At 42.4% G+C, this 116,649-nt stretch overlaps 5 protein-coding genes across 40 annotated transcripts; 2 read left to right on the forward strand and 3 right to left on the reverse strand.

Moving 5' to 3' along the window:
- The first annotated feature begins 16,593 nt into the window (after window positions 1–16,593).
- Window positions 16,594–65,818, forward strand: nlgn2b (neuroligin 2b). Of its 2 annotated transcripts, XM_040179585.2 has the most exons (9): window positions 16,594–16,906; window positions 35,787–36,527; window positions 42,255–42,308; window positions 46,568–46,717; window positions 55,732–55,917; window positions 59,582–59,847; window positions 60,128–60,281; window positions 60,506–60,872; window positions 61,149–65,818. In XM_040179585.2, exons 2-9 carry the CDS (start codon window positions 36,011–36,013, stop codon window positions 62,086–62,088), a joined length of 2,634 nt encoding a protein of 877 aa, XP_040035519.1. In that variant the 5' UTR covers window positions 16,594–16,906; window positions 35,787–36,010; the 3' UTR covers window positions 62,089–65,818.
- A 1,937-nt stretch (window positions 65,819–67,755) lies between these two features.
- On the reverse strand, window positions 67,756–69,018 carry LOC120821600 (endonuclease domain-containing 1 protein). The gene is made up of 2 exons (XM_040180362.2): window positions 68,653–69,018; window positions 67,756–68,505 (listed from the first exon to the last, which is right to left on the reverse strand). Exons 1-2 carry the CDS (start codon window positions 68,953–68,955, stop codon window positions 67,897–67,899), a joined length of 912 nt encoding a protein of 303 aa, XP_040036296.2. The 5' UTR covers window positions 68,956–69,018; the 3' UTR covers window positions 67,756–67,896.
- Window positions 69,019–72,330: 3,312 nt separating this feature from the next.
- On the forward strand, window positions 72,331–91,787 carry kdm6bb (lysine (K)-specific demethylase 6B, b). 3 transcript variants are annotated; one of them, XM_040180359.2, is made up of 22 exons: window positions 72,412–72,598; window positions 74,817–74,952; window positions 77,173–77,203; window positions 77,742–77,850; window positions 78,721–78,777; window positions 78,935–79,121; window positions 79,225–79,470; window positions 79,608–79,763; window positions 79,851–80,132; window positions 80,463–83,008; window positions 83,146–83,272; window positions 84,389–84,494; window positions 85,109–85,314; window positions 86,110–86,267; window positions 86,361–86,429; window positions 86,496–86,644; window positions 86,821–86,935; window positions 87,366–87,553; window positions 87,703–87,844; window positions 87,919–88,045; window positions 88,153–88,323; window positions 89,180–91,787. In XM_040180359.2, exons 4-22 carry the CDS (start codon window positions 77,747–77,749, stop codon window positions 89,201–89,203), a joined length of 5,160 nt encoding a protein of 1,719 aa, XP_040036293.2. In that variant the 5' UTR covers window positions 72,412–72,598; window positions 74,817–74,952; window positions 77,173–77,203; window positions 77,742–77,746; the 3' UTR covers window positions 89,204–91,787. The 3 variants fall into 3 exon arrangements, with proteins under 3 accessions (XP_040036294.2, XP_040036293.2, XP_040036295.2); XM_040180360.2 differs by lacking the exon at window positions 77,173–77,203 and having other exon boundaries at window positions 72,331–72,598; XM_040180361.2 differs by lacking the exons at window positions 74,817–74,952; window positions 77,173–77,203 and having other exon boundaries at window positions 72,419–72,598.
- Window positions 91,788–93,158: 1,371 nt separating this feature from the next.
- LOC120822055 (glycine receptor subunit alpha-4) lies at window positions 93,159–102,368 on the reverse strand. 2 transcript variants are annotated; one of them, XM_078105095.1, is made up of 10 exons: window positions 102,121–102,368; window positions 101,370–101,497; window positions 100,563–100,630; window positions 99,215–99,438; window positions 96,956–97,038; window positions 96,726–96,863; window positions 96,412–96,626; window positions 95,403–95,561; window positions 94,866–94,958; window positions 93,159–94,774 (listed from the first exon to the last, which is right to left on the reverse strand). In XM_078105095.1, the coding sequence occupies exons 1-10, from the start codon at window positions 102,177–102,179 to the stop codon at window positions 94,502–94,504; spliced, it is 1,440 nt and encodes a 479-aa protein (XP_077961221.1). In that variant the 5' UTR covers window positions 102,180–102,368; the 3' UTR covers window positions 93,159–94,501. The 2 variants fall into 2 exon arrangements, with proteins under 2 accessions (XP_077961221.1, XP_040037300.1); XM_040181366.2 differs by having other exon boundaries at window positions 94,866–94,961.
- Window positions 102,369–103,630: 1,262 nt separating this feature from the next.
- aifm1 (apoptosis inducing factor mitochondrion associated 1) lies at window positions 103,631–116,394 on the reverse strand. Of its 32 annotated transcripts, none has more exons than XM_078105083.1 (22): window positions 116,107–116,394; window positions 114,054–114,184; window positions 113,837–113,957; window positions 112,920–112,982; window positions 111,550–111,618; window positions 111,198–111,248; window positions 110,387–110,446; window positions 110,234–110,293; window positions 110,073–110,141; window positions 109,593–109,711; window positions 109,368–109,498; window positions 108,352–108,442; window positions 108,129–108,213; window positions 107,974–108,050; window positions 107,452–107,560; window positions 107,268–107,375; window positions 106,892–106,980; window positions 106,671–106,811; window positions 106,084–106,226; window positions 104,446–104,570; window positions 104,143–104,333; window positions 103,631–104,062 (listed from the first exon to the last, which is right to left on the reverse strand). In XM_078105083.1, the coding sequence occupies exons 1-22, from the start codon at window positions 116,192–116,194 to the stop codon at window positions 103,991–103,993; spliced, it is 2,193 nt and encodes a 730-aa protein (XP_077961209.1). In that variant the 5' UTR covers window positions 116,195–116,394; the 3' UTR covers window positions 103,631–103,990. The 32 variants fall into 32 exon arrangements, with proteins under 32 accessions (XP_077961209.1, XP_077961207.1, XP_077961206.1 ...); XM_078105081.1 differs by having other exon boundaries at window positions 110,387–110,449; XM_078105080.1 differs by having other exon boundaries at window positions 111,550–111,621.
- Between the last annotated feature and the right edge of the window lie 255 nt (window positions 116,395–116,649).

Raw genomic sequence — 116,649 nt, forward strand, 5'->3', positions numbered from 1 at the left:
CACCGCTGGCTGCTAAACGCCATGACGACTGGTGGAGCTGCTGCTATGGGGGACGCATTTGTTTTATTTGACCTCACAAGCATCGCGAAAACTGTTTTTTTACCTTTGAGTACAAAAGTTATTATTACATGTACATATAGATGCTATTGTATGAATATGTGTCTCAAAATATCGTTTATTCAGCTCCTCTCTATCGCCCGCTAGTGGCTGGCCGTTAGTTTAGGAGGCGCATCTCTTTTTGTGTGGGGCGTTTACTCGTCAAAACTTTGCTGATGATCATTTATACGTAGTATAAGCAATTAATATAAATGTGCAGGCTTATCTCTGTCATAATCTGTAGAAACACAATATATACATATATCATTGTTATGTTCATACATCAGGATAAGCGGATTGATGGATGTTCATACATACTCTGGTTAAAAAACATTTGATTACATTTGAATTGAATAAAAATATTTGATAATATATTTCCTATTGAAGACTGAAAGTCAAAGTATGGACGGAGTAAATGAATGCATTCTCTATCCTCTTAAATGATTGTTTGTCACTCAGCATTACGCGTTGCTTAATTCAGTCTAATGATATAAGCACTTAACTGTTTGACGTGAATAACTGCTCTCTAACTTCAAAATGCTTCATCTGGGTTTTTTCACTGAACGCATCTAGAAGACGTGTTACAGAGTTGAATGCAATAGTGATGTTGAGTGTGATTAATCCAATCCATGCAGGGACGATGTCTGCTATTCTATCATCAATCCCTTTCTTCCTGCTCCGCAAACTTCATTCCTCATGTCTATGGTACGACTGATATTATGAAAGCATGTCAGATTACGATGAACTTTCATTTCCCGGATTAGGAGCGGGATTGAACTATTTGGGTTTAAATGTTGACTCCTGATTTTGGAAGTAATCTTGCTGCAACCGAATCTCATCATTCCACCGAAATTGTGATCAGCTTATCTGCTTTCAGTTTGCACTCGTATGTCCAAATACTGCATTTTTTTATTGTACTGTATTCATGAATACATGAAGAGGTTTCACAAAGAAACACAGCTAAACAGCCATGCAGAAATAACAGCATTTAGTGCCAGCAAAACGAGGTCACCTAAGTGGGTTTTGAGATTGGCAGTGTATTCAATATAAATATTGATTTTATGTTGCTGGAGGTCTCGCTGGTGTTCCATCAGTCTTTTCGGCATTTTACTGCTCCATGTGTCAGGGTTGGTGGAAGGCAGGACTCAAACGCAGACGTCAAAAGCAAAAGGACTTTAATAGTCATAAACTCAAACACAAAATGGCCAAGGGGCAAAAACGCATACAGGTACCGGGGAAAAAAGGCTGGCAGGAACTAGAGACATCCAGGACGATAGACAATGACGCGACAAGTGACACAAGAGACACACGGCTTAAATACACTAGGGAGGTGCAGGTGATTGGACACAGGTGGAAATGATCAGACAATCACAGGGGATGACAGGACAAGGCAGGAAGTGAAGTTACCCAGGGAGACAAGAAGCAGAAACTACAAAATAAGACAGGAAATAAAACCACACCGTGACACCATGTGTACTGCAGATCATAAGAATAACTACTTCGGGATTCAGTACACATGACTGCATGACATCTTGACTGTTTGAGGAATGGAATTTTTCTCAATTTGGCGATTTGGCTAACCGTAAAAAAATCTCTGAAAATATGGCATCTGCATGTGCGTGCTTATGGAACTTCCTTATACAAAGGCTGATATAACATTACTTCAATTTGTTGTTGAGTAACTGATGTAGAAGTGCAGCTTGGATGGTGGAGGAGAGAAGTGGTATGTAAAAGCTGGCATGTCTTTGGGGTGATCCAGTGGGCACCTCCCATCACAGATGTTCTGCTGAATTAGGATCATAACACCACTATATGGCACCAAACCAACTTCTCTCTGCACTGAGCACTTACTGCTCATCTTTACAGTTATTTTACACATTTCTCTAACAATCTAGACCACGTTGCGTCGGAAGGTAAGAGTAGCTCAGCTTAGTTTTTCTCAAAATGGTGGTTATAAGCACATAACAAATCCATGATTCAGTGGCTTATTAAATCAATTAAACAGCATATTCCCATCGGCGTCTTAAACACATGATGATGTTTTTTTCATGGCTGCATTCCAAATGACGTACTTTTTACTTTTTCAGTACACACTGCGGCCGCCCTGACAAAGTATGCATGCAGTACGCACACATTTGGACACACGACTTCCCATCAAATTTGCATCATTTGTCAACTGTCATATGGCACTGCGGTCCGTGCTGCATCTGTGGCTCAGTGAATCGGACGTTTTGTCTTTGATGCAAAGGATTGTAGGTCAGAATAGCTACATAAGCATGCTGGCTTGCATACTGCAAAATGACATCTTGGTACTTTGGCATACTGCATTTGCCTAACTGTATTGAGACTTATTAAATCTTTTATACTTATTGATATGGAGTATAGGTATGTTGGCCTGTTGATGTCCATGTTGACCTCACTGCTGTTCAGCATCAGATGCCATGCATGGCTGCAGACTGTTGAGTCTTATATGTGCTTTGCTGCTTACTATACTTAAATTCATCATACCTTTCTGTTTGTCCTTATCTGGTTTCCGCTTTGCCACTGTTCCAGAAACATTTATCCAAAATGATTGATGGGTTATGGAAGGCTGTGCCATTTGCTTAGTAGTTCAGACAAAATGATGCCTGGAGAATAGATGCAATGCTAGAAAGGTGTGCATGCTCTGCAAGCTGCACCTCTTGAAAAAAAGTGATTTTTGCAGATGAAGCCTCTTTGAGTGATTTCCCTTTCAAGATTTACTTCAGTTTATCTTGTAATGACTTAGATTAGTTTAACATATTTATATTCTATATTCTGTGCAGTGCATTTTATTTTTTTTGCTCTTGATCTCTGTGCAAGGCGCACAGCTTATCTGTGACATAATACTGCTGGCATGTGCCTCAGTTTGTGGTCACTATAGTCTATTTCCAGCTGTTTTTCTCATCTGTCCCACATATCAGGTCGTCAAGCCCCCATTGAACAAATCCACTTAAAGCCTTCAATACTTGTGTAATTATTTCTAGTGCTACTTTTGATGTCCCCACGGGTGAGTCAGTCAGACGAAGGATGAAAAAATGGAATTATTCAGTTTTGAACTTGCATTTGCCTGTGGTAGTTTCACTCTTTTACAGGATCACTTATAAAGACAGTTAAATATATATACACACCTGGAGACTGTCCAGTGTAACCTGTCTGATCATCACCTGATCGAGCATCACCCATTTGGGTTCAGAAGCGAGCAGAACCAACTTCAAACAGGAATCCCGCATACTCATCACAAGCCAATATATGTATATATATATGTATATATATATATATATATATATATATATATATATATATATATATATGAATACTTCATACCATTCAAAACATTAGAGTCTTGGGTACAATATAAAATACTCCAAACACAACTCAAATAAGTTAAGAAGTGAATGAAGATGCTGCTAAGTATAATTTGTCTCAGACAAACCACAAAACCACAGTAAGATAATCATAATTCCCCCTGACCTTTGACGTTTTGAACAAAATGATTAAATTAATCTGTAGGTTTTTAGCAAGAGACGTCCAGCCACCGTTGCGCACCATGAGCAATTCCAGCATTTTCCGCGCAGGTTTTAGGTTTTTATTTATTTTTTGTTGTCACCCTTCTTAACTTTTAACTTTCGAGACTAATTTTACAATCTACCCATTTTCGTTTCGAGTGGCTAGGATCAGACAAGACAAAATAACTGCTGAAAGAGGAAAATCGGCCTACCAGAGCCTGACAAAAATCAAACATTTTGACTGCTCCCTTCACAAAAGCCTGTTCTAGACTAGCAATCCTATATCAACATGAAACTTTCCATGTTTTAGCCTGGTAGCAGTTAGGGATTTTATTTCAGGCAATACACAAAAGATTTCTTTTGTGTGTTATATTGATTTATTTCTTCACCAGTAACATGTAAACTGGTATTACACATCAGAAAACTCACAGAGGTCCCCCTTTATCCTGACAAAAAATTGTAGTAGTTAGTGAGTTGTTACTATCATGGTCCATTTTCAGAAGAGAGGCCAAACAACAGCCTCCGAGTGGGACAGTGCTGTATACAAGGGAACATCAGTTGTTGTAATCCTTTACGAGCAAGAAATGTTCTCTAATTTTTGCCAAACCGGGGTCAGTCATGATCATTAATCTCCTCTATTGGACAACATTTTTTTAATTATTTGTTTAAAAGCAGCATCGGCCAGTTTTTTCTCCTGTATTTCCGGAACACGGAATCTGCTTTAAGGGTTTTCTTTTAATCAAATATATGTTTAGAGCTTGATATAAAAGCATTGGTTTGGAGGCTTAGCGCAATGGCCATTTTTAGTCGGATTACAGTTGGAGACAGTGAGACAGCACATGCTGCATTTTAGAACTGCAGAGAGCTGTTGGTGTTGATGAGCACCAAGGTTGAGGAAATTAAATGAAGAGATAAAACAAAAGAAAATGGGTGTGGTTTACTCTTTAAAGTACGAGATTATCATCTGGAGAACAGATGGCAACAGTTTAAAGAAGGTTAAAAGAGCCGTAGTTCTAAATTGAGTGTCTAAACTGACATATGTACTGCGTTATTTTTGTTGCAGTGTTTTATGTGGATTAATAATTGTTGGTAATAACAGTGGGGGGGGGGGGTGTCCAGGGACATGTTTATTATTAGGTGTCCAAGCATTAGATCAAGACGGCACATGCTCCAAATTATATATTTTAAGGTATCTAAAATCCACATTGACGTGCAAATAAATTGCAGTTGAAAAACAACTGCATGCCAATGTCTTTGCTAGTTGCAAAACCAACCGTAAACAGAAGTGGTTTCTCTTCGGGTAAACACTGTTAGCTCTGCCTGCATATTTGTTTTAGTGTCGCCCCGTTGAGAACCACTGAGAGGCATCTAAACTCTACAAATCTCGAATCTTGCACCATCAAGTTACAGAATAAACTAAGTTCCCTTGGCAAACCCTGTCTTTTATTACTAGATTTAAAACTATTGACTATAAATTCAAATTCTAATATTTCACACTTTAAAGCCGTGCAAGGTTTACTTCAAGTGAAGTGAAAGGGAGGCACAACTTACTTCCTTGCTGCTTTTAATCACATGTCTCTTCAGGAAGTCAAATGGGAAAACACTTTTCCAATTGTATTTGTTTTTGAATATGGAAATGTACATATAGTTTTAGCATACCATGTAAAATATAATTGCATATATTGAACAGACATTTCGGGGTTTCCTCTTTTGTCTTTGTTTGCAAACATAGAGGACTTAGCTGCAAACTATCTGTCACATAGAAGGCTAGCAATAGCCAGAAGCAGCCAAGTATCAGTTTCTCTTGACCTCCAGCCGGTCATCAATGCAGAGGTCATTCTAATCAAACCAGTGTTAATTGCATCTCTTGGTGAATCCCAAAGACTCCTCTGCAGCGCGGTAGATAGCTGAGCTGAGAGTTCCACATTTCCCTGCTCCTCTTCTTGCGAGAGTACTCTTTGATGTTGTTGAGCTCCGCTGCAAGACAGCCTTTGAACCAGTGGGAAACTGCAGTGGATTAATGGCTATTGCAGTCAAGTCTCTTGCTGGGAGCTTGCTTGTGCTATTATGAGCAGATCTTTGTTATTAACAATTTCACTATCATCACGCCATTGCCCTGCATACGGCCCAGTGAGAGGCAAAGCCATGAGCTCTTCTGTTGTAAACAAAGGGTTGTTATGACGAGAATGTGCTCGCCGCAACTGTCCTGAGGAAGACATTGTTTTCCATGTTTTAGACTCTAGGACATTGTGTATCGCCAGTGTCCATGTTGCCACACGACGTCCTTTGCGTTGCAGGATCAGATCGTAGCCATTAGAGATGCCATCTGTCTTTACTGTCTCCAGGTTGAGTCCATTGATTTTGCGATTCTGTTTTGTTAAAATCCTAAATGCATGTTGCATGAAAACCACACACACAAAAGAATGCATGGATGATCAAAAACAAGTTGGCTGGCTGATGATAATTTGCTACCTGCTGTGATATGAAGACATGCTGACACGCACTGTCACACAAGCCCACATCGGGTCGAGATAGCGGTGAAAACAATTTGCCTGTTTGCTACGTCGGATCCACTGAACAAGCACCGTCCCACCTGTGAAGACCAATTAGATGACATGCACGATGAAACCTAATAATTGCCTCTACAGATCTGGAAAATAAATTCCCCAAGAAAACATTAACTGGCAAACTACTTAAAAAATTGACTTTTTCTTGTATGCAGAGTCTTAAGCCGGCATGGTTGGAGATATATTTCAGACAGATTTCAATCGCTTGTGCTTTCCGAAAACGAGACTGTCTCTGCTAGAACAAGACCATGACACGCTCTACCTCAAGAGCGTGTTTCCGGTATGCATCGGGCAGCACGGGAGTCCATCACAAGGCTTACACAGATTAACACCGTCAAAGTCAAATTGTCACCTCGGATGGAACAGCACCTTCATGCAGTGAAGCCTCCGCGTAGGTCACTGACACACTGCAGGCCAAATGGTTTGATACGCAACCTAATTATCACCTGTGCTGTGTATCCTGCTGAAAAGTGTCCTTCTGTAGCTACAACCGTACGCTTCACAAGGCTTTTTTCATCCAATCATCACGATCCACTAGCGCATTATGCACATATTTGTCTGGCGTAAATGGGAGATCATGCGGTGAACCAGCGGCCGGTGGCTCCCACTTATATCCCCGGTAATCAGCGATTGGATTTGCATCCCCGCCGCCACATGCTAGGTGCCTTTTCCGCCAAAACGGCAGTTTAATCCACCGTCTCTGTCCTCTCAATTCCCGTGGAGGACAGCCAAAGCCTTGTTTACCCTGAACCCTCATCTGTCATCATATATTAAGCCCGTCTCCCAACAGAAGCCCAGACACCGCCAGCAATTAAAATAATAATGTGATACCTTTCACCCTCCCCATTGGACGCACAGAAACATCCCCACAGATGCTCACCGCTTACACGGGTACAAGTGGATGTGTGTGTGTGGAGAGGGCACACAGAGTGCAGATGTGCTCTTGTGCAAACATAAAGTCACACACACGTACACGCATGCAGACCAACAGAATTGTTTGGCTGTCAGCTTATCGGATCACACGTTTAAAAGGAATTTGTTTTTGTGATTGGTGCGCTATAATGAACACACTGCAATAGTAAAATAGATCTTTAAGAATAGAATATATGAAAATGTACACTTAAATATGACAGCAAATCTTTAAGGGTACATTTAAAGAAGTACTGTATTAAAGAGTCAAGTGGTGAATTGTCTAAAAGTTATTATCCTGGGTGGTTAAAATGACTGCTTAACTAATGGTTTCTATTGGAATATTTAGAGCATAAATCAGGCAGCAAATAACTGTTTCTGGAAATGGGCTGTGCCCCCCTCCCCACCATCCCCTCTAATCTTACTCTTAAATGACATAATAACGTTTAACGTAAACATGCGTGACTTTAAGTCACTGGTTTAAACAACTGACTTTTTTCTTTGTTTGTAAGTGCTATTTGTATTTATTGGAGGAAAAGCATATAATGTGGCTCATGATTTAAACCGGAACACTAAACATTAGCATCCTGGTAAGATGGCGTTTAATAGTCCACTGAATCTGCCTCTAAAGTAGAACCCTTAAGCTTTTTGAGATAAGCAGTACAAATTGAGATGAATCTCAAGTCACAAATTGCTGGAAGGACGAGCCATAAAATGCATTACGCTCTAGACTGTGCAGTAGACATTATGGACCTTACAACAAGAGTGGAAAGTTCAGGCTCCATTTAAATTGACAGTGAATCAAAACCTGAACCTTGTTTGCGTATTAGAAATGAGTAAAAAAAACAAAAAAACGTACCATTAGTTGCTCTCAAGTATGGCTTCAGATTTATTACTACAATGCTTTTATTGGATCGTTTGGGAACTTTCTAATGAGAGACGGTTTCCTGGTCTAATTATTGCCCTTGTTTGTGTAGTGCAGCTCATCTAGTACGTAATGGCTCAACAAATCATTTGAAATTAATTATTATAATGTGTTTCTTCTCCCTTAAGCTCTGTGTCTTTTTCTTTTTCTCTCAGCTTGCGTCATCCGTTGTTACTGTGTGTTCTCTTCCCTCCCAGTGTTGACATTGAAGTAAAAGTTTATCTTTATTTCATTCCAAACAGTTAAAAAGTTTTTTGAACAGGTTTGTGTGATCAGAAGTTGCAACACTTTCCCCCATAGGGGGATCTGAAAAGGGTCTTTTTCTGGTTGTACCCTTTATTTAACAATGCAGGTGGGAGATAACGTTGCATCGTAGACGTGGTCTCCTGCTGGACCTGATCAAATGGGAATACTGCAGATATGGGAGCAGAAGTTGGTGACGGAGCAGAGGGAGAGTGGAGGTCTGAGAAGAGCAAGAGAGTGGAAGTTGTTAGAGAAGAAAGAAATGACTTGTTTAGCACCAGCAACCAAACATGTCATTGCACACACCAATACAAAGAACAATGATGATTCATTCATCGACTGCTCACTGTCCACTCTAATCGGCCTCTGAAACCCGAGCTGCTGCCTCTTTCCATCTTTCTCCCCGGGAACTATAAATACTCGCACTGTGTTAATTGAGATTAATGGCTTCGGGCAACAAACAGACGTGTTAGAGCAAAAGAAATTCCATCGTGACTGATGGCGGAGCGCTGCGTAGTAACAAGGAGGAAGTGAAAGATGGATAGATTTCATTAGTTGAGGAAGAGGAACCACTAAGTTCCATGTTATAAGAACACCCTCCTCCCTGGGAGCCGGATGTTCTCCAAATAATGACTGTTTATTGTTCCGAGGAGGAGTGTAGCGGAAGAAGATGACAGAAACAACTCCTCGGCACCACAAACCAGCAGTACTTGATGTTGTAACTCCTCCTATAACATTTGTTTTGGCCACTGATAGGCTTGTAAAGGAAAGACAGAAAAAACAAAACATATTTACCTTTTTGCTCGATCCAGTCTGTTTGTCATTCAGTGTCTTTAGCTCGAAATCTCGGATCGCGATTGTAGAAATCGTTAATATGAAGACATGAAGAAAGTCTAGTTCATATTCCACTGAACTAGACTTTCTGCAGTCCAACGCATCAAACCTTTGAAAACCCACATGTCCCGTCTCACTCAACACAACAACAAACACAAAGCACAATGTAATCTCTCTCTTCAGGGTCCTTTCCATAATGTAGCCAGACACTTCTAATCATGTCAGCAAAAGAAGATCTTTTATTGGATGTAAATCGGAGGTGAGGAGTTGCCTGTAGTTTACCTGTTTAGTCATCCGCTTCCTTTTCCTTCAATCTAGAACTCAAAAATAGTTCTCCTCATCAGTCACTTGGATACAAACCATATGAAAACAAAGGATTGTCACAAACAAACAAACAAAGGCTGGTTGTTGAAGCACTTAAGACGGTGTCAAATGACTAAAGTGAATAGATTACTTAAGAAAGCTTTATTAATCCCCAGAAGGGAAACTAGTTCGCCTCCAAAAACCGGTCACACGTACAATAGACATTATATATAAAAACATAAAAAGAAACGTACTTAAATGAATGAGCGAGGATGCTCGCTGATAGCAGGCCCAGGACGGTGTGTTCAGTGGGCGTCTTTGGGGTCACGCTGTGTTTATAGAACCTGAGCTTTGGAATATCGGGGCATCCACAGCGCCGCCTGGAGAGGAGAGACACAGTGTGTCGTGAGAGTGGGGGATGGGTGGTGGTGGTGGTGGTGGTTGGGGGGGTACAGCGGAAAAACATTCCAGGAAACTCAGAGGCATAATCTTCTTATCCGTGGCAGATTGGTTCAATGAGCGATGTGCAGCGTGTGTGTGTGTGTGTGTGTGTGTGTGTGTGTGTGTGTGTGTGTGTGTGTGTGTGCATCCGTGGTGGTGAGATGTCCGTGCATGAGAGGTTTGCCTGTCCTCCCTGCACATCACCTCCTCCTCTCCGTCCTTCACTCTCTTTCTTGTCTTCCGTGAGACTCCCGCCTCCTCCTCCTCCTCCACCCTTCCCCACACACTCGCTCCGTTTTACGCACACACACACACACACACACACTGGATCGAGATCCGCTCATCTGCTTTCCGTCCTCATTAGTGCCCCCTTTCCTCTGCGTCGGGTTTGTTCTTTCCCACAATCAGAAGATGAAAGTGACCCAATGTGGAAGGCAGAACAAAGGGGGGCGGAGGAGCGGCGGGGGGGCTTCTCTCTGGGACTGTTCCTCTGTGCCCCCTGGCCAAGGTGGGGATTTGTGTGAGAAGCAGAGGGGAAGGGTGGGGGTGCTGAGGACCAGATTCTGCTGATTGTAGGAAACGATATCCTCTAATTTCACCTGCGACTCTTTGAGACAAAGGCCTCAAGGAGAGAATGAGGATAAGGGGGTATTTCACAGTTATAAAAAGGAGACAGAGAGAGCCGGCAGGTGTGTGTGTGTGGGGGGGGGGAGGGGGTGGACGAAGGCCATGGGGGAGGATGTAACTCTAGACAATGGCTTGGTCCAAAGCCAGTCAGGGAAGACCGAGAAAGAGGGTGGAGGTAAGAGGGGCAGCCAAACTGAGAAGAAAAAGTAGTTCTGCTAAACCAAACAGCGTCCTCAAGGATCACCCATCCCGGTTTAGCCAACGCGCACACTCGCGCACGCCACACTTTTACCCACTCACACTCATCTTAACACCGTACTAAAGCACCGTTTGCCGTGCCGGTCCCTTAGAATCCTCCCATCTTCCTTTTAGATCCTTGGTCCTCTCCTCCCCCGATAGTCTTACCCGCGGACCGTGACTATCGCCCACTGACAGAGGTGCTGCTGCGGGATTAGAGGAAGAGGAAGATGGCGGAGCGCAGGCAGCCAGCACCTCCTGCTGCACACGACACGCAACTGACCCGCAACTGTCTGCCGCGTCCTTGAAACGCACTGCAAGGGCATTTCTCGATTTTAGGGATTTTCTTTCATCTCCCCCAAAAATAATTCAGCACTCGGACAAAATTATTACAATATTGGAAGATAAGAAAATGATTCACCATGAATAACAAAGTGTATTCCTCTGTATTGTGATAAACGTGGCAATGTTACTCTGCTTGGATGTGATTGGTGAGTTGCACGCTGAAAGTATCTGATGACGTATGAGATTGTTTTTGGTAAATTCACTTTTTGAATGCAGGGGAGAATGTAACATCTCAAAGCTGTTGAGCAGAGTGAGTAGTGAGAAGTAGAAAAGAAACATTTAATCTATTACACAATTAGTTGATTGACTGAACATGAATTGGTAATTATGTCTGTTAACGGTGACCAGCTCCTTACATCTGCGGATTTGATTATTTTCTCTATTCCACAGTATTGGTAACTAAACGTTTCTTTAAGCCCTGTAGACTGGACTTTTTATAAAACAGTTTTCTGCCATTTAGTTGACAAAAACAATACTTATCGAGAATTAAAATAATCATCCCTGGCCTTTTCCTTTTGTTCTAAATTAGAAATGGGGACCGTAGCGAAACATCAGATATTAACTTCAATGTAGAAATACAGAGTCAACTGAGGAGAGGAAAGAAAAATATTAGGCTAAATTAAAATGTGGTCATCTACTTTATTAAATCAATGGATGACCCACATGCCCCATCCCATCGTGTCCCATCTGTGTTGTACTAATGAAGCTATTAAATAAAACACTCCACTCCTCACAGATCATCATATTGTAACGTAATTTCAGTGTGCCTGTTTAATCCAGTCAGAATGGATTAAGACTGATTTAGAAGGTCTTTGGCACATTTGGATACAATGAAGAAACTGGGACACACCAGTACATCCAGTTCCCTCTCAGCACTCTGATTGAAACGGCAGCTTCAAGTTGAGCTCCTCAAAACCGAACAGTCACAGGGTTTCTTTCCATCCCAAGATTAAGACTTCTCTTAATCTTCTCTCCGATATTTAATGCTCTGTGAGATCCCATAAACGATCCAGCCACCACGGCTCTCGTGGCTATTGAACTTTCCATGCACCTTGCTGTACATCAAGCCACCGGAAATGCACTGACACAGATGGGCAAACATGTATTTGGGGCCCTGTCATTAGTCTATGTTCTGTGAGAGTGAACAGTGATTCGGCGCGAGGAGAGAGAAGACCGAGAACGTGAAACTGAACGGCACAGAGTGAGCTTGGCAAAGCGACAGCATTTTACTGCAGAGGTTTTAAATCCTTTAACGTGATTTCCCTCATCCTATTAAAGGCATAGCTATGGAAAGGGAGACTGTAAAGTGTTCCGAAGGAGGGGGGAGGCTGAGTGAGAAAGAGAGAAAGAGAAGGTGAGGAGGGAGAGAGATTAAATGGGTGTTAAATATACGGAAGAGTCCAACTTTTTATCTGCAATCGTGCTTCTAAATGTTCTCTCCATCATCTCTTGTGGATTGCACTGCCTTATTACACTCCTTATTTCTCACAGACACTCGGACACTCCTTATTTCTCACAGGGACATTTTCATTTTGTTACCAGTAGTGGATTTCTTCACTGAATAAAAATTACTGGTTTAAGAAAACTGGTTGAAAAGACCCCCTTGTCTCTTAATTAGCTTGTATGAGAACATGACAGGACAACATATTGGTGTATTGTATTGCTTTGGATGAGAGTCCAAAGTTAAGATTCATCATAAAAATTGTTTAAAACATCTCACAGTTTTAGCGCATGTTCTCCAGGAGTCTGAAGTAAGTAAGTTCCTTAAAAAACATTCGCAATCGCTGAAGGGGGCCGACGACTCTGGTTGACAAATCAAGCCTGATGTATTACTAATCCGATTCTATGAAAAAAAAATGAATATACAGTTGATGTATTACCTCAGTAAAAATGTGGTCGCTAATTTTAATTCTTCTTCAAAACAACACAATATTCGTTTAGTAAATTAGCTTCCCATTCAGCGTAAAGTAGACAATAGACATGCAATAACACAATAAAGCGTCAATAATCGCTTATTTGACTTAACATTGGACTATAATAAAAACTGAATATCCTGAATCCTCAATACGGTGGGTCGCTGCGAATCAAAGTTCTCCAATCTCCTGCCACACCACATAAAATGACATGCACATTGGTGTCCAATTGCAGATAACCAATGTACACAACCTTGACCTTTTTCGTCTCTGCCAGTCGTGTGGTTTGCAAGTTTTTTTAGATGTATGTTTTTTAGATATGACATAACCGTTAGAGTTCATACAGACCACTTTAGTTTTAGCTTCTTTGAATCATGGCGGCTGTGGATGAGAGACTGCAGACAGAGCGGGTTGAAATATTGAGTTTGCATCTCTAATTTATTTACTTTACCTGGCTCTCTATTTAAATCAACAATGTCAGACAGCATAAGTGCCGCTTTAAGTGCCCACAGATGCAATAGTAGCTTGAATCCAGCAGAGTGAGCTATTCTCCAACAACTGAAGAGGGGAAACACATAGATCCTGAGGTTGAGCTCACCGCTTCACGGTTCTTCATTCATTTAAACTCTTTTTAGATTATTTTTCAATTCAAGTTCAAATGAACTGGCAATTGTTATTGGATGGTACCATTTTACTACATTATACCTTCTACTCTGTTATATTCTCCTGACAGTTCCCTTTTGGTAACACTAGAAATGTAGAAAGATTATCGGGCTTGTAAATGTCGTCTCCTGTAGATTGGACTGGATGAACTTCCTCGCTTATCGTTTGTATGGAACCTCCCTTGGCTTAAGGTTCGGTCAAATTGTGTCGTTATTCTTGATATTGGCTTTTCCGGACAACGTTGAGCACTAAGTGTAAACTTTAGCGCATCAGAATCCATACGTCAAAGGCGTTCTCCTCGTTCATTCTACCAATTGAATCACTTGCCCGGGCCTCTTCTTACAACCCTAAAGCATCAGGAGCATCACTCATATCATTGCTTTACACAATAGTGAGCTTATATCCCCCCAGCTGAATGCAAAGTTTTCCTATTCTCCCATCTGAGTCTGGGGATGAGGAAAAGCTTGATGCTGTGATGCAATCCAGAGGAGACAATCACTCCAAACAGACAAAAATCCAGTTCTTACTTCATAATAAGGATTTTTGGTTTATATTCTTTGTCTTCTACATTTATGTTGTGCTCTTTATCTTCTAACAAAAAATGTAGAGCTTCAGAGTCATAATTCATGTTACCAAATCAGAGAGAAGACATGTTTGCCTTTTAACTCGTCTTCTGGATATAAAGAAAATTCCCTCTACGCAATTAGAGATCTTTGTTTTGTTGTGGATTTCATCCCAAATAATTATACATATTAAAAAAGGCAAATCAAATGTCTGTCAAGCAAAAGCAGATAAGTGTATTGCCTATTTTATATTAAAAGATGAATTGGTGCATAATAAAGTTTTTAACAAAGAAACAATGTTGTGCTCTTGACATTATAATAATTCAGTTTAATACGTTGTCCTGGTTCATTTCACGACACAGTATTTTGGCACACTCAATTACACTTAGTATCACTGTACATATAAGGATAGCGTTTATGTAATACACTTTGATTGACATTCATTTTGTAAGATTTTGAATAAAAATTGCATTCATTACATCAACGCTAAATGATTTGTTGCATTTTATAGTTTAGACTGTATGAGAAGCAAACTAAGTAAGATATCTTCCTCCATCCCTGTAGTTTGCTCAACGTCCTCCCCAGATCAGCTCCCTGTTGGACATGTGGGTGGACGTCCAGTCAAGTGTCCCACAGGCAACCTCATCAAATGGCTAAACCGCCTCCACTGGCTGTGTTCAGCACACAGTCACATTGGCTCTAAGTTCTTTCCTTTGTCCCTTTCGACTCAGTCCCTCTGCCTGCGACTGACTGGTTTCATCCTCTCACTGGTGACGACCATGGATGAGAGTTGCAGTGTCTCAGCATGGATTGATGACGGGTAAATTGAGAGTGTCACCTTCAAACCCAGCTTCCTCCTGACCCTCGATCACTGCGGACGTCACACCGATCCGCCGGTGGATCTCGTGCTACGTCTTATTTCCGTCCACGGTACTTGAACTCTCAATCCAAAGAGGTCAATCCACCTGCTAAAGGCCATAGTCACAGTGCAACGACGCAAGCTGAAATGCAGCGTGAACGATTGGTTTTAGGTTGGGTTTCACTTTCCGGTGTGAATCACTAATGTTCACTCATTTTGGGGAGAGTGAAGTCTGGTAACTGGTCAGTTGTTGGGATAAACAGTGTGGTTCCATTGCCTGCAACTCTACGGTTGACTCTCCCTGCTCAAACGATACAAGCAGGCAGACTTCGTCTCTGGCTGGTGAATTTAGGTGTATTTAGCTGCGAGAGAGCCATATAGTTACCCAATAAGTTGGTACATTGAAGAATAGCTAGAAAAATTCGAGTTGTGTTTGCAGCTTTCTTTGACGTCAGACGGAAGCTGCCTCCATACAGTCACATGCTTTCCAGATCAGCCCATAGCAATATTCAATTGCAGTGTTTTTCAACCAGCAGTCTATGTGTGTCAATCTTTACATATTATTAAATATGAACAAAATACAAGACACGATAAGGAACTACTTTCAATCAAATATAAGTTATGCATTTTTAGTTAAAAAACGTTGATATGAGCAGGTGGTTACTCTGTTAAAATTGTCATGTGAAGGAAAAACAAACCCTCTCAACCAATCGCACATGTTAACGGCGTGAAACGCACAGATGTCTGGCGTTAAAATGAAAAAGACGTGACGTCAGCCGAGTGCAGCTCCTCAATCCAAAAGCAATCAAAGCGAACCCCCCGAGCAAAGGCCGATTTATTTCTGATTCCTTTCACACGTCGCTCTCAGCGGCGCGAGCGGCCGCTCACTGAATTATGCGTCGCACCTCCTCGTCATGACAACTGAACTATCTGTCCTATGAGCGAGAGAGGCGATGAAACCGCACTGAGAGAGAGAGAGAGAGAGAGAGAGAGAGAAAGGGAGAGGGAGGGAGAGAAAGTCGTGGGATCCTTTTCATTGCAGCCATCGGGCTTCAAAATAATATCACCGCATCCAAATAGTTGAAGATCACCGCGCGCCGTTTTCTCCGCCTGAGCCTCTTTCTTTTCGGAGCATCAGACGCGTCAAGTGAAACCAAGACAGCGCGGAGAGACGCGATCGGACACCCGCCTTTCCCCGGGGTGTCTCACGGGGCTATTTCACATCTTTTCTTTTTTGGAAGACCCTCGTTGTGCCGTGTCGGAGAAGGGGGGGGGGGGGGGCGTGGAGGGGGTCGGTGCAGGGGGGCAAACCGTGGATTATTATCAGCATGGAAAAACGTGGACAAGAGGACAGATGACTGCGTTGACTTTTGTTGAGGCATCGCGCAGAGTCTTGGCGCTATAGCGTTACGCATTTTATTTTACTGTGAGCCCCCCCCCCCCCCCCCTCCCCTCTCGCCCCCCATCCCCCCCATGTTTGAATCATACTCGCTGCTGCATCTCCCAACATTATAAAAGTCAAACATCTGTGGATAATTAGCATAGCAGGGGTGTTGTCGGAGAGGGATGAGAGGAGGAGGAGGAGGAGGAGGAGGCGGAGGGGGGGCAGTATGAGGTGTGTTTTTGGGGGGAAAAGCCGGAGAAAGACGGACACCACCGAGGAGGTGCGCTGATGTGCGGAAGCCTGCGACGCGTTACCCTCCTGAGAAATAACTGCGATCGGGGGAAGAAATGGCCTAGTTAAACCCACCACCAACACGCCGGCTGAGGTTCGGAGGCGAGACTCGTGTTTGGATGGACGGGCCGTCGTCATCGGCATCATCACAGTTCCAGTGCCTGCATCGCGTCTTCTAGGTAAGCCGTGTGTCCAAACCACTAACCCTCCTAAACGTGACTGGAGATTTTTTTTTTTTTGTCCATCGTGGGTTTTACGTGTACGCAATCTGCACGCTTTGGTGACTTTGCACATTGCGCACGTTATCCAGTTATCCATCTTGACGCACTGTCACACTCGGGGAAGGAGAGTCCGGCGTTAATCGTTGTGCCACTTTGTTGCTATCGTCGTGTTCTTGAATACACACGAGACGCGAGGAGGAACCGCACATATTTTCTTCCCCCTTTTTTCCCCTCAGCGGGAGCCTTGCATTGGCCTTGCCTGTTTGTAAGCTGTCACATCTCAGCATGATCGGTCAGCACGACTTTGCGCCTTCAAAAATTGGTATTCTGACGTTTTAACCAAGCTGCTAACAAGATGATATCCGTGTGATTTAATTGGAATCAGCACATCATGTAGGCTGTCAGTCAGCCCGGTGCTGCTCCTCTCCATTGGGCTCCAGCGGTGTCCTGTTTCCCAGGGCGAGGATTGTTTTCCAAATGCTTTTTATTACATCTATTGACTGCTGTATTACAGCTTAATTTGTGCTGCAACACAACTAATGTCAACCGGAGTGTGTGACAGGCCTTGAACTCGGGAGATGTCCTCTCGTATGACACACACACACACACACACACACACACACACACACACACATATACAAAGTGTGCACAAAAAGACACGCACAGCCTGTGTCCTAGAAGATGCAGATCGGATTGTGAATTAAATGCACACACGCCGATGATCCAGGGACAGGCTCCATTAATATTCAGTGGTGGTTGGGCAGTGCTCAGTTAATGGCAGACAACAGGACCTCTGTTCTGACAGGTTGTGGATGAGAAATGGTATATTTTCAGTTTTGGGGGAAATGAATGTGTTTCTCCCACCTATTTTGAGCATCTAGCAATGAATGAGTGACATTTAAAATCCATTAGAAAACCAATAAAGTGATTTTGTGGACTTTTGCAGAATTTGGCATTACTCGTGTTCGCGTACTGTTGGAATAGCTGTGATTGCTTTCTTAAGCCGGCGTCAGGTCAACTTGGTAAATGGCAATTGGACACTTACTCGTATAGAAAAGAACATGGCTGAATATTTCTGAGAAGCGCATGGGCCAAATCCTAATGTTGTCAATGAAAATAGAGCAATGATTTGGCAGAGATGTACTCATAACCCCCAAATTGAAAGTCTTTTGGGAACATTGAAGACTTCCATTCCTCCCAAGATAATAAATTGATGAACTATTTCTGAAATGGATCCATTTCGTATCTTACTCACCAGCAACATGGTCTGTAAGATATATGTTAACATAATATTGACGGGTGATCCTTTGCTATGGAAGTATGTAGTGCAGTGACATCACACGTCCTGTAATCAAATGCTTCAACCATTAAAACTGCCACCATTGTTTTTATCACTTTGAAAGATACTATGACTTAAAACGTCACCATAGCACAGTATCCATTAAATCACAGCAAATATATTATATTGTGGTGAGCACGATGTTGCCTGGTATCCACAAGACAAGATAAATGGAATCCCAGTCGCAAAAGAGCCTCACTAAAAGGGGGCGGGGCTAACCCAGAACAATGGAACGGTAACCTTTTGCTGTATTTTTACTGTATTCAATATTGTATGAAAACGCATAAGTTTTAGTTTGAAAGGTATCGACTCTACTGACCAAATTTGAAATAATTCAGGTTAAATCTGTTGGACAAGTTAGAGGAAGTATGGTAAGGGCCAAGAAGGACTGAGCACATTATATGTCCTGTCGGGTTTACGGTATACCGTGCGGTGTGTGTGCAGATTATCAATATGTTTCGAGTAAGTCGAGCCCCTCAAAAAGGTGATTACTTTGCATAAATAATAATTCCTTGCATGTTAATATGGTGTTTGGTTAGTGCTTGGGCCCTAATGAAAATAGAAAGAACGGCAGCTTAATGGATTGGATGGCAACATGAACCCGACTGGAAATCCAGAATAAAATGTTGTTGTTGATGTTTAATAAAATACATTTAGGTGACCAGGGTGAAGTTTCGAAAGGTGTTCAGTGAGATATTCAAGCATAAAGATATTCTTACATAAATATGATAAACATCGGAGCCCTCTTGAAGGAGGACAGGGTTTATGCCAAGCTTTTTGTAGTTTATCTGCTCTAGCTATACATAGCGTTTTTTGGCTGCCTTGTGAAATGCCAGTGCTCAAAGGACCAGCATTTTATAGGAACTGTCAAATTACTTTATCTTGATATTTCACTATTCCAGCTTTGGGAGTTCTTGTAATTGTGATTAATTACATTGGTTCATGGTTGTGGATGAAAGTGCACACAGTATTCTTGATATATACATGTATAGTAATTTGGTAGTTGATGAAATAGCCCTGTCTAGTCCGTGTTTCTCTCTTTTATGAACACAATTTGCTTTTCCACCGAATCAACAAGACGGATAAAGTACATATGAAGACCTACTGTATGATTTCAGACTGCTGGGGTTCTGCATAGGTCACAGGCAGCTTGCACTCACCCACCAAGCTACTGGGTCTGTACCTTATATGATTGGGGTGCATATTGGTGATAGCTTTACAATGGGCATTTTAAATGCTTAAATGACTTCTAGAGCTTTTAGAGTCCTTGGAAATTCTGCTGCTACCAGATAATCTTCTCTTCTTCTGTAAAAAAAGAAAATCATAACTCAAAAAGCATTAATAGGTGTACAGTATTATGATTACATGAAAAGAGTTTGCACTGAAAAATATGCTAATAAAAAGTATTACATATTCTCATGTAATTAAATATTCTCTTATAATACAGATGCAATAAAAGTGCCTTTGCCATATAATTTTAATGTAAGAACAGCATGTGACTCACGTGTGAGGCATGTGAGGCAGGGGATATTTTCTGTTCTCGACCCACCATCATTTTTGCAGGTACAACTGGTAAAGTCAAGTCAAGTATTATTAACTAGCAAATAAATTGGTGTAATAGTGATCCAAACACATTGTACACTCTATAGCCGCAACGTTAAAATGGAATTTAAGTGATAAAGTACGGGTATCACATAAAGCAACGGTCAGCTGTGTGATTAGCCATTTAAGTTAGGACACATAAGTAAATGAATACTTAAAAATGATTGTACTTTTCCAATCATAACACTGATGTAGGAAATTGGTTCCCCTGTTGTTCCTGTGTTTCACGTAACTACTCTATAAACTGTGGCACAGTCCCTTAAGGAGGGACTGCAGGGTTTGGCACTTACAAAAAGTGTTTCAAGTGCTCTAAAAGACCCCAGGACAGCCCTCCTCTCTAATGTTTTTAGTGTAGGACTACCCCGAGCCCTCAGATATGTATCAGGAACATTCCTCAAAATCTGTCTTTTGGACTGAGTTCTCTCATATTGGGATTGGACAAAACTGCTTCATGGGCAACAACCATTGACTTGCCGTCCAGAAAGCTGAGCGCTTATTGCACTAAAACAAACGCATATGACTTCTTAAATTCTGGAACATTGCCATGTTTTTTTGTGTTTGAGTCACAGTTATCTTGCCATGACCCAAACAGCACTACAATCCAGCCCATATTGCCTAGTGACCAGCTTGGTTATTGCCCATACAGTACATGATACAATAAGCTACAGCATCTTTACACACAACATTTACTGTGTCCTGGCTTAATGCTGTAGCTGCTTTGATGAGCTTGGAGATTTTAATTATGTGTGAAGATGTCAAGTCAGAGAAGCAGAAGGTTAAAATGACCCTGCTCTCAGTCACGTCACGACCAAGTGGGAGAAAAGCAGGAGAATAGCTTGACCTGACCTATCCTCCGTAAGCAAAGTAAACCTGGGAAATACCATGGTAACCATCTTCTTAGAACAACCTAACATAGCACCCATCAATGAGATACCCCAGCGTGAGAGCTGCAAAGTGTGCAAAGAATATCCCACCAAACGCCATTAAAATGTCAGCTAAATTTAATGTATTTTATTAGCAGCAGAGAAGCAAGCCAATTAAAACGAGACAAGCGACCTTTCCTGAATTGCAAAGTTCCACCCTTCGATTCATCAGACATGATCCATTAAGCAGCTGTAACACTTAGTTCCCCGATATGTTGTGGGCAGCGTTACACAAGCCCGAGCTGGCATTCAAATATGCCATTGCATGTCCTCTTTAAGAAATTGAAAGCGGTTATTTCCAAGCAGCGGTAGTTTGTTATTGAACTGCCGGATCGTAAATCACAATACTCATGACACAGCACACGCATTAAGCAGCTGTTGCTCTTTAGAAAGATGTGGGCAGTGTTGTCATGAAATGGACAGGTATGCAGTTTGAGGTGTGGCCTCGGTGACACATCGGGGAGGTAGCCCATTTATTATTAATTAAATGTCATGGTTTCTACATTTGCAGATGGGAGCATAATGGCCAGTTAATCTTGCAGTATGAAGAAATAGTGAGAAACTCTAATGCCTAATGAGATGCGCAACAGGAAATGTTAATCACCGTGCCCCCACCTACTCTTTAGCTCTCGAGCAGAAATTAAGTGTAGCCCAGTGAAAAAATAAAATACACAGAGCATGTCCTTCCTGTCTTGTGAATGGTAACGCACCATTGTGGCCAATGCGCTATAAAGCTAGAGACGTAATAGGTCCAATATATGAGTAAAGATTAACATACATCAACTGGAAATTAAAAATTAAAGAAAGTATCTATTGTAGTCAATGACAGTTAATCCTAGTATCTCATACCCTAAAGTCAAAAGTTGAGGGGATTCCAGATCACTGCAGAAGTCATCTTTGTGCGATCTCATTGCGGGCCCTCGGGTATGTTCTCTTCAAATGAACCAGCAAATACCAGGGTTGCTTTCTAATTCTCAAAAGGCCAAGACCTCTAGTTTGATGGTAGTAAACATTAATACTCATCAGCAGTGCAAAAGGTTGACCTGCAGGTTAGCCAGGCTAAAGCAGAATCAGCAGGCTGGTGCAAGTGGAAGAAGAAAGGGGGGCTGGATAAAAGCCTGGCCCGGCAGCAATGCAGATGGAAACAGATGCCCGGATATATATGTGTGTGTATATATATATATATATATATATATATATATATATATATTGTAATTAAGCATGCAATGTGTTACAAACTATTATATTAGGAAAGAATGGAAAAAATGGAAGAATGAATCAAATCCCAAATTAAAATTCATTCTAGTCATTTCCTTTTTTCAATGCAATTCTTTTTTCAATTTAAAAAAATGTCAGGCTTTATTATGAAAAAGTCATTTGTTTTATTTTTTTTGTATCTGGCTGTTTTCCCATGAATAATAGCTGTTGGTTGTGTAGGCTTGTTTCAATACAGTATTAAACATTTATCGTAGCGTACTTTCAATTATCCAACACCCCATCCGACCAGTTGAACTTGATGAATACGAAGATCAGTTTTAGTGAGGTCTGCAGGCTGTAGCAGGTTGTGGAGTGCTAAAACCGGTGCTTTGTTCAGCGCTCCTGCAAAAAGTCAGGCAGTTCAGTCAGACACTTACGTACATCAAAGGATTCAGTGCGATTTGTTGCAAATAGATGATATGCAGATAAAATGCACTGCATTTCAAGGTGCTTAACAGATGACCAAGCAGCATCGGAGCGTACGTGCAGGCTACGACCCTGTACCGGAAGAAGTGACATGAATAATCACGGGGGCGAGAGTGCTTGTCGGATTATCGGGACCACCTAATTGCCTTGTTTTCCTCTAAAAGGTGATTGTAGGAGTCAGTTGATACTGATCAGCCGATGGCATGCATGTGCCCTACCTTAAACAACTCAATGCTCCATTCCTCTAAAAAAAGAAGAGTCCATGTTTAAAAAGCGCTGACCTCTGAGGACTAGCAAGTAGCATTCTGTCAATTAATTGGCACTCCTTCATTTGACGTTTTATATTTGGCTGTCAGGCTAAATGAGGCATGATGTCTAATTTTACGTTGGGGTTTTGTTATCAGCTTATTAAAACAAATTATTATAATAATATGTTGTTATCTACTTATTGTTGAAATATTTGACCAAGCACATTGTATGTTCCCTGTCAAATACAAACATTTATGGATTATTCCGTTAATGAACAGAATTCAAAAGATCAATTATTATGCAAAGACTATGGGAGAAATCTCACGTTGTCAGAATTTAGCGAGCTATAAAGTCTCACTATCTTTGGAATGCAGGAAACCTTTTGACTCTTTTGGGCTTAATAATTATTTCAGCAGAAAGCATCTTGCATACGGCGAGTCTCGGCGCCTTAATCCAACGCATCATCAACGCAGCTAGCCCAACAGTAGAGGCACACTGAACGTGACAGTCCTCACAAGGCAACATTTACATTTAGCCAGCATTGTTGGCAGCTTGAATAGCATGCCAAAGTAAACTGTATGTATTTACTCAAAGGAATGATGATCCTGAGTCAACATTCTCCCAGTCTGAGACGATGAAGCAGGCTTATGTTCCACCAACGTTTTCTTTAGGCTTCCAATTTGTGATTGATCCTCTGTTTCAAAATTTGCAATGTTTCCCCTATGCCGTGCATCTAGAATCCTTATGCCACCTGTACGATGCCCCCACATACATGATGTTAGAGCAGCCTGTATTATCTCTGTAGATAAACTATGAAATTATAATTGATTGGCCCTCTGTATTTATTAATTTGCGTAATAACACATGATCATGTTGCATCTACAATAGTACTGTAAATCCTCTTGCCTTAAATTTAGCAAACATCTTGCATATTTTCAGACATTGTCAGGAATGTCTATGAAGTACCTTCTGGGAGTGTTTTGTTGGCAACCTGCTGGTTGAGCCTGGTTAATGACAGAAAAATATAATAATACTAATCAAGACTTTGATTGAAGCAACTATGGTTAAGATATGGTCATGAACCAACAACACTTCAATTTGCCATCGTTAAGATTATAGATTCAATTGATCTGTCAATGCCTGCAGTTACCACAGTAACAGTGAGTGCAGTTTAACGCTACATTGAATGGCTATTGCAGAGAAACTCCACACATGAACACTTTAAAAATGGGCTTTATCTGTCTTGCCAAAGAGGAGAAACGATGCACGTTGTCCCATCGTTTCTGAAATATATATATTTTTCCGATATTCAGAAAACATCTGTACTACAGTGTATAACTATAGCACTTAGGTACAAATCTACAAAGTGTCCAAAATATATGTGATTATGTGAATCGGCTATTCCTATTTTATTCATCATTGTTCAAAGTTTCTTCTTATAATGACATCATATTTGAACAAAGGCATATATCAGCAAGGCTCTTTCAATATTCTACATTATTCAATATAAAATATGCGGCCTCCCTGAAGTTGTTCATCTGTATATCTGTTCAACACATAATGAGTTGCATCTCCGATGTTAAAGAGTCATCATATACAATGTAGTCTGATATGGAGGGCTCTATGGTACGAACTTACTGTTTATTATGAAAAGCTTTGTTGATAATGGTTTGAATAGCATAATGATCATAGTAGCCAAACGATTGTTATTCATTTTATTTAATTATAAATTGAGTGAAAATGTTGTTAAACAACATTTTATTGAAATTATTATTTTAATCAAAATGAAATGCATTTGAAATATACAGCTGTATGTGTAACAATGCTAGGACTGTGTGTAATAGTGGGGATCCATCTCATATTTGTTGTCATGGTCGGAAAAGTTCAAAGGCCTAAATATAGCAAATAATTCTGTGTAAATTTTCGTTTTTAATTAAATTGAATATGTTTGGTATCTTTGCCACTTCAAACAAAGTCAAACTCATGTTCTTGTGTCAAGGAAAGGAGGCTGTAGCTTTGAATAGCTATTACCAGGTAAACCGAGTAGGTTAAAAAAATCTCTCCATAATAAACTTCAATCGTTCTGATTCATAAAGACTGTATATTCAGACGTTTGCTCAACCTCACATATTTCTCACCTCAAATGATAAATGCCTTAGTTTCACTTGTCCAGGTATCTCCCCTTCATTCCCACCTGCCATTGTCCATGAACCTTAACAGATAACGTTACATCTGTAGGTGCACTGCAGAATCTTTGTCTCATCCCATCTACATATCACTTTTTGTCACTAATATAAGTCAATGTTCCCACCTTTCTGTGGCAACTCGTGCTACTTCATCTTAAATCTCACACCACTTCTCCAGCACAGTCCTTATGTATCTGCCCACACGGTTACGGAGACTGTAACTGCCCGCACCTGCCTCCACCACCCTCCAGCCTTGACTGTATAATACATATTATTGTGTAAATGTCTTGTGTGTAGTATTTAACTGTCAGCCTGTGACTTTGATTTGATCCCATTCCTGCACATTTGATTTGAAACAAAACAATGTCTGTCAGTGTTGATTTTCAGCTTCAGGAACAGATCTGGTTGCAACCCGATTTTGTACATAACATCCCAACTGTAGAACAAAGCAGCCGAGCGTTGATCTTAACCCCGACATGACAAGCAAAAACTTTTTGGGGCCCCGAAAAAGGCTAGATGTCAAGATTGCTGTGAATGCTTCATTTTATAATTTAATATTCTTGCATTATGTCATTTTAGGAATGAGGTAACTGATGGAAACATCGTAAAATACTCTGTTTAAAGTCCTCTGCATATGCTGTAAGTCTTTATCATCTTCACAAACTATCAGTGTGGTGCAGCTTTAAGAAAGGGGATTACAGGATGATGAGCTTTAACTTGACATTCCCCAAACCACTTTACCACGCATGTCACCCTTGCTGCCTGCACCTGCCTCTGTTACCACCTCTGTTACCTTTGCCTCTTACCACTTCTGATACCGGTGCCTCTGTTACCAGCTCTGTTACCTCTGCCTCTGTTACCACCTCTGTTACCTGTGCCTCTGTTACCTCTGCCTCTGATACCGGTGCCTCTGTTACCAGCTCTGTTACCTCTGCCTCTGTTACCACCTATGTTACCTGTGCCTCTGTTACCACCTCTGATACCTGTGCCTCTGTTACCAGCTCTGTTACCTCTGCCTCTGTTACCAGCTCTGTTACCTGTGCCTATTACCACCTCTGATACCTGTGGCTCTGTTACCTCTGCCTCTGATACCTGTGCCTCTGTTACCAGCTCTGTTACCTCTGCCTCTGTTACCACCTCTGTTACCTGTGCCTCTGTTACCACCTCTGTTACCTGTGCCTCTGTTACCACCTCTGTTACCTGTGCCTCTGTTACCACCTCTGTTACCCGTGCCTCTGTTACCACCTCTGTTACCCGTGCCTCTGTTACCACCTCTGTTACCACCTCTGTTACCTGTGCCTCTGTTACCACCTCTGTTACCTGTGCCTCTGTTACCACCTCTGTTACCCGTGCCTCTGTTACCACCTCTGTTACCACCTCTGTTACCTGTGCCTCTGTTACCACCTCTGTTACCTGTGCCTCTGTTACCACCTCTGATACCTGTGCTTCTGTTACCACGTCTGTTACCTGTGCCTCTGTTACCACCCGAGCGCCTCCCTCTATCTCTTCTAGCATTGGTCTTGTGAGATGCATGCAGTGGTAAAAACATTCTCGGGGGGATCAGAGATCCTGACAGTCTCCAGTCTCTACTCCCCCTCGCTTCCTTTATGACAGGCTCTTCTCCTTTCTCCTTTTGACCTCTCACTCGTTTCACTTGCCGTGTGGGTATAACATGGAGTTGCATGAGAACTGTCTTTTGGCAACTGGTAAAAGTCATTGAATGAACCGTAACAGTGAAAAAAAAGCAGATGTTTGATTTGTTGCTATTAATCCAGAGGAAAATAAGTACATACACGATATGTTGATGTAAAGTTGATGATGCTGAAATAAAGCCACGATTTTACAGAATACTTTCAGTTAAAATGCATTTGGCAAAATCCTGGATTTGTTCTATGAGGTTGGTTAGGTTGGTGCAAGTCTGATCTGATCTGATTCTTACAGTCTACACACACATAGTAGCATATGTGCATTTACAGTGTAGGCCTTTTCTGCACAGTGAGTGTGGAATATTTCTCCCAAGGCATTATGTTATTATAATAATAGTATTGATTTGCAAAGTAGCCTATCTCAAATGCTTTTGTGCCGTTCTATTTCACTAACTCACCACGAGCCTTATGAAGACGTTCTCCACATAAAGGGAGAATAATTTGCTTGTCAGTTGGATGTGTCTGTCACAGCCGGTAATGAATTAGTCAGACTCACGCATTGCCAGCCAAATGTTCATGACACATCCCCATCAAGAACACAGACACACATTGACAGTCTATTACTTGGGAGCCATCAGACAAATGTGATACCTTTTTGAAAAGTATCGTCAATCGATGCACCGGTGCATCTGCGAGCTGGCGGCTAAAGCGTGACGTAAACTTGTGCGATGTTGTTGAGCGCTGGCTCGCAGTCATCTCTTCTCGATGATCATTTAAAGTAGGCTAAAGCGACGTCTGGCCTCTGGCCACATTCAGACTTTTGGAGTCTGGATCCTCGGGCTCTGTTCACTCCTTCTCACTCAGTCAAGAATAAAGCGGATTGCCGTTTTGCTAGGGGGGGTTAGCATTGAACGTGCCCGCCTGAGGAACGTGAGCTAGTTATTTCAATGTTATCCAGTAAATCTCCTTTTAAATTACGCCCCTCTAGATATGCTTTTATGTATTATTTTTTCATCGCCTTTTCGGTTTCCTTCATTTAATTCATCCTAGATATAAAAAAAAAAGAGTATCATGAGCATTATTATTCACATTTTTGGGTGTCATTGAGAACGGGTCATCAAGTCAACACGGCAAAGCTGCCCTCCCTATTTTAACTAGTGAGCCATTCTTTTCTTAAATTAGCTTAAAGCTCGAGGCAAAGCAGCTGCCAGACTGCTCCCTCAAACTGTGCATCGCCCACAGACACCTATACGTACGCTAACGCAGCTAGCATTTCACCTCCATCATCGCTAATTAGTGTGTCACCAGACTGCACACTATTCGGCCTGAGTATGACACATGCTCCCTCTCACTACTACCAAAAACACTTATATAAATAAAAATCAACAGAGGCAGACCTGCTCATCTATACCGATTTTAAGTGTCTGGCCAGTCGCCGTCAAGACACCTCATTCTGTTTGTGTGCCGGTGAGGAGAATTGTAAGATAATGGGGTTTCCATGTGATCTACAGGCGCTAAACAGAGAGAACAGTGGTGACTAACAGCAACATATTGATTTTCTGGTGCAGCAGTGACTGAGAGCCTTTGTCTAATGTCTTCTATCTGCTCAGACCGCCTGCTGCTTTATGATCCCTGCTGCTGCTTTGATAACCTACATTGATGCTTCACTAAGGCTGCTTTATTGGCTTCTACTTGTTAATTTGAGCAATACCGTTTTTTTAACCCGACTCGTGTTTTCATGTTGTTAACTATTGGGGGCGAATCCATGCAGGAGTGTAGTGAAGCAACATAACAAAAGTTGATTTGTTTTAAGTCGTGCTTCTCGAGGCCTCTGCTGCTCAGTCTGGAGGCCTTAATCCCTTTTAAACGAAATGTTTGCAGTCGTGTCTTTAGTTAATTGGAGTTATAATAATGTGATATTTCCTTTTGGATATTCCCAGATATATCAGGCTTGAGTGTGATGAGGATGGGAAAGCAATGGCAGATGGAGCATCCATGGTATCTGATTCATCTGCTCTTTGCGTCCGGAGGGATTGTAGAAGTAGAAAAATTGTGCAACAAAACTCGTGGCCCCCTAGAGCACAAATACAAGTGGTTCTTCACAGTTATGGGGTCTCCTTGAATCTAGAACCGCAAATGCTGATTTTCCTCAGTAATGGTAAGCCTTATTAGTGGTATACAACTATTAAATAACTTGTTTATAACACGGCATGATAACAACATAATTGAGTAGTAAGCAGATATAGTTTGTTAATGTATTTATCAAAAACTATAATTCCTATTGTTGACTCTCATAATTAAAGGCTGCTGTATAAGCAGATAATACATTAGAATTAGACTCTCAATACTTATCAATAATAAACTCATGAACAAATCCAAATATCATCTAAATCGTTGATGATGCTTTAGTCCTGATCAAATGGAAATGTTGGCCTTAGGGACATGATGATTAGAAATGATTCTCTCGTGATAATCAATATCTATTTCAAATTGGATGGCAGTCTGGCAAGTTCTCCTGGAAAGATCTTGCTTACTAATATATAAATAAGTAATATATTGAATTAACTTTCTGTTCATGTGGTGAAAACAGAGGTATTACGGCATTCACGTAAAGGTTATTTTCAGTTAACAAAATGCTGGCTAACAGTAGCTCACTTTAGTCTCGATAATCCTGCAAACTGACATGAAACAAACAGTTTCAGTGCACTGACTCTAATTGGTTAGCTCGCTTTTTCAGCCTCTTCTAACCCGGAGGCCGGCTAACATTAGCTCGCCAGCTGTCTAAATTAGCCGGCCTACAAACAGCAGGATCAGATGAGTCAGTGTGCACACATTTTTACTTACTGGCGCTGAAACTGACTGATTGTCAAACTAGATGTTGGTGCTCTGTTAAGTTGAAGCATCTGGCACTGACAGGTCTAAAGCTTTATTAAATAAATGTTGCATATACATTACCATGACAGGCTTGCAGATGGTGTAGGTACCATTCTTGCTCAACTACACATTGAGCCATAAAAATGCATATACATTTTGAAAAATGTAAAAAAAATGTAAAATGCAAACAGAAATTGACCTGCCTTTATTATATGTTACAGATATTCTCATTAGCTACATGGTGATGCAGCTTTAATGACGCTGTTCAAGTAAGCTGTGATTATTTTTTCTCATCTGCACAATTTGAACAGAATACACTGCAAAAATGAATTTGTTTCTTCCCAGAAGGTTCAACAGTGATCCTATTACAATAATCCTAATATGGAATAAAGCTCGATTGACACAAAGTCTGTCAAATCTCTGCCTATTACCCTCTGCAGCCCTGCCCTTGTCTTTAGAGGCTTTCGTCTTCATTGGTGAGGCATATGGTTTAAAAAGATTTCAGGGGCTTGTCTCTTTAATTAAAAGACATTTTTGAATTCGGTTGGGCAGTTAGTAACAATACTTGAGTTTGATTTCAGCCGGGATTCCAAGCAAATGCATCACACATGATAGAAATGAACACGAATAGGCAGAAACCTTCTCGTTTGTGAATATTAAAATGAATTGATTTAGCCGATGCCGTGGGGCTTTCAACTCTTTTACGTCCACCCTGTCGCCTGAGCGTCATTGGTGCTTCATATACCTTTTCTGATTAAAGAGAAGAGGAAGTGTGAGAGGACTAAGAATAGGACTCGAGCGCACGACTCGCGAAACGCATGTCAAAGATTTTATTCTTAGACGGAAGTCAAGGACAGGCAGGCTTCGGTACACATAAATGGGGGAAGGATCACGCTGAGATGATATCCAGAAACGTAACAAATCAAGAAATGTAAAAGACGAGGGTAAGACAACGCAAGACACAGAGCACACAGCTTAAGGGTGAGTCAACGAGACGCAGGTGGACACAATCGGAAAGGGCATGCGGGCAGGTAAGTCAGGACGCCTGAAACAAGAGGGAGACATGGTGATTGTCAAAATAAGACAGGAATCACCACGGAAACCATGAGTTAAATAATAAAAATACTTAATAACTGACAGACGACGCCCTTTGGCTGAGCGTACGTAAGCAGGTCTAATCTTGGCTTTAGTTATCATCAAATCTAGGTGATCTGATTAGGTTTTACTTTGGTTTCTGCTATAAGAACGCCCAATGCAATGTTGCATCTTCTTTAAAAGAGAAGAAAATGTATTTTCTCCTGAATAGCAGCCACTGTAGCCACTAGTGATATTTGTAAATGCTAAAACATCAGTACGGAGATAGAGAACAATCGTGTTCATGTCAGCAGCGCGGCAAAATGTTTTTTCAAGCTGTCCATCACTAGCCAGCATTAATCATATTACGCTGCAGGTCATAGGTCGAGTAGCAAAACATCCTGTTTTAATAAAATCTGCCTACTCTTTGTTTCAAATTACCAATAAGCCTCTGTGTCTTTCCAATCGCTTAGAAAGAAAGTAAGTAGCTAAATATGACACTGGAATTATTAGATTATTCCGTCTACGATGTGACAGGCTGTCTTCCCACAGAATCACTAAGAGAAGGGACGGCAGAAACAATCAGAAGTGCCCATTGTACACAAAGGGCATCATGGGCTTTGGAGTAATGTGCGTCATAGCGTATCGGCTCTAAGTGACACTATTAATGTCTCCGGCAAAAGTTATTGTTCCGATTAGGTGTCATACAGACGATGGATGACTGTTTCTAGTTGGTTGCAGGAGAACACAACAAACAACCATCAGAACTTTGTTTGTTTTTTAGATTAAAGGGTCACTTTTTCAGTCACAGATAGCAACTTTAGTCAAAAACTCCCTGTTTCTGGCTTGCTTAGCTGCCTGCCGACCACAGATGTTGACTGGCAGAGGAGAGCAGCCTGACAGCCAAACTGTCGTTTTAACAGTCTAAGTGGAAACAAAGCAATAACAAATCCCCTTGGCACATTTTCTGCAAAAGTTTTCTCTAACCACTCTGTGACCGTTCCATTTTTAGCATATACCCATAAAAGTATCCCACTGGCAGAAAAATAACCTTCTCAAACAGCTTCGTTTTACAGAGCTACTTGTTATATAACACCAGCTTAAAACAGCCCGGTGATTTGTGTGGCAATTTATCCCCTTTTATGTTTGTAGATTCTTGCTCCATGCCATTTCAGCTCACGGATGGTTGACACGAACAGATGTTAGGGATGTTTGGGTACTACCATTTGCAAGTCACATGTGAGCGGTTGAGAACAGACCAATTTGTGCTCACCGCGAGTCTCACATGCGACATCTGCTGCCTCGTCTGATTTATAGCATTTGTGTGCGTACGTCAGACAAGCCAGGGAGGCAAGCATTCGTCTGTCCTACCTCAGTCAGTAACGGCATACTTCTGTGTGCAGCCCTGGGACTGTGCATATTCAAGGTGTTCTGACCTTGGGCTCGTGCTTCGTGTTCATTCATATTCACCCAACAGAATTAGGAGAACAGAAAGTATTTAAATTGTGATCAGTAAGCAATAAAGTTGGATCAGTGTCATTTAATGACATTTAATTTAAAACCACTGGATATATAGAGCATTATTTGTGGTGTTTATTTTGCGGGTATTGATATCCAGCCTATGTCTGCCTTATTTCTAGTAATCCCCTGAATGTAGAAACATCCCATATATATATTAGGGGTGGGAATCTCTTGGCACCTCACGATTCGATTCGATTCAGAGGTCAACGATTCGATTCTAAACGGATTATCGATTCTAAACTGATAAAACGATTGTTGATCTCGATTTTCTAAATTTTCTCAAATCTGAGTTTGCTACTCAGAGGTTGCTAATCACTTCCTACTTTATTTGATAATTAAAGAAAATCAACAGATTTACCTTCTCTAATTTTTTATAAGAGAAAAAAAAATCCAATGCAGCTTGCATTTTAACACAATATGGAAGTAGCCTATGTAAAAAAATATTAATATAAATATATAATAAATATTATAAAAATATTAAACAGATTCATTTTTCTTTTAAATGAAGAAAAAGCTGCTCTTAGTCTCAAACCGGTCCGTATTTGTAAAATACCGGAAAAAAGTCCAATTCTGTGAATATCTTGCCAACTTCAATACGGATTGACTTTTTGGAAAGATATGCGCAGGCTCCTCCGTAGTTCGGTAAAGTTATTAGATATTCACAGATTCAGACTGACGGACCGGTCTGAGAGCTGGACGCATTGCTCTTAATGTGCAGGTAATGATGGTAAATGATGGTTGTAGCTGGTTGTCATCTACGGTCCACTACGATTACCAAAGGGGGGCGTTTGTGTTTTGACAATGTTTTATCTCATAATTTCGACTTTTTATCCCCTTTCATTAGTGCGAAAATGGGCTTCTATAGTTGTGTGAATGCATCACTCCAGCCAATCCAAAGACGGGGTTTGTAACCAATCAGGTGTAGAGACCATGGTGACTGGCTCCGCCCCCTTACTGTCAAAAAGAAAAACAGCGAGCGCGTAGAAAACACCTTCGAGCGCGAGCAGAGACTAACCTCGCGAGCGAGGAAATTCACGCTCCGCGAGCGAGCAAATATCTCGCGTGAGACAGACTTTTTTTTAAATTCAGATTATTAACTTTTCTGAAGCCACAGCCAAAAGCCCATCTAATCATAAAGACTCTAAATAGGGAATAACTAGAGAAAACTGGCTTGTCTTTTTTGTTTATTCACCCAAAAAAAGAACTTGTTGGCTTTATTTTAAAAAATCATGGAAATGATTTCCACAATATTGAATTGGTTTCTCTCTATGCAAAGCAATTACGTTACTCTAACACTATGTTATTGGGTTGGGTTAATATAGTTTTGTAGAGTTGAATCGATATGAATGATTTAATCAGTTTCAACTAGATTTAGTTGGGTTAGTTGAACTTTAATTGAGTTCAAATTAAACACACATTTAACCTATTAATTCGCATTACCTTAACTCAATACAATTAAGTTGGCCGAACATAACTTCTGAGTGCTAAAAGAAAGCCTTTCCGTGGGAATCCTTTCCATGCTTTTATTAAGTTAAGTCAAAGAATAAATAATAAGTGCACAAAATTGTAGTTGAGAAGTTAATTTACATTACATGTCATTCAAGCTGACTCATTTGCATTGCATCACATTTTTAACCCATGGTTTACAATTTGTAACCCGTCCCACACAGTGGGAGCAGTGTGGGTGTCTTGCTCAAGGACACTTCGACATGGGTCATGGGGAGCAGCCAGGGTTCGAAGCGCCAACCCTGCGGTTATCAGTGCGCCCTCTCTCCATGCGCCACGTAAACAATGTACAGGGTACGAGACATTACAATGTCTCAAACACTTCAATACAATACAATACAACACTTCAGGGGTTAAAACATGAAAGGACTAACAGCTGATCATAGCATTGAACAATATTTTATTTGCATAAGAGGATGGATGCAAATGTTTCGCTCACCTTTCGGGGCGCGTGTTCTCTCGATGATTACCGGGATCTTGTGCAGAAATGCAAATCTATCACTTAATATTGACGTGAATGAATCTTTTCAAAGTGAAGTTGTTGAATATTTTTGTAAAACGAACGCAATGTGGTCACGTTCATCTTGCAAACGTAAAGAAATAACATAGATATAACATTTTGCAATCACGTAAATTGGACAGCCAGCCCATATCATCTTTCTCAGAGTAAAAACTACAATTTAGTATTTTATGTTTTTGTAGTTAGCAGTTAGCGTTCCTGTGGACAGGCGCAGTGCCTTGCCTCGCCTGGTTACCTGGCAACCCCATGGCACTTTTTCCCATTATTCACCTGGAAGTCTATTTTTTTTTTCCCGCCACACTTTCTTAATGAACTCAAAATATTTGTATTCAGCCCGGTGGGGTTGATGGCTGTGTCCCATTTCTTTGACAGAGCCCCCTGTTAGCTGACAAAGCTGTTAACCAGGGCAGACTGTCCTCAGTTTGCAGTCTGTGGCAATGTTCACAATGACACAACTAACATTAAATGTACTCTGTTGGGTAAATAAGGTAAGGCTGAAATGAATACATTTCCCTTTAAATCTTTGCCTCTTATTATAAATAATTATAAATTCTGTAACTCACTCAGTCTTACCCTCTCAGAATGGATCCTTTACAATGTGGAGAGTCACGCACTGTGTATAATTCACATTAATGTTTTTCTAAGTTGGATTTTCAGCTTGTTTGCACACTAACCTCTTTGATGAAAATGCGGGGTGTCCTTACACAACTTAGTCCTGGCTCAGGGTGTACTGTAGCGTTGGCATAACTTGAAGTCACTTAGAAGGCTTTAATGAACTGAATATTTCTTCCACTCAACCTGTTCTTGTTTTGTCCTTATGAAGCAGAGCACCACTCCCACGTCACTAACATTGAACGTTGCACGCCGTCTTTTAGCTGTCGTACCTTGAACCTACTGTCTGGCAGCACAGTGTGGATGCTGCGGGGTTGAGGGGGGGGGGCGAGGTGCCATTCAACCAACAGTTAGCGCCACATAAAGCCTTTATCACACCTAAACGGCTCCGTCTCCCAGAGTGAGATAAGCACTGCCCATTCATCTGTAATGATGTGGCAGCAAGAACCAACTGAACTGAGCAGAGAGGGAAAGGCTAACTCTGACACAGTGGGGGACGGCTGAAAAGGGTGCAAGTGCAATAAGGTTTGCCTCGTTCCCTCCTCAAAATCATGTTTATGAGTGTGGTTTTTATACTTCAAAGTGCTGTAATTATCTGTAATATGAAATGTGAAGCACGAAAAAAGTGGAAATGGAATATAAAGCTTCTTTAGCTTCTGCAATGTGACTTATTTCCCAGCGAAACAAAAGTTGAATGTGAGAAGCATTTATCTTTTTAACCATTTTCATGCTTTATAATGCAGTCAGATGGCATCATAGATGCAGGAAATAAAATGAATGTAAATAAAATAAACCTCATGTTGCTATCTTATAATCAATTCAATTGTCCTCTGCACCCCTGCAAATGGCAGATGACAGGTATACAACCATTGGTGTTTGTTATGGTAGATTGAATAGCACACTTTTTGCTTGGGATAAGATAAATGTACTAAATCTGTAGTCAAGGGACATTATTTCTCCTTTTAATCTAGGAGACAATTCAGCCTAGGTAGAATCTGCTTACCCATATTGTCCTCTTGTGCTTTTTAAAACAACACTGAGGGTTTAAAAAGCACATTTATTCACACCCTGACTCAAACCTGAAACCCGTTTGTGTCTTCCAGGTGTAATCTGCTTCTTGCCTGCAGCCCTGGATCCATCAGGAGTTCCAAAGAGGAAGACGCACGAGACCACAGAGTCTACCTGAGAATGCCAGTTGTCCCTGCGGCTCACCATGAAACACGTTGAGCTGTCCCCTTCCACAGATCCTCTGTTTCCCTTCCCTGTTATTTACAATTACCCACCAAGTCTGTGACCCCTCTCTGCACACGGCTGAAGTCCCAGTGATATGACTAAAAGAGCCTTTATTTTGGACATGTTGTTTTTTCCTCTCAATGCTGCCAGCCACCACGGCTATGGTGGGAAGCGCCATTATAATTCTCAGCAGATTGCCAATCACTGTCTGCTGTGGCTCCTGGGACTGGTGCTACACCTCACCCTCTCCTCGTGTCAACGGGTTGACCTGAAACACCCCATAGTGTCCACTGGCTATGGAAAGATACGTGGTATCAAGAAGGACCTCAACAATGAGATCTTGGGCCCCGTGGAGCAGTACCTAGGCGTGCCGTATGCCACGGCACCCGTCGGCGAGCGCCGCTTCCAGCCCCCCGAAGCTCCGGGTTCCTGGCAGGAAATTCGCAACGCCACGCAGTTTGCGCCAGTGTGTCCCCAGAACGTCCACGGGGTTTTACCGGAGATCATGCTCCCAGTGTGGTTCACGGACAACCTGGACGCTGCAGCGACCTATGTTCAGAACCAGAGTGAGGACTGCCTCTACCTCAACATCTACGTTCCAACTGAAGATGGTGAGTGAGACCAAACCCTCATACAGGAAGTAGTAAGGGATTAAATTGGTTTTGGCCATTTCAAATGGTTCAAAGCTAGTGAAATTCTGAAAAGATTAGCTTGTGTCCCAACTGTTTCAGTGCAGCTAGTGCTTTTCGAATCATTTAGAAATGTCAGATATCTGATCACTTATCCAGGATTATAGAGCTCTAAGGGTGAGCTAAAAGACACCCAGGAGATTACCAAATATATTCCCTGATAATCTCATGTTTTGTTTTATCAATGTCATGAATCACTATTACTATTTGTCTAAATGTTTTGTAGATGCACATATACTGCAACATCATCACATATGCATTTCTTGTGCTAACACGCTGTTTAAAAATTAGATAACACTTTACTGTTATTTGTCACGTTTCATTTATTCAAACATTTTATCAGATGTTCAAAATACCTTCAACATGCTCCACTAACTAGCTTTTTCTTATCCATATTGTAACATACTGTGTTTAAGGTTGACTAACAATGACTTATTTGCTTAAAAAGAGTATGAACATTATATCGTCACATTATTAAATGTGTAAACTTGCTAACATTAACCTTTTTTTTTTTGCCTCGGAAAACCTTGTCAGTGTTGCTGGGTTAAGAGAAAATATAGCAAATTCGGGACATTTGGACAACCTTTTTTCTCATATTCTGTAAAGAAAAGAAATGTTCTAAAATATTTCCCATTAAGTATTTTTGCATTTTCTCTAAATCTCTTAGTTCATAAATAGGTCATAACTGTGACCCTGTCATCCTGGCAGTTGTAGGAGGCCATTCGATCAGGGTTTTTTTAAATATCAAAACATCACAACCCAACACACTGGACCTTAACAGTGAATCAGCAGAAGATCATCAATCCATGACCGATTTTAGAACCTTTTTTCATCATGTTATACTATGAAAGAATGTTTCATTGGATTGTAATTTCATTTAAGTTACAAGAGATATATATATATTTTGTTAATCAAAGCTTTATTTTGTGCATTACAGAAAACATATATCCATGTTAAATCTTTTACTTGGTTTCCATTCCTTTTCATAAGTAAAACAAACAGAATGTAGCCTTTCTTAATAGATTTAATGTTATAAATTGTCTAAAATTGACAGAGCATTACAAACTTTCAGGCTTCCTCGTGTGACTCAAATGTGTGTTGCAGGTTTTGATGCTGAATAAAAGACCAGGGATAATCTTCTCCCCAGTGGTTGTTTGACAGGGACCGCATTACAGAGCGGATAAGGCATAGTTTATTATTAACATAGTTTATTACTAACTGTGAACATGGATGCTGAAATAACCTCCACATTTTTATTTTTACAATTTTTTGTACATGCAAGCTTCATTGATTAATGGAATTAGGCTTTCTTTACAAACTATTCAAGTGTACATTGGATTTAGTACTGTTGTAGCAGCTGGTTTAGAGGAAAAAAATCATTCGATGTATTGCCGAAGATAATACCGTCTAGGCCTCCTGGGGTAAAATTAGCCGGAAACCGAAAACCACTATAATGCAAAACATCGACCTTTGCATGGGCTATCTGGATGCACTCCTTGCATTCATGATCCTGTGGAGAGTGTTTGAGAAGATGGGCAGGTAAAAGAACACAGGATCAAAGTGTAACGTTGGAGGCAAAGCATATGCTACTTATGATAGTAAGCAAGGCTAATGATGAAATATTAAAAAGTCTGTGATTAATGGGCTCACCTGAGAGTTACGTGAGAGTATGCAAGAAAATATTTACGCAGTCCTGCTTTTAAACTCTTCAAAAACAAACTCCAGGATTAGTCTAAAGTGGTGCACATCTTTGTTGTAGTTTACCACTAAAGCTGAATCTATAACCTACTTAGCCAGATCGAGTCAATGTTGCAGATTATTCCTTTTTTTTGTTAATTGCGAGTGGAAAATAAGAAATATCACTGCAGTATTAACTGAGATCCGAGCGGCAAAGGTGCTGTGAAGAAGAAATTACTGAAAGGGTTTGGAAAAAGAAGCAACCTCGGACCAATATACCTACTCCTAAGTCCTGCGGTTCTGCGTGTGTATGCTGCTACGCGCTACTTACGTCACACACTCTCCGAGAGGCTGATGTTCTGTGCTATTCCCAAGGGACGAGGTGTGCAAATGAGTGAGTCTGATTTAACATGCAGCCCTGTCTGCTTGTCACAATCTGTCACTTATTGTCAGGGGTCACTTCCTCCACAAGGCTGATGCTGTCCCCAAGGACACATGTTTGGCCCTGCGTGTGAGAGAGAAATATAGGCCGAAGGAGACTAAAATACCCCTCAAATCGAACCCACCGCCATTTTACACGTAACTAGTCAGAATCTCGCAGATGGTTTGCGTGGCGTTAGTTAGGTTTGTTTCGTGTTAACCAACATTAGTGTTCACCCGGTGTTTAGCGTTTACTAAGTCTGGTGAACACTGTGACCATTATGCTTTCTAAACATCCGCATTATAGTTCAAAGCCCTACTATGCTCGAGTACTGCCTAACAGAGCTGCTAGTGTGGATGCAGAGCCTTCAGTTTCAGCTACACTAAGCGAATCTGGCTTGAAGGGTTAGCCTGCTAACTTGGTCGTGGTGATGGTCTAGGCTGATCATGGCTGTGCTGTGTTTGGCACTGAGCATTGCCTCAGAAGGCGGATGTAGGTGGGCCAAGATGAATTGGCAGCACAGAATCATACTGCCTGGATCAAAATGTATTTGTGCCAAATCTGGACATCTTAACTCAATTTTGACACATCTTGTATCTCCATTGGACAACATTATGTATTATCTTAACATTCTCGCAAAGACTTATAGACGAGACAAAATGCACCGCTCCCTTGTCTTTCTGCATCTGACTCATCTCACCCCTCCTGCTCTCTCCTCCCTTAAATCCTCCCTGCTTCTTTTCTGTTTTCTCCCCTCTCCTCCATCTTTATGCAGATGGCGGTAGAAGGGGTCACTGTTCTGAATGCAAATGAGCTTTGTGCCCTTCCCAAACAGGCCACCATGTAGCCTTCTTCAATTCGAATGAAGTCCAAATAACGCCTTAGAATAATGTATATAACACAAAAGTTCATATGGACTGAATAGTGAGTTTCTCTCTCCCTTTTATTTCCCTAACTGTCCTGTGTGGTGAGGCTGCAGAGCAAGAGAACTGGCTCACTGCTATTCCTGTTTCCTATAAGACCCTCTTTCACTATGGGACTAAGATTCTTCATTCTTTATTGCCGCTAGAGCGGCCATTTACTGTGCTCTTTATTAAAAGCCATATTTCAGGAGGGAGGAGAGCGGAGGCAGGGATGGAGGCGGATGCTGGGGGCACAGTGGTAGAGATAGAGAGCAGAAGGACAGGACTGCATGTGCTGCGAGCTGCTGCCTTGGATGCAGTGGGGGTTTGGGGGGGGGTTGAACCAAAGCTGTGTCTGACACCTTGTCAAGCAGACAGGCCACCATAGACATGACATACTGCAGCTTCATCCCGTTTACCGCACTGAGGAAATAGAGAGGGACGGGCGGCAGCTTGCGCTCTGGCCACTGGCTTACTGAACCGAAACAGAAACGCCGTTGACTGGGAGATGGAGCTGCATTAGGTCAAACAGTACTGGGACAAACCAAAGCCAAATGCTCCCGCGTGAGCCAATGCATTTCTGTGACCAGTGGCCCATTACATTATGAGACAGTCAACCTACCGGCAGCCCCTCTACCGAGGCAGAAGGGAAAGATGTTTTCTCCTAAAGTGTGTCTGTTTCCCTTTGGCTACAACCTACTTTTTGTCTTGTCTAATCCATTCTGGTAATCTCTCAAAAGTCAGAAGTTTGTTGTCAGCCGTGAGCCTCTCTTTCAAAACAAATCACCCTCTTAGTAATGCAATCTGTTTGTGTGGAGGAACGACAGCAGTAGAAATATACTGTCAATCAGCACTGAAATGATTAATGCAGCAGTTTGACTTTTTAGTCACGCTAGAAGCAGCTCTTGGGATGCCAATGTCCTTGTATTAGTCTACAACTTTGGTCCGAATCAGCTATTGGACAAACTGCCGTGGCATTTGGTGGTGAGCATACCTGCAAAACCAACGGGATTCTCATCAACCTAAACTTCTGTTTGGTGAAAAGAGGAGGTACCTCTGTTTGATGAACCATCTGGATGGTGCACACAATTCTCCTCTTTTTGTCACTTTGGTTTTGAGCATAAGTTAAGGCATTGTGCTCTGGTGCAGTGTTGGGATTAAGTTGGATGGTCCGTTACAAAGTGTCGCGGATAGGTTAGCTCTTTATTAGGCATTAGAGAACAAATAAATTCAGAAAAGTCTCCATTAAGCGGTGAGGTGTGGTTTCAGAGTGCTGCTAAGTGCTGACAAGACTGAGGATTTCTGCGCCTCACAACCCATTACCGGTCTGCCGACCCGTCTGCTCCGCATCCGAGGACCTACTGTACCATCTCCCTTCGTGGCAGGAAGTGCTCTCTGGATCAGGCGCCTGTATGCCAGTACTCAGCAAATCTATTCAGTATAGATCCTTTTCCATTTGGACGGAAGATAAACATTTTATCTCAGGAAACCGTATCCATACAGAGGGATGGGTGGAAATGCGCGAATGTAGTGCGCAAAGAGTGTAATGCTCTTTGTCAACTAAAGCTAAAGCACCGTGAGGCTTTAGCAAAATGGCAGAAATAGACATGTCAGCAGAGCTCCGGCGGAGTGATAAACACCTTGGCAAACAGACGTAGATGTTCTTTAATGTGAGAGAAGGCAACGCCTCCCCGCCGGAGAGCGGGGCATGTGATACGGGGAGGACAGCAACAGATGACGAGGACACTGTTAGCATGCAAGTGTGGACCTTTGCGTGTGCGTGTGCGGATGCGTGTTGATTTTAATTGCTTTCTGGAGGACGTGCTTGTGCAGACAGCGACCGAGAATGACACAAAACGCATCAGTAATTGTCGGCTGAAGAACAAACAAACTAACAGGTCCTATCAGTTAAGACTTACAGAGGTTGACGTGTCTGGGCGTCGGTTGGTCACTGTGATGAATGCTCGCTGCTGGCCGTGCCCCGTGGTGCATTTAACTGGCGTTAGCATTCAAGCGGCTCAACGCGGGACTTGTCTCTGACTCTGGTCGGGAGAATTCTGTCACTGGTCTTGGCAGGCGGTGTAAATATAAAAAAAAAACGGTTCCCTCTTTGCTAATTTGGAACGAAGGCTCACATTGCAGGCTAAATGCCAGAAGATTTCTGTGCACTACGAGCATCCGTAGTCACGTGAGCTCAGGATCTGTGCCTGGCCCTTGTGTAAGTGTCTCTTCCGTGTTGCATTTTGACATTCAAGTCTTTCAAGTTCATGCAGCTTTTTGCTTCGGGACTGCAACACTGAATCCTCACATTCCGTTGCCTGGTCTGACTGAAAAGAGTGATGGCTTGATTCTGCTCATTGATTTTTCTCTACAGAGAAGTGGTGTGTCAGGATTGATAGGGGGAAGGGTTCAGGAGAAGTCGTCTCTAGGGTCATTTCAAGGCAGTGCGTGACTAGATCCCGAGCAGTTAAAATAAATGCGTTGGGGGCTTCTTTTGAGGGAACGGCGTGTACTCCTTCTAAGCATTTGTCTCGAGCTGTACACAGCCACTGAAACACAACAAAGCATCTCATCTTCTGTTTTGTTTTCCTGCAAATGTAATCCTAATTTTTCCTTTTGTCCCTCCCCTTCCCCTTTTCCAAACCTCAGGTCCGCTAACAAAAAAACAAGATGAGTCTACAATGAACAGACCAAGAGATGAAGGTATTTTAATTGCATGGTTTTTTTTTCTTCCTTGTGCCCCATTTTTCAAGCTCTGTTGGGAATTCTGTGTTTGTATCTGCATTAATAATCACGTGGATTCATCAGTGTATGTGCACATTTCATTACCCATTGTTAAGCGCTTTTATCATTACACAAATCTGCTATTCTCGCGATACAAACGTTGATCTAAAATACAAGAAAGACCTACACAGTTTTTCTTTCATTCCCTACAAATTCTACCTTTTGGATACCTGCACAGGGAGTCAATTTACTTTCCTTTCTCTGGTGCATTGTGGTTGATCAACCACACACTGATGCTCTGACTCTCCTGTGTGATGCATCACTGAAAACACCGTCCTTTTTTACCAGCACTTTCATTTTCGTACTATTTTCCTTATGAAATGGTTTACTGATTTACTGTGCTTCATGATGGTATTGGGCGTTCTCCAGTTCTCAATTGTCAAAAGAAAAAAGAAGTGTTCTGCATATTTCTGCTATTGGTGTACATTTTTAAGTTCACTGCAGTTAAATGGAGATGCTCTCACTGCTCTTTACTGATGCAGCCAAAATCTATGCGAACAGCGTGTGCATCAGTTTCTGTACAAGTGGCCAGACATACTGTATATTGCATAGCATTATGCATACATAGAGTGCATTGCATTTTCATTTGTGCACCGTTTGTCTACTCAAGCGCAGTAAATGTGCAAATATACGCCTGAGTGCATGTGCTCAAATTTGATCCAATGTGTGTGGTTTTCCTTCTCTTTTTGTATTTTGAGCTCTGTGCTATTTGGGTATTGAATTCTCTCTCTCTCTCTCTCTCTCTCTCTCTCTCTCTCTCTCTCTCTCTCTCTCTCTCTCTCTCTCTCTCTCTTGCATCTCTAATTGCAATGGTTTAAAAAAAGACAGATGTAGCTAATCCAATTGTGTGGTTTCTTAACGATGAAAACAGAAGGAAGGATTCATGCAGGATTGCCAAGGAGAGGAGCAGAATGATGGAACAGAGATGGAAAAGGAAAAGGAAAAGCTGAGCACCGCGAGAGCACAGTGGAAGGCAAAGAGGGATATAGAAAGGAAAGAATAGTCATAATGAAGACAAGTGCATGATGAAATGACATTTACAGAGCTTTGAAAGTGAGAGATGTAGAGAAACAGAGATTGAGAGGGTGGATGAGTAGGAGACCGGTTGAGCTTGACATTTATGCCAACAACTGATGGGTCCTGACAGGATCAGGACGGCTGGATTCCTCACTGATAATTGCTCAGGTATGGATTTGACACAAGTTCCCAAGCATTGTGGGAAAATACTATTATTAGCGTCTTGTTTTTGAAAGTTTATTTTTAAGAGACTGCATAGCTTGGGCGTGGATTTGGATACAAAAATGATTGCTGAGTCAGACTCAAACTTTTATGCCCAAATCAATTGAGATTTCCATCAGAGAATGAATGAGAGAGCCTCAGAATATAGAAAAGCAGAAAACAGGCAATTTCTTTGAGAGGTAAAAAATAACATTGAAAAAAAAAAGTGAGATGGGGAATATTGAGAGGAAAGTATGAAGTTACGTAGAAGAGTGAATTATTTGCCAGTGTTTTGGAGGCAGGCAGAAAGGACAGGCAGCTCCTTGTTGGCCTTGGATTTGGGTTGAGTGAAACACATCACCCTGCGTCCCTGAAACCCTAATCACCCCTCTTTGTGCTGAGCCCCCTCCCATCATTGAACACATTCAACTCTGTTTCCATTTTGTATTTCTTTGTTTGTTGCAAAAAAAAATCTCAAATACATGGTGTCATGTTTTTATGTTTTTTTGTTAACGGCAGAATTTGGCCATTCGGCCAATACCATGTGTCCTGTTTTAGTAAATCATAAACATTAAAATGATCTGATAAAAGCCCAACCCGCTCAAAATATTGTGAGAATAGAATGCGTACAGGTGATAAGATCGAAGAAGACAGAAGTTTTTTTCTTTTGCGCAATCGGACCTTTTCATATTCACCTTTCATTAAGGTATGATCGATATGCAGCTGAGCAAATAAAGATTTTTTTTATTTTTTTTATTTCTCCTAGCCTCTATTGGGCTTGGCAAATATTTCAGTTGTAACCTTTCTAAAACCTTTTCACTCTTTTTCATCATAGTACAGTTAGGAATCAGAATATATAATTTCAATCAATTATAAATTATAAAGGAGAGAAATATTTCATGGTAAATTCAAACAGACTTAAATGGTTTAACTACTTATTTTGCTCAAACATGTCAGCTCTAAATTCGGCATTCAGCAAGGATGCAACGACCAGTTATCTTGTGCTGTGCAATGCTAAATCCATGCAGAATACTTGAAAATGTTTTTTGATGTTTGACAAGTGTGTGTGTGTGTGTGTGTGTGTGTGTGTGTGTTTGTGTTTGTGTTTGTGTGTGCGTGTGTGTGTGTGTGTGCATCAAATAATATGTTAATCAATAAGTTAAATTGTTACAGAAATGTATTTTCTTTCATCCTCCCACAAATTGTTGAATAGCAACAAGTAGGATTATACTATATCATTGTACTGGGGAATATATTGTGATATATATTATTCTCTGTGTTGATCATATCTGGTTGTATTATTTTAATATTATTAACTATTGTACACATGTGTATTTAAGCATGGGTGATTGTGTGATCTACGCTCTATGCACCAGCTTTGAGCCCAAGACAAATATCTCCCTTTGGTACAATAAAGTATACCTTATGTTATCTTTTCTTAAATGTGTTTACATCAGTGATCTGTGTTAACGCAGCAGTGAAATTGTATTTTAATAGTTCAATAAAATACTGATTGGGCCTTTAAAATGGCTGCCATGTCATAGCCTAAGTTTGTTTTCTCTCTGGATTTAATCTATGGTGTGAGTGTTACTGCTGTTATATCACTCCTCTATACAGCCCTAGTAATGCTGGGATAATTGAACTTGTTTACATATCCTCTGGGAAATCAGCCCGAGCTACAGAATACACCAGAGGAGAGCAGAAAAAGAGCAGCGCGTCAGAGTGTATGACTGAAAATCTTTATTTTTAGCCAGTTCGGTAGTGTCATAGGTTTGATCCATAAAAGATCTTGTGTTAGCGTGTGTGGAGCCATATGTTCCATTTTTTCATGTCTCGTGTGTGTGCATGCGCGGGTGTGCATGTGCGCGCGCCAGAGACTGTGAGTGACGCACCCAAGTGCATGTGCAACCTGAGATTCAGGTGGTGATGCAGGCGGTGTGAAAATACGTGAGTAGAATTTGTTACCACGGCAACAGGCATTCAGTGAGTCGGTGCAATGGAATGGCTGGTGCAGTTCTATTAGTGAGAAGCAGTTTCCATAGCGACTCAACATCGCAGCTGCCTATGTAAGAGTGTGTGTGTGTGTGTGTGTGTATGAATCCTGCGTGAATTTCAGTGTTAATTATCGTACCTCACTACATTTGACTTACTTTATGATATTTCAGAATTTTTTATCCTTGCCGTTATGTTTTTTTTTGGTCTGAACCTCCCATCCATTTCTCTACACTGCCCTATTTTCATCGCTCTCCTCTCGCCGTCTTACTCCCCTCTATCTCTCTCTCTCTCTCGCTCTCCACCGTCTTTGAGTACCGAAGCTCATCAGGGGTAAACAGATGCTGTGGCTGTTATTTATGTTTCCACTTGGTCTGGCTTTCATACAAATTATCCACAGGCCTTGCACAGTGCAGACGCTCAGCCTAACTGGGCTGCACTAGCAACTCGCAGCCTTATCCACACTCAAACACTCAGACTGTACCACGGATGCTGCAAAGTGTGGGGGGGGGGGTTAAGGAGATGTGGGGGGGGCGGATGGAGGAGATTGGCATACAGAATGAACCATAGCAACACACTGATGGGCACAAAGACACCAATAACAGAGACGGCATCAGAACTGGCGGCACCATTTGCTTCACACACAGAGGGGTATAAGGGTCCTTGGAATGTACCATTAAAACACAGGACTGAGGAAACAGACATCAGAGGATGGAGTGTAAAGGATAAGCTCCATTGGGCTGGCATGAAATACTTTTTGCCAACTTAAAAGCAGTACATTGAAAATGTTTCCATCTTCTTATCTGTTTTGTTCAAGTGAATCACCGTAGCAGGTTAGCAAAAGCTGCATATGAATTGAATGTGTAGAAACTGTAGGAAGTGAGTTGACGCCCTGTTGCCTGTAGAAAATTTGTGTTTTTTTGAATTAATGAAAATAATGAACACCATTGTTTGTATGTATTGTGCAGATATTCGGGATCGTCGTAAGAAGCCGGTGATGCTGTTCATCCACGGAGGCTCCTACATGGAGGGCTCAGGGAACTTGTTTGATGGCAGCGTCCTTGCTGCCTATGGAAATGTCATTGTGGTCACCATGAACTATCGGCTCGGCGTGCTCGGTAAGTCAAATTTCAGGCCTTCTTGGGGTTAGCTTCTGATGCAAATGTTTACAGACTGTTTGCCACGTGTCATCTCACCCTGTGTCCAACAGTTGACGGCCACACAAAATATGTATTTGAGAATCACAAACACATCTCTTGTAGTCCAAATACTATTATCTTTTTTGACATAGATGTTTTAGTTTTGTGCGCAGGCAAATATTTATTTCTAAAACATTTACGCCCCCTTTCAAATCTGAATGATAAATGATATGTTCTTTCTTGCCTGTGAGAAATTATATATCAATAACTATAAAACTAAGCGGGGATACAAGAATGTCTACAATTACTCTACTGTACTTTATAAATGGGTTGTAGTGTAGATGTTGGTGCTTTACTCTTGAAATTGTTCAGCATGAAAGGCTCTGTGTGTATGTGACAGTGTTTAGCTGGTAGGTTGCTGCACTCGACGTGGTCGAAGTAAGTTCTAGAAAGTACACTGCGATAGATTTACCTGATTCTGGATGCATATGTTAGTCTTGATCACAAATTGAGGGTAAAATCAAGTGGTGATGTTTCCTATTAGTTTCATGAATATTCACGTCATCTACTGTATAGCATTATTTTGCCATCATCGCCAAAATGAATTAATATATTCTGCACAGAGGGGAAGAGGAGAAGGAGGATGTCAACAAAAAATTACCAGATCAATTGCAAAAATCAAATGTTTCATGCTCCATGTGTGTGATAGTTCAACTAAAAATGTAATTTGCTTACTTACTGTATTTTTTTTGTGACATGACGCACTGGCATCTTCAACATTTGACCAGGCTGAACCCAACTGCAACCTCTAAATTAGGTGCTGAACCAGGCGCAAAGTATTTTATTTAATCCATGGTTTCATGTGAATTATCCTGACAAGGGTTCTGGTGAAGTATAGCTGAAGTTGATTGTTACAGACTACATGCACGCTGGGAGTTGGAAACCTCTTTATGGACAAAAACAGTTTGTGTCTGCAGCCCCATGGTCTATTCACAATGGGCTATTTCCGTGCAACAGGGAATTCCAAAAAAAGCCCAAACAAGTGTGTTTTCTTTTTTCACCTACCATGTTTGTTTTTTTTAACCAATAAATGAATTGTTTTAGTGTGCAACGGCTGGAAAACCTGCCATGTTCAGACTCACAATACAGCCTACTTCAGAGACAACACCACCCACTTAATGCCTTTGGTGTCACTAAAAACAGAAATAAATGCGTGTTTGTTGCTCTCAGTGTATTCTTGGATTAAGGGGTGTTCTTTTTGTCCATTCTGTTGGAGCTTTGCACGGCTTTCATGGCCTGTGACTGTGGCCTGAGCTCTGTGTGTGTGTGTGTGTGTGTGTGTGTGTGTGTGTGTGTGTGTGTGTGTGTGTGTGTGTGTGTGTGTGTGTGTGTGTGTGTGTGTGTGTGTGTGTGTGTGTGCACCGAGCCCTTGTGGTGCACGATATCAGTGGAGTCAAGTATTTACCGTCAACTTGTGGAGGTGTTTGCACACAGACGATCTGACGCTGGCATTTCGATTGCCAGGTTGGGTAATCAGATATTGTTTATTGCATCACGCCTGTTTCAACATACAAGAATAATGATAAACAGAGAAATGGGAGTAGTTCAGGATGCCGTCCAAGAGCAGCAGAGAGATTTAACAGAGGGTAACATGATCGTGAGCGTTATTGAGAGGGGACGAGGACAAACTGGGAGTTAGTGGCAAGACGACCTGGGCCCACAGTGTTATCAAGCTCAATTTCAGCTTGTTTTGAGGGGTTTTAAACAAATCCTTACTGCTAACAAATTGGGCATGAGATTTATTTTTACATTTTCAAAGCAGGTTTGGCGAATATTGTATTTAAATGACAGTCTGAATGAAAGTCTTTTCTGGTGTAGCGTTGTGTACTTCCTTGGCAAATAACACGACTCGTTGTTTTAGTGATTCATGTTAGAGATGTTTGAAGTTCATGCTCATGCATTGAACACTGTGTCTATTGTGCTGAGCTTCAACACACGATCATTAAAATGCAAACAAATCACATACATGTGAATGTGCAGAGCGCTCCTGCTGAATGATAATGACGGAGGACGCAGCGTCCTTGATTCCTTACCATTGTTTATCACTTTGGAATGTGGGAGAATGTGTGCTCTTCCCATCTTACTTTCAGAAATGCTTTAGATGGGGTACTGCACTAAGGCGATTATCATAGCGTGTGTGTTTGTATGTTTGTGTCGCATAAACACGCGTGTTTGCCCATGTGCACGCACATATCTTCTTGTACATGTAACTGTGTGTAAGTGTGTGTCTGCACGTGTGTGTGTGCGCGTGTGCTACTTGGTTGCGTGCCGTGCGTAAGATATATGTATGAATAATGCACCGTGCCTCTACATTTTTAATAGCCCTCCTCTCTGAAGGAGACACTGAGTTTGAGTCAAAGTGAGAAACACAAGCATGCTGTATTTTAATAGTTTTATGTCCTAATCTTTGGTATTATCCTGTACTTACACACACAGGAGCTTACATATGCCAACCTCATTTCATGCAATGCCTACGCCTTTAAGGGAGTGATGGGGAGTCAGGAATAAGGGAAGAAGTGAGAGCAGGGAATAAAGACAGATGAGCGAGAGAGAATCATTGAGAGACAGTGGGGGAAAAGGAAACAGAAGGGGGAGATGGGAGCAGTCTAAAAATAAACCGTCAGAAATGCTTTTTTAAATCTGCAGTGATGCAAAGTATTCATTGAAATAAACGCTCTTGCAGTCTGACCACAGCACCCTTCCATACGGTTTAACGACGTATGCTTTCACCCCAGTACGACACATACACATGTAACTTTCCAGTAAATATACTTTTCTTATTAATTAGTGATACGCCCTGTCGTTGTGGAGTGAAATGGCAGAATGAGAAGAAAATGTCTGCTGCACACGGCTTGGTTCAGAGGTTTGGTGACAGTTTAAATTCCAGATTGCACCTCGGCTCACCTTCTCCTGCCTTCCTCCTGCTCCAGGCCCGGAGAGCCGTCTGATTAGTGCTGCACAGCCATCTGTTCAGACTAATTAACTAATTAACTAATTAATGAACTCTGGGGAAAGGCCCACCGTCGTGGGCCTTAAGTGTGAGGGCATTTCTCACCTCAGGAAGAGAAATGAAACTTTCTCTACCCAATTCCAGCTTTTTACCTGTAAGTAAGAGCAAACCATTTATTTGTAAATACCACCATATTAAATAGCCACAGATTTTTCACTGAGTAAAGAGAAACAAAATAATTGTGCTGTCATTTTTCTAAAAAGGTTAAATGTTTTGTCCATGCTTACACTTAAATAGATCAATATTGGTGGTTTGTTTAATTAGTGCCTATTGATTGTATTTTGTGGCCACTTGTTTACAACAAGCTATGAACACAACACTATCACTTTAAAATGAGAGAATGTATTTATCCATCAGACACTGACCATAAGTGATATTAATTGGAGAGGCATTTGTTCACTTGGCAACATGTAGAGTACGTGTACATAGCAGAGCAACATCAAGATTTAATTTTAGTCATTTCTGAGGCCATCCGACAAATTAAAATGTAATACTTCTCTTTTTACCTCTGATTTGGTCTCCTCCGACTCCTAAACAGAGGGACCGGATATTGGCTAGAAACCAAAACAATCAGATGAAAGATACTGAATGGATCCATAAAACTGGGCAGAACTGCAGAGTTTTGTGATGATTCTGGTGATAACTCTGATCACATCCAGTGTTGTTATAAAAACTATTGACAAGAGCAGCAGAAAGCAATCTAGAATTATATTTATATAAAATGGGTGTACATTTGAGTGTGTTTGTTCTCAAGTTAATTCTTAGTTTGCTTTAGAATATTACCTCTCATTTATCCAGAAAAAATGTTCTCTATAATACTGATTGGAAGCACATCTATTGGCCATCAACGGCTCTCAACATGGCTGCCTGAGCCAGTGCTAACAGTGCTAACAGTGCTAACATTGTTACGAGTACAATCTACAGCGAACATGCTGACTGCTGAGTGTTTAGCTGTAAATGTAGCAGGGCAGTGAAGAACGGAAGCTGTGAGCTAAACCAACTTTGAAATGCACAAACATGCACTGAAAGCGAATGCAATCGGCCGCCTATGTCAACAAAGAAGATTACAGCACACAGAGGATTTATTATCTGCTCTGCATCTTTACGTAGCAAGCAGTTGTCTTTGATATTTTTTATTTGATAGCATTCTGAAAATAACAAAGTAGCTAAAGATGTATTATATTTTGGGAGTTGTACTCTGTCAAGTTGGTTTACCCATTAAGTAGATGAATCAATTAATTGAACATTATGTATCCAAAAATAATGTGCCCACGTGTGTGTCACACCGGTACACATTTAATCTATTAATCAATTTGATTAATCTATATTTTACAAGCTAATACACATGAGCAAAACTGTTGGCACAAGTAATATCAAACCGTATCCACAAATGCTACTTTGCCCGGTGATCCTTGGGAATTAGTTCAAGTTGTGCTGTCCGTTGTTCTCAAAAACATACCTTTTAAATAAAAAGTGAACATTATTTTTGGCAAACACACATTTTGCTGTTAATAAATTTCAGCCTGCTGCCTTCCCACGACTCTGCTGTCACTAAATACAAATGAAACACTCCTCCCACTCTCTGCACAGAGCCTCAATCTTCTCACCCTGCCAGCAATGGTTAAGTTTTCCCACAATTTGCCTACAGTGCACAACTGGGATGACCGCATTCGTGTCAGTCTAGTTGGGGCTATAGGTTCAAGTGCATGACTTTTGCTTTATACTTTTTCTATCCGGTCCTTATTGCAAGTCTGATTGTGTAGAATGCAATAGGAGAGTGTAATGAATGTGATGGTCAAATTGTGTGTGTTTAAAGCTTCAGGTAGTTGCCAAGAGCAGTTGCTTCCACAATGCAGGAAAAGTTCACATTGAGCAGTAATGACTCATATGTACCTTAAGTGAAACTGACACCAATCTGCCTCCCATGCCAGCAGCCAGCTGCACAGCTGGACCAATAAAGTACAAGAAAAATCAGTAATGCAGTTACTGTAGTCATACAGGATGGTTGCCATTTTACAGACACATAGTGTGACACAGTTGCCAAAGTAACAAAATCAAACTCAAAAAGGTAGTACCTAAAATACCAACTATATCTAGGGATGTAGAAAATGGACTCTTTTCTGGGAGAGATTGCTGGTCAGTAATTATTTGACGTACCCTTAATGATGCCAGTTGGCCAACATTTGAAACAAATTCAGGAAATAGAAATGGTGTCAAGTTGTAACCAGATCAGTCAACTTTACTGCCATTCATTCAAGCTGCTCTCTGGCAAAGCGTTGACATGATTCATCAACAACATGTTGTATAGCCGGTATAATATCCATATTAAAATAAACGCTACTGGATAAGACTGCAGAGATATGGAGTATATCCATATATCCATAATCTACTAGCTATAAGTCTGTATCGATAGATTTGTCTTGGTGTCTTGGTTGGTGAAAACAAGGCTCTGTTTACTAAAAGGTTTTAACTCAAACGGACTGATTTCCATCAGTAATAAGTAATATTTGAAACTGAACTATCTTCGAAAAGCTTCAAAAAGGCTTTTTTGTAAGTCTAATGGTTGAAGCATTGCTTTTCAAGCATGCATGACAGCCAAGTTTTACTACACAGCTTGGTACCATTTGAATGGACCTTTGAGAATAACATTTAGTGAGATAAGTAAGGTAATAAATGCAATGACATTGGAAGACTATGGGGGTACGGTGAACTGACATTGGTTCAGCAGGAGAAAGCTTAATTACAGCACAACTTCATTTTGGTTATGGTTGACCTACAGAGTGATAGGCAATTGAAATGGACCTGCCAGCTGTTCGTCCGATTGAGCGTCCAGCGCCAACAACGAGATTTAACATAGTTGTGTATAAATATTGTTGATCCAGGTGCAGAAGGGGAAGTAGAGCAGCAGAAGGGTTTGCTAGCAATGTCTTAGACTTTTAGTCTATCACGACACAAAAATGTTATTGATAATTGCCCTGTTTTTAGCAGATACACACATTGTCTATTATAACTCAAACTATGTTTTTTCCATAATCTCTGCTCATGTTGTTTCAATGCCCTTTACAGGATTCACCAACTTGTACCAGACTCCTTTGATTGACAGAAGAACCTTTGAAAAGCGTTCAAAATATGACGCAAAGTTATCGGCGTAAAGTGCGCACAGTGCAGATGACTTCATGCACGCTTACATTCGCAGACACGGTAGATACTCCCCAAGGTTGGCGACTGATACTGAATAATCAAATCCACTTCATTTCAATCATCGTTGCAGATTCTTTACTCTGGAGTTTGTAGGAGACAGCCCCCATCTGCTCAGGTTTTTATTCCCTTTTTTGTATTAGTGCCTACACTTTTGCTTGATTCATGTTGTGACTCACATTTTTGAGTCACAACATGAAAAGCATATTTGTTTTCTCTCTTCAATCATCTTTTCTGTGTACACAAGTGCACATTCTATATGAAAATTCCTCTCATTTTTTTACACCTCTCATAATCGACGATAATGTTCCCTTTAATATATTTCTTTCACCTTTCTCTCATGTACGATCTGACAGTAGCAACATTCAGTTTAATAACTAATTATTTAAATCCTTTTTCCTTAATTTACCTCCCCGATCCCATAGCCTCCCTTTCCTTTTCCCGTATTCTTTTTTTCAGTGACCCACTGCAATCATTCTGTTCAGACCTGGAACATTTCTACAGAATGCATGTTGCCTTCTCACTCATCAAACACTCCAAAGAATAACAGCTCTTCAGTTCTGGACTTTTTTTTTGTGATCGATGCAGATCTTCGTTCTCAGTGCTGAAATGGTCAACAGAGGACGCACTGAAACAAGCTTTTCAATGTAGAACATGAAATAAATGCGCAAAAGACTAAAAACATCCTCTTGAAGCTGAGCTGCTGACCCTTTTCTTTAGCGTGACACACCTTCATTTTTAAAAGAAAATCTTTCTGACCCATGTCTTTCTTTATAGTAATACATCTTCCAGTTGAAGATGCAATACAATATAGGCCTATAAGGGATAATGGCTTTCACCATGAGTCATCTCATCAGCGTACATTAGAGGAACACTAAGTGCTCCTACCATGTATTTTGCATTCAGTGGTAGTGTGCATTATGCTCTCATGATTTCATTACATGTTGTTTTTTGAAAGATTTTTTCAACTATGACAGGAAAGATATCTGAGCCACGGCAGCAGTTATTATCACGTAGATCTTGCCTTTTTGTAGGACACTGGGTGATACCGTACTGTAAATATTTCTTTTAATGTACCTCCTTCTTTTACTCACCACTGACTCTGTTTTCTTTCATCCATTCATTTCTTTACTTAGAGGTTGATGACTCGCCCCTCAGCTCCTTGGCTGTTACCTAAAGCAAGTGTTGAATATGCATGAGTTCAGCCTCATAAACTGCTGCTATCAGCGCTAAAGTCAGTAGGAAGCCCAGCTCAGCAGATGGAGGGGGAGAGGGGTGATCGGAGAGAAAACTTACTGTAAGAGAAAGAGGGAACGTGTTTGACTTCGGTGGCGAACTATAAAGCAAATTCCCCTTCGTTGGTGTTGTCCTTGCAAAGAGAGCGGCAGCAGGCGCTAGCTCAAGCTAGCATGCTACTTCATACACTCAACTGTGTTCACGTGTCATGTATGCAGCTAAATGTGTGCTTGAATATTTAAGTTCTTGAATTTGTGTGTGTGTCTGTCCATATCATTTTGCCTAAAGCTCTCTGGACAGTTGCCAGGCAACTATGGCAGGCCGCTCAGCAACCGTGGAGCAGACACTTCCTCGTGCCTTTGGTTTTGATATGTGGCACAGGTCAGCGCTGCTCCGTCACCACGTCAGAGTCACATCCGGTTAGGAGCCCGTCTTTGCTGGGTTGATCTAAGGATACTACAATTATACACAGTAGTAAAGCACAGAACAGTAATATCACTTGCAGATTTCTCCTTAGGCCGAAATTGTTTTACAAAATGTTTTTAGCCTGAACAGGTGACAATGAGGATGAGGACACACTGACCATGACACTACGACCTTTTTTGTGTAAACTAGATAATACTATTCATATCCCTGCATAACTAAATATGTATTATTATTATACGACATTTAGCATGGTTGTACTGTGTAGAACCTGACAAATAATATTTAACCCTCCTAGTTTTAAATAAGAAATTGATCCCGCCACATACTGTCTAACTTCACATAGCGGTTAATGTGTGAACAAGTCAGTGAATGACGGACTGCCATTTCAACACCATTCAAACTCTGCATGTATTACAACCGGCACAAAAACATGTTTAAAGAAAATCTTATAATCAACCGTTGTTTTGAGATACTCAGATGAGTAGGTAGATGGTTTTTAATTTCCTTTTTCATTGTGTCGTTCACTCACAACCTCTAATCTGACAATTACAAAGTTTAGTGAAATCATTTTAGATGTTTTCTGAGTTCTGAAATCATCCAAACCGTCAAACATTTTAAAAGCTCTGTTTTGTTTGGGGGAAATTCCCCTTGTGTGCCTGTGCCTTTGTGCGCGTGAGCTATTTTGTTCACTTTATTGTTTCTTGTTGTGGGTGTGCACCTACTGTGTAAATACATGTCCTGGAAGTAGGTGAAACATGGCTTCTGTTGCTCTCCTCCTCTCTCTGCTGACACGTTCTCTTAACCGCATTGTATTTCAAGCGTGGGTATTAAAAATTAGTAATTTGGCAAGCTTTCCGTGTGAAATCTCCTCAGACTTGAAATTAGTTGGAGGCTGAGAAGTTCCTGACAACGACAGGAGGATATCGTCTGTTTGTGTGGGATCATTTATCTCTTAATATTTTTTCCTGGGCTCCTCTATACCTGCCCTGCTTCTCCCACTGCACATAATCAGTAGTTCCTTTTCTCTTTTTCCACTCTTTGTTTGATCTAATTTACCCTGCAGGGTTTCTGAGCACAGGGGACCAGTCTGCTAAGGGGAACTATGGCTTGTTGGACCAGATCCAGGCCCTGCGCTGGCTCAATGAAAACATTGGCCACTTTGGAGGAGACCCAGAAAGAATCACCATCTTTGGCTCGGGAGCCGGTGCCGCTTGTGTGAACCTTCTCATCCTCTCACACCACTCCGAGGGTAAGGTTCCCCTCGCTGTCATTGTCCCATCGGTCGTCGAATACCCTGCTCAGAGGGGATTAACATTTCAGGACAGTGTGGGTAGTGTATTTCTTCACAGAGCATGATAGCTATTTCAACGAACAGCCTAAACCTGATGAAAAAAATGTCATATATATATATATATATTATTATTTCTTAAATATTATTCCCCTAAGTGAGGGGAGGCAATATTCATAGATGAGTTATCCACTATTTGTGGCAAATGTGTGTGGGTGTGTGTGGGGTGTGTATATATATATATATATATATGGTGTGGTGTGTATATATATATATATATATATATATATATATATATATATATATATATATATATATATATATATTATATTATATTATACACCCCACATATATACACACACCCACACACATTTGCCACAAATAGTGGATGCCTGTATGTACTGTATATGTGTTTACATATATGTATGTATATACACCCCCCAACCGCACACACACACATACACACAAAATTGCACATAGATTGAATTGATTGAAATTTCAGAGAGTTAAATTGACTCTGACTTATTGACTGTGAGATTCTATTTTAACTCTTAAGCTGGTGTTTATATTGTCCCAATCTTGTCAGTGTTAAATCAACACTCAATGAAGTTTTAACTCGGAATAAGTGTCAAAAGTAAATCTGCTCAGTGTTAAATACACTGTACGTAGAGTTAAACCCAACACCAAGAATTGTGACATTGGTGTACAGTTATTTTTCAAACCTATCAAAGAGTTAATTTAACACTAAGTGTCGCAAATAAATCTGATCAGCGTTAAATACAAAATAAATGCACTCTATGTAGTAAAAAACCCAAGTCCTTGACACTGTATAATGACTCCAGCTGTTTCTGTAGCAGTTGAATAAATTCTTTGCAGTGTGATTTCAACTAACTATTGCCTAACACCGGAAAATCAACTCTAAGAATTTTGGTGTCGACAGATGGATGGAAAGGTTGGTTTTCTGTCATAAAACCATTATTCATCTTGGGACTCAAGCCCTGTTTTAATCCCAAATAACGTCATTAGATCATTGATAAGCACAGGCGTTTTCCTTCTCCAATAAAATGTTGCCTGAATAGGACAATATGAAAATATACAGTATACTTACAGCATATTACTATAATTACTGGTGGTTGAACTTACTAACTTGACTTACTCCAAGGTCACATTGCTTCACCAATGTAGACAGAAGCCACTGATGCAAAATCTGAATTGAATTTAAGATTTGTATTCACACTGTATATGAATTCAAAAGCAAGGGATGTAGATAGATAGATAGATAGATAGATAGATAGATAGATAGATAGATAGATAGATAGATAGATAGATAGATAGATAGATAGATAGATAGATAGATACTTTATTGATCCCTCACAGCAGCATGTACAGGGAAGAAAATAGAATTAAGATACACATTATATACACGTTATATACAATATAATAAGATACAAAATATTAAATTATTAAGTTAAATTAAATAAACTAAACTAAAACAATAGAATAACCTTCAAGATGTATGTAGTTTTTTAAATATTATCATACCTGGGTAGTATTTCTGTTCACAGAACCCCACACCAGCATGGTGAAGGAAAAACAGAAATAATCATAAACGCCAGGACAATAACATTTATATATCCCTCAGTCACAAGTAAACAATGAATAGAGATTATGTTAGTTGGTAAAATGCATTTCTCACTCTGTACAAAAGTCAAATGTTTTCACATTTAAGGTTTTCAAGGGGATTTTCACGGCTAACAACGTTTTTATCTTGCAAACTCTGCTCAATTTATTCACACTTTTTCACGTTTCACATTTTCCACTGCGGATAAGTGACTCAGGTGTGGAAAGCAGGCAAGTTTTGGTGAACAGGGAAATGTATGGTTAAACTACTTTTAACCACACAGTGACATTTGTATGTTTTTTTGTTTGGTCACTAATCTAACAGTTATTATTCATGATCAATGTGCATTTGGAAAATGTGTTACTGTGAGGGGCCCTCACTAGTTTTATAACTGGATTTTTCCAGTACCAATTTCCATTTTCTCCTTTATTCTTTGTTTGAAAGCATAGTAATAAAATACAATCCTTCTAAGTGTTGCCTCCTTATCCTATGTGGTGAATGTTGTTGGATGTGTACAGTGAAAATAAATACAAATAGGTCTTAAGTCTAATAAACCTTGGTTTGTCCACAATGCAACCCCTAGTACACCTCTAAAGTCTTACTACTTATAAGGACTGTATGGCACCTCCTTTGTTTTTGAATGGCAGATCTCTAAAATACCCACCAGATGTTTGATCATTAATCCTCTAATGTGAGTAGGTATCAGAAGGTGAATGCCACTTTATATTTTACCAAGAATTCAGATTATGTTATTGCTGAACTGTTAACCTTAAATAACTGACCTTGAGCAGACCAAATAAAAAAAAAAAAGACTTAACTGTACACATTGATGAGATTATCGTAATCCTGTGCGTGTGCCTGGAAAGAGACGATTCTTTTTGTCAGAGATAATTCAGGTGGATGTGGAAAAGCATTTCAATTATTGGGTAATATCGACCAAGTTGTTAAATGTTTTCACTTGGCCAGCTAATGTTGGCCGTAGTGCGTGCTGTCCATGTACAAAGATTGATAGTTCACAAGCACTCGTGTTCAGATTGGATGGTGGGTGCTGGCAGAAGTTGCTGTATTTAAAACATATCCTGTGTTATTAACATTTATGGCACCTTCATTGGCCCATTTGTTTCCCTACTACAAAATCCCCGTAAGAATCAGATACCTCTCGCTCTGATCTGTTGTTAATGTTGTAACAGTTTGCGTAATCATTTTTTGTTTTCTGCTTTTTGTGAGCTTTTGGTCCCATGACGAATGATGATCATTAAATATCCATTTTATTATTATGTGTTGTTTGCGGCAAAAAGTGTCTTCAAATCCCTTTCTAAATGTGGCTGTAACGCCACAAAGTGCAGAAGAGTAAAGTTGGTGGGTGAGTTGTTAATGTGTGTGTGTGTGTGTGTGTGTGTGTGTGTGTGTGTGTGTGTGTGTGTGTGTGTGTGTGTGTGTGTGTGTGTGTGTGTGTGTGTGTGTGTGTGTGCGTGCATGCGTGTTTGTGCGCGCAGAGGAGAGATGAGATGAGGGGTAGAGCTTGTGCTGCAGCTGAGAGGCTTCTTAATTGATTTCACAGGGAGAGGAGCGGGGGTGGGGCACATGCAGAATATGGGGGGGCTTAATTATTAATGACAGAATCTGCAGATAAAACTGAGGGACAGCAAGCCCCTTTACATAACAGCGCAGCGGTGCAACAGTGCGAGCAGTTTTCTTTCTCTTGCCGTCTCTCATTCAAGACAGCCATTAAACATATTGCCGTGTGTCAAATTACCACCGTCACTCTGCAAGAGAAACGCATTTTTTCTGCCGCTATGGAAAGCAGTGGTATTTCTACTTCATCTTGTTGCCTATGTATTACTCTCCAATTTCTCCTCCTCCAACATATGCATTATTGAGCACACCCACTGGAAGGCCTTGAAGGCGCCATCAGTTGCTAGCAAAAGTGTGTCAGAGAGAAAGAACTCCGAGAGAAATAAGGTTTGAAGCTATATCTGCTGTTTACGGTCCTTCTCTGTGCAGGCCTCTTCCAGAGGGCCATCGCTCAGAGCGGATCCGCCATCTCCAGCTGGGCGGTCAACTACCGACCGACGATGTACACCAAGATCCTGGCAAAGAAGGTGGGCTGCACTCTCGGGGACATGGCTGATTTGGTGGAATGCCTGAGGAGGAAGAGTTTCCGGGAGCTGGTGGATCAAGACATCCAGCCTGCGCGCTACCACATCGCCTTCGGCCCTGTGGTTGACGGGGACGTGGTGCCTGATGACCCTGAGATCCTCATGCAGCAGGTCAGAGCTGATGTCACTGGACATCATCCAGTGAATGAAAGCCTTGTTTCTTGTCGGGGGAGAATTTGTTGAGCTGCATATTGTGAGTGTCTCAAGAACTCGTATGTGACCTTTCTTGGGAAACTCGTGACCTGATCAAGTCCACGATGGCATCCAGTTTTCCAGATGGATATTTCTCTTGATCTTTTCCTGCCGTTTGGTTGGTTCATATTGTGCCCCGGCGTTCCCGCTGCGTTCTATGCTGTCATGTCATGCTGTGTGTGCTTTGTGGTGCCAACAGGGCGAGTTCCTGAACTACGACATCTTGCTGGGTGTCAACCAGGGAGAGGGCTTGAAGTTTGTGGATGACAGTGAAGGAGAAGACGAAATATCAGCATCCTCTTTTGACTACACCATCTCCAACTTTGTGGACAATCTATATGGATACCCTGATGGTCAGACCGCCCTATTTTACTTTAAGAAATATATATATAAATATATGTTCAGCCTTTTGTTCAGGCACTTCCGTGTTTAAATCTCATGTAAGCCACAGTGCCAATTGATAGACAGACATTTGACTGGTTGAGTACCGTCAGGTGATCTACAACACATGTAATTGGGTTATAGGTTCAGGGTCCTGTAACAGTATATACTCACTCTCCTGTTCATTTCTTTCAAGGTAAAGACATCCTGAGGGAAACCATAAAGTTCATGTACACGGACTGGGCCGACAGAGACAACAGTGACATGCGTAGGAAGACCCTCCTGGCTCTGTTCACGGACCATCAGTGGGTGGCGCCGGCTGTTGCTACCGCCAAACTGCACGCTGAGTTCCAGTCGCCCGTCTATTTCTACACCTTCCACCACCACTGTCAGACGGAGGCCAGGCCAGAGTGGGCAGACGCAGCCCACGGAGATGAGATCCCCTATGTGTTTGGGATTCCCATGGTGGGAGCCACTGACCTGTTTCCCTGTAACTTCTCGAAGAACGATGTAATGCTGAGTGCTGTCGTCATGACATACTGGACCAATTTTGCCAAGACAGGGTTAGTATGTTAATTACTCTCTGTTATCAAGTGCATTTATCTCATTAAGGGTTGGGGTAATACACAAGCTAATGTGTAACACAATGGTGATTTCAATTGTTGAATTACTACCAGTGGCTAAAGAATTATTCAGGTTTAGTTATTCTCTTGGTTAAGAGAATATTTTGAGCTTCTGGATGTTTGGTTTGGGACTGAGTGGCGTAAAACATTGTCATGGATAATATTTCTCAACGGAGTGTTTTTTGTTGTTGTTTTTCTTCTATATCCCTCCTCCAGGGATCCTAACCTGCCAGTTCCTCAGGACACCACCTTCATCCACACCAAGCCCAACCGCTTTGAAGAGGTCATCTGGACCAAGTTCAGCTCCAAAGACAAGCAGTACCTGCATATCGGTCTGAAGCCTCGCGTGAGAGACAACTACCGAGCCAACAAGGTGGCCTTCTGGCTGGAGCTGGTCCCACATCTTCACAGCCTCCACAAGGAAATCATTAGCTCCATCACAACGCGACTGCCGCCCGGAGGCCCCAACCGCTGGAAGGGCCCTCCCAGCCCTGGCACCCGCTCCACGCGACACCCCGTGATCTCCACCTACGCGCCTGACCCCGAGCCCTACGGTTCAGAGAGACCCCGCTTCTCTCCCTTCCCCGACGAGACGAGGGACTACTCCACCGAGCTGAGCGTCACGGTGGCTGTGGGCGCCTCGCTCCTCTTCCTCAACATGCTGGCCTTTGCCGCGCTCTACTACAAGCGGGATAAGCGCCACGAACTCATGCAGAGGCGCCACCGCCGGCTGTCCCCGCAGCGCGTCACCACGATGGGCATGGGCATGGGCGTCGGCATGGGCGTGGTGGGGTCGCCGCCGCACAACGACCTGGCGCTGAGTCAGGAGGAGGAGCTGATGTCGCTGCAGATGAAGCAGCAGAGGGTGGAGCTGGAGCACGGCACGCCCCTGCCGTCCCGCGGCGTCCACGGCGACCTGGAACCCCTGCGGCCTCCGGTGTGCCCCCCCGACTACACGCTGGCCCTGCGACGTGCGCCCGAGGACGTGCCACTGATGACAGCCAACACCATCACCATGATCCCCAGCACCATCAGCAGCATGCAGCCCCTGCACCCCTTCAACACGTATCCCCCCGTGCCGGCCCCCTCCACCACACCGGTCCCCAGCCACAGCAACAATGCCCTGCCACACCAACACTCCACCACCCGTGTATAGGACCAGGCACCACCTCTGCTCCCCCCAATCTGGGCACACAGAGACGCGCCACACAAACAAACCCCGCTCTCACCCACCTATATTCTTCCTTACTATATCTTTGTCTTTTCTCATTAAGCCCTCAAATAAAGCTGCAGTTTGTAAGATTTTAAGCAGTTGAAATGCCTCTAAAACCTAATTATATTTCAAGGGGGAGTTGTTTAAAGAACTCCTCGGCCAAAAGCCTGTCATCGTTAGTACATACCGCTTCGCCCCCCTCAACGCTCCTTCAGTATCTCGCGCTTAGGTGAGCCGTCGCACGCAGCTTTAAGCTTGTAGCTGTCTCTGAAAGAGGAATCCAGCTGATCACAATCAGTCAGACATCGTATGTGTGGCTCAGTTGTTTTGCACATGTGTTGTTGCGTCAGTGTAAAACTATGTTTGACATAAAAAAAAGTATGTTCACTTCCATTTATTAAGTCTGAAGATGACACAGAAGCGAGCGGCTCAGAGTGAAGCGGCATACGTCCCAACAAGCTGCCTGACAGAAGTGATTTCTTGAAACTTACAAATTGCAGCTTTAAAGGCCCAATCTGGAACTGGAATGTGGCACCCACCGTTACACACCATGTCCCAACAGCTGTCTCTGTGTTCCGATTTTGGAGACTATGTATTGACAGCACTGGAACTACTAGAAAGTGCTATTTGACGTTCAAATAAGAATTTGTCAGCAAAAACTTTATATCTCCTGTTTACAAATTGATGCGCCTGTTAATTCGGCTTTTATGCCATTACTTAAAACCTGCAAACTCACAAATGCCGCTTTCAAACGTTTCCAGATTGGGCCTTCAACTGTGGGGCGGTACAGGAAATAACTGAATCCTACTCAGTCTGTGGGACGCGACCTGGAATCCAGGCTGCCCATTAAAACTCTCTGCATCTCCGCCACACACAGGCTCTAATCATGTCCATTACTTTATTTGTTTCTCACTCATTGCCTCTCTGTCTGTATCCCCATCTCAGCCCATTTAACGGCTCTGCTCCTTTCGCTGCCACATTCTTTTCCTCTCTCTGCATATCTGCCCTTGTGGCTCTTTTTATTAAACCACCGGCATAATTCATTTCCATCTCCACTTCTCTCGCAATCAATTCTAGACTCTTTTTTCCTTTTGGAGTCTTTTATACAAAAACACAAATGTAAATGTTGTATTATTAATAAATTGTAAGGATATGAATGAAAAAAAAGATATTCTGATATCTCATTTTTACCAGCATTCTTGGTGCCAAGTACTGTGATAAAGTTCCTCTTTCACTGGCGTCCAGTGGACCACCTGGAGAGGTCCAAACTGACTGTATCTTACAAAAAGAATTACCATCATAAAAAGTGCCAACCCCCTTCATCTTTCTTTTGGATCCACACACTTCTTTTTTTGTTTTTTTGTATTACACTCAATGTTGCACTGTGGCTGGTTTCTTCTTTAAAGGGAAATCAGATTCAATATTTTTGAAAAAAAAAAAGAATATAAAGTTTTATTAACTACTTTGCTGTCTAGGATATTTGCATGATGTTTTCTTTTTCATAAAGAGTGTGGACGGACAAGTTTGTTTGTCATTTTGATGATTTGCCTTGTTCTTCATCCATTTTCATTTTACTTTGAAAAACCTTTTCATTTTCTATTTTAATATCAGCTGCACTTTGTGGTACTTCAGAAAAGTATTAAGAGATGAATATTGTGTAAAACTATGATTATAACAAGGGAGTAAATATTTCCTCTTTATTTTTTTCATTTCCTAACACTGAGGCTGTCCTAAAACTACCAGAAAGACTGATGAAAGCCGTTTTCTTTCCTCCCCTCTTTTGCTCTGTTTTTGCCCTTTGAACTTCCAAGTTTGAAGTCACTGTCTCTACGATCTCGCCTGAAGATAGCACTCTTTTACTTTACGGCAACAAAAAAAAAAGAAACAACTACTTTACGTGAATAGTCTCTATAAGGTTTTTGTCTGCGACTGACATTGACCACATGCTTCAAAGACTGCTTGATACCTTTTTTTTTTTCGTCTGCTCTTACGTTGTTTCATGACTCTCCCTTCTGCAAGTCGGGAGAGAGGATAAGATATATTTATGACGGTCAGAAGGTGGGAAAGCCTCGTACGCGCGTTTCACATCTTTCGCACAACTGAACACAAAGGACGGGTTACACGCTGGACAATTCTGAAGAAAAAAAAAAAACTCTCAGTGACATTAGGACATCACTGGACAAATGGTGACAGTGGTTCCAATGGCGATGAGGAAACGCTGACATCTGTCAATGCACAGAGGATGCATTTGAAACACCTGGTTTAAAAAAAAAAAGAAGCTAAATCTTTAATGACAGACGTTACTCGTGCACCATGTATCACCAAAGCAAGGCAAGTGGGAACCATCCCTCCCTCCTTGTTCTGTATCCTGTCTGCATAGGATAACAACACTTTGGAGCCAGACTGCCATCCCCTCCAACACTGGGCTGGAGCGAGCTGCAAGGACAAAAGAACAAAAACCATCACCTGAAACAAACTGTACATTTTATAAGTGTAAGAGAACCAACTGGAATTTGTAAATACTATGTTTGTCGTTTGGTTTGAGTGATTGGCAGAATATTTTCTTTGTGACAACAGGTGCAAGTTTTGGTGACTTCCATGATTTTAGCACTCTACGTTTACGTTTGATTCTCCTTTATTTCTCGGGAGGTGGGGGGAGGGGGGCGCAGCAAACGCCAAAAGGGCACGTGAATACATCCGGGAATCATTTTTTTAAAAATCACAGCATGGTTGAGGTCAACGTGAACACGCAGGGGAATGCTTACGGCTCAGGTTGGCATAGATATAGTGGTGATAAAAATGTTCTTACTGCATATATAACATACTCACTTGGCACTATCCCATCAATCATGAAGGCAGCTTTGGAGTGAAATGTGTCCTTTCACTGGTTAAAAAGCCCAAAACAGCTGCAAATAACTGATGAAGGACAGGGAAATGGGGATGTTTCAGAAAACGAAGCTGAAAAAAAAAACGAGATAGGGCGGATGTTTCAAATGTCCTCAAAGCAGGCCGCCAATCACGGAATTTTACTTGTGATACCGTTGGGTTTAATTGCTAGTGTCTCACATTGTCTTGAGCATTGTGAATGCAGTACAACATGTAATTGGAAAGTTGTGAAACGCTTTGTGGTCTTTTTGTCTTATTTCAGACTCCGATCCTGATGGTCTTTTTGTCTGCACATGGTGTTCACGTGATTATTGGCCCAGCTGTTTGATGTGAGTTTGAGTTGCCCACTCTTCAAAAAACAGCATTACAAAGACATTTGTTGTTGTGGGTTTTTTTTTTTTTTTGTTCTTTAAACGAGCCTTTCGACAGCCAACAGATACCGGAAGCACACTCACCAAGTTTACATGTTTACACTACAGTTAAGATGTTGGCATAAGGTAAGGAAGAAAATCTGAAAAATAAAAATAAAAAGGCATTTTAAGGATTCCGATATCTTCTTATTACATCATTTTGTGCCGGAATGGTAAAGTGGAGGCTTGCACCTGTTTGTCTGTTTCATTTAGTCTGATTCAGTAACCTGCTTGAAGCTCAAGATACTGCGAGGGAGCATAATGACCAGAAGGAGTTGAAAGAATTCAAGTTAATATTTCTATTTCAAATAGAGGCTATTACACACTGTATGTTGTGTATCTGAACTGGAAAACATTAAAATACATTCTTAAACAAATGCTTTGCAGTCATTTTTGTCAGAGGTGCAATATTAAAGCTGTAATACGCTTTTAAGCCACGTGGGGGCAGAAAAGATCGACTACTGCACAATCCGGAGCACCTGTTCATGTTCTTATAGCTAGCTCATTAGCCTGTTTGAGTAAGGAAACACGAAACAACTTCAGAGTGGAAACAGACGACTCAGAGAGAAAAATTACATTGTTCTTTAGTTATGCGCGCCGCTCCTTGGACTTGTCTCACCTGCCAGCTAGCATTTGCGATTAGGCCTTCGGTTGAACTTGCAGAGCCCGAATCATGCAGTAAAAGTCGGTGCAATGAAATTGCTTTCGGTCCGTCACTGTGAGTAATTCACATTTTGCAATTGTATTGATTAAAAATGTTCAAAACTTTTTAGAATCATGAAAAAGTATTTTTATGTTTATCATTTTTTTTAAAGGACAGAAGCCTTGCGGCTGTCCAGAGAGAGAGAGCCGTGGTGTGTATATTGTATTCTGTGGTGTGTGAGTAAAGGTCGCATTAGCCCCCATTCACTGTGTAGCTGCTGTATCCACCTCAGCTACCCGGGATTTCATTTTCTGAATCCACACAAACCGAGTTCTGACTTTCATTCCATGAGTACTTAAAGTCATCCAGAGGATTTGAATTCCAGGCCTAAAATAACATCACACGTTTTATAAAGGGAACTGTGTCTAATCTGTGTTTATTCAGCTGTTCTATACAAAACTCACTGCAATGGCAAATATACTGACTGACGCACTGGTGCTGCTGGATGTGTGCTAATGTAGCGCTTCCCTTTCATTCAAGCTCTGATGTGGAAATAGTTGAATGCTCTTTATGGCAACAGACATTTACTGTTATTTACACGTTTAGACCACATTGCAGCTCATTGAACTGCAAGGTCACTGTTTCTGCTCCAATCAGCGGTGGGTGTGGGGGATTCATATGCAATAAGTAACTCACAGGAGAAAGAAAAATGCCAAAAATGGATCATCCATACGTTTACAATCCATCCATTTCATTTTTATTCCCATACTTTTTAAATTCTTGTAATTGTCTGAATAATCTGCCTTGAATTATTGCTGCAATAAGACGCGTCATTAGACCCTGCGTTGTCTAATATGGTTATAGTTGATGTGTAGTAAATCCGACTGCTCTCTCTTATAACAGATTCATCGTGAATGGATTGCATAGAAGTTTGGATGACCGATGATAAAGGTAATGGCACAGCATTTTTCTTCTGCGCCACCCAGTCGCCCTTGCAGATGATTTAGTAACGCTCCTGTAAGCAGTGATCACAGGAGACAGTTTCCCTCTGCCACCAGGTGTCAGTGTGCGACCGTATGTGCAGAAAAGGCCTGCTGCATCAGAAAATGACTGCTTCCAAGACAAATGAAGCAGAATATTGCAGTTTAAAAAGCATCTTCATCTGTGGAATGGCAAGCTCAAAAAGTATTAAGAAGATATCCTAAGCATCAAATTAAACCAAGAAAAAAACATTTATAAAAGATCCTTATGATGCGAGATCTACAGAGGCAACATTTTATATGTTTGGATACCCAAAGGCTATTTGATTTAAAGGATCAAGCTTTGTTCTCAAATCATGTTGTTTTTTCAAAACCTAAGGAAGTCTGTGGCAAATTAAAAAAATATCCAAACCAATTTTTATAGCTGGCCCAACATTCTAACTTATATGCGCAATAATGAAGTATAATGAAGAGAAGCTATTTACAGCTTTACTTTGACATTTGATCAATAATTTGTAGTAGATGAAAAATAACAATCACAATACAGACCAGTAAATAAAGATATATGATTTATTGAGCCAATTTACATCATCTTTAACTTATACGTATATTAAATTACCTTCTTCCAGCAGCTCTCCTTTAAAAAAAATGAGATTATTAACAGAAAACACAAATTGTTTTCCCAAAAATAATAACTGAACTGTGAGATAAATTAAAATAACAGAGAGTTATGACAATAGCCTATTTTATTTTTTTCCAATCCTCTTTAGCACAAATGATCCCCATTGACTTAAAGGTGTAGCACCCAAACCAACACGTACCCTTCAGGCTTTCAGATAGTGTGCTGGAGATATAGAGGGAGGGGTGATGGAGAAATGCAGTTATCATAGAATAGCTGAAGGTTCTGGTCAACATCTAAATGACCCTTCAGGAAGATCTCCAGTTCCTGGACCGGCATCTCGTTCACGCTGTTTCCCTCTTTGGCGTTTTTGGCCAAGACTCCGTAGGTCGGGAAGCGGATGCGCACGTCGTGCGGTGCGTTGCGGTCATATTCGGTGCAGCAGTACGCGGACCACACGTTTTCGGGGATCGCCACGCGGTCCTGGTTGTTTCTGCGGATCATGTTGCCCCTGGTGGTCACGCCGGTCACGATGTAGGCCGTGCCGCGGCAGAAGTTGTTGAGGCGGACGCGGATCCGCTCCTCGTATTCGCGCCAAGGCCCGATGTTGAACTCGCGGATCTCCGGGACCACGTTGGTGAGGGTGTAGGTGGCGGCGCGGTCGTGTGGGGTGGACTGGTGCTGGTCCGGGTTCAGGTGACCTCTCTCGTACAGGACCACATCTGAGTAGTCATCCAAGACCGCCTGGCTGTCCTCAAACTTCATGTGCAGGTAGCCGGTGGGGAAGGGCTGCATGTTTCCGTTACCATCGACCTCTGCAAGCTTGAAAGACGCATATACACACTTTTTTGAGATGCTGCATACATATGGAGTATTTTATCTCTTGAGACAGTAAAATAGTTTATAGTTTATTTTGGAGGGTATTTTCCAAGGCGAACCTGGACTATTATTCAAAGACAAGTATCTGACCTGGGGCTCGAACATCCAAGGGTAGTCCACCCGTCTGTCTCCTTCGGTTTTCTTGAAGGTATAAGCTGAGTAAACTGGAATCCTCTTCTGGGGGTCGTACAGGGTCACAAAGCGAGGTCGGTCCATGTACCTCTGACAGATCCTCTTCAGCTTGGTGTCAGTGAACCCCCGCGGCGGTGTCCCCATATACAGGGAGTCCTTGCACCTCTCAATGTGATTAAAATCTTGAACAACAGTCGCCGACATCAGAGGCAAAAGACAAGCCAGCAAGGGAACAAAAGCTGTCGGCGGTAACATGTTCATGGCGAAAAAACGTCTCCTCAGTCGCACTTACTGGGGCAACTGGAAAAGAATGACCCGGAGCGTATGCAGTTATGGTTATGGTTATGGCGATTTCAGATATGCAAAGCAAGTAGAAAGTGGGACCAAAGGCACAGGTGGGCGTGGATGTGCAGTTCCTTGCTCTGACCAACGGTTTTAAAGTAGTGCCGGATAAGAAAGCTGTTTGCTCTGTTGAATATTATTCTAATTGCTCTTTTTAAAGTTAGGCTACTGTAACAGACTCATGGATCTATTCAGGTTAGGTCCATCATCTCAATGGGCATTTAAACCCAACGACAGGATCGTCTCTGTAAGGTCTTGCTTTCACCTTTCAGATAGCCATTACCTTTTATTCAGGTGCGATCAAATGCTGAGGCGCCAGGACACAGGATTATTGATTGGGGTGTGGACTGCAGTATTAAATGTCACAGTTTTACAATGTCCTTATTTCACATATTCGCCGTAGTACATCTAGAAATTCAAAGCCAGCACACCCGTTGTAAACATATTGTGATGGCCGGAAACAAAGACATAATTTCCCAAACTACCAGCCTAAATGACTTCCCATTGCAAAAAACATTTTGGCCTTGCAAATACAATTCAATCCCAGAGACCTCGGTGATGACAAGACATTGAAAAGGGCCATTCATGGACATGCAATCAACGGCATGGTAAAATGCAAAAGTCTCTAATCTGTCTCAGTGATGAACAAAAGGCCTACAGTGATCGGTTTGTTTTAGAGCTACTATGCAACTGAGCGTAAAAGAAGGAGATAAAGCCTGTAAGTTTAACAGCGACAAAGAGCGTACAAGTTCAAAAGCAACAATTATTTTTTTAAATAACCCGGAACTCCGTAGAAACAGAAGAAACTCAATATGCCATGAGGAAGAAGCAGCATTTAACAGCAAATGGTTCAATGTTCTGATAAAACGTTACTTATGACTTGACTTGAAACATGACTTATTCTGCACAGTTTTCTCCCTGCGGCATTGCAAGGGACACGTGCATGTGTTGTATCACTCGATAACTAAAGGATATGTCATGTGAGTTAGCGTTTGCGTTCACCATCCTATAAAAGTAGGGTCGCCAATTGACCCACTCATTAATTTCGTGTCCTGTCAGTGTCCAATCCCAAATGTATAAACCCTAAGGAGGATCGTCTCAATCGGTGGAACGAGTGTAGAATAGCCAACACTGGGGTAGTTCAAGTAATAACAAGCAAAAAGATTAGAATACAATGTGACGCACATTGTACCTGCTGCTCGACTAAAGCTACTGGCCTCGTCTCAAGCCGGTTTTATGCAAATGACGAATATTCGTCGGATTAGCTGCAGCAACAATCCTTCACTGCCCTAATAAGTCAATTTGAGTGACTGAGTGTGGTCATTCATCGGGGGACCAGCTCTCCTCTCTGATATAATTCCGAGTTATGACAATCATAACTTATGTAGCAGGGGCTGGTGATGCAGTTATGGGAACAGACATTTCTCAGCTGTCAGCATTTTAACCAATTCAAATTAGAAATTCAAACCGGGTGCCGACCAAGCTCGACTGCCCTCTGCTGCCTCATCCTCAGCAGAGGTGGGAGAGTGTTTAGCTTCTGTGTTATTAAATGTGAATAGTTTTTTTGAGGGGAAATCGGTCAATTCTGTTGGTCAGTAACATGGGGGCAGATATTTGGGGTAATCAATAGTCAGTGGGAGTCAAATATAATGCATATCAGCTAAAAGGCTGACCTGGAATAAGCATATTCGACACGTATGAATTTACAGATCTGTTAAAAGCTGAGATTTGACAATTCCTTTTATTATTGATTAATTCTGGTACAGGAAGTCACACGATAATTCAAATAAATATTGATGTGTGACCATTTCATGTGATATTATTTTCAAATTGTTTACCTATTTGCTTTTCGACACCTTTCCACACCATCTAAAAGTTCTTGTCAGGTCAACTTTGTGTTCTACACAATCATGACACACAGTATGTCATCATGTAAGACTATATTATGCCCACTTAGAAGCAGTGTAGGCTTGTTTTTGTTTGTGTCCATTCTTGCTCCATGATGATCAAAGGCATTTATGCATTTACACATCAATTAAATGTTATTTTTTTCAAATCGATCAACACAGATGCATTTATAGGTCTGAGGACTGTAACAAACACCACTATGGCAATTTAAATTTTTAGTACATGTTGACGGGCAGCTATTAGGTTGGAATTTGGGGGTTATACAATATTGTGTTAAATAAGTTAATAGGATATGTCAATGAATGTATTTCAATTTTGGAATTTTAGGATTATGCTCGGTAAACAAGAATCATTTTATGATTAGTTTTAGAATTCTTCCTTGTCCCTTTTCTCTCTTTGTTTTCATTGCATGCCACTCGGTTTACCATTGGGTTTTGTCAGAATTTGAATTCTGAATGAATGAACACGTTTGCTATTTACTTTTCAAAGGGTGGTATTAGTGTGACGTGAATAATGATTTCTTTGGGCTAAAACATCTACTGTATCAGTACATGGCGGGTGTTTGGTTTTTGTTGGGAACTATTGAGACCCTCAGTCAGTCACCAGAGGGCTCAGCTCAGCAGATGAAGCTTTCCCCTCTTGCTTCTGCACCAACGTCCTCTGATTGGTCCAGACCCCCCACATGGGCTGGCGCATGGGCCAATAGAATCCGGCCTCACCGGGCGCTGTTGCTAGGGCGCTTGAGAGGAGAAGAGAAGAAAAAAAAAAGCTGTTAGCGGCTTGCTTCCACCATTTCATTCTCCCACTCCCACTCGCGTGTCTCCTTCTCCGTCTCTCGCCGAGCACAGCTACCGGCGGCTCTGCCTGCTAGCATTAGCATCGTGTATCCGTCTAGAGAGGATCCTCACCCGTGAACCCGGAGCCATGGCTCCGCCCTCCACCGACCCCCCCATCTCCCCTCCCCCGGTTAGTGTGTTAATTTGACACTAGAGCTCAGCCTGCTCTCGTTGCACGACTCCGCTTCTCTTCCCACTTCCTCCACGAAAGAAACCTGGTTGCACGGCTCTACCATGTCAATTTATCAATACATCACGTGCATCATATTTCACTCATTGGGCCCCTTTCATCAGGACATTAAGTGTGCTGTTCCGCGGGGAACAGAAAAAAGAGCTTCAGAAAAACATTTTATAAATGGAAAGAAAGAAATAACATATGCTGTATCCTCTACAGTAAGCTACTGGCCATGTTCCAACTCTCTCTCACACACACACACACACGCACACACACAGCGGGAGAGAGAAATAAAGACCCCCTCCATGCCTCTGTCTGCCCCCCTCCACCAGCTCGCTGCAAAAATGTCATAGATTACAGATTCTCTCCCTTCTCATTGGTTCGCGCCGCGTGATTGGCAGCTCGTAGGTCCGCCCCCTCGGTCTCCGTAGATGGATCGGTGTGCGCGGAGACTGCGAGCATCGGAGAGTCGAGGGGAAACAGGAAGAGGTGGAGAGGAGAGGAGAGGAGAGGAGGGGGAGAAAGAAGACGAGAGGAGAGGATCGGGTGAGACAAGGTGGCGAGAGGAGTTGAAAGGGAGGAAAAGGGGAGCAGAGGGGCGCGTGGACCGGAGAGAACGAAGGCACACACACACACAAAAAAGGTAAAAGGAGGCATTGCAGAGGAGTAGCTTCATGTGCTGTCTGCATTTGTCTGAATGTAAATACACTGATTGTACCACATGTACCTGTGCGGATGGGCGTGAGCGTGTATTTGCGTGTATATCTACATTTCTCTGTATCCAATGTGTGTCGTTTTCCCTCAACGATCTGTCTTGGCAGAACATACTGCAGTGTGTGTGTGTGTCGGCAGACAGTGCTGCACATTCATGCATGAAGCTCACGCACACACCGACATGCACACATATGGTGCTCACGTGCAGACACTGGGAGCCGGAGCAGAATTGTGAAAGGATGAATGCGGTGGGTTACACTTGCGCTGCGGTCACGTTCGTGGAACGTGGACGTTTAACGTTAACTGTATGCGTGTGTGCGTGCGTCCGTGTGTGTGTGTGTGTGTGTGTGTGTGTGTGTGTGTGTGTGTGTGTGTGTGTGTGTGTGTGTGTGTTTGTGGGAGGCGTACAGTAGTAAGAAGCCACCTAGTGTCACGTTCGCCTGAAGTCATGTTTAAACTATGTCACATAAGTATTTGGCTCCAGTGAAAGTTCGTCTCAGTCTGATAAACACGTCTCACCCAGACGCTCTCAGCTTGGCTGGTGTCCATTGACTTCCACTTGTTTACTTTTTTTTAAAACAGTTTTTAAGTGGAATGGATGAAGATTGTGTATGGCAGCTTTTATCTACGCCTCCAGCTGATAGGACAGTTTAGGTAACCAACTAGCCTGGACATGTGACTCTACTGTTCACCACACGAGCCAGCTGCCACACACACACACACACACACACACACACACACAATGCATTCAGTGCCTTCCTCAAACCTGTTAACCTGCCTCACAGTCTTTGTTCACAAAAATAGAAGCTGTTCATTTTGGCATTGTTTGCAGAAGACACCCCTCTTCCTATTTCTTGACCTTGCCTTGGTACATTCCAGTACCCCTCTGGGGGCTGTGCTTTATGGAGCATACACCGGGAGAAGCTGCTGTTACAGAGGGGGAGAGGGGGGGACAGAGCCCAGGGAATCGGGGCTGCGGGGAGGTTATTTTTAGAAATGTGATTGATATTCTCCCCGTACTGTACGCCGTGTCTGTGATCGTGACGCTATTTTGGTTTGCTGAGGCCAATGAAATCACACGCAGGGGGGGTTGTCTGTCCAGTCTATCTGTCTGCTTCGGCTCCATCGGCCCCCCCACGCCTCCCCCTTATCACTGCTCTCTCGCGTTAGCTAGCCAAGGAGCCACCAGAGACAGGCCCGGTCTGCTGCACCCCATCCCTTCCTTTTATGGTATGGGATCAGTATCCTTACTGCTTACACACATGCACACGGAAAGTCACAGCGAGAGGTGCACATCTGCGGCGGTTCGTTGCAGCCGGCAGGCAGCTCTGAACAGTGTGAGGTACATATATTCCAGAATGTCGGCTCGTGCAAGCGAGTGCACACATCGGTGAGCTGTGGCACTTCTTCACTGAACAATGAACTGTGTTTTCCTTCAGCTGACAGAGCGGCTGTGAAATGGTGGCAGACGTTTTTGCGTAGAAAAGAAAGGAGAAATGTGGAAGTATATGTTTAAATCCAATACCTCCCTCCCATACCCCCCCAGCCCCCCCACGCCCCTCGCACCCTATGTCAAAATCACACTCGCACACAAGCACTCTCCTCCTTGCTCGGGGCCTTGCTCCCAGCTCTGGACTAAATGATATCATCGGTTGCCAGGGATACAGGGACCCAGCGTGCAGAGGAAAGGGAGGGTGAGGCATAGGCAGAGCCATACACATGCGCCTAAAAGAGAAAGGAGGCGGCGGGGATATTGGGTATGAAGAAAAAAAAAAGAAAAAGGAGCCTTGTTGTAACAAGCAGTGAAGATAGCAAAGGGCAAGGGCCATAACGTGAAAGACAGGAGCCAAGAAAGCCTGTCAGAGGTTCCTGGCCTATCCATCCGACTTACATCGCATTTCATCCTCTTCCTTTGTCTAGAGTGGGTATGGCTCACTACAGGGAAATGTGTGTGAAAGCATGCGCTGGAGGAAATGAGAGGCGAGGAGAGGATGGCAGAGGCACTTGAGGGATGGAGAGGAGATTACTGCCCTTGATTTTGAGACAGTAAAACCTTCCTATCTTGCACATCATGTCATCCTGTGCACCAACTAACTGGTATTTCCTCACTCCCTCTACTACGTGTGTCTGTGTGTGTGTTTGCCAAGTCGCGGGGGATGAGTGTGTCTATCTAAAGGGGTCCGAGTCTGCACGGGTGCGCTGCCTTGCTCTTCTTGACCGACGGCATCCTTGGATTTGGAACGAAGTCTGTCTCCCCCTTTTCCTCTCAGCGCCCATTGTGAGGTAAGATGGGTCATGGAGCTGCAAACACACGCACACACACACACACACACACACACACACACACACACACTATCAGGTCAGAAATACAGTAGTTATACAGTCACAGGGGGTTTCAGCAGAGACGTGAGAGGATGCATGGATATCCCATTTTTGGTTTTAAACAGATGACCCGGGTTTCCTTGGTGACAAGAAGGAGAGGGAGGCTAAGGGCTGCAGGCAGCAGGTTTAACCTAATAGTTGCAGCTAACATCACCCACAGGCATAACCAATGTAAGAATGAATTGGTACAGCATCATTTGGCCACAATTAGTTCGCTATGCAAGTCAGGAACACACCCCACTCTCACACTGCACTGTTTGCATTGCACATTCTTTTCTTGAACGTATCTCACTGCGAGGCAGCGGGTTCACCCAACAGCAACTTAACCCCCTTTGCACGTGACATAATTTGGCTGCAGAGCTGGATTCCAGATGTCTGGTTTTAACCCTGCGCAGATGGGTTTGATATTGGAGGCACAGAGGCATTGTTGTGCAGAATTAAACTGAAGCTGCTGCTGCTGCTCTTGACTGACAGCTCCCCCTACAACTCTCCACCGACATGGTGTCCCTGTGTGCAACGGGAGGGGTCTGCAGCAGATGTTTTACTGCATGTGTATTGTTGCTCAACTACCAACAGGAGGCTGGTTTACAGCGCAGGGAGGTGCGTTCACTTGTCCGGACGGTTGCAACCCTTGTGTCTAAAAAAAGTGCAACGGTGAATCAATCTAGTTGTTTGCATGAGTGAAGCACGCGATGGCCGTCGATGTGACAGTAGCATAACTTGACATTCTGGGACACAAACAGGCAGGTCTGAGTATAAAGTGCAACCCGAGATCAGAAGCTTTGTAGTGGTTGATAAAGATCGGTTGTTTCAGCGTTAGCAGAGAATCACAGAAGCTCCGAAAAGCTGAATTTTGTGGAGCAGGCGGGGTTGTGAGGTTTTGAGTGGATGTAACCGGACATTTATGGCGGTTCTACTGCACAGCTTTGTGTAGCAACCGATGGCTCACGGCGCAGAGGGTAAATGCATGCAGGCATTAAACGTTGCATGTGCAGGAATTTCCTTCCGTGTATCGTCTTTTGTACTGCAAGAATAAATCTAGATGCAGTTGACTTTTAGATGCCCAAAGTCTCAGTGTAAAGAACCGTCTGGCTTCAGTTGCTCTGGCAACTGGTAGGAAAGGACTCTTGAAGAGGTTGCTCTCTTAGCTGATTCAGCATACAAAAGGTGCAAAGAAGAATAAGAAGAAAATATTTATGTAAAATGTACCACAGCGGGGAGGGTTCAAATGTTAAACAACATATATCGTCATGGTATTTATAAATAGATTTTTGAGAATGAATGCATAGAGAGGTACAACCTTTCAGCAATACAGTAAAGCTCTCTTCAGCATGCAAAGTTGATCCTTACAACGTCGGCTCATGTCAAGACGAAATAGGTTACTGAGTGTTTGGCAGCAGCAAGAAAAACAGTAAGACGTCATTCCAGTACATGGTCAAATAAGTGACCTTATTCAACAGTTTCATTTCCACCGACTGGGAGAAACTAACAATAAAAAGGAAAAAATGCACATCAGGCAGGGTAGGGAAGGAAAAAATAAATGGACAATACAATAAGTGAACAACTTGAAATTCTGCAGAGGCCCAACCAGCACCTGACCCGGTGCGGTGCTTCAATACTAACAGCAAGACTGTACTTTGTTAAGTTGCTATAATTGAAGCCAATGACAGGAAGACGCATTAACCTAATGAACTAGCAGCTGAAGACGGGAGACGCATTCACCACCAGTCTGTCGAATAAGAAATAAAGGCCCAGGGCTTTTACTGCAATCTGAGAGAAATACTACAGCAGGTTTCCTTTTTTCGTCTCCCTGGTTGTCTCTGCTCTTAAAGTGAGGTTGCCGCGGCCCTTTTTCTTAGTGCCATGTGTTCTTTTCCATCGTCGGATGGCCACTGGCTGTGGTGGCTGCTGGGTAGCATTAAATAGAAAGAGGCTGAATGCACCAAGCAGCTCTGGCTGACTGATGATATGACCGCTGAACACATACGGTGCAGCAGGAAATGCAGCTCGATGATATCGCATGTGCCAGAGATACACGATACAAGGATGAGCCAGAACAAAGTAATGATTGTGCCAACATTCATGTTTCTCTCTCTTCTTTCTCTCTCTTTTGGTCTGAAGTGGAGGGCCTCCCAAACACAGACCAAGACTGGTAACATCTGTCTCCGTCTCACTGCTTTGCTTGTGTGTGTGTGTGTGTTGCTTTTTACATGCAGAAATGTGCTATGTGCTCCACTTTATTACTTTATGGAACCACAATGTTGTTTAAAGCACACATTGATTGTCGTTGGCTGTATTGTGTGTGAGAAAGGCCGTTGATAAGAGGATGAAGACGCTTAAGACCACACGTTTTGTACTGCCAAAATAGCATCAAACCCCCCCGAATTTATCCATGCGTGAGTCGCTGCGTATAGTGTTTATTGTGAGTGTTCACCTGCTGCTGTAATTGGATTTGACATTACCCTTCCTGTGGGCCTTTTCAATTAACGAATCGGTGAGCGGAGCAGACTTCTGGATGAGCGTCGTGGCACTAAAGCTCGGGTGTAAAGTGGCATCGCCGTTGCAAAAGCTACTAGCTAATTGGTTGAAGTTGTTTGTTTAGCCGGACGTTCGTTAAATGAGATTAATCACATTTATTGATGTGTTTATTTTAAATACAGTGTATGCATAAAACATGATCTGTGTTCCAGGCTGCATGTATCACCCCGCAGAGCTGTACTCTGGCCGTGACACATGGGACTCCTATCCAGCTGGAGGACCTAACAGAGGACAATGGGCTCCGTGGAGCCAAACGGAAAGGTCAGCACCACCATCACAATACTTCACCTTTTGATTCTTAAAGAAATGGTAGTAGTCCCTTTGCAAGTGCTACTTCTGTCATATCACATGAATATAGGCGCTTAAGTATTTGCGGTACTGTACAGACTTTCCTTATTTCTTGACTGCTTGTGGATTGTGGGATCGAGACTTTAAATTAGACGACAACGAGGTTCACAGGTCGGTGGCTGAAACGGTTAAGACTACAGATACAACATCAGGGCCATTGACACAGAGTGAGTTTGGAAAAGATGAACGACATCCCGTGTAAACGCATTCGGGAATCGATAGTGGCACATTTTGAGGCCTGAGCTCAACCCACACGGGTCATATGAGCAGGTGGGACTCCAGCTTTTGTTGTTGCTGGAGTTGATTCAAGATAAGCACCACTTTGTGGGACGGACTGATTATCTGGAGTTCTTATGGGCATATTCATGAAAAAAAAAAAGAGTGCTGCAGCTGGAAGCAGAAACCCATCTGCGGTTTAAATACGCACGACTCTGGTGAATGAAACTATAACGTCTTCAGCTGCAGCTGTGAGAAGCTTTAATCTAGCTTCTCAGCTGCAGCAGTCGAGGGTGACTGAAGGCATATGATCATGTCTGTTGCTGGCTGATTGTGAATTTGGCAACAAATTGAAACACAGCACCACAGATAATAGCTGGTTTGTATTTCCTTTTTACATATATATATACATATCTCGCAAACATGATCCTTTAACTACAGGTGCTTTTCTAGATAATTAATTTCTTGATTCATTCCATGATGCGTCTTTTTATATATATGTATTCATATTTTCAACCCTACATTATTTTGAGATTTTGAATGAGTTGTTTTTTTGCCGTACCACAGATGCCGTGGAGGGCGCAATCAAGCACACAGTCCACCGTCAAGTCGTCTCTATAACAGGCGAGTAAACCGGGGCGAACGTCATCGCACCGGTGACAGAAGAAGTTCTGTCATTTCACCGAAACCATTCGGAAATTCAACTTTCATTCAGCTACTCGAGTCACTTTGGAGCCGTGTCGTCACACGTGTTGCTTAGCGCAGTGGGTCTTTTGCTCAGGGGGGAGAGGACGGGGCACAGGCAGCCTCTCCGTCTCTGGGATGGGAAAGAGCAGTCGTCTGAGGCTCAGAACTGGCATCACAACTCCACTCGCTCATTCCACGACAGAGGCGGCCCCCCCAGCGGCTACCCGACGGGACCAGCAGAGCGCTACGCAAACTGGGACAACATTGCCGGCAACTCTTTGGTGAGACCTGCAGCTCCGCGACAGCGTCACTTTCAAAGAGTTGTTGATGTTACTTTAAGCGTGTCGTCGTACGTTATGTTCTTCTTCTCTTGTCGACCTTTAGCACGGGGGGTCTCGCCTGCATCGCAACAACAGAGAACTCCCGTCCCCACCAGAGAGATGGGCCCCTTCGGACTGCAGAAGGAACTTTTCCGGCAGAATTGTAAACAACAGACCAGGACCATGGAAACGGCCGGCCCTCCACCAGCGGCGAGACCATCTCCACCCCCACGGTTCCCCTCCACCGCACCCTCTATCCCCGAGGGACGAATGTTCATCCAAGAGGAGGAGGGACCTCGGCCCCGATCAGGTGGAGTTTGTCGCCTTTGACTCTTTTGTTAAATAGACCCTTTTTGTACACCAGCTTTTAATCCTGTGCAATAGCACCACCCATTGGAAACGGATTCCTTTGAGTATGACATGATTATTTTGTGTTTCCCTTCTTAGCCATCTCATCCTGGAACAAGACATTTGTCTCCACCCGTCCACGCCTCATCACCACCTCGCCACCACCGCTCCAACCCGAATAACTGGAAGCCCCCCAATGAAAGGTTGGATCATTGCCACCACTATGACCACAGGACCACAACAACACAGCAACAGGTCAGCTGTTAGAGTCCGCAAATGATTCCTACGAGATTAAGAAACATCAGGAGGAAACATCAGATCAATGATTGTTTTTTTTCACAGGAAACCTCTAAACTGCGAGCTGGAGGACACGGCTTGAGCAACAGTCACCTAGCGGCTCCGAAACAGGGCTGTGGCAGCAGACCACCACCTCACGGAAGCAGGGGGAAGGTCGACCAGAGAATCGCATCATCACCAGCAGACCACACCCGTGTGCCTTACAGCCAAAACCATCATCGCTACTATCCACGACACACGGCCCACCCCAGAGCCCCGTCGCACAACGTGCCGCCACACCCTTTTGGGGAAAAGGACTCACGGAGCCATCAACACAAACAAAGCACAGTGAGAAATAAATGTTTAAATAGTATGAACTGAAAAGCTGAAGAGATCCCCTCTAACATGCTACATTAAGAGAGCAAGACCTTGGAAACACCATGGAAAGATCCATACAATGAGGTTCACTATTAAAACATGGTCTAACAACAAAGTAATTAATACTATTGTGACTGGCATCACACAATTTGTGCAATTCCTAAACTCCCAGTATGTAGTATTTTAATTAGAAAAAGAAAATGCATTACACTGCATTCAAAAGCTGCATGTTTTGATGAAATCAATGTAGTGAGTGTTCCATCCCTGAGCAAATGTCTAAAGAGATGTGATCTTCTGCAGGAACCTCAGCGCACTCATCAGAGGGGTGATTCAAGGGATCCGGCCCTCTGCAAGTCTTCTGGTGCAGGCTCTCCTTCCTATTCATCCCTCCTCTTTAGCCCTAAAGATGGAGGTTCTTCTGCCAGCAGTCCACGCGCGTCTCCCAGTTCCTCATACACAGCGGCCAGTAGCAGAAAAGACCCACCAATCAGTCATCAGTTCATCTCTGGCCTCAGTGGGCAGCAGGACCTCCAGGGAAGCCCAAATTACACCCAGAGACCTGGCCTGACGTCTGCAACGCCTCTCCCGTCTCACGCTGGTCTGAAATCCAGGTTTTCAGACGTCAAATATAGGGAGACCCTGCAGCCCCCCTGCTCGCGACAGTCCCCGCACGGCAAATCCAGAGCAACCGAACCGGAAAGGGAGTTCAAAGAACTAACAAAAACAGAGAAGCCTATTAAAAAGGACAGAAAGACGAACCAAAAGGGTGAAGAGAAGAAGCGGCATAAGAAAAAAGAGGAAAGAAGGTTGGCAGAGAGAAAAAGGAAGAGGGATAAAGCAGCAAGGAGGGAAAGGAAGCTCGGCTTGAAATCTAAGGTCACAGAAAATGAATTGTTTACCTCCAGCTCTACTTCCAGATCTTCAGGGGAAGCCAAAATACATAAAATGGAGATTTCAACTGTGTCCCCGGAATACCAAGGCGAGTTACCAGCCAGGCACAGGCAGAGGAGGGAACAAGGAGAGAGGACGCACGAGCCATCCACAAGCACTCCTCACCCGGGCTGCTCTTTACCGCGGCCACTGTCAAAGTGTAAGAAAACCCAAATACCCAAGCAGAAGAGCTGTCCCCCAAAACTCCCTTTCAAGGAACAAGTAAAACGGTCTCTTCCCAGGAAAAAATGCCCCAACCAGACCAGCAAGAGGCCCACTGCCGTCCCATCGCGACCACAAGCGCGAGCAGAAGCAAAGCCCGCCGACACGCTGCCGTCCCTTTTACTTAAAGCACTAGTGCCTCTCAGCAGAGCGTGCTCCATCACCTTACGGCAGCCCCTTCACGGCAAAGACGGTGGCCAGGGAGGGGCGCTCAACGCTCCAGACCTGCAGCCTGAGGGGAATGCGAGGGAAGTGGGAGACGACCTCGCCAACACTCCTCCCGTCCTCAGCTGGCAGGGCTCTCCGGTATCCACTCTGGGAGAGGATGAAGAGGAGCTGGGAAAGGGAGTGTTGAGTAGACCCGTCCTCCAGCCCAGCCCCACCCAGTGCCTCTCTCCCCCTCCCGTTGACAGCGAGAGCACTGAGGACACGAACACGGAGCCTTGCGAAAGGGCAATGGGCGCTGATTATTCCCGCGACGGCATGTCCGAACTCGGCGATCTGCCTTGTGCATCGGAGCAGGATTCGGACAAGGAGAAGGAGGAAGAGGTGGACAGCTGCGAGGAAACCTCGGCCTCTCTTCTGCGCGAACTTCGCCACCATGAAACGGGTCTGGACGACGTCTTCTTGAGCCTGGCCACCTTTCTCGGAGGCCACCGGGTCGCATCTCGGGGCGGTCCATTTGGGGGATCTCCTGCTGGCTGTGCGGGAGGAGTGAAGTACTCGTCTTCTCTTGAATTGGGGCCAGAGATCCACGAGCATCCGGATTTCTCCCCACAGTCCGATCTAACGGCATCTTCCAAATCCAGTCACCAGTCACCAACTTACTCTACCTCCACATTTTTGAGAGACCACAGTCCGGCGCGTGGGGGGGAACCTGCGGCGGACGCCCCCGTGCAGGAGAAGCAGGAGGACATCAAGACCAACGTGAAAGAGAGTAAAGAGGAGACGGACATGGAGATTGTTCCTGAGAGAAAAGAGTCAGCGCTTTTGGATGGGTCGCTGAGTGCCAAGCTGAGACTGACCACAACGCATGCAGCTTCCTTCACCGGCGTCATCACTCTCTCTACCAAGGAAGAGAGGGCACACGGCGAAGAGCGACCAGGCGAATATTCAGACAGAAAGAAAAAGCGAAAGGTCAGCGACGGGGGGAGCGAAGGAGAGATCAAGATCAAGATCAAGGCGGAGGAAAGAAGCAACCTCTGTTCTAAAAACAAAGCAAAAGAGATCCGGGATTTGGAAGAAAAGTCCCCCAAACCGTTCAGAAATAGCAAGAAGGGCCGGACACCTCAGAAAAACTCAACCACAGAGGGCAAACACGTCCATAAGAGAAAATTAGACATGGACGCAAAGATCGTGACTGAGAAGAAGGAAGAGTTGGAAAATGAGATCTCCTCAGCTACTGGAGAGACAGATCACAAGACCCCAAGCTCAGCATCAACTGTAACAACCAATACCTCCAAAGCATGTGCGACCACACCAGCAAGCAAACCTCCCTGCCCAGTAGGTCCAGTTGACCCCATGAAACTGAAAGCGTTGTCCATGGGCTTTACCAAGGAGCTGCGGATCCTCTTGACTAAGGTGGAAAGTGCTGGAAGACAAACATTCAACATATCGGAGTTGGAGGAGCAAAGAATCCCACTCTCAAAGATCTGCATCAAAAACACGGGTGCTGAAGTGGTCCGAGCTTGCAAGTCAGTTCTGTGACAATGATACTCATTTGGCCATCCCTTTTGTGTATATATATATATATATATATATATTACATATACTACATATACTGTTGCGCTTGATGAATTTAGTCTTTTGTTTCTCTGTGATATTGTTTCAGGGGGACGAGGGTGAAGGGGAAGTTCAAGGAGTCTTTCCTCCTTCCCACCTTCTCTGTGAAACCTAACATCGCCACAACGGCACTCATTCCTCGAGCGAAGCTTAACCCCCCTACACCGAGCATCTACGTGAGTCCCCGCAGAGTAGGAAACTCGATATGATCCGGCTCATCAAGTGGTATCATCAAGTGTTGAATCCTAATGCCGTGTTTTAGCCGTGCCGGAGGCACGGTTCTGTGGATGTCCGCGGGTTGGCCGGCCGGTCAGCTGAAAGGCCTCGATGACCATCCAATGGGTTTGCATGCCGTTTTGTGCAGACACGTTCCCCTCAGGATGAATTCTAAAGTCATCGGGGATCCCTTAACTTTTCATCTACCCCAAAAAAATGTTTTATTGTAGCACTAAATATTCTCAAAACTATTCCCTATCAGCGTTACTTTGCTTTTAGTGCCAGATAGCAAATGTTAGCATTGCGATGCTCCAAACTCCGCGTAGTAAACATCAGCATCCTGTCATTGCCATCGTTAGCATGTTAGCATGCTGATGTTAGCACCGCTCTGCCATCTGCCACATCTCAGCCAGATGTCCCATTGGACGTAAGCCTGTTTCTATCAGGAGAGACAAATAAAGGGAGAAAAAAAAACTTGTTTTTTAAACTGTGTGGAAAAGGCAATTTAACCAAATGAAGGTACAAAAAAACAAAACGTGGAGTCCAGACATTGTTAGTGGTGACTGATTATGCTCAGTTTGGAAGACAGAGGAGGCTGATGAATGTGATGAGGCGCGACATGAGTGCACTAAATGCGAAGAGACAATCACCTAACAAGAGAAAGCACCGAGAAGACATGCTAACAATGTTGTGTGTCGCTGTGCCGTTTGGAAGAAAACAACAAAATGTAAGAAAACTAGGAGTGAGCATGAGAAGAGTCAAGGGCAGGAAGAAAGACAAATAAACTTCAGACCAAAGTGTAATTTACTCAACTGAACTTTGGTTCAACAAAAAAGGCTTTCACTCATTTGAACAAAAAAAAAAAAAAAACGAGTAAATCATCACCATAAATCTTTGAATTATGTCTTGGATTGTTTTCTCGATAGCAGCAGAGAGAGCTGCCTTATCATACCTTGTTTCAAGACATCTACACGTTACCAACCTACTGTCAGTATTTTTCATTTGTTTTCAAAACAAATTGATTACTTCCTTCCCCGTGTTCAAATGTTCATACTTATTGTGTGTTTCTCCTGCAGTTGGAGAGCAAGAGGGACGCCTTCTCTCCAGTTCTGCTTCAGTTTTGCACTGATCCCAAAAATGCAGTTACTGTCATCAGAGGCCTCGCCGGATCTCTCCGCCTGAGTAAGTTTATTCACCACACTCATCTCCACTCCCTCATCGCTAATTTACCCCACTACGGACACTCGGGCTGTGAAATTCCATTCAATCTCCATTCAATTTTTTTACCACATTGACACAGATTAGGGCTGTTGTTTATTATTTTATGAGGATTGTAATGCATGGAAAGAGAAGGTGTTGATTATTCAGATGTAAATGCAGCATATCATAAAATTGGGCGTTATTTCACACACTGTAGACATTTTTCACATGACATTTGAGAATTTTTATACAACATGCATTTACATATTCTCTGATCATATTCTCTTTATGATCCACGTTTGAATGCAGACCGTGTGTGCTCAGCCATGATGTAATGGCTAGCCAGCTCGTAGGCTGCAACTTTGAGAGAGGAATATTCATTTGAATGTGGTTGCATATTTCATTTTGTGTTTGACAATCATCCAGTAAAGATAAGCTGATCTTATTTCCATTTCTACAGCCTTTTCTTTCTCTCACACCTTCTTGTAAATCATCCATTGTTACATAACTGGGAAAACAACAGATGCCTGTCATAAAAAGCAAGAAAGTAACATCTATCTGTTAAATGTCCCTGTTTCCTTCGTTCCTTATTTTAGACCTCGGTCTGTTCTCGACCAAATCTTTGGTGGAGGCCAATGCGGAGCACGCGGTGGAAGTGAGGACGCAGGTCCAGCAGCCCGCTGATGAGAACTGGGATTCGAGTGGTTCCACGCAGACGTGGCCCTGCGAAAGCAGCCGCTCACACACCACCATTGATAAATATGCTCAGTACCAGGCCTCCAGCTTCCAAGAGAGCCTGCAGGTAGAAGGATTCCCACATGTCCAACACATTCACTCGCATGCGCACAGATGGTTTCATATTTTGTAGATATGGATACAGCTAAAGACATTATTAATTGATTTAAACCGGCCTGTATTGGAACTCTCATCTAATTTAAAATTGAAAACCGGAAAGGCTCCACTGGGCCGCATGTTTAAATTTTTGTTTGTATGCAGGATTTACGAGATTCCCCAACTTCCTTGGATATGAGTTGTGAAGAGATCGTATTGTCTTTCTTCATACAAATAATTAGCAGTTTGAATGTGGATTTAAATTAACAGTCACCATATCATCATAATACCTTTATGATTTAATGGTTTTAATTTGCAAATGAGGCACATTTGTGGCTGCAGCAGCCACCTCAGGGTCTCTTTCCAGTATCAACCTCAGTTAAACATCTTCACCGCTAGACCATAACATTGACCACCTCTCGTGCATTGATCTGCATTGGTCATATATGGTGTCTTATGAGTCTTATTTTCATTATGGTAAAATAATTTAAATCGGGGGAGACTCCACATGTGTGACAATAGTTAAAAAATAAATGATGAAATGAATAGTAAAAGGTATGTGGTTAAATGAAGAATATTTCCCCAGTGGTGGTGATTAATGAGTATAAGTAGTAGTACTTATAAGCATAAACCTCAAAGGTTCTTGTTAAAGGTCCTTGGAGAACATAAAATAATGCATGATAGTTAAACTGTTGGATTATTGAGATAAATAACAACTGTGCTAAAAGTTCAACCTGTGAGCTGAGCTCATGTAGATGTGTTACAGGATGAGAAGGAGAGCGAGAATGAAGAGGAAGGAGAGGAAACCCAGTCTTCAGAAACGAAAGCCGCTACAAAGGCTGCCCTGACATTGGTCAACATCAAAGGCAGTCCTTCTACCTTCTTCAGCAAAGCCCAACCGCTTATTTCCAGCAGCACAACCAGGTCAGCGCAAAACAGGCTTTCCGCCCCGACAAAGAGCTCAGAAGGTTTCCTGCGTTAAGAAATAGACAACTGAGACTTTGTCCTTTCCTTCAGCTCGGAGCCGAAAACCGCCGGAAAGATCATTAAATTTGGGACGAATATTGACCTCTCTGACCCTAAAAGGTGAGTTTATGTCATAATGAACATCACTCAGGTTTTCACACTAAACATCACATGTTTTTTCATTAGGTGGAAGCCTCAGCTGCAGGAGCTGTTTAAGCTGCCCGCTTTCATGCGCGTGGAATCCAGCAACAACATGCTCAGTCACGTCGGCCATACCATCCTGGGCATGAACACTGTCCAGCTGTACATGAAGGTGCCAGGCAGCCGCACGCCGGGTCAGTGTGTGCGTGTGTGTGTGTGTGTGTGTGTGTGTGTGTGTGTGTGTGTGTGTGTGTGTGTGTGTGTGTGTGTGTGTGTGTGTGTGTGTGTGAGTGAGAGAGACCGACGACGCGGTCCGCAGCCAGTAAACCGCCGTTTTGATGTTTCACACTCCGTGTTCGCTTTTTATTAGGTCATCAAGAGAACAACAACTTCTGCTCTGTCAACATCAACATTGGGCCTGGTGACTGTGAGTGGTTCGCTGTCCACGAGCACTACTGGGACGCCATCAACAAATTCTGTGAGAAGTGAGTGAAGAAGAGGCTGTTTAAGGACGTGTGTAGAAAGGAGAGCGACGCGTTCAGTGGGGAGCAGATCTTCGCCAGGGGTGTCTGCAACTTAACCTGTTTGATCCAATGAAAACAAATTACTGTCCATGCCGTGCCTCCCTGTCTCCTCCCTCTCTCCTCCCTCTCTCCTCCCCCTTAAACGCACACATCCAACAGGCAACATTACGTGTGGTGAAAAAGAGTGAGTCACTCCAACCACACAAGGTCTGTGAAGCATTTTAGCCACCCAGACTATTATTCTGTTTGGTGCACCAGAACGCAAGATTAGTCGTGTAACGACACAAAGATGTGCGCTCACCCGAGCGCACACATAAATATCTCCCGGCGGAGAGAACAAGTAGCTCTAGTTTCTCTCCTAAATTGCATTGTTGCAAACTGTTACCCTCAGGCACGGTGTGGACTACCTAACGGGGTCCTGGTGGCCAGTCCTTGAAGACCTCTACAGCTCCAACATTCCGGTGTACCGCTTCATCCAGAGGCCCGGAGACCTGGTGTGGATCAACGCGGGGACTGTGCACTGGGTCCAGGCGGTGGGCTGGTGCAACAACATCGCCTGGAATGTGGGACCACTCAACTGTGAGCTACGAGCTATTGTTCATTTCATTCAGCTTTCATTTCATAACTCATTGGATGTTGACTTCCAAAGGTGTCTTTTCTTTTTGTGTCCAATTAAGACTTAAAGATTGCCGTATAATGGGCTGCTTTTTTTTTTCCTGCCTTCCCAGCGTACCAATACCAACTCGCCCTGGAGCGCTACGAGTGGAACGACGTGAAGAAGGTTAAGTCGATCGTTCCCATGATCCACGTTTCTTGGAACGTGGCGCGAACCATCAAGGTCGCCGACCAGGATACCCACAAGATGATCAAGTGAGACGCGTCTTCGCCGCCACCCTTTGGTGGGTGTTTGTTCACACCTTTAACTATGCACTCCTCCCCCTTAGACACTGCCTGATGCAGTCCATCAAGCACATCCAGATCCTGAGAGAGCAGCTGTTGGCTGCAGGGAAGAAGATCTCCTACCAGAGTCGCGTGAAGGACGAGCCGGCCTACTACTGCAACGAGTGCGACGTGAGTCCCCGCGTCCCTCCCCGTCCCTCTATACGGGGACACTTAGCATTGCGCGCGTCACAAGCTGTGACATAAACTGCGGTTTTCATGACTGCGTGTGAATGCAGGTGGAGGTGTTTGACCTCCTGCTCGTGACCAGTGAGAACAGCAGTAAGAAGAGCTACGTGGTGCACTGTGAGGACTGTGCTCGAGCCAAGAGCCCGTCGCTGGGGGGGGTCGTGGTGCTGGAACAGTACCGAATGGAGGAGCTGATGAGAACCTACGACAACTTCACGCTGGTCAGTCTAACTTTCTAACAGGCTCTTCCACAGGCTGTGAAAATATATTTCAGGTATACTAAAGAGTCAAAGGATTTTGCACGTTTTACTCCGTTATCTAGAATTTTAATTGACTCAACGCTACGGTTCACCCTCTTCCTAAGTAGACCATCAGATCCTAAATTGATTTCCTTTATTTGCGTCACTGATTGGCTCACTTTATGGCAATAATATATAAATATCAGCTTGAAGTTTGTGTAGAGACCCTTTTTTCCTATCAAAAGTTAAGTCCTCTTGGTTGGTGTTTTGAGTTTGTTTTGACGCGTTTAAATATTCCTTGAGACTTTTCCACTTCTTTGATTGTCCTTTATTTTGTTCTTTAATGACACCATCCAATTATCTTTGTACATGCCACTTCCACCCTGTCACGCTCTCGTTCCACACTTCACGCTCACGTTCACGCTCTCCTCACGCTCACGTTCAAAAAACTATTTCGCTTCCCACAACACCTGTGCCAAGTAATCCACCTGATTATATTGACCTTGCGGCCTAATTGAAACAACCTCCCACCACCTAAGGGGGTGGAGCTAACAATCAAAACTACAAAACAAAAATGGCTCTTTTGGCAGTTTGTTTGCTAATTGTGATTAATTACGCTGAATGCTTTAGTGTGTATTTGCTGACCCAGTTTGCTGAAAGCAGTTCTAAGTGAAGGGGTACAAAGTTTAATTAACACAAACGTAACCGCCAAAAAATATCCAGCCAAATAATTCTAATGATGAAGTAATAATGAGAAGTTATGGGATGAAAACTTAATCTGCACACACTCACTCACAGCTTTTTGAAGCTCTGTTCCTGTTTTCTTTTCCCTCTTCAGGCTCCATCACCGTTTTCAAAGTGAGGACTCCTTCCTGGCGTCTTTCAGCCATAACCAAAACTCTGATGGCAGCACAAATGTTGTCTATTCCAGCAAACACTCTTTGAATCAGCCACTTTCACTCAGCATTGTTTACATCACACAATGAGGTATGGATACTCAGCCAATCCAACTTTAGCTCACTGTCTTCCCCGTACCAGCTGCTGATTGGACGCGTGTTTTGAAATAGAATGACTAGACTGGTACTTTTCATGAAAAGCATTTCAGATATGTTAAAAAAAAATGTGAGCACTGTTAGCACTGAAAATCAGGTTAAATGTTCAACGGACACTGCTGTGATTCAAAAGCGTCAAGTAGCCGTTTCTGTGTTTAAATTCAGGTACTTTTATGCAAATTCTGTAGAACTTTTTTATACCAATCTAGTTATTCTATATGTCCATGAATTTGCTGTGATTCTGTTGTACCAGCAGGGGAATCGCTTCACAGGAGAAGTAGCTGATTGTCACATTTGGCACTGTATTGGTTCCTCTTGGTCTTTCTTTGGTATTCAGGTAAACTGACATTTGTAATTCCTGTCTGTATACTCTTTGAGGTGCTATTCCAATCTAATTTATTCCCGTTAGATACTTACCAAGTTTTACCAGCCTATTAGTACACCACATTGGCCTTGCAAGCTGTATTTATAGGAAAGGTAATTAGAGGATTAAACACACAAATAATGATTTCTGTACATATTTAAAACAACAAATCAAAAACATTTATCAGTTTCTCTACAATACGGGTTTACCAGAGGACAAATATGGTTTACTTCTTAGTTGGAAATCGAGTATGTATATGGGAAAAATGATCAATTGTCATTACTGTGGTTTCTATGCTACACCCGGAAAACCGACCGTGTCGTTTTTTATTTTTGGAATTGGAAAATAATGTGTTTTATACCTCCTTTTTGTTGCTATAATCTTGTTTCTGGAAAACACAAAAAATGTATTGACAGAGAAAATACGTAATTGTAAATTGTGATTGAATTTATGAGTTACACAGTGATGTGCATAGATGGAGAATACAAGGACTCTGAGGAGGCGGGCCGGGGTATATATGTCCAAAGAGACAAACAATCATAATCTTATAATGCAAAAGCCAATGAGGCCAAATAGATGAGCTGACTAAATGACACCTCGATGTTTTGATTGTGCCCCAAACATCCGCCGTGATGAGGCTCCATGCACTGCCAGGGGTTTAATACGCAACATTTACAGTTGAACATGCTGAAGAGCACATGAATGAGACATCACAACAATTTTGACCGCTCTTTGACACCCAAAAAAAGGGTCTGATTTTGTTGAGTGTGGTGGGAATTAGTGCCAGAATAAAGGTCACTATGTTATTGGGGGACGACACAGAGTTCACGCGAGAGGTCACAGAGAGCCAGATAAAAACTCTGCGTGCATGAGATCAATCAATTCTCTCCCAACAGGGACTACATAGTCTAGAGTCTTTGGCCTCTGGGTGTTCTATGTCACAATGCAAGGTTAAGGTACAACTCAAAGCTTCGCTTCCTCTGGACTGCATCGCATACACATTTTTGGGTGAAGCCAAGTTCGACCTATTTAATAACATCACAATGAAATCCCCGCATATTGGCCACTTTAACATTTCTGCCGTGCCCTTATTAGTCTGTGCACACACATACTGTACATAATGTAACTGTTTTCAGGTACACTAGAAGACTTATGTAGTTTTATTCTCAAACAACAATGTAATTTGTATATGGTCAAATATGTCCACCTCAGTCTGTCATCTGTTTTGGTCGTTTCTCTATTACAATACACCCTATAAATATCCTGTATCCCACTACAACGAGAATTTCTTTCCACTTTTATACCTCTTTTTGTTGTCAGTTTCTGTATTTTGGACTAAAGAGAAAATTGTAAATTGTGACATTATTTATATTGTACATTGTGGTTTTCTTACATATTTATTGCAAATCAAAGGTTACTTCACTTGATAAGGGGCTACAAGGTATTTAAAAAAAAAAATGTAGTACGGTCAATAAGGTGTGGATAGGGGAAGTGCAATCGGGGGGCGGTGTATTTTTCCTGGTGCTAAACCCCTCCTTGACTGAATGCCCCCTCATTAAACCGAATACAAAAGTCTGTGATACAACTCAAACCAACCGGTTGGTGCTTGAAACCATTTCATCGCCGTTTGATGGTAACTGAAATGGAATGATGTCTTTGTACTGTGTCTAACAGATGAATACAGACTCTTTTAAAGCTTTTCGTCCATCTTGTGAGGCAGTAGTGGTTTTATGATGAGCATTAGTAGTAGTTGTAATTCTTAACACTTTTGCAAAAGACTTTTAGGGATGTGACTTTTAACAATGTTGAGTTTTTTTTTTTGTGTCTTGTCCTCATTGTTATTATTTAAAGGATGTGATAATGCTCTTTTTCCTCTTGACTTATTGGATTTATGCTGCACTTATTGTTTAAAAAAAAAAAAAAAAGACATAGAAGAAAACCTGAGCCAGACCTGTCTTAAACCCCTCTGTGTTTATTCTGTGACATATTGTATTGTTGTTGGACAAAATAAAATGTTTTGATAAATTATTCGACGATGAGTCTTTGCCTTTGATTTGCTCTGTCACTTCTGCACACAAGAAGCCGATGACTTGGTCACAGTCGACCGCTTGGGAAGTCGTTGATCTCCCGATATTCAGCATGCTCTCCTCTAATGTCCGCTCTAATGTAATGTAACGCTTGACATGAATTTCATCTGTTATCGGCTGCTGCAAAGTAGAGGGAATATAAAGATAGATTCCGACCAACAACTCTTCCTCTTACAATTTCATTGATAAACCTTTGCGACATTATTTCGCATGGCTTCATATTTTATTTGTAGTCGTATTTGTCAATTTATCAGTTCTAACGCTCTTCACACATACCAAGGTAATTCACCATCACGTGGGTAGATGGCGCTTGAGTGCTGCTATCAGTCCAGTAGGAAGAATTTAGCTACAGCTTCCACTCATTACATTCTAATGCGATTACAAGGAAATGTTCTCTAATCTTTAAACATGATTTGGGGATGTAGCTTTATTTGTAAAGTCATTGTTCCAGCGAACAATGACTTTTTCGACAAACTTAAAAATTACTTGATAAATTATTTTGTCGTGCTATATATACTATGGCTTTATAGTCCTTCGATATAATCTTTAACATATTTTTCTATAAAAAAACATATAGTCCTTTATCTGGCTTTTTGCTATTAAGACATAATACCGTATTGCTATGTTACATACTGTACAATACTATTGGATTTACTATTTCATTTTTTCATTGTACCATGCTATTGGCTTTTAGTGATTTCTTTTGACAAACTACTATGACTATTTTAGACATACTGATTTCTTTGTAGTTACTTTCTACGACCTGAATAAGCCCCGCAAATAAGATAATGAGAACAAATCTTTTTGTTGAACTCTCGACACTACAAAAGTGAAATCCATCTCTCAATCGATGTGTCAGACAAATGCATCTCAAATGTTCAGGGAATAACGGACTCACTGGGTCGTAGCGATAGGTTTGCATAGGCGGACATTTTGCAGATCATGTAGCTTTTCAAAGCCTCAATCTATTGCTGTACTGTACATTTATGTGGCTTGTGTCAGCAATGTTGCTGGAAAAGCCTTAAAAGAACCAACAATGGCCTCTAGTGGTAGATGAGAAGTAATGAAAACTGAAATACAGGTGATGTGAACGATTGATAGTTGAGATTGATAAATATAAGTCAATGGCTAACGATAAATTAGTCAATTAAAATGTATTCTATTTCCTGACAAAATGGGAAATGTTACGTGAAACTAATTTGTAATTATATATGCACTGTATCCCCTTCAACAAATATATAAAGGTCACAATCCTCTGTAAAAAATATATGTATTAAAAAAATATTCTAAATGAAAAGTGACAGCAACATCAAATGCAATATGAATGACAGCTTTATTTTATAACATGATTTATTTTTAAAATGAGACTAGGTTTCTGGAAATAGTTTCAGTCTACAGACATGCGTACTAATAAATAATTTAGTGGCAACATGTTAATGTGTTAAAAACCCACACAGCGAGTTGATCATGGGAACAGTTACATAAAATTATATTGTTTCGTTACGCAATTTTACTTCATAAAATCAAGTGAGCATTGAAAATGACCTTATTAGTGAAAAGTGTTAGTTGGAAGACAAAAATCAAGTGAGTGCCGCTTGCTCGTTGGTTTGACTCCCACTCTTGTCATAGTTGTGTAATTCTTTGATTTAAAAACATGAGAAATATGGGAAAACATTTCTCATATTACATATATACAATGAAAAATTATAGTTTAAAAAAGGTCATTCATGATAAAAGGTCACACTATGATGCATTCTTTATTTCAATTAAAAGTATTTCTTTATTTTATGTTGACCCGAGAAACAATTTTGCATACACATTTGTTTGTAAAATAAAACATAAAAAAAGATACAGACAATATATTCTGTGTGGATAACCGTTAAACATCAATTCCAAACTGAATATGTCAAATAGTTTAGATAAATTTGGTTGATGAAGACCAAAAATACTGCCTTCGGCGTGTGTGCCATGCCATTACATCACATATCTAAGAATAATAATCACATCTAAATAGTGAATGTACCCTTCAATTACTTCAGGTAGTAAATATAAAATTAAAACATTTACAAATTTGAAACATCATTAGGAAACGATTCTTTTCAGTATTTATCACACATATAGGCGGCCTTTCGTAGAGTTTGAATTGTTAAATATTTGGGATAAAATAGTTGTTGCATTGCATCTGATTTCTGCTGCCACCTGATAAACAAAAAAATGCCTGTTAGGAATAAGTGAGGAAGAAGATGTTCCTACTGTTGCACGGTGCAATTCCTGATTAAGCCGATGCTATCTATGAAACATGTAACAGTTTAAAAATAAAAAGGAATAAAAGATTCATGTCTGGTGAGGATCTGCAACATTGAAACTACAGAAACTTCACATAGAAAAAGGTGTGAGCGGATGCTGACTGCACACATTCTGTATAACGAGGTGGGGTGCATGACGCACCCTTACTGAGAAAAAGTGCATTTCTTTGGAGGTATTAAAAAATTTAAAGAAACAGATGGTCTGTCATGGAATGTCCCAATGGCACTGGACACGCAGTCACAACGCCTCTCTCATGGCACAGCCGAGTACTCTCAGCCGTTAAATGTTTCAATGAAGAGGGGAAGCATTAAAAAAGGTATCCAGTGTCTTTAAAGTCCTCAGTCCTACTGTCACAGCTTGGCTAGAAGGTCTTCGTGCCGTAGGACTTTGTAGGTAAGCCAGTAGAGGACGTTAAACATGAGGAAGCTCATGGGGAAAACAGCTCGGGCGATCGTATCGATCCTTTTGGCCCGATCCACAAAGCGCCTGCGAATGTCATAGAAGCCTAAACCAGGAGGTAAATCGGCGAAGACCGGCGTGGCATCCATCTCCGGCGCACTTTCTGCTGACAGTGCAAGTCCAAAGCTTTGGAAGAGTAAACCCTGCTGCACCAGCTCCTCCTCCTGGAAGGAAAATACGGCACAGAATGACATCTGCTCTCCAAGAGAGCCGGTGATTAGTTGGCGTCAAACAGAACAAGGCGCCGCTACGTACCCGCGCACATGCAGCGCACTGATGCGCTGTGTTGCCGTGAGGAGTGTTGTTCCCTGCCGTGTTTTTCCCCTTCGCCTTAGTGTCACCGCTCGCCTGCTGGTGAGGAAAACACAACACACACGCACGTTTAACCGACGGCATCATCATCACACTGACACAACTTTTGTGGAATGCATGTGGGTTTCAAATCTTCATCAGCAGGCCATCACCACCTCTCCCTTTAGTCCGAACTGAAGTTGCAGCAGATAGTCCTTATGAATAAATAGCTATAAAGGCCACAACGCTTCATTTAAGAAACACTTTATATTCAAAGAGGGTTTGGTCGACTTTTTCTCCCTCATCTTCCTCTCCGCATGTGGGCGAACAAGATGTTGACAACAGTTGAACGAGATGATGGCTTGAATTTGTTACAGGTCATCGCCTTTCCCGGGTCGGGGTGCAAAAAGCAGCGGAGCTGTGGTTCTCGTGCATAGCCGGGCCCGGGGAATAGCAGGTGACAGTAGCCTCGGGGGGGCCGAGTGGGTCGGTTGCACTCACAGTTCTCTGCCGCTGTTGCTCTTTGAGCTTCTTCCGCAGTCTGAAGAACTCCTTGTGCTGCCGGGAGACAAAATTAACGGCCGCATACTCCAGCAGTGCGGCAAACACAAAGAGGAGACACACGGCCATCCAGATGTCTATGGCTTTCACGTAGGACACCTGCGACACCGCGGAAATCAAATCAGGAAAACCACTCACTCAACATTAGCATTCATGCCGTGTTGGGCAGTGACATGAGAGACACGGAATAACCAACTCTGTGTCCAGAGAAGTACATTACAGTAAGCTATGTCCTAAAAATACTAGCAAATACATTTAACAAGCAGTCATTGTATAGAATGTCATAGAAATGTTATTCAAAGTATAGTAGGTCAAGACAGCGTTTTATAAAATATGATATAGTATGTGCTAAATATTTTAGTGTAGTACATCAGGAAGTAGTCATGGTTGGTGGTAGCTGGTGGAAAATGTTCCTGGCATGTTATGCAATCCAGCAAAACAACCCAGAAAGGTATCAAAAACACATTAATAGTTTGTAGTTTAATATTAAAAATGTATTTGACACAAAACACAAAAAATAGTGTTAAATAAAAGTATACAAATTATAAATATATTAGAACATGTCTAACAGAATGTGTCTATGATTGTTTGAAGAGGAATTTTGCTCTTCTGTCCTTCTGAGTGGAAAACCTCTCAATGACTTTCTTATTAAAGTCGGGAATGTCCCTAACAAGGGATCGCGCAAGCTTGGGGCAAAGCCAACATCTGCCCGGGCTGAGTCTATTCAAACACGCTGATTGGCTAAATTGGATGTCACATATTGATTTATCTAATCAGCAATTCGCTAAAGTGCTTCTTAGACCCGCCCTCTGTGGGCGAACTTGAGCGCGCCCCTAACGGGCATGAAGACAGGACATGCGTGCGTTTGACAGGCAGGGACCTGCAGGAAAAGCATATATTTTGCGCAGATATCATATTTAGAAAAAAAGTGTCACAGAGCGGCACCTACCTTTGGCAGGGAGGCCCTGGAGCCGGAGCTCTGCGTCGTCATGGTGAGCACCGTGGTGATCCCCAGTCCCACTCGGGCCGGAGCCGCATCCATATTGATCCAGAACGACACCCAGGACAGGATGACGGTGAGCAGGCTGGGGATGTACATCTGGATCAGGTAGTAGCCCATTTGACGCTCCAGGTAGAATTTGACCTCAATGCAGGTGAATTTACCTAACCACAGGAGGAGATACAGGTGCAAACTGACAGTCTTATTAGAAGTTTATTGACAGTATATCTGTCAAGGTTGTTGCTTGGCCGGCCGTAATGTACCTGTGTTGTAATGCTTTGTGCAGTAGCCAAGGCCTTTCTCCTCTTTTAGCACGAACTGAGGGAGCGTCAGATCATCGGCCACCTGCACTGCTCCCACATCCAGCCATTCAAAAATGAGATCATTCATGGTGTAGCCGACTAGAAGAAAGACAGGGAGAAGGCGTGCCGTAAGGAATCATCACTAAATCTGTATGTGGTGTTTTCAAACCTGCCGTCAATGATTCACTCACAGCTTTCAAGCTGCATCGTACACTTCTGGCTGTCCATGGGGAAGTTTTTTAGATCCATCGGACAGGAAAGGGTAAGTGTCAGCCTGGAAGAAAGCGACAGAAACAGCACAATGCTACTAGAATGAGGTGTAATGAGGTAATGAATTCAGTTATCAGTGCTTAAGTAAATAAGCTAACTGGAATAAACTAGAAAATGCATTTCCTGGTGAAAATGCTTTGGAATGCTAAAAGCTGAAAGCTGAAATGAACTTCAGAAAATTGCTGAAAATACAGAAAGTTGAAGGAAATTTTAATACCTTTGCTGAAATTACAGATATTAGAAAAGCTGAAAATAATTTGAAATTGCTAAAAATACAGAAATGGGAGAAGCTGAAAGGAATTTCAATCGATTTGTTGAAAAAGCAGAAATGAAAACAGCTGAAATGAATTTAAAAAATTGCAAATAAATACCGAAATGAATATTAAAACTTAATTAATACTGGCATAAGAAAAGCTGAAATTATTTTAAAGAACTGCTGAAAATATAGAAATGGGAGAAACCGAATTTCAATAGAATTTCTATGCAAAAGTTGCAGGAGCTTAAATTAATTTAAAAAAATACAGAAATAACAAAAGCTGAGATGAATAAAAAGGGGTTTTAAATTGTTTGTAGTAATATTAGTAGTAGTATTAGTTATAGTTGTAATTGTGGTATTAGTAGTACTAGTGGTAGAAGCAGTAATAGTAGGTTTAGTATCAATAGCAGTAGAAACAGATGTAATACTAATACTGTAACTAACCCAGTTTGTGAGCATTGAAGAATGTTTTGCATTTTTTCTTTATTACATGTTTTTTGGTTGATTTTGTTATGCATTTCCTGTTTGGCGTTTGATGCTTTTATTTTGAAGGCCGGGCTTGGGTAAAAAACGGAAGTCAATGTAGATAAAGACTGCGAAAGGAACGCACTCGTTTCAATTCATGGTTCTGCGTGTGTTGCAGAGCAATTCACCTCCAGAACAACAGGCGGAGTAACGTGTTTTTGTTGAAGACGACCTAAAGAGTCACATCTATTTATTTGTTTATCATGGACTTCATTGCCCCGTGCATCAACACTGCTGCTTTTCATCAAGGACACATTTGTCCCGTATTTTCCTCCACAACTTTGTGCACCTCACGACCGGTATCTTTATCATGTTGGTCTGTTGACAGAAAGCATAGCTGCGTCATGTGACTCCACTAATCAGGTAATAGGAGCAGCTTTGAGTCACAGACAGATACTGCAGCGTGTGTGTGCGAGTATCCACGGCAACGGCGCACCTGTGTTCATTAACGAGCTGCTGAACAGGGCAGAGACAGGACAGCGAGTTACACAGAATCCACAACTCAAACAAGTGTCCTCTAGCGCAAAACTATAACAGATATCTAAAAAATATGTTTTTTTTGAGAAACCCAAGAAGTCCCTCTCGGTCTTCTGAGGCCAAATCTAAAGAACTGGGGGATTCCATAACCACATAACCGACACCAGCACAACCATGCCATCAATAAACCAAAAAAATTAAGCCTCAAACGTGTATACTTTGGCTGTGAGGACAGAAGTTCCATATTTTTTTAACCAGATTCTGATGCTGCTCTACACTCTAGTTCTCCAGCTCTCACTCTAACAAATGCAATACACACTCATGTAAAACTCAGAAATGGACTGAAGAACTAGTGAAACATAATCAGTGATTATGAAAAAAGTAGAATAGATATCAACAAGCAGTTTTTTTAATAAAATAGTTGAGACTTGTGTCACGGAAGAAATAGAAGAGGAAGTTGATTAAAGATTCGAAGAACAATACTTGGAATGCTTAATGCATTCCAACAAAAACAACAACGTTGATCCCTTGTTTAGGGGTTACTTTTGAGGTTCCACGACAAGAAAAGCAACTGATTATTTAGTACATGATATACACATGTGCTCATAGGGATTTGCCTCCTCTTTCTTATATTCTAAACCATTACGCTACAATTCACTGCAGCTTTAGTGCCACATTTCTGACCTTATTCTGCATAGCCTGCAGTTATTATTTCCAGTGGGTGTTGTACAATACAGTGACAACTGAACTGAACTGGAGTGAAACAAACATGTTGCAAGAGTGCATCCTTAGAGGTTAACACTACAAGTAATAGAACTGGAAGTTCATGTTCAGTTGGCAATTGGACAACGCATGGAAGTGGATTCGTAACGTCGCATAGAGGTACGTTTTGGTGCTTTACTCAGAACGAAATAGTAATCACCTGATGCTGTAGAGGACATTTCCATTTTGGAATATGCGTAGCAGTTTGTTGTCCGTTGTAACCTCGTGAAAGTTTGCTCCCTTTTCATTTGCGAAGAACAGGTCCGGTTTCCAAATGGAGTCCAACATGGACGGGTCCAGGTCCAGAGAGTCATCCGGATACTCTTTATATGCCAGACGAGGGTCATTCCACTGCTGTCTCAGAAATACGTTGAGTCGGTAGTCCTAAAGTTTGGAGTTCATTTGGAAGTTAAAATTGTTATGAATGGCTAAAACAAAACATACAGCCACAAGTGGCAGTTGTGCCGCAGCAGGAATCACAATGAGTAGGTAGATAAAACACAAGTATATGAGGAAAACGTGGTCACCAATTTCATAACACGATTGTGTTGGTGAAGATGTGATCTTAATTCACTCGTGTTTTTGTGTTCACAAATGAAACTGCGGCGTGTCTCAGCAGGCAAGGACCACTGTGCAAGCACAAAAAAAGAAACAGTGAGACAGATAACGTTGATTGTAATGTCATCATTTAATATTTGATCGCTCGCCCCAGAGGTAATTTAGAAAAAGAGTCTGTCTAAAAAAACATGTCCATCCCTTAACACTTATCTGGGGCCGCATAAATAAAGGAATACCCTTATTCGACTGGGACAGAGGGATGATAAAATGATGACATTATGTAATGCAAAATGGTCATCAATTAGTCATAATCTAACAACAGTTTGTCTGGGGATCATCAGTAATGCTTCCAAACAGAAGGAGAAGCGTCAAGCGGTACAATGCATCTGATAAAATTGCCTCCTCTCAATACTTTCTTTAAGACTCCATTTGGATAGCTTTAGTTATTAGTTACCCGCCATAATAATGATATTGTTGATTGTATTATTACAACATTTTTATACAACAAATACAATTAATAACGCCACCCAGCCAGGTAGTATGTAAGGTAGTTTAAATTATAAACTGTATCTTTTCAAGCTGCACCATTCTATAATGGCAGCTTGACATTCTATAGTTACATGCTTAACTTCTGTAAAAATAATTAATACCACATGACAACTATAACAACTGTCACTAAACAACAATAATATGAAAGCCGTAATGTAATTCAGAAACTGACTAAAGACACTTGAATACTTTCTGAGGCATTATGTTTACAGCATTAGCTGAAGTCCTCACAAGGTGCCATTTTAACAGACCTCCTTAAACTAAAGCCGCCTTGTGGGAAACCAGCGAACATGTGACACTTTTACATTACTCGTGTTATTTTCCTCACACTGTAATTTGATGGTCAAACTTTCCCACCCAACAGATATTCACTTGTCTATCTGCTGTATGCAGATCCTTACCATGGTAGTTTCAGTGATGGACCCGAAGCTGTTGATGAAGATGTTACAGGTGACATTGACCGGAGGACCTGTTAGGAGACAGATTGTCAACACATGTTATAGTCACACTGAAATTCTTAAATACCACTGATGTTCCGTGAGGGGGGGTCACATGACGTATTGAAGTCAGAAAAGAGCAGAACAAAATGACATCTGCTTGTTCTCTTCACAATGTGCCATGCTCTGTCCCGATGAATAGACTCATCAAAGATCTCCTTGAAATCGCGGTGACATTTCCACCACGTTCTCGTTGCTAGATAGTCCATCTGTCGCCCACCGGAACTTTAAATATTTCAGGCCCTTGTTTCCTGAGAGGCGATCATTTATTAATCCTTCTTCCGTTACATTACTGTATTTATAGATAATGCACCGTGATTTACCTTGTATGCACTGGCAAAGATGTGGAGCAAGAATGAAATATATATGGAACACGACCCCCGGAGGCCGAGGGAGGAGAACGTCGGAGAGAGTCTGCTGGCTTCTCTCAGATCAAGGTCGGACTGAGATGGTCCCAAGTGGGGTAAGTGCATGTTTTCTGACAAATATGAAAGAGAAGTCTACGGCTGCAGGTCAGCATAACAACAGCAACAACAACAACAAAAAGGGCTCCTGTGTGAAAACCTGTTGGCCTGCGGGACCTCTGTCTTCTGACCCATCTGTGAATGATTTGTGCCACTTCGCTGCCCAAATCGGTATGCAAACGTGCACTTTCCCCACACCTGCCCCACCCGAGGAGCTCCTCCCTCTGCACGCCACACGGCGCGTTACCTTTGAAGTTGGGTCGGATGCGAGCGTCGTAGCCAGATGTGCGTCCCATCAGTTTGTCCAGGAAGTCCGATGGAGAGGGGGGCTTGGCCGCCCGGCTGGGGAGCTTCATGTCCTTACAGAGCACAGACCTGCCACAGGAAGGGACCTTCTACTTTACATTTAGCTGATGCTTTTATCCAAAGCTACTTACAATTAGTGCATTTTATCCAGGTGGTTCAGACCCAGAACAACAGTCGTGTTCTTAATCTACTCTGGATATGCAGATATTTTCTTAATTTAACACCTTCAATTCTTCTTTAGGAAAGCATTTTATTAAACTGTACCGGCTGCTTAATAATAATTGAATGTGAAATAGTCAGTGCACTTCAGATTAGAAGTATTTACTTAGAAGTAGTGTGTATGTAAACATGTGTATACACAGTTCCGACATTTTCTAACCTTAAATCAAGCTTCTTTTTTCCCGTTCTGTCAATCCGGCATCTTGCGTTAACTCAAAATGTCAGTTAATTGTTGCCATTCAATTAAAGATAAATCCTATTCAATGCATACAATTCCAAGAGAACGATAATGTTGATGTGCCCTTTGGTCAAATAACGACCGAGAACGTCTAATGTTGTAATAGCGAATTATACATTCTTGTGTATTTCTAACCTTTAAAATAAAATAATTTTAAAACATGCACTGATATAATGTCAAAATGGCTAACCAAACAGAAAATTATTGATTTCTCAAAGACAGAAGTACAACTTACCTGCATTGCAGAAATATGACAGATGACGTCCACAGCAGACACACAATGTAAAACAGCATTCTTACTTTGGAGAAACAATAGATTGGAGGGAAGAACTGAAAAAGAAAATAGAAGCAGAGATGCTAGAAACTTGTTGTTGCTCCTCCAGTCGGGCTCCGTCGTCTGGACTCCGCTGAGCCTCCCTCCCTCTCTGCAAGTGTAAAATACAGGAAGCTGCTGCTGTATAATTCAAAATGCCTGTTTGTGTGGACGACTTCAAGCTTCATCTCTTTTTTATGGCCATATGCATGTTCAAAGTATTCCTGTGAGCATATTTAAAGAGACACGACCCTTTCCAGAGAAGAGCGGCCCACACTGCTTCTCCCCCCCCCCGAGGCATCAGATTAGCAGCTATATTCGCTGCAAACAAAACTATTAAAAAATATATATATTTTAAAAGAAAAACATGTATTTCAGCATTTTTTCATATCCAAGAGAAACTTGAATTACCGATATCTTCCACGTTGGTCTGTGGCTGATTTTTATGGTGATAAATAGAGAAGCCAGTTCCATCAGTACAGAATGTCCAATGGAGCAAATGTCTTTCACTGATATTTGGGAGACCATTTAAAATCAATACTAAATTTCCTGAAATTATGAGCATTCTGAGAGACTAGAGACAGAAGACAAGGGAAAAGAAGCAGAAGGAATTGTTGTTGCATTCCAGAGAACGCTGGCATGAGGGCAGAACTGTCCAATTAACTCAGTGTAACATGTTTCGGGAAGTGTCACAGTACACGTCCAGAGGTTATTTATCTATAGCCGAGCAGTCCATCGTTTCTGGTCTAATTATTTCATTTCCAAATCGCCAAGCAAAATCAAATATGAATGTGGAAACTCGTGTTTATTCCTCCATACAGAGGGGGAGGCGGTTCAGCCATCTACTCATGCAAAATTGATGTCGAAGAAAAGCGATGGGACGTTATGGCTGCACGTGTTTCGCCTCACTGGAAAGGCCATTCCACACTTGGCTCTGGAGCCCACTGTGTCAAATAGGATAAGAAATGTGTGAGAACGCAGAACATGAACGCAATCCTAATAACAGGAAGCCCACAGCAGAAAAATAAGACCATTTTTTCCGCATGCTTGAACATTTTTACCTCCGGACAGGATTAAGTAGGCCAAGCTCCATTTTAATGTGGTTCTTGTTAAGAGTGCACATTGACTTTGCTTGATTACATCGTATTTGTACAATGCACTTGGCAGATGCCCTTTATACAAAAAGGCTTTTTAGCTGAGCTTAGACCTGTAACATACCGGACACAATGTGAAGGGAAAAAAAAAGGTCCAACGGCCAAAGTACGATTGGCGAGCAGTACTCAACCGTTAAAATGCTTCAGGACAGATGTGCTTAACCCCACAGACTTTAACCACACAGACTCAGCACAGCTCAGCATGCAGTTGCAAGAAATAAGTAGTCATCATTGAACAGTGATAATATCTAGGAGCCAAATGAAACTAATTGGATCACTCCAATTTAAAAATAGCCTTTATTGCATTGCAGCTTCTCTCGACGAGCTGCACTGATCACACAGAGGAAAACAAACATCCATGTTGAGCATTTTATAGCCTGGTGTGGAAAAGCAGAAGGACAATCACATCCCGACCGTGATTTTCTAAAAGATGAGCAAAATCTGACAATTTTCCCTAAACAGAAAATAAGAAACAAACAAAAGCAGGTGCAGCAGATACATAATGCAAATATGAAAAATATCTCAGACATTTACATGAATCCTCCCATTTTCTTTGTATGATCAGTCGTCTTAAAGACTCAACCAAAGTTCAGTCTCCACGTGAAGCTCGTCCTCACTCAGTGCCGGCCACCGGCCTCCTAATCGTCATGGATGTTGAACAGTTTCGCCACTTCGTTCAGATCTGCATGTTCCTCTCCGTCCTTGATAATCTACAAACAACAACACAAGTCACATTAACAAAAATCTACATTTCAAAACAAAACCATTCTTCTGGCGTCGAGTCTCATACCTTCCTTGCGATGGGCATCCTGTTGAACACGTTCCACAGGATGATGCCCACCACCACCTTGTCCCTCAGGTAGAAGATGACTCCCTTTCCGTACTCGTCTTTATGCTGCACGCCGGTGGGAGATGGCGCTGAAGAGGCCACCGGGCTGGAAGCAGTGTGCTCGGTTTCGCTTTCTGACCGGATCCCGGTTCCTGTGAATAAAAAATTAATGAAATAACACACCAGGTAAGACGGCGATCCAAGGCTTCCGCCTCGAATGTGTCGTCGACTCGCTGCTTGGTAGGGTCGAGATGTGATGAATACCGGACTCCTCCGTCGCAGCTTTGGGCGTATCCTTGGCCGTGGCTTTGGCGAACACGCCGACTGTCGGTAGGCTGCTGTCGACGATCCCGATGGCCTCGTAGCCCACATCTGGACCCAGGTCGCTCCTGTGGAAAACCAACGGGTCGGACGGCACGATGAGGGAGTGATTGGATGCAAAGCAAGAAACAGTCTTTTTCCACAGACAAAGATTGAGCCAATACAGATCGACACTGCTGCTGGAAAAAAAACGAAGGATTGTTGTGACTATTTTTTCAAGGAAAAAGCAGAATTCTGCTACATTCTATTGGAAATAGTTGCTCCTCCCATGCGAACTTTACAGTCAACACGGTACACCTCACACAGGTCCCATTCTAAAACACACAGACACTCATGAACACAAAACAAACGTTGCTGAGAGGGGACTTATTAGTGGACCCCCCCCACCCCTCCCACCTGATGACTTTCAAGCTGATGTGAGGTCACAGTGAAATGACTTTAACAAAACTACATGCTGTGGCAATTTTGCCCAGAGAGCTTCTACACTACGTGGTTTCACTTGGAAACTTCCAAATGTCACCATCAATCAATTTACTTACGACGAGGAGATGGAAAGCAAAGCGTTTTTTCTTACCGCGCCCCTAAAACGGTTTGTTTGTCTGAAATCTCACATTGCATCGACGCCATGTCAAAATCAGCTAAATATTCAGCCATTAAATAGATAATCAGTCAGCTGTGTGTGTGTGTGTGTGTCTCTTTCCATTAGTCTGACAGCCAACACACGGAGACGCGGCGACGCAGTCTGCAGTGTTAACACTTTGGGCCCGCGGCCGGTTCAGGATCGTTACTGACAGCAGACTGTCAATACCAGTATAAAATAAATAAAATACCGGTGCGCCGGAAACCGCTGTTGGTGGTTCGAACCCAGGCTGCTCCATGTTCAATGTGTCAAAGTGTCCTTGAGCAAGACAGCAAACCCCAACTGCTTCCCAGGCGCCGGCACACTGCTCCCACTGTGCGCGGTGGGATCATTTCCCCACAAGGATTAATAAAGGATACCATCTTCTTCTTCTTCTGAAATTGTTACTGCTCGTAAAACGGAAAAAGCCAAACAGGATGCAGAAACTGCCCTTTAAACAGGAACCAGGCAAACCAACTGACCAGTGCCACATAATTATGACGTGGTGTGCCGAGGAGCATCACAACAGCCCGATGCTGCAGGCATTCATGGGAACAGCAACATATCATCTGACAACATCTGCTAGCGTCTGAGTCACAACAGTTTGGGTTTTTTTCGGACTGCAGCGCGCCCACGTTGACAGCGGCGTGCCATATTTCACCAGCTGCTAAAAACAAGCAGACGCGGCGTTCATCTGTGTAATGTGGGGCGCATGCTGCACGCTAGTTCAATCTTCAGAAAAGCCCCAAATAACTGGTAGGATATTTTCTTTAAAAGGGTTATTAAATGTGTCATTGAATGTGGACCTACACAATGAATAATTCAGACGGTCCATCGCCCTCACAAATGTTTCCCTTCATTTCAAGCTGGTTTTTAACGACTTGCAGCTACAGCGCTCGTTTACACTGGAACACGGGGGTCAGGGTCCTGAGCAGGAGACAGAAAGTTCCCCCGATACCCACCAGAACATGGACTGATGCCAGTAGGGTTTGTTGGCTCCGGTCATGTTCTCTCCAGCTAGTCGCCCGCTCACGACGGCGTGGTCGTGGTGCTCCACTCGCCTGCGGCCCAGTCTGATGTCATAGAAACACGCAGCATCTCCTGCCTGATTCCAGACGGGAGGGATGGAGGATATGTGGGATGGATTAAAATGACAAAGTACTTTAGACTTTATTACGGTTGCGTTACACGGCTACAGAGGCGCCATGCCACATGTTTACATAAGGGGGCGCTGTAATGAAAGATATGACGGAAAGAAGTGAAAGGCATACATTTCTGAAACCCTACGTGTGGCTCTAGACCAGTCAACATTATACGAGGGGGATTCATTTCACCAACAACCATTGACTCAATGAAAATTAGCTTCCTTTTGCCTCGGCACAGTTGACATATGGTGCATTAAAAAAAACAGCACAGCTAAAATTGCTGACACAGCGAATAACAAGTTTCACACTGTATTAAGTGTATATGTTCTTAAATTAAAAAAACAAAAACGTAGAAATCCGGTTGAGTGTTGTTATCGACTACTACCTTATCAACATGAACTTACCACCCAAATATTGGATCTAGCTTGCAGCTCCGCATTGACTCGAAAGCCCCCAAAGTCAGAGTCCACCTCCAAACCTGCTGACTTAGCAAGGTCAACATTGGGCTCGAGGCCAACAGCTGCAACGATGTGGTCAGTTTTCACCTACAAGGTGAAGCACAAGATCATCAGTAACTGCCGAGACATTTGCTGAATTACACAAAAAGAAATAAACCTGGACCTACCAGTCGTCCGTCCTTCAGTTGGATTTCTAATTTATCATCTTTGCTGACCACAGATTTTACCAAAGCTTCGGAGATGATTTTCACACCCTCTGGAAGGCAAAAGTATCATAAGGAAGGTGTGAAACTGTTAGAAGAAGGACTAGTAAGGATTTGAAATGTAGATTTGGTTGATTAATAACATTAATAATAGTGTTATTGTTTGTAGTTGATCAGGGATGGAGAGGAACATAAACTGTTTAACATCCATGATAAACAGTTATTGTGAGAGTACGTAAAAAAACAAAGAAAAGAGATTAAAAAATAAAAAAAAGTCTGTATGTTGTTGTGATGTTCAAGTCGATTTGACGACGTGATGGGGATCAAAACGGTCGTTAACCTTTCTTGACTTTTTCTGTCGTCCAGTTGCTTAGGTACTCAGGCAAAACTTTCCCCATGTTGCCCTTCTCAGGGTACATCTGTATCACCTCGAGGTCGCTCTCTGTTGCTGTAAAGGAGGAGAAAGAAGCTGAGTGGTGCAACGGGGGAACAAAGGCATTTTCCTCCATTCTGTCTGGTCTTACATCTCCTGCCGAGGGCACACGCCAGCTCGCTGCCCAAGAAGCCGCCACCAATGATAGTGATGGACTTGACGTTTCTGGAGACCTTATCCAATGATTTGAAGTCCTCGACCTGTGGAAGAGAACAGCATTAATATGAAAAGGGACATTGTTTTTGGGAGCGATGCAACACATTTGTGGCAACTTATTCGAGCAACAATGAAGGGTTTATAATGGCAGTAAAATAAAAACATTGCACACACGTATTGCCATTGGAGCAACTGGGCAAAATATCTGTATTGCATATTGTTTACATGACTTCAGCATAAAAGCTCAACTTTGCATTGTTTTTGAGGCAAACGCCATGTAATACTGACTTACTCACGTTTGTTTTTTTATTTAACACCGCCAAAAATATTGTCATCTACAGAATGTCATAAATTCCCTCTTACTCCAATTGTCAAATATGTCACTTTTTTTTAGGGTTTTGTTTCATCAGCTAGAAAGTGAAGGAAGGCTGTCGCCCTCTTGTGGCCAAACACTGACCTTGCGGAACAACGTCGTCCTCTTCATCACCTCTTCGCCTGCGCGTTCAATGACCTGAAGATTTCTTGGCACCCCGCCTGAGAGCAAACACCGCAAATCAGCTTCCACCAAGTTTGAACCGCACGCGGTAATGCCTTCAATTGAAAGAGGCTTACCTGTAGCAATCAAACACTTGTCATATGAAATCTCAGTGTCATCGTCGAGTTTTATTTTGTTTCCTCTCACATCCATGTGAACCACCTGAAATAGATTAAATCATCATCATCAGCCAATGAAATTACCCCTCTAGTAAATACATTCAATCAATACTACTGTTGTTTATTGGACATCCGCACATTCAGTGTCTGACTGTTAAAGATAAAACAAATAGAAAACAACCTTTTTGCCAGTGAGAACTGCCACTCCACCATTTTCTGCACTTCCCAATTCTTCTGCATTTATGTAGAAGGATGGTGGCTGGAAGTAGATACTGACAAATAAACAAGAATTAAACATTATTCTATAAAAAACATATTGTTTACCAACAATTAGGCAGAAAAGCAGCCAAAAGTCATCATTTGCTGGTATTATGACAATATTAGGTTGAAAAAACACTTCACAGATCTTTCCTTTTAGAACATAATCAAAGAAAATTGTGAACGTCTGGTTTGGTTCACCTGTATAGAAATAGGTGCAACCAACAGAAACTCTTAATTGTAAACAGTCAAATAAACTCAAGAGATGTCACAGGCAGGTGTTTCAATTTTCCGTACGGTATGAATTTTTCACATACTGTCAAATGGCTAAAAAGCCATAATAACCAAAGTCGCTCTTCAGCAGGAAAGGAAATAAATTGATAACTGCGAACCACTGAGGGCGCAGTGGTCGGAGCTCCTTGTCTTACGCGGATTGAGATAGAGTCGTGGTTATAACTTTATAACAATTAAGTTAGAAAACAATTTATTGCAAATGATCTGCCTCTGATGGCAACACTAGCAATTTACTCCATCGCCTCAGCAGAAAGCATGTGTTGGAATACGAAGAGTATATGCGATTACGATCGTAGGATTCGTTATAAATGTGCGTTGGTACATAGACGGTGAAGAGAAGCTGAACAGGGAGGGACTTTAGGACCATGGGGAACGTAGGTGAGGACATATGGGAGGCAACACAAACAGCTGTTCACTACTGCTGGTGTTAATGAATGAATGAATGAATGAATTTAGACGGAAAAAAAAAACGTACGGTGATACACCGCCAGAATCTAAAAAATTAAAAATACTGTGAATTAATTTTTGGCCATAGCGCCCAGCCTTGGTCACGGGAGAACTGTTTACTCTATGTAATAGCCCCGTATTCTGGCAGAGAGACAACTGTTGAGACCTATCGTAGGACATGAACTGCACTAAACACACCTCCTTTCCTTTCCGTTCCACTGTTTGAAACGCAGAGTTTCCGTCACACTGGGATCATCTGAGAACCACAGTTCCTTAGAAAGAGGGGGCCTCATGTATGGCGGGACCAGCTCGTCGGTCACAATTAATACCTGGTGAGAACAATTAAAAAAAAGTCATATACAGCACAGGAGACAACTAATAAATGTTACGGTCAAAGACAGACAGGCCAAGATGAAAGCTGACCCTGGCACCGGGGTCCCTGGCTCGAATGGACCGGGCAGCAGCGAAAGAGGCGGTGCCTCCACCAATGAGGAGGTAGGGCGTGTGTGAGGAGACCTTGTGAGAGGCGGGGGACGCGTCTCCTGCAGTGCGCACGAGAGAGCAAAAGCAAGCCAGAGGGAGTAAAGGGGAGACCAAGAGAGGGCAAAAAGCAAAAGCGGGGAGAAGGGAGAGTCAGTGCATGATCTTCAGTAAACACGAGTTACACAAACACACCTGAAAAGAGAAAATAAAAAAAAGTCATGTGAGTGACATTAACCATTATCGTTACATGACCCCAAACCATGTGAAAAACACATAGAAGGCAAAAGGAAAGCTGCAATGAGTCAAAAATAATGTTAAAACCAATAAAAGGGAAAAAAGGTGAAATTAAAATGAACAAAATGGGAAAAGGCATCAGTCAGCCCGCTGCCCCTCTCCAGCAGAGGACGACTATGCTCTTACCACTCTCTGTCACAGCTTCCAGTTGAGGTTCAGCCGGCTCGGCGGCGGCGCTTTCTGCTGCTGGAGGTTCTGTTAGTAACACCGGAGCATTGAGCCGTTACAACGCGTTAACCCCTATGACGTGGTAAATGTACGTCGCCATGCGCAGCCTTTGTGCTTACCGCTCTCTGCAACAGGCTCTGTGAGCTCAGCTGGGGTCGGCTCAGAGGGGGGCGACGGTTCTGGTAGTATAGTGGTTACAAGAGTTACAAGATAACCTTGGATGTGCCCTACAAGTGAAGGAGTAATGAATAACCATTCCTCTCAAATCCTACCCGGCTCAACTACAGGTGGTTCTGCTGCCTCCTCGGGGGACGCTTCTATGACTGGCTCATCTGCTGTCACCCACAGGAAGAGTTAACGCAAAAATATTGGAAAGATTATCGAAAGGGAAGAGCATCAGGATCCATGCATTTCCTCTGCCTTACCCTGGGGACATTCTGCAGAACATGCAAACTTAACAGAGCACCTGGAAGCTGCCCAATTTGTGATCCAATTCTACAAAGATGTATATACTGTAGAGACCATTGAAGAGGTTGTAGCCTTTGTGCGTGTGGTGGATGGCGTCTCACCACACTGAAGTTAAAGCACCAGAGACCTTCCTGTTAACTCTGCCCGAAAGACTTTTAGTATCTTAGAAGCAATAAATAAAATGCGAAATCGAAGGGCAGCTTTCAGGTATGAACAAAAATGTCACATAATAACCACCGGGAAAAAGTATGACACATTCACAGAAAAATCTCAGACCAAAAGACTTTCATTCAATATCACATGAGCCAAGATATTATCTGGAAAATACGGACACCTCCAACAACTCAAAACCAGAAATGTGAACAGCTCAGAATGGAGGTGGGTAGAAGAGTGTCCACGGATGTACAGAAACACATGCTTCTCATTGGAGTGAGATTAACCTTTACTCTTATCTGAAAATAAACAATGTGAAAAAGACATGAACCGGTCAGGGGGAAAGGTGTTAATGGCAAAACATGCTAAAAGTAGAAAGAGGAGGAAAGGGATTTGAAATGAGCAAAATGGGAAAAGGTATCAGTGTCTGTCTGCTGACCCTCTGCAGCACGACGGTCTTACCCTCTGCCACAACTCCCGGTCGAGCTTCGGCCGGCTCTGCTGCTGGAGGTTCTGTTAGTACAACCGGAGCATTGAACAAGTGAGGACCAAACAAACCCGGCGACGTGGTAAACGTACGACACTGTCTGCCTGCACCAGTCAGGCCGAGCGCTTAGCGACTGCAGGGGGAGGCTCTGTGAGCTGTTAACGGCAATATTAAATTATTACCTCTGATGAACATTAGAGGTACTTTACTAAAGTATGCATAGACGAGACACAGGCTCGGATGGAAAAGCAAAGGCGCAAACGTCTCCTCGATGTATTTACAACATAAAGTAAGAGAATGGGAGTATCCTTTCTTCTCAAATCTTACCCTCCTCAACTATTAGTGCAGCGGCTGGTTCGGCTGCCTCCTGTGGGGACGCTTCTACCGCCGGCTCCTCTGCTGTGGAGGCAATCCACACTACAGGTTTGGATTGACGGATGGAGGGATTACAGAGATGGAGGACGATCATGCATTGATCTCTGCTTTACCCTGGGAACATTCCGCAGGAAAAACTAAACACAAAATAACACGTGGAAGTTGCCCAAAGTGTGTGTAATGTTTGCAGAGACGTAGATACTGCGCGTGGCATTAAGGGGAAGCGCAGAGGGGTGTAAATTAATCTTTACTCAAACCTGTCTTGCCACACTCTGGTTAAATTGGCAGGGACCTTTCTGTTTGAAAGACGTCTTATGAAAACAGCCTGAAAGGGTTTTTGTATCTTAGACACAGCACAGAATGAAATTCTGAGGCAATAAATATAATTTACTCCAAAAGGGCAGCTTCCAGTTAGGAAAAATGATATCATATTAGTAGAAAGAAAACATTGTGAGTGCTACGCAACGGTAAACTTTCACAAAGTTTGACAAATTCAGGGAAAATGTCAAACCATGTTACATCACAAATATTACAAGCACAGGAACCAAGATATTTGTAGAAAATACTGACAACTCCAACGCCTGAGTCCCACTACAAGAGAAATACGTTGAATATTAGGAGGGGAAAGGAGGGTGCAACGTTATACCAAAACTGTAAAATGTTAATGTACAAGGTTAGAGGATGCAAAGTAAAAGAAAGCCTACTGATCACATTTAGCATGACGCATGCGTCACCAAATACAACAAAAAAAAATAAACGCATGCAACAAGAGGAAAAAGTCACAGTGCATCAAGGCGCACTTCTGGATGGAGGCAATACAAGTTAAGATCACAGAGGGCCCCCTGGATAAACGCTGCCGTCACCATTAAAGTGCATCTTTAACATTTCAAATCATTTGGATTGGCTGTGTAAAGTTTTGGATGTCCCCCCACTAAATTATATCCCTATATAATTCTAGGAGTTCAATGTCTGAGGGTGTTGACCCCCCCCCCCACACACACACACACCAAGACGACTCCCTAAAATGATTTTACCAAGAGAAATGACAACTTTAGTCGAAATATTTTCCTAGTTATTCTTTGGTCTTCAATCACACATAAATAACTAAAAATCCGGTCGAGTTATAACTCGTGTTCTACTTTTTTGCACTAAGCTGACGTCCTAATTTGGTGTCACCAATGCTCTCTTCTAGGTAGTAGTATTAGTGTGTGCAGTGCACATAATTGGAGATCACTTTTTGGTTCAAAAACACTGTTTATACAGGAGGCACATGTTAAGCATGCATGCATATATTTGAGGGTATACAAAAGTGTGCACACAACCTGAGGGTGGATCAGCTGGATCAGCATCGGGGGCCGGAGGACTTGGCTCTGCTGGTGAAGGTGCTGCTTCATCAACAGGAAAGAGAACAGGATTAGAAGAAAGTGATTCAAACCAATCTACAATAGATCGTCACAGTAAATCCTCTGCAGGCATTTGACCTCACGAACCACCATGACCATAGTCGTATCTTTCCATTCTCATACTCTCTTTTGTGTGGTGGGCTTGTACTGTTGCGTCACAATAGAGTGTGCGAAAACGAATGCGTCACACCCAGCCTCACTGAAGTGTGTAGATTATCAGCAGGCACACATTGACCCCATGCCCTGAATGTGCTATGCTCAAGTCCTGTTGTCATTTGAAATGAGTCAGCAGCGTAATTAAGGAATGGGGGAAAGTAACAAGTGCAGTAAAACTGTTTAACTCAAAGTAAATGGAATATGCAAAGCATTATTGCAATGAATAACAGACAAATTACACAAATCACTTATACAGCAAGTCTGGAACACTAAGAACATTAAATATAAATGGAAATAGGTGAATTTGTTCATATGGATTGTTCTTGAATGATGCCCAAAGGCGTTAAGAATTTTATAGCTTACAACTGGCTCTTTCTTCATCGCGGTGAATATATTACGGTGAAGTGTCAACTTCACCGTAATATATTCCTATCAACTCATTAACAGAGTTGGAATTTGATCTAAAAATATCTACTACAATCAGGTGTGAATCGATCCCACTCTGCCTCAGTGGCTTCCACAGCTAAAACAAAACTAAATACTAATCACAAAACGACTCTGAATGGATCAGGATTTAAAACATGTCACAGAGGAAGGCTGTGGTTCTGCTCAAAATATTGTAAGGCAGTGAAAAGGTAAAAGACTCATTATCCCTAAAATCAGCTGATTAATCCGCTCACCGGGAGGCTCTGACTGGGTGGGTGTGGCTGGTTCTTCTGTGAATGTTTTTAGAGGTCTGGATGAGATTTCATCAATGCGGTCCTGATATCTTTGGCTGTCTCCCTTGACAGTTCGGTACGCCTGTGACAACAGAACAGTTTTCAGCCATTGATACTTTGTGAACGACTTGCAACGAATTACTTGCACTGTGTGTTCTGACAGACTAAGCGTACGCACATATATTGCACCACCAACGCAAGTGGCTCCGACCAGAAGAACGTACAGCTGGTTTTCTCTTCCTCCCCCTGCAGGCGCTGTGGACATGTGAGCTGCAGGTACACATGCGGGTAGTCTGCCATTGTTTAACCCTGGGGAGGAAAAAAAAAGGAAATTTGCTGAGTCACACGCATTCGATTTAGTCAAAGACATTGATGTCGGTCACAAAAGCAAACCAAAGTCAGACATCAATTTCTCAATCCTGCAGGGTTGAGTACGGTAAGACATTACAAAGGGTGCACAGGTGAAGGTTGGTTGCAGCCAGGGCTTGACATTAGCATCCAACGAACCTGCCGAACGCAGGGAGAATTCGGCTGTGGTGGGTAAAGCAGTCGCTCTTATTATCTAAAGCAGTGGTTCTCAAACTTTTTCTGCTGGGCCCCACTTTGAAGGAAGAAAAATGTTCGGGCCCCAGTGCCCCAACAAATATGTAACAAAATGGTCCATGCTGAATTTTTATTGAAATAACGACATTTTGTTACTCCATTATTTTTTTCATTTTATTAATGCTAGAATAAGTCAACACAAAGCATTACGTAAGTTCTACGTAAATCAAGATTTGACTTGAACAGTTAATTTCAAACCTAAAATTTGTCAGGGCTCTTTGAGTTAAAGAGAAGAAGTGGACGTAATTAAACAGGGCTGTGATGTTCTATAGTGCGGTTGGATCCCTCCATTGTTTGCACGTCTCAGTGTCCTTGAGCAAGACACTGAAGCTCCAGTGCTTCACAGCAGCACACTGCTCCTTAATTACTAAGGATGGGTAAAATGCAGAGAATAATTTCCCCATGTGGGATTAATAAAGGATTATAAATAATTATGCACTGGTTGTAGGACGTACGGCAGTGAAACCAATTTCACAGTGGAAACAATAAAAAGGACCATGAAAGTTTCATGTCTAAAGCAATGTGACTAAACAGACAAAGACAACAAAGTGTTGCGTTCAGGTCCATTACAAAATTAGCTTTACACAATAATAAAAGATTTGGTGACTGCACAAATACATTTGATGTAGTCTTGATTTGGGTGTTTACAATAGTCATTTACATTTAAAAATACTGTAAATCGAATTATTCAAGCAAATTGTAGCAAACTGTTATCATGTTTAATCAAATTAAACTCAATTTCCCATCAACAAAATTGTGAAAGAACTTGCTGAGTGGCTAGTAACTGTGGAAAACCCACTAGCCACAGGGTTAGCAAATTATATATATTGATTGATCATAACATCTCACACGATATATGGCCAGACAACAACAACAACAACATCATCATCATTGGGGCAGCATGTACCAAGCAGGACACTACATGGCTTTTCTATGGTGAATTCAGCTCGTGAAGGACGTGCTTGGTTGTGTTTCCACAGTTTGTGCAAAGCTGCTGGATACATTTACAGAACACGTCTCGTATAAGTCGTATACATCTTAATCGTATAAGTATGCTGATCTCTCCAAGATAATTGTGCATCTCCATAAGACATCATAAGCTTGACATTCCTCCCATAATGAATGAATGAATGTCACATTTCGCAGCCACGTTAGCTCGTGAATCTTCGCGCTTGTTAAATTGGCTTGATGTATAAGAGCTTAACGTTTGGTTGAGCCGTGAGAGGCGAATCCCGACCAACTTCTCTCGTTTGACACGTCTGTCATAACTGTCCTCCTCTCCCTTAGTTCAGTAGTGTGCGTTGAACCGATGAACAGGACACCGCGCAGAGCGACAGCGTGGCTCGTGCTGAGGGAATCTAACGTCTACGTGACTCTCGGTGTCACCGTGGAACTGAACGCGTCAAAATGCCACCGACTTCTGCTAGTTGCCGTTAGCTGATTTGCTCAGTTGCCGTTAGCACTCGAAGGTCAACATATCGAGACGGGTGCATTAAAGAAGGTGCCCCGTTGTAACTCAACAAATTGCTGACATTCCGCGATGATACGCTACAATAAATGTGTCTATCGAGGGGAACTGGCAAGAGGACGGGGAGTTACTCTGCGTACCGTGGAGTTACTCAACTCACCTGCTCTCCTCGCGTTCTGCCGGCACACAGTCGAGGAGGTTCTAGCTAGCGGTGCAAGCGTTCTCCACAGTGTTCTACATTTCAGCATTGTGGCTCAGCTCCGCTGCAACAGCGCCCACTTCACCAGCCGACCGGTCCGACACGAAAAGTAGCCTGATGAGGATTTAAGTCGTAAAGCCAGCAGGCACTGACAGACAGCAGCACCGCGTTACGAGCCAAGGCCAGACACCGGAGACAGGTCATACGTTTCAAAGGGGTCATGGGTAATTGTAAAGACTCTTTGAGCGTATGAGATTGGTCACTGCCCAGAAAGATAAGTGGCATAACAGCATTGGAGGAAAGATGGCGACGCCCATGATATGAGTGACGGTGTGGGCCGTAACATGTTTTTGCTGTTATTTGTGTGTTATTATGCGTCATGATATGATGCTGATCCTATATTCAACAGCCAGTTAGTTAACGTTTATGTTATTAAAAAGTGAAACTCTGTATGAAAGGCTGTTACAGCGAGTCTCAGCCATGACACATCTTTCCTTCAACGGT

The sequence above is a fragment of the Gasterosteus aculeatus genome, chromosome 7, assembly GCF_964276395.1.
Source record: "Gasterosteus aculeatus chromosome 7, fGasAcu3.hap1.1, whole genome shotgun sequence".
NCBI classification, from domain to species: Eukaryota; Metazoa; Chordata; class Actinopteri; order Perciformes; family Gasterosteidae; genus Gasterosteus; species Gasterosteus aculeatus.

What these genes read in the sequence shown, in the direction of transcription:
- nlgn2b (XM_040179585.2), top strand. Translation starts at nt 36,011, where the DNA reads ATGACTAAAAGAGCCTTTATTTTGGACATGTTGTTTTTTCCTCTCAAT. An exon ending in CTACGTTCCAACTGAAGATG is followed by an intron (nt 36,528 to 42,254) that starts GTGAGTGAGACC and finishes TCCAAACCTCAG; the next exon opens with GTCCGCTAACAAAAAAACAA. An exon ending in CTGAGATCCTCATGCAGCAG is followed by an intron (nt 59,848 to 60,127) that starts GTCAGAGCTGAT and finishes TGGTGCCAACAG; the next exon opens with GGCGAGTTCCTGAACTACGA.
- LOC120821600 (XM_040180362.2), bottom strand. Translation starts at nt 68,955, where the DNA reads ATGAACATGTTACCGCCGACAGCTTTTGTTCCCTTGCTGGCTTGTCTT. An exon ending in CTTGGATGTTCGAGCCCCAG is followed by an intron (nt 68,506 to 68,652) that starts GTCAGATACTTG and finishes GCGTCTTTCAAG; the next exon opens with CTTGCAGAGGTCGATGGTAA.
- kdm6bb (XM_040180360.2), top strand. Translation starts at nt 77,747, where the DNA reads ATGTATCACCCCGCAGAGCTGTACTCTGGCCGTGACACATGGGACTCC. An exon ending in CCGTGGAGCCAAACGGAAAG is followed by an intron (nt 77,851 to 78,720) that starts GTCAGCACCACC and finishes GCCGTACCACAG; the next exon opens with ATGCCGTGGAGGGCGCAATC. An exon ending in CCCCTACACCGAGCATCTAC is followed by an intron (nt 83,273 to 84,388) that starts GTGAGTCCCCGC and finishes TTTCTCCTGCAG; the next exon opens with TTGGAGAGCAAGAGGGACGC.
- LOC120822055 (XM_040181366.2), bottom strand. Translation starts at nt 102,179, where the DNA reads ATGCTGTTTTACATTGTGTGTCTGCTGTGGACGTCATCTGTCATATTT. An exon ending in TACGATGCAGCTTGAAAGCT is followed by an intron (nt 96,864 to 96,955) that starts GTGAGTGAATCA and finishes TCTTTCTTCTAG; the next exon opens with TCGGCTACACCATGAATGAT. An exon ending in CCAGGGCCTCCCTGCCAAAG is followed by an intron (nt 95,562 to 96,411) that starts GTAGGTGCCGCT and finishes GCGGTGTCGCAG; the next exon opens with GTGTCCTACGTGAAAGCCAT.
- aifm1 (XM_040181347.2), bottom strand. Translation starts at nt 116,194, where the DNA reads ATGCTGAAATGTAGAACACTGTGGAGAACGCTTGCACCGCTAGCTAGA. An exon ending in TGGAACGGAAAGGAAAGGAG is followed by an intron (nt 108,443 to 109,367) that starts GTGTGTTTAGTG and finishes TTTATTTGTCAG; the next exon opens with TATCTACTTCCAGCCACCAT. An exon ending in GTGTGCCCTCGGCAGGAGAT is followed by an intron (nt 107,376 to 107,451) that starts GTAAGACCAGAC and finishes CCTCCTTTACAG; the next exon opens with CAACAGAGAGCGACCTCGAG.